General features: G+C 38.8%; 3 protein-coding genes across 4 annotated transcripts; all 3 read left to right on the top strand.

Annotated features, from left to right (window-relative positions):
• Positions 1 to 18389: 18389 nt before the first annotated feature.
• LOC111565060 (ephrin type-A receptor 6-like) lies at positions 18390 to 79346 on the top strand. The gene is made up of 20 exons (XM_023265022.3): positions 18390 to 19222; positions 27666 to 27730; positions 40890 to 41018; positions 42142 to 42291; positions 42381 to 42542; positions 42636 to 42864; positions 54190 to 54345; positions 55928 to 56278; positions 68097 to 68221; positions 68589 to 68751; positions 70028 to 70133; positions 72197 to 72267; positions 75416 to 75541; positions 76611 to 76796; positions 76892 to 76953; positions 77042 to 77251; positions 77342 to 77491; positions 77579 to 77772; positions 78190 to 78339; positions 78793 to 79346. Exons 1-20 carry the CDS (start codon positions 19144 to 19146, stop codon positions 78905 to 78907), a joined length of 2979 nt encoding a protein of 992 aa, XP_023120790.2. The 5' UTR covers positions 18390 to 19143; the 3' UTR covers positions 78908 to 79346.
• A 1542-nt stretch (positions 79347 to 80888) lies between these two features.
• On the top strand, positions 80889 to 88225 carry arl6 (ADP-ribosylation factor-like 6). Of its 2 annotated transcripts, XM_035945836.2 has the most exons (9): positions 80889 to 81058; positions 82033 to 82181; positions 82612 to 82673; positions 82852 to 82920; positions 83008 to 83102; positions 83344 to 83473; positions 84560 to 84615; positions 85407 to 85419; positions 85573 to 88225. In XM_035945836.2, the coding sequence occupies exons 2-9, from the start codon at positions 82062 to 82064 to the stop codon at positions 85604 to 85606; spliced, it is 579 nt and encodes a 192-aa protein (XP_035801729.1). In that variant the 5' UTR covers positions 80889 to 81058; positions 82033 to 82061; the 3' UTR covers positions 85607 to 88225. The 2 variants fall into 2 exon arrangements, with proteins under 2 accessions (XP_035801729.1, XP_023120794.1); XM_023265026.3 differs by lacking the exon at positions 85407 to 85419 and having other exon boundaries at positions 80892 to 81058.
• Positions 88226 to 89790: 1565 nt separating this feature from the next.
• Positions 89791 to 96865, top strand: slc5a7a (solute carrier family 5 member 7a). Its single transcript, XM_023265029.3, has 9 exons — positions 89791 to 90239; positions 91058 to 91283; positions 91598 to 91711; positions 92240 to 92395; positions 92512 to 92660; positions 93049 to 93192; positions 93569 to 93722; positions 94469 to 94686; positions 94781 to 96865. The coding sequence occupies exons 2-9, from the start codon at positions 91100 to 91102 to the stop codon at positions 95450 to 95452; spliced, it is 1791 nt and encodes a 596-aa protein (XP_023120797.2). The 5' UTR covers positions 89791 to 90239; positions 91058 to 91099; the 3' UTR covers positions 95453 to 96865.
• The last annotated feature ends 10996 nt before the right edge of the window (positions 96866 to 107861 follow it).

Genomic DNA, 107861 nt, shown 5'->3' with positions numbered 1-107861 from the left:
ATAAGCTGAAATAAATGTGGTGACAGCAATAACGCTCCATATCAATGTCCATATCAATGACAAACCACAGCCTGCTGTTTGTTTCCATGGATAATAGCACATACTGACCAGTTCTAATCTGATGCAAGTCATAATTTTGCTGCATAATCGACAGATAAATAAGATCCACATCTTTGAAATTAAAAATTTTGAGGGATGTATGAAGATTGACTTAGTAATTAACTGTCACATAAGCAGTTTTAAACCTGTCTAAATATTTCATTCTAAACTTTGCATCATCAAGGCATCATTTCATCATTCTGTCTGCTAGATTTTGAATCATTGCCCAAGAAAAATGGGAAGAACCAAAGTCCTCTGTGGCAATACACAGGTAAATTAAGATAAATATCCATTCTGGTGGGTGACAAGATAGCTCTACTAGTGTCACAAAAGAAAAGAGTAGAAGGGATTTTGAGAGCTTGAGATTTACTGAAACAGCTCGAAAAGATACTCAGCCAGATTGACATGTTTACCTTTGTTGTTGCTGTATTCAACAAGAAAGCAAAACCTGTACAAAACAATAACACATTTCAATATGGTGCTGCATACATGTATGTATATACTCCCCTGTAGCAGCTTTAAGTCCGATAACATAGTATAACACTCTCGAACTCGTCATCAACTGGGTGTTTTTGTCAAACACAATCAAACAACAATCAAAACCTATTTTCTTTTCTATTCCATTCATCCTTTTCTTTGACACTGACTTCACTTACAACACTGCTCATCTGCCATCAGTTCATTGGAAACTCATTTGTGTTGTTCAGGTAGTGGCAAATGCAGCCTTGAACCTCAAGCAGAGATGAGGAGCAGCTGCAGAGTTCTGGTATGCTCTTACTAACTGCATAGTTTTTAAAATACTTTCAAACCTGTTGTCTTCACATCCAAGAAACACTGAATCCATCGATCCAAGGACTGTATATAAACTGCACAGTAAAAGATGAATGCAGCTGTCTTGATGTCGCTCATCGGTTTGTGAACAACCATACTGAAGCCTCGAGTTTAGACAATTACCATTATAGTCTTTTAAAAGAAGATGTGATGAGTGAGGTAGTGACTTGTTAATCACAAGGTAGCTACACCCTGTTTTATCCTGTATTTTACTAAAAGGAACCATAATTTACAAAATGAACGCCGTACTGTGTTGAAAATGACTGAACACTAGTGATCGAGACAATAAATGTATTGGGCAAATGTTCAGTCAAGTCATTAATCAGTTGAGAATGAGAGTCATTTTCTCATGGAATTCAGTACAATCTAACCTATTTTTGCAAATACAACAGTCTCCTGCACGTTTAAGTTCTAAGTCTCATTTGAGGTAGTTCATTAGGTTCTGCTCAGCCCTCCTTGGAGACATGTATACGATTATGCCAGGTTTGTGTAAAGCATATATACTGTACATCTTAATATTGTATAATGCAATAGTTGGTTATGTGCATGTTCCTCTTGTTTCTGTATTTTATTTTTCTTCATATTGTTGTATATCTTGGAATGTCTTGGTTTGGAGCATGGAGTGTGTGTTGGACTATATGTTAGAAAATTGTGATAAAACTTGTACTCAGTGGGGTTGAACAACTTTAGGAAGGAACTGAAAAGAAGTTTGGACGAAAATTTATAGAACCAACATAGACAGAGCAACAAAAAATGTGAGATCTTAAAGCAGCTTTTGTTCTAAGTACTTGCTCCTTATTTACATTTAGAATGTCCTATAGCCTATTGTGAAGTCTTCAAACTGCATGTTTGAGAAGCAACAAATGTTTTACAGTTCTGCCAGAAAAATCACTGACATTATTAATTATCACAGCAACTGCTAGTAGACCAGACAAATAACTGATTCTGTCAGCTCCACTTTACTCTGTTATGAGTTAAAATTCTTTACACAGAAGAAATGAAACAAGTATTTTCTTGGGTAGTTATAGCCAGAAACAGAAGACAATAAAACTCTGTAGCTAAACTCCAAAGTAAGTAAACCATATTGTCAAGTCTTATCCTAAACCAACCACTAAACTTAAATTTAACTGTCTCAAGACATTTCAGTATATTCATTCATTGCTGGTGTTGTACTTACCTCGCCATCTCCTTAAGGTTGGCAAAGTCATAATTACCTGCCAATCTTTAAACAAATCATTAATTTTTAAAAGCGATTAGCAGCATGGCAGTGAACATTTTTGGAGATTTTTAAAAAAATATATGTCCAAATGTGGCAAATTTAAAGGAGATAAGCTCATTTCACTCTGTGACTCTGTCCGATGTCACTCTGTCCTTGCCTTTTCCCCTCCACTTCTCTCTCTCCTCTGTCTCTTCATTTCACACTTTCCTGGAGTGATGGCTCAATTACCATTCCTCACACTCAGGCTTCAAAAGTGAACAAAATGGAGCAGGATTTCTGCACCATGAAAAAAAACCCTGAAAAAAAAGACTTAATTTTCCTTTGGTCCCCTACTCCAGCTGTCAGAGTTCACTCAGCTCAGTAGTGAATTGTGACACCAGTAATTCAAGAGGTTTCTGAGCTGGAGCTGAGCTTTGGATTGATTCCGTGAACTTGGGACTTAATGACGGAAGACTTCTGAATGAATGCATGGGGGAATCAATTAGTCATAAACCCTGCTTCCTATAAAAACTGATATGAACCATGTAATATCATCCAATCTGGGTTGTATATTACAGTATTGTGTCAAAACATCATCCAGTTACAGCAATATGAAATGGTGTAAAGTCATTTATCCCAAGCTTTTCATTCATCTCCTTCTGCACGTCCTTCTGCTTCCCTTCATACCTCCGTCTCCCTGTTTCTGAAGTCGCTCTTTCTCTCCCTGCTTAATCCTCTCTTTCCCTAAGTGCTCGCTCCCAGCCTCGAGCCTCAGGGATCCACACGACTAGATTGTGTTTTGATGTTCCTGTGAAACCTACAAGTGCACTCAGCACTCAAGACCTACAACATACATTTTCAAGACCATTCGCCCAAAGGAAAAGAGATGGAGGAGAAAGGAGGACTATTTACTATTACTGTTGTCAGCGCAACGTAAACACTTGCAGTAGCACAAATATACAGAAATCTCTATACATTGGAGAGAGCAAAAACATTCTGTATATTGACTTTGACTCCTTGGTAAAGCCTCTGAATCCTTCCTTCCTCTTGTCCTGTTTTACAGCAGAAGTACCCGTGTACGTTGCCTTTTTGAAATCTTACAAGACTCCTTTTCAAACTGTAATTTTGTTTCCTATGTATGCACTTTTTATTTCATTATTCAAGTATATCTTTCAGTTTTACTTTTTGTTTCTCTGTAGGCCACCACATAAGTCACATCAAACTTACCAGATGAAAATGTTTCTGCATTGCATGATTATACTTGATTGTACCAATTGTATTACTGAGTTAGTCTACACTCACAGCCTGTCCACATTTTAAGTAACATGCTCTGTATTATTATACAACTACGACTCAACTATCTGTTGGGTTTTGTTACAGACCCGTTGTGCCTCCTACAAGTCTGTGTTCGTATACGACCAAACTGCAACAGCAGTTTCTCATACCGACCTAATTTCTTCACTTTATTCAATGGCATGATCATTGTCTAACTTTAAGTTCGAGTTATGCAGGGAATCTTGTATGAATACAAATTTCCCCAACTAACGGATGCAAAAGGCATGATGATGGCATGGTTAAAATACCTGAATGGGTGGGCTTGTGGTTTGTTGAGCCTTTAAACTTGTATCAGCCATCTGTAGCTGCCAAAAGCAGCTGTTCTAACCACCTAATTGCAAATAGAACTGCTAATCATAATCATCAATACTACTTTAAATTGTAAACCCAACTACTGAAAAAAATCTGACAGGTTTCATGTATTAATAAGAAGTCATTTGTCTAAAAGAAACAATACCAAAATGACAAAATGATTTAAAATGCTGAGCCAATTGCTGAAAAACAAGGTGACAGTAAGTATTTATTGCAATGCTATTTTTGCCCTTTTTCACAGCAGACATTTTGACTGGTCATCATAGACACAGCCCCCACAAAGCTGTAGCAGCGTGACCGGGAGTCAACATGTACCGCACCAGAGCCTTGAAGGTAAATTAAATTAAGCTGTAATTAATTTTATCATTCATAACCTTGCACTAGTGGCATGTCAAAATATCCTCAGTGACAAAGGTCTTTGCTGGCTACTTAGCAACCATAAGAGGCATTACTAACAGTAAACAAATGTTCATCCCAGTATAAGTTTTGACAAAAATGAGCATCAGAAATATGAATGCATAAATCCTTTGAATCTAAAGTAATTTAAAACATAGGTTTACATTTTTCAAGTCTACCTACTCACGCTCCTGTATGAGGAGTAGGTTGAAAGGGTATTTAGTCACATCAGATCAGTCATCAACCTATTAGTCACAAAGAAATCCAGCAGTTCAAGACATGTGTGAAAACTTGATCTCCTTGTGTTTAGCAACTGTGAGCCTCCATAGATATCCGATTTATCAGGTACTGATGGATGGCGTTTGTTTTTTATTCTCGATGATAGGAAAGAAACTGCAGCTAACAGTGGCACCACTATAATGAAGTATGACATGACAGTGACTAATTTAAAACCAAGCTGGTAGTCTAATCCTAAATTAAGTATCAACACCAAATACTTCAAATAAATTGTGATCAAAATATGAATTGTTTAAACAAAAGTGGATCAATTTTTATGAATCTGACAAGATTCCTTGGCTTTCATTTCATATCACTGCGCTTTATATGTGTTTTAACTAAGTTTTGTAACAGAAGTTGGACTCTCTTCCTCAAACATATTCACATCAATCCAGTGTTTCTTCTCTCTGTCCCATATAAACACATCTTTGTTTCTGAAAGTGCATTGAGGCCATAGTGTAAATGCTGATAAGACAGAGTGGTGGTGTTTGTGTCTTCACATTTCTCTTTCCTTCGGGTGGATCAAATCGATGTGACAGGTGGCTGCTGGCCAGAATATCAAAGCTGGACTGAATGATGCCTTTTTTTTTTGATATCCTCATCCTGAAATCAATAAGTACTATATTTCAGGGAGAAGACTTTGGGAATTCAGTATACAGAAGTTAGATTTAATACATCTTGTCATAGAGCTGCTTTAAATGTTTCTTCAGGAATTCAATAAAGCAATTAACATTGTAAATTTTGACATGTAAATCAAGCCAATCAAGGAGGGCAGAATGGTTGATTTGTTCATGTTCTGCATCTGGACTGTTTTCTTGTTAACAAGCACCAGGAGACTCAAACCGGTTGGGCCAATAAGGACACTTGCAGCTGAACATTAACTGAACTACAGACCGTGGACCAGAAATTAATGTTTAATTCTCTCATGTCTCAGAGGGTCTTTTTCTTTGAACTGTTGTAATTTCATGCTATACACACACAGACACACACACAAAGAGAACATTGTGGGTACAGCAGCTCTGTAGGAGCAGGACTAGGCTACTAATGTGGACATGTTTCCAATGAAAACATGTACATATGGCCAGGCACACAAACAATTATCAATTATTTGCCATCTTTTGGTATTTTTTTTTTTAATTAATGCACAGAAATGTCAAATTACTTCTTAATTGTCAGCAGAAATGTATCAACAAGCAACCAGAAGCATGAATGTCAAACATGAGTGAATCAGCGATGGCCCAAAGTGTGAAAACATAAACAGATACAGTCTTTTGTGTTGTTGCTGCTTTGCCACATTCATTATGCACAGCTAGTTTAAATGAATAATGCAGGTGACTAAATGGCTCTACAGAAGTAGTTCAATTATCATCATGAATAATAAATTTATTATTAAAAGGTGCTTGGAGATTTTAGTCACACAGTGAGCAGCGTATAATCACTTTCCCAGACTTGTGTGCCAAATTAGCTCCTCTTCAACATGACCGACCCGTGACAAAAACACCGAAATATCCATGCTCAGGCACAGAGAAACACTTGTATCTCATGAGTAAGATATCAAGTTTTTCCACTCGTGCAGAAAATAAAATTGTACTTGTTCAAGGCTCGTTCAAATGAGCTGAGAAACAAAGCCATCCCTATTCTAATTAAATGGTCACATAAAACTTTAATCTTCTTCTACAACTTCGACTCCCCTCGCCCTCTTATTCCCGTCCATGTTTTGTCCACTTACCTGCCCATCAATCATCAGCTGTAACGAGAAAATTAGAGGCATTTAAATTATGAATGAGCTTTCCAGCTGAAGTTTTAATAGATACGCTTCTGCATTCTGCATCGTCCGTACATAAATCTTGCATTGCATACTTGCTTAGTTGAATCCACTGTCAGAGATGCAATGGTGCTTTTCCCAGCATGACTTTGGTAAAAAGACAAGAACATGCCTGCCGGACCGTGGCCACATCAATTTCCAAACACATTTTTTTTGTTTTTTCTAAATCCACATGCTGTCACCAGCACTACTACTACCTCAATTTCTTTGAGAAAATACCAGAGTGCACCTGCTCAGACTAAGAGGTGAGAGGAAGGGTATAAAGAAATTACTGTGAGCAAGATTTTCTAGTTTTCAAGATCCACTCCCCTTTCCTTCTGGCCATGGCTGTAGACTACTGGTGTGCAGAAAGGGCCTGTTTTAGCAAGAGTTTCATTCCTCCACCCATGCAGGCGACAAAATAAAATCCAGTCCATAGTGTGTAGTGTCAATCAATGTCCTGTCTCTGTTGTGTGACCCCTGAAATTGAATGCCCCAGTAAAACCTAATTTTTCTCCAACTAAGTTTTTAAGTATTACTCTTTCTATCTATCTGTCTATCTGTCTGTCTGTCTGAAACAGCATTCCTTGTTTTATCTTGTCTTTGCTATGCACAGTATAGTTAGTAAAATCCAAATGTAATTAATGTAACAACATAATAGCAATTTCACATTTGACCTAACTGATAGAAAAACTGAACCAATTTACAATAAATGCAACATGAAAAGGTCAAAGTCTTTCTTTTTTCAATCAATCAAATTTTATTTATTTAGCACAAATCATACAAATACAATGCAACACAAAGTGCTTTACAGGTAATAGAAAAAAAAATATAATAAATCAGTACAAACAAGCCCCCACCCTCAAAGTCATGTTATAAAGTTTCTAAAACAAGTACTGAGGAAGTGAGGAAATACTATCCAATACAACATGTGCAATGAGGGAACAGCAGGTGCGATAAAATGAAATAAAATGTATGTTATTAAAATAGAGATAGATAGAACTAGAACTCAGATTATAATAACACAATAAGAAATAATAAAAATGAAACTGTACATTAAATAGACTAAAATATGTAAATAAGTGAATAAAAAGAGAAATCAATGAATAAAATTAGTTGTAAGAAGAGTAACAAATAAATGAAATCTATTAAATCTAACTAAAGAAGTAGTTCTTGAGTTTGCCTTTAAAATTTCTTTGTGAAATTTCAATAAATATGGTTCACGAAAAGCATCCAGAAGGAAACATACCAAATACACATTTATAAAAAATGCCCAGCTGAAGCAAGTTAAATAAGTCTTTACAATAATGATATTCTGAATTCTTATTCAGGCATGACATTATGTCTGACACTTGTTGAAGACAAATTGATGACAAGTAAGGTTAATCATGTTAACGGAAAAGTAATGAGGTGGAAGATCTGGTGGAGATGAAATAGATGGCAGGAAGTAAAAAGAGACAGCAGGTCAAATGAGCCACTAACCTTTAATGGGATCAGTGAGCCCAAAGATGAGTGTATGGAAGGCAAAACATATTAAGTTAGACTACAAATTAGCAGAGATGGATCAGAGTATGATGGAAGTGAGGACAGATTATTTTTAATTAGGAGCAAATTTGTTGGGTTCAACCTCTGAGTACCATGAGTGCTTATCCACACAGTAGATGTTAGGCTATTTCTATGGATGTTTGAGTTGTTGTATTTGCTTTACAAGAAAAGTGATGAGATTCTACAATTCTATAATTTCATTTAGCAGACGCTTTTATCCGAAACGACATACATCTGACAATAGATACAACACAAGCAAGGATCAGGCGCACTCAGTCTTATTGGCCGAGCGTAGTCAGCGGGAGGAAGTGTAGACCTGAATGACAGAGTTCAGGTAGGAGGGAGCTGTTTTCATTGTAGTTTTGAATCCAAATGTCAGAGTTTTGAATTTTATGCGGGCAGCAACTGGAAGCCAGTGAAGCGATCTGAACAGCAGGGTGACTTACTGTTTTTGGCTGGTTGAAAACCAGACGTGCTGCTGCATTTTGGATCATCTGCAGAGGTTTGACTCCGCATGCAGGGAGGCCTGCCAGTAAGGAGTTATAGGAGTCGATCCGTGATATTACAAGAGCCCGGACCAGGAATTGACCTGCATGTTCAGACGGGAAGGGTCTGATCTTCCTGATGTTGAACAGGGTGAATTGACACAACCGAGCAACAGAGGCCACATGAGCCTTGAAGGTTAGTTGGTCATCAGTCATGACACCCAAGTTTCTGGCAGACTTTGTGGGTTTGAGTTGGGTTGATTCAAGCTGGATATTGACTTCTTGTTGAATAGAGTGACTGGCTGGGATCACAAGGAGCTCAGTCTTGGAGAGGTGAATTTGAAGGTGGCGTTTTTTCATCCATGCCGAGATATCCGCAAGACATGATGAGATCTGGGCAGACACAATGTAGTCGTCTGGGGAGAGTGACAGAAAGAGCTGGGTAGCATCAGCATAGCAATGGTATGAGAAACCATGGGAGTGGATTATCGCACCAAGTGAGGTTGTATATATTGAGAAGAGGAGGGGACCGAGCACTGACCCTTGAGGAGCCCCTGTGGATAGACTGTGCAGCTCTGACATTTTGCCAATCAAGATACTCTGAAGTATCTCCCTGAGAGGTAGGATATGAACCAGCGGAGGGCTGATCCTCAGATGCCAAGCTCAGTGAATGTGGAGAGGAGGATTTGGTGGTTAATCGTGTCAAAAGCAGATCTAATAGCATTAGAGTTGAAGACTGTCCAGTAGTTGTCAGAGATCACCAAACTAATTAGGATTCATCCTCTGGGGACTATGAATCCAAGCTTCAATAATAATCTCTTCAGTACTTGTTAGAGATATTTCAAACTGTTACTCACATGATATGTTAAGAATAATCAAAAATAAAAATACCACATCTCAGAAATGGACAAATACTTTTGCTTCCACCTTGGAGCGTTAGAGTGCTGTGATGTTATGGTAAAATCAGCTATTTTGTATGTAGTCAAAGAGATTAACAGTCAGTTCCTCATTTTTTATGCACTGAATTGTATCTTAGGGTGATTTTTAAAAAATCTAATATCCTTTACTTTTGCTAATTGAATCATCTGCCAGGTCGCAGTGCCATGTATGTCTTTTTATCCTTAAATATTTGATTTAAATGAAACAGTGATGCAAAATAGTGCAAAAGAAAGAAGCCCACAAGTGAGTACGAAGGTAAGGAAGAAGACAAGGACTAAGGAGAGTAATTACATATAAGATGGAAACAAGGAAGAGGTGGACAGAGAAGTTACAAAGCAAACTGCTGAGGAAAAAACAAAACTTAATGACACTCTGGAGTTCAGTTTTATTCAAACATGTAACAAAAGTGTCTGCAAAGATACCTTCATATAGCCACGGGCAATAACAGAAAGTTTTGTTTGTTATGATGCATTATTAGCATTGCATCTCCAGATCTGGGGAGTGTATTCTGGGATGAATTAAATAGCAAAGCCCTTTTGCTTGACTACATGGTAGAAGGATGTGGCTGGGGGTGATTTGCTGTGTGTGCTGTCTTTGTGGTCAGTGAGAGGGCAGTAGCCTGATGCCACCTCTTTAAAACCTCCCCTGGAGGAGTGATACACAGGGTCTCACTGACTCATCTTATCAAACTGGGCCTGAGACTTATCCTCATCAGGACACGTTGCTTTAGGGAACGAGTGAGAAAGACAGAAACAGCAGGCATGAGAGCTTTTCATTAGGTGTCAAGTTGTTATTGATTTATCTAATACTGCTATTTGGGCTTGAAAAGACACAGATTGTTAGAATTGTGCAGGCTGTCTCTAGTTATCTGCCTTTAATCCAAGAAACAGACAACTTCTTGTATCTGTTTAGACTACACACTGTATAGTGCCATAATACAGTTCTTTCGAACAATGTTTTGTACCGTCATGTAGCTATCAAATACTTTTGAAGGGCATGAAGCCTTTTACATCCCTAAATCACTGAGAGGATTCTGCATCCCACTGGGCCTCTTAGACACAGCTTCAATCCAATTCTTAAACCACAAATCTGGGCTTCCCCTCCCGCCACCGAGATCGATCCCGTAACAACAGATGTTCACAGGTGTTCAAATGTGGTCACGCATCGACTGAAAGCCTTTTCTGAGCTTTGGAACAAAGGAAATCAGCTCAGGAGGCAGCGGGAGAGGAGGAATCGCAGTTTATGTGATGTCCTCTAGATATTTGATATGTCACCTTCTGTTTGAACCCAGAGGTGTCGGGCTGAATGCTCAACAAATCCTCTGATGTGAGTGAAGTTTGAGATTTTACAGTAAAGACTCTAATTTGACTAAGCCAGATATCATAGTTGCATCAATTGTCTAGCATTCTTAGATGTTGCCACATCGATTTTTAAAAAATATCTATATTTCCATGGGCAAAAATGACCGAAATTAAATGGCTTCTATTTATGCCAACTATTGAGATTTGATTAGCATTTGATTATATAAGGTCAGGTGATACTGCTTCATTCGAACTTCGTGATATTTCTTCGTGATGATAGTGATGAACGTCCTCATGATAAGCGCCCTGTTTTGCATATCTCTGAAAGGCTGTAGTGTATGTTATCTGTACTGTTTAGTATGTATCTATTTATTTCCATGGTTATAACTATCCTTCCGGCGAATCACAGAAACATTAATAAAATGTTAATTGTGACCTTTTTGCTTTTGACCAAAATGAAACTAGTCCTTGAGGGGAAATAAAGTTTATCAATCAAACACTACAAGCTTGCAAAAGGGCAGAACGCGCCCGGGATGGATATTAAACTTAACATGACTTCATTTTCATACGGCCCATTTTCTTTCAGCTCCGAGCATGTTCGGTGCTCACTGTTCCATTTAATGGCAAAGGTGGTTTGCTAAAGTTGACAGCTAATAGTCATAGTAGAAGTGAGCTTAGTCCACTCAGCTGTAGTGTTTAAGTTAAAGACTCTTCCTGCTGACTTCACAGCTTTGAAGTTGTTGTGCCTTTAGGTGTAGATAACGCTCTCAGTTTTTTACCATACAGCCCACTTGACACTTCAAATGCAGATTTCTTGAAGCATATCAATTAGAAGTCTCAAAGGACTTAACGCTAAGGGAAAATCACAACTCTCAACTGCGACTCAAAATGAGGCCCATTTTGTCCCAATAAAATGAAGCCGTAAAATGTACTGACGTAGACTGAAAACAGAGAGGATAAAGGTGATATCACTTTAAAACAATTAAATTATTGTTTTAACATTTCTGTACATGTACGGATTAGAGAAATACAAAATTAGTGTGTATTAGAGATTTTGTTGGATTTATTTTGTCTGCTCTGGGATTAGTTATTCCCTGCAGTGCATCTCTCTATACTAAGCTGTAAGCTAATTGCCTCCAGCTCTAATTTTTGCAAATGAAAAGTAGCAGAATGAGGTCCAGCAGTAAATAACACCAGTTAAGAGTCCAGCAGCATGTTAGATGGTTTGTGAGGCTAAATGCTAATGTCATCTTTCTAACTTGGCTTAGATTTAGCAAGTATAATGTTACTCTGTTTGCCATCTTGGGTTGACTTGCTAGAATGTGGTAATAAATATGACACAGAAAGAACAGCTAAGGCTAAAGAACGAGTTGTGTGAATTTTGTTGCGGTTTCAAAGTATTTGGCAAATTAAAATTTTAAATCTGTTGATGGCACTGGATGGCAAGTCAGTTGATTACCGAAATACCCCAGGAGGGATCCATCCTCTGGAGATCATGAATTTCCATGCAAAACCACATTTCATTAAAATCCATCTAGTAGCTGGTGAAATATTCCAGACTTGTAAAAGGCTGTGAGCAACACATTGCCATTCATAAACATTTTTCTTTCAGAAGCAGGAGCTGAAAGTTGGTCTGTAGAGAACCCACATAGATAATTGTCTTCATTTGGACTTAAAGTCACTATTCGTGTTTTGCAAACTAACTTCAAACAAGCTCATGCATAGTAATTTTCAGAGTCACTTAGATGAAAATTAAATTAGCCTCTCTAAATGCATTTTAATTCCTGTACACAAGAAATGATTATTGAGTGACAAACAGAGCCAGTCAGCAACAAGCCTCTTTCCTGCTATTTACACACACATTCGCACCTTCTAAAAGCGTTCCTATCACTTTCCATCCCACTTTACCCGTTAATCATAGCCAATAAAACGCAGTTAAGTGTCTTGTGTTTCTCACACTTTGCCGTCCTTCTCTTTTTTCCGAGTGCTCCTCCTCCTCCTTCTTCTGGCTTCACTTCTTCTTCTTCTTTCTCCCCTGTCCTCACTCTTCTGCATGACCAGTTCTATGTCAGCCCTTAATTGTGTTTTGATGTTCTTCCAGACCTGCAATTGAGCTCCATTCTCGCCAGCCAAAACAGAACAGACATTTGTCAATGCACGAGCGCCGTGAGATTTCACACTCGCTCGTACGTTTTCTGCTGTCACCATCGAATTTTTTTCATACATTTCTATCTATCTATCTATCTATCTATCTATCTATCTATCTATCTATCTATCTATCTATCTATCTATCTATCTATCTATCTATCTATCTATCTATCTATCTATCTATCTATCTATCTATCTATCTATCTATCTATCTATCTATGTGAGAAGACTTCAGAGATGTGCAACGAAGCAGTAACATCAATGCAGGATGAAACCAAAGACCTCCTTTCCCCCCTGGGGCTCATGTCACATGTAATCACTGTTACTTATAAGTTAAACACACACACACACACAGACAGACAGACACACACACATACACTGTTAGTCTGTCCTAACACTCGACTAAGCTCAGCTCTCAGAGAGTAAATATTTGTGCTGTGCAAGCTCTAGACATAGGAAGGTTCTTCACCTCAGCACTGTGCCACCAAATCATGAAATATTCAGAGAGAGGAAGATGGGAGGAGGGTAGAGAATGAGAGAGTGAGAGAGAGAGAGTGAGAGGGAGGAGGAAAAAAAGAGTGAGAGAGAGGTCACACATAACAGAATAAGATGGACGGAGGGGGAAAAAAATGCGTGGGTAGGTGGCTTGGTGCAACAGCAGAAGATCTGAAGGGAAGGAATGGGTTGTTTGTGGAGAGGAAGAGAGAGAGAGAGAGAGAGAAAAGCAGAGGAGATGTTGTGGGAGGCAGCGGGAATGAACAACAAGGCTGAAGGCTGAGGAGAGAGAGAGAGAAGATGAAACACTGAGAGGAGAGGTTGAAGAGTGTGACAGGACAGAAAGGAGGCAAAAGGGGCAGGGAGGAAGAGGAAAGATGGGTACTCTAAATGTGGGAGACAAACTAAGATGTAGACTGACAGGCAGACAACATTAGGAATAATCAGACAGCACAATGTGTGGTGTCCTACAGCAGAGGAGATGTGTAAGGGTAAATGGATTGCAGGAAATGATGCTCTAAAGCTCTTAATGGTCCCAGTCAGTCTACAGCTGAAGAGTGATAATCCCTATACAGGACTTAATGAGGGTTTATTCTTTCACAGGTCATTCTGTCCTGGGATCTTGAAAGACTTCTCGCTGGAAAAGCTGCTCTATTCACATCCACTCTGCTCACTTTGTGACTGTAAGAGATCACTACAGTATTACATTGCAGCCCTTTTCTGCTTCTTGTTACTGTAACTGAGTGAAGTCTACTCTGAGTTAATCACTGTGGAACATTTAAAAGCTTTCTGCTTTATCTGACCAGTTTTATCAACAATGTAATGCTCAGTTTTTAGCCGCGCTGCCATTTCTATAGACGTTTTCCTGGTCCACCATTTTGGTGCAGAGTGAATTATCTCTACGACTTTGGGATGCAGCACATCATCTGCCTCTGAACACTTTTTTTTCTGATTTAGGGGGCGGTGGCTGTGTAATTTCTGGAACTTTGTGAAACAGATAATCTGACATGCACATCTTGCACATTTTGATTAGCTGGGTTTGTGGAGGTGGGAAAGTTCACAGCAACTCTGCTTCTGTCTGACACTTGTACATGTCAGGTTTAGCCGAATATATGAAAGAACCATTAATTGAAATAACTGGTGTTTTGTCCACTAATGATGCGGGTTCTAGTTAAGCTGCTCTCTTATTGGTCCCTCAGCAATATAGATACATTCTTAAAGATATGATTTATATTACTAATGATGCATTACTCAGGACTAACTCTACAGTTTTGAAATTACTTGCAGTATAGCCATTAGCTGCTTGCTTATAAAAATGTATATTGAGTTATTAATTTGATAGCATGGCATGACTTATAGCAAAAGTTGTAATCTGCTGTTCCTTTTTTTCAAAGTTGAACAGTAGTGAATCAGAACACAAAAAACAAGCATGTGAAAGGTGGTGAGAGCTAAATAATGCAGCTAATATAAAAGGAAATGAGTCAAAGTGTCAACAACACAGCAGCCTAAGTCCCGATTAGCATCCCAAAGAATTTGTGATGTTAATTGGCTCAGATAATTAACACAGTTAACATAAAATGTTTGCCTTAAGAGTAATGATATATCAAATATACATCAAAGTTGCAATTCATTTTAACTTATTGAATATCTGACAGTTACATTTTTAGATATTATGAGTGACAAGCTGACATGTTTTTTTGTAAGTGATGCAGTGGCCCTTAGCGGTCAAATGGTTTATCCTCTGGAGAGCACAAATACACTTGCTGTTTTTTGCAGCAATTTGTTCATGGGATAATGATATTTTTTGAAAGAATACTTTGCTGCTGTAGTTTTGTACTCCTGTAACACTGAGTCACACTTTTTAAGAGTGACTTTTGCTATTATACACATTACATTTTTTAGTTGTTGTAATTTTGCACTCTAATTTTTGCTGCTTATTAAGTTGTGCATTCATATTCTAGAATTTTGCACAGTATAGCAAAGTATTGACAAATTAATTATCAGTTAGGGCGCTGTATTGCTTTAGATTTATAAGTATCACATCTAAGCAGCCTAGTTCCAGTCTTCATATCTGACAATAATTTCCGTGCCTATCTGCCATTCTTCATTGTTTATGGAGGGACAGACATCAGTGTAACACTCCACGAATACCAAGTGTTGCAGAGATTAAGGTGAAGTGTGTACTATCCTGCCCTGCTGGTGTTGATTAAAGAAGATTATTGAAAGAGAAGCTGCAGCTCACTTGTCATCTGCAGCCCAGACAGTCTGGACAAATCAAGGATGCCAAAGAATCCGACCAGATGCAGCAGAACCAGAGATACTGGCTGAGGTCAAATAGCCTTTTTGTGTTTACGAAGGCTTCTGAGTGAAATGGTCTAAAGCTGTCTCAGATGCTACCATGATAAGTGCTGGTTAAATTCTCAAAACGCCAAGAAAATATGTTTCAGTGCCTTCTTTCTTATGTTCTTTCATGTAAGATATGCTAATCCATTCTTACATTACACCATCCCACAAATTATTGCAGCAAGACATCGACATCTGCCGTCACAATTATGTAGCCGAATATAAGTTCACTCCTTTTCCTATGTCCTTATAAACTATCCTTCACATTGTTGACCTTGTGATGTTGCTCATTAAGATCAGCAAAGTGTGTTTCGGAAAAGATATTGACATCTTTTTCATTGCACACCTTCTTCTTGGGCGGCACATTGACTCAGTGGTTAGCAAGATCCCCGGCCTGGGATCTTTCTGTGTGGAGTTTGCATGTTTTCTCTGTGCATGTGTGGGTTTTCGTGGGTACTCTGGCTTCCTCCCACAGTCCAAAAACATGCTCAGGTTAATTGGTGATTCTAAATTGTCGGTGAGTGTGAGTGTGCTTGTTTGTCTCTATATGTAGCCCTGGTGACCTGTCCAGGGTGTCCCCTGCCTTCACCCTAAGTCAGCTGGGATAGGGACCTTCTTCTTCTTTGTCAAAACTTGGTGCCTACATTACCCAGAATGCACTGCAACTGCAGTTTGACAATTGGGTATCAGGCATGTTTAGCATTTAACTGCTAATGTGGCTTCCAGCAGGGATGAAGAGCGTGCTACAGTGGTCTGAAAATGCCTTTTTAACTCAACAATCCCGCATTTTTGAACTTTTAAACTTCATTCACAAATGACTCTGACTGAAGTGACATCACTTAAAGAAATCTGTCTGATTTCAGGTCAACCATAAAATGCTTTAAATTTGTCTTAACATATGCAATGATGCTTCCTAAGACCTGAAACAAAGCTTGATGTGTAAAATCTACCAAGTTCCTCTTTTAGTTTCAGTGGAAAGTTTGACCAGATAGCAACGCTAAAGTCAGATGGTCACTTAAAAAATTAGGAACAAGTTTTTCTCTTCACTATTTTCAGTAAAATCATGAATATCCATGCCAAATTTCATGGAACTGGCCAACTTCACTGAGATATTATGCTTTGAGCAAAAGTGTTTCTTGGACAAATGGACTAATTTCCATTGCTCCTCAGGGAAAAATAAAATCATGAAAATATGGAAAGCAACTATCCTTTTTTTCCCTTTGCAGAAATCAAATTACTTAAAATTGACAATTGCAATCAATACCCGCATAGATGAGTCTTTAAAACAGCAGTTAAAAGGGAGGATGCAACAGGGAGAAGACATAACTGAAACATAAAATAAACAAATGAAATAAAGGGGCTTGTGGTTAGGTGAGGTCATGGTGAGTGCAGTTAGTGATTCCAATAATTTCCCAACAAAATACATACCGTTTCAGGATTCACATAGTACTTTACTGTATATATTAAATATTATAATTCTGTAAGGCTACAATACTAAAACTATTCCTGATATTAATCTGTATTATATCTGATTAATTGTGGCATGGAGTTAAAGGTAAACTGAAAATGTACCGATAGAAACTTGAACCAGCAATACCAGAATACTTTAATTTAGTTCACAAAATGGAATATTTGCAAGAAGAGAAAAATAAAATGTTGCAGTAATCACTGACTGATACTATGAAGATGGCACATGCATAATTTAAGCACATTTTATGAACACACCATATTTTTAACCAGGCAAAGCAAAAACTATTTCCTGAGGCAAACTGTTCTGCTGGCTGATGTCACTATCCGTGGTGCTGAAATGCTGTACTCCCTTCAGTGCCCACTGAGTTGCAGGAGAGAAGAGAGGAGCCTTGATATCATAATTGGAAGGGGCCAGACTGCTCCAACAAGCAAGACAATACCTTCTTCTATATCTGTATGTGTCTAAAATAAAGTTAGGCTGATATCTGGCATGCAGTAAAGCCCTGTTTAGAAAGACTGAGACGTTTTTCTGAAAATTAACCATTTGCTGTCTACTCAAAATGAGAGAATTACTCTGGGTTGGTACACAACCAAGAGGGCAATGTAAGATGAAGCTTTGCACATGGAAGCCACGCAGCTGTCTATTTTCTATACGCCACATGGATATGATATGATATATGATACGATACGATACAATACGATGCTATATGATATGGCTTGGCAACCTGGAACAGAGGTTAGTTTGGCTTTTAGCAAATGTATTAGTCAAACTATTTAACTGTTGCAATCCCATAAGGCAACTTCATCATATTTCTCCAAAGTGGGGCTCAGTAGTCATCTTGGTGGCTCACTGTAACTTCACAAGGTAACCATCTAGCACTTGTTTGGTTTCTGTAACGTGTTTCTGCACGTGTCATGAATCACATGCTGTTGAACTTTATTCCCTGCCTTTGCAATATCATTGCCAATTCAGCCAGCAATAGCTTAAGCTGTCAGTCAAGCAGGCAACCAGTGACTGGTGTGACTCTTCAGTCTAAGAATCACCTTTATTCTCCAACAGCTGAGGTGCCACTCTGGAGTCCAAAAGGTCATTACATCTTCTCCCAGTGGACTTCTATTAACAGTCTTCTCCACAATCGCATTAGCTGCAAGATTGAGGCTCTCAGGCCATTAGTGTGAAAAGGTAGCGGTGTTTGAAACAAAACTTAAATTCTTTGTGTCAGGATGTTCTTCAACTAAAACTCAGTTACAACGTGAAAGGGTTGAGTGGGTTCATTTCTCTATCAACTTAGACCCTGTCTGTCTGCGTGTCTCCTTGCCTTCCTCTCCTGCCACCAGAAATAGAAAGTGCTCCAGACACATTACTATTCCTACAACATAATCCAATGCAGGTATAACCTACATCACAGTACAGTCTAACAGGGGCTCCATATTCTCCCCTCTAAATCAATAACACAGCAGAATCCGTCTGGTGGAAGCATTTTAAAGTGAGAAATTGGGTGAAATATCATAAAGAACAAGTTAGGTTTTTACGCACGGACTTCGGCGCCTGAATCTATGGCTGTGATATAAGAATCGGCTTCTCAGCCTGCGCCAGAGCTTCCCTCCTATCCAGAGAGGAGGAGGAGAGAGATACACGCAATACACGCAGTGATACTCAGACACAGCGAGGGATGCACTGGCTGAAAGTGACGCGGGAAGTCCGCGATTTGGCTTTTTTTTTTTTTTGTCGCTCTCGGATATAAACACTGAATCACAAGCTGACTGACTTTACCACAAACACTCATCTGGGAACTTCGCTTCTAGACACTTTTGTCTCTGTACATGTTTTCAGGGTTTACAGACAATTACTCCTCTGTTTATTTTTTGCTTTTTAACTTACAGCAGCTCAAGTCATCGGGTGTTTTTTTTCTCTTATGCGCAATGGCTGGTGTTTTTTATCGCCTGGAACTGCGCGTCCATATGGAGGTGTCCGGGATGCTGCTTGGCTGAAAAAACTAACAAACAAAAAAAAGGGACATAACTCCTGTGGATGCGACGTGACCTCCTGAGTCTGGATATTTCAGTAGCCTCTTTCATGAAACCTCCTTACCTTTCCATTGTGGGGATCTGTTTAGGAGTCTGTGCTGCGTTTTAGTTCAGAGCGCACTTGTGTCTGACTCAACGATGTGCTCCGGTGGGAAATACTGCGTGTTTTTGTTCTTGCTTAAAAGTATCCTGTCGGACCCGGGAACCACAAACCAAGGTGAGTGAGGGCGTCACTGTAACCGCACACACACAACCAGGCTGGATGCACCAAACCAAACTGGATCGTTTTTAAAGTCTCTTGCACGCACATCTGCAATACAAAAATGTTTTGAAATGATGTCTGATTTCCTCCTTTGCAGCCATGAACATTTTAAACCCATTTACAGTTTCAATACTTGCAAAATAAGCATATTTAAAGAATACAATGCCCCCACTTATCCTACATGGTTCCCATGTTGCAGTGAAATCTCCACACAGGTATGCTTTCCCTCAGGTGTTTTGCTATTTCCCTTGAATGCCAGTTTGTTTGTGTAACAGTGGATCTATGTTTAGCAAAAAATAACAACAGAAAACACGTTTAAACATGCACACACTTTACATTTTGAGGATGCATTTGCAGCTCCAGAATGCAGGAAAAATGTTAATTTGTGGGTTTAGTAAATTAATGTTTTGTCCAATTCAATTCCCATTTTCACAACTACCATCACACATCTTTGAAATAACATGTTTTAGCAACTTTTTAAATCAGTTTCATGAAGAAATATTTCCTTCTTCTGAATTTTACAAAAAAAACCTCACATCACTTTAAAATAGATGAAGAAATGTCAGTTTGTTGTTTGCAGTTGAAATGTCTATAGATTTCATGCTTGAAACTGTAGAACTCGCATCACAGTTTTTTAAATGCTGAAATACACGTTAATTGTATCAAAGTTTTAAAAAAAATCGTGCTGTGTGCTCCTTGGTATGCAGACAGAAGCTGCATCAGCCAAATTATGGGCGAGGGTTTGACAATCTACTTCAACCTCCAAAAATTTGAGTGCACAGAAACATCAGTACAGCTATAGGGACCACTGAGTCTTACAGTAAACGTCAAGCCTCTGGCAAAGTCTGTCAGCTATACTGATGCTTTTGAGTTGCCTATTTCTGCCTGTCTTCTATGATGGGTTCATATATTCCCATGTCAAAATATAACAGAATTTTGGTCCATACAGTCCCAAGAAGATTCCTCACAGACACTTGCTGTGAGAAATGTGGATATTGTTATGCTGGACCAGTAGTTGACACTAAATTCATCAGAATAATTTCTCATTTCTCAGAATTCATTGTCAGTCACATGGGCAGTTGCATATGTATGAGAAACACGGGACATGATAATGTCATCTCCCCTCAGTTGTACTAAGTCACATGGGTAAATGGTTGCCTTAATGCAATATATTCATGACACCTTCCACTTTGCACATTTGCACAGGTCAGTTTAATATTCCTTCCTGAATGTTTAATGTTTGGGATACACGTTTTTCAAAGACGACAGGAGCCCTTTCACTAGCCAAATGTCAAAGTCTCCTTCACTTCATTTCTTTGTTCGTGTGTGTGTGTGTGTGTGTGTGTGTGTATGTGCGCACTCAGTTTTCCCCACAGGAAGCCTGTCTGCCTGTGGTGGTGACAGGCTTGAAGAGGAGGGAACGCACACAGGGGAAACTTGGAAAAAAAAAAAAAAAAAGGACAACGTGAGGTGTTTAAAATATAGTGAGAACAAGATAATATATGTTAACCAGGTGCCAAGTGTCTGAGTGAGTTTTCTATTGAATGTGAATCACTTATGAATCACATGTTTTCTCAGCCTGAGAGTAAATGAGGAAGATGAAATGTTGTTTGTGGCGTATTTGTTGGCCATTTAGTCTTTTGGGGTCAGAGTAACATGAGGTAATTTAGTATAAAAGTAAAGCAGATTAGGTTTAAATAATGGTGAATCTTTTTCAAATGTTACCCTGCCTATGTGATAATAAATAATATTCTTTAAGCTCAGGTTGGGCTAATTGTTCACTTTCAAGAGATTCTCAGAAATTGGCTTTTGTACGTCCTTTCACATGTACTGTACATGATATTGTGCCAAAAAAAAATTAGCTTAAAGCTGCTTGTCCCAGATAAAACTCAGCATTCTCACCAGAGTACATCGAGATAAAGAAGCAGCATTGTTCATGTCTTGGTGCCACTCTTCTCAGTGTGAAGTAAATAGCATCTAGGACAGACTTCCACACAGTGGGGAATGGATGTACTAGTCATCCATCCATCCATTAGCTACACTCGCTTTATCCTGCAGAGGGTCACAGGGGGCTGGAACTATCCCAGCTGGGCAAGAGGCGGGGTGCACCCTGGACAGGTCGTCAGTTCATCACAGGACTGACACAAAGAGACATAGAACCACGCATGCTCACTCTCACACCAGAATTAGAATCACCAGTTAACCTACCATGCATATCTTAAGATGGTGGGAAGAAGCCAAAGCATCCAGAGAAAACCTACACAGGGACAACATGCAAACTCTATGCAGAAAGATTGCAGTAGACTAGCAGGTTTGAATGCAGAACTGTCATGCTGTGAGGCAACAGAGTAAACCACTTTACCATCTTCCCACCCATAGAAGACAATTTCACAAACCCATTATTATTGTTTTGACACTTTTTGTCAGCTTTTTTGGTGTTAAAAATGGACTTACATCTCACATTTTTGATACAGTACTTACATGCCTATTTGTGGATTTAAAGCATTCAGATTAATGAAAAATGGTCGACTCTCGTTCAGCATAATATAACTCACATTTTGATTTCAATTTTTCACTGTCTGGTGTTGATACTTAATAATTTAGGCTTTCCAGACTATCAGCTTGGTTTTAAATTAGAGTCACTGACATGTCCTATTTGATTCTAGTGGTGCCACTGTTCTCTGCAGTTTCCTTTCCATGTTTGCCAGTAAAAATAATAGACAAATTCCAACCATTTATCAATCAGTTATACCTGCTTTATCCTGAGAAGGGCTGCAATGGGATGGAAGCTATCCCAGCAGACACTGGGTGAGCGGTGGGCTACACCTTGGACAGGAAACCAGTCTGTTGGAAGGCTGACACAAACAGACAGTGTTCACACTCACATCTAGAGTCAACTTAGAATCATTAATTAACCTACCACACACGTTTGGAGTGTGGGAGGAAGCAGGAAGAAGAAAACCCTGCTGGCTCAGGTAGAAGATGTAAACTCCACATGGAAATTCATAGAAAAACACTGCACCACCACGTTTGATTTAACAAGATTGTAACATAATCTGTAACCCCACAAACTAATGTCATTAAATAATGATGTAGTCTGTTGCTTGGGAGTAACCTTAGTTACCTATAGGTAGTAAGTTCATTGGCCACACATGCTTGCAGCTCACAACACAGAAGATTAAGACAGTATTTAACATATTACATATACCTTTTCTCTTGTCAGTTTGGAAAAAAAGTCAGAAAAACAGACACCATCCTGCAGGTTCCTGCTCAGCTTATCAACTTTACGTTGTGACGATGCTAGAAAAATTAAGCTTACTTTAGACTCCTGGGAGGTTTAACAAATATGTAACCTCCATGGATTAAATATTCATGATGGAAAGATTAAAATTTGACCTTGTTTGCAGTTGGAGGCGTCCTGTCAACAGTTTTGTAGTTGTCTCTTTTGTAATTGTGGTTTATAGAAAATGCTTTTTTGGGCCACAGGCCTAGGCTGTATATAAAAAATGGATGTAGCGGCCATGATGTCACGCATCGGTTTGTGGATGCCTTGAGTTTGGAGTTTGCCCTTGCCTTCTTGGTGCTACATATGTAATTACCATATGTAATGAGTGACCCCACCCCAAAACATAGCCTTGTTTTATCCACTATTTTCCTCTAAATGGGACCATAAATTACAAAATGTCCTTAATGATGCATTTAAAAATACATAAAACTATCAGTTGAGACCATTAACTCATTAGGGAAATGTTTACCGAGGTATCAGACCAAACAGGTAGTAGGCTAATTTCTCATAGATGTCTATACAATCAGACTTCTTGCAATCACAGATATCACCCCCTGCTGACCAATAGAAAGAATGCAGTTGTGAAACATTTCTCCATTGGCTTCACTTTTGAGACTTGGAGGCTATGTCTGACTTACAGTCTATGGGTTCAGAGGATTTTTTCATTGTTGCATTGCTATGAGTGACCACTGGGGAAAATGGTCATCAAGTGTGAGCGGCAGCGCTGCATCCAGCATGTAATAATGAAATAATCCAAAGAATAGCAGGCAAACTTTTTGTGCTTACTTATAATTGGAGAGTAGAGACTAAAGTTTAACTTTCAGTTTGGTATTTTGTCAGATCAGTCAAAAAACAAAACAAACAAACAAAAACAAAATGCAAGATACTCAGTTAACAAATGGGTAAATTCCTATATTTGAGAAAACATTTTGCTTTGTTCCTAAGAAATGCCTCAACACAAATCAGGTATTGAATTTATTATTGATCATTTTTTTCTCTCGATCATCAATCACCTAACTTATTAAATGCATTTGGCATTTCTTTATGTACTGACCTGAAACGAATGGATCTGACATCTCTGAAACCAGTTTGTTCCAATACAGCAGGAGCATTTAGACTTATATTGATGGTGTTTTTCTTTAGTAAGAGGAAGCAGCATCATCTGTGTTCAGGATCAGATGAATTACATGCTGCTGCCTGCTTTTATTATCAGCTCGTGTAGAAAATAATAATTGTTTCTCTCCCAGTGGTTTTCTAGAACCACTTCCTCGTGTCTTTGGAAATGTTGGTCTCTGTGGAGGTTCTCTGGAGGTTGTCTACCTAAATATCTGCAGCCAAATATATATATTTGGCTCCCTGCAGAAGGCTCATTTACACCCAAAACCTAGACATCAAGTGAGAATCCTCAGTTAATGTTATGCATAACTTTTGCCATTTCCCTGAAGCCCAGGTTTTAGTCAGGTGTCACCAACAGAAAAGTACAACAATATTCTGCCATCTGCTGCTGAAAACATGATATTTATCTCCAATTGAGGAAATACATGTGGTTGCGCAACTGATTTTATATGCTTTTGGTATAATAAACTGTCCATGCATTTGGTAGGCACTAGACAACAGCATTATTTTTATTTACTACAAATAGTGGGAATGAAAGATCAAAGAAAACTATAACATTGTGAAAGGAAACACAATAGTGGGAACTCTGTAGCACGCAGAACAATATCATGATATTTACTTACATTTAGATGATAAATAGTCTCCAAAGGTGTAACACATAAGGAAAAATTCTTTTAGTTGGCTTAGTTTAGCAATATAACAGGAAGCAGGGAAACGTCTGGTCTGGTGCGACCATTGTAGGGGTCTAACAAGTCCATTCCCTTCCTCATTAAACGTTGGCAGAGCCTTTTTAAAAAAAATCCACCAATGTTTACATCCATGTTTACCAGCTTGAAGTGTTTTCTTCCCTTCACACATTACAGTGTTTCTTGGCACCTGTAGATCAGTGGAATAGTCACCTGCCACCTGTACAAAACAAGGACCCGCTCTTAGAAAACCAGCCCCACAGCACTACTAAATTGTCAGGAAAGTCTTTCAGATCAAAACGCACACTCACCCAACAAGTCTGAAGTAAAGGAAGAGCAGAGCTATGCCTTCATTATGCAGGATGTTGTTTTACAATCATAGGCAGAAGGCAGTGATAAAGATCTTACAGTTATACTCCCTATTATGCAATTTATTATTGGTAATCCCTTCACAGACCTGACATGAGCAACTGCATTCTTTGTGAGACGCTATGGGAGTTTAGTGTGTTGCTTGCATGAACTTTTTTGCACATTTTGTTACAAAACTAGGCCTTTAAAAGCCCAGTTAATAAGATTACTAGCACAGCAATCATCTCCCTACGGCAGTCATCATATCATGATTGTTTTTTGTGTTTGAGTGAGCTCGTAACCAGGTAAACTGCTGCATCACGGCTGAGCTGATGGGAGCCTCGATGCTAACAGCTGCAGACTCGGTCAGCGACAGTAACAATTCAATATGCTCTGTTGGGCTTGAGGATTCAATGTTAAAGATGCGTTCATTTGTTGCCCCATATTGGTGCAAGTGTACGAGTGGCAATTTACTGCTATATAGATTAATTGTGCCTACCTTAATGCACCGATGGTCAGGAACGCTTGGAAAGGACAGTTGCAGATTATTATGCTTCCAGACACAATACCCAGACAAGAGTAATATGATTTGGCCTCCTGATAAATACTGGTTGTGTGTCTGTGTGTTTGTGTGTGCACGCGCTTCGAGTGAGAAAATCTGTGTATCAAATTCACCGATGTGGTCTTGGGCCATTATTTCCTGCCTCCAAAGATAGTTGCAGGATTTAATTATTTTATGACTACATTACTGTGTATGTATGTTTGTGTGCGTGCAGGAGACATTCAGACAGACAATGAAGGGAGTTGGTGGAAAAGTTTGCCGCTGTCAAACATGCTCTGGAACATTGCTCGTGATTATGAAAGATTGTTCTAATTTTGTCAGAAATCAATATCTTTCTGTCTGTCTCAGTCTGTCTCACAGTCTCCCTCCCTACGCTTCTCTACGTCCTCCTTTTCAACACAGGCAAGGCCACCTTATTATAATTCAGCCCTTAATTACCAGCTGGGAATCAAGGCTAAATGAAGTCTCTGTAAATACTCAAGTGGTTCATTTAGTCTCTCCCAAAGTGTATCTTCTCTGGTTATCGGACTCGTTCTCAAAACAGTCACAACCCCATTAAATTAGTCCGGATTTGGTAAAGTCTGCCGTAGACTGGAGTGACAGGTCGTCTGAAGATGTGACTCTTTGGTCTATAATGTCGACCACTGAAGTGGGACATACTTTATTGATAGAGATTGTAATTAACTGGCTGTGTGGAGACAAAGGAAATTGCACATTCATCATATCAAATTGGCTCAGGGGGTTTAGCAAGGGCCAGATAATGGCTCTCTTCATGCCTGAGCCGTGACCAGAGTGCAGACGGCAGGAGGCTGTTCCATTTGTATGTACACAATGGCTTTGTGAATTCATACAAATAAACACTTGTTAACATGCTGATGCAAAAACACAGCCAAACAATAATACTGAGATCAGACTACACTATGTTTTTGTCTTTTAAAACAATCATTCGGTTACATTAGCTATTAGAGTAAATTCTTGCCACGACCACATTGATGATCTGTGAGGTGCCTTAACAATTCCATCAGTTGAAGTTTTTGTGCGTGATCACAGTTTAATGCAAAAAAAAAAAAGGAACCATGCATTGTCGCTCGGGGGGGAAGGTGGACTTTTTCTTTTCCAGTCAGTGGAGAGAGATTAAGCCAGTGGGCACGGGGCATGAATATGCGCTGAAAGAGTGATGTGACACCCATAGGTGTGATTTAACTAATTAATGCTCCTGACTGGAGGATAAAACTGTTGTTAGTGGGCGCAGGCTTGTGGAAAAGAATATCATCCATTTTTTGCTGTGCGATGTTTAAAGGTAACAAAGAGCACTTAGTGGTAGCAAGGGTCAACATTAATGAATAGACATTGTCAAATACTGAATTAAAAAACCCCAAAAATATTTTTTGTTGAGGCATCACGGGTGTTTTCTGATGCTGTGTTGGTTATTAACAAATGCAAGTATTAACACACATGAAACTGTCCAGCATTTTTGTATGTGCTTATTATTGAAGAATAATGTCCACACTGTATTGTTTTGGTACTTTCTAAATAAGATTAAGGTCACGGCACGCATCATATGTTGTACATAACACTATTGTTTGTGTTTCTGGTTATTTAAAATTCACAAATTTTAAATACCTGCGTATGTCAGCTATCTGTAAAAGGATGCAAACTCCTGTGCCAAACACCACTACATCCGCCATCCCAACTTCTACACCATTAGTTATTCCACACTACTTCCCACTTTAATTAAAACTAGACGTAAATTGTGAAGTACAGAATAGTCCAATAGTTGTGTGATTCCCATGGGGCACTGCACTCTGCAATCAAGTTTGAAGTTATACCAGTTGACAATGAGATGTTTTATTCAATAGCTGTCATCTTTCATAACAGTTGGCACACTGGCTTTATTTCTCTTACACTGTGTTTTTCATTTTTAATAGTTAATTAGGTCATATTTTGTTTAGTTAAGTATTCAACGTTTCCACGGTACCTCCATCACATCATGCCCCTTTTATTCATCTTTGGCTTATCTTTGATGTCCTGCAGCAGAAAACTCCTGACCTCTGAGAAGGAGAGTACTAATTTCCCAGACTTCAGCTAGATGGAGGGCAGATCTACGTTAGCGCTGGTGTTGTCCTGGACTTTCCTAAGAGCTGTTATTTCATAGGTGGTTGAATCTGATAAGGGCTTTACAGCTCTGTCGGCTCCTCATTGACAGCTTGATAACTATTGTCTACTCTCTTCCTATTTTGTCACCTCCATTTCTCTTCTCTCCAAATTCACTGTCCAACCTCTCTCCCCCTCTCTGCTCTCTCCTGTCATTCTTTGTGCTTACACTGTCGTTCTTTCGCTCTTGCAACTTTTCTCCTCCATTTTACATGACTTTCTCTTTCACCATCCTGCTCTCTCTAGTGGTTCTGTTGGACACTACGACAGCGCTGGGAGAACTGGACTGGAAGACTTATCCTGTCAATGGGGTGAGTGACATTAACATTTCTTCAAAGAATGTTCATTATTAAGCTTTTAAATTAACTTAAACGTATCAAATAAACAATTATATATTCCTGTTTAGTGAAGCATTGCTCAAACATGCCATATGTCTTGAACCTGACCTACAACCCTTCCTTTTCCAAAACTAAATCCTTCAATCAGAGTAGATCAGATTTTCTTTCACTTCAGTCAGATACAGACAGGAGACAAGACCTTGTGTCTTATTAAAAAATCATGCGGGCAGCAGGTGACGTATTTTATATGCCAACCATCCTGACAGTAGTTAGACCATTCTGTCACCCAGTGAACACTGATTTGGTGACATGCTGGTTAAAAAACATCCATGTCCTGGCCAAATGTATCTAAAATGAGGATAGGATATTTAATTTCGATTTCAATGGTAAACTTCAACATGCTTTGCACCAGCCAGGACGTGTGGAATGCATAATTATGTGACCGTACTATAGGATATATAAGGATGTGATGTTTGACGTCTCTGACCTCATCAATGGGAGAAGGCACTGAGCATATGACAGCACAGCAGGGGAAAGGAAAGATACTAGCCTCCCCCGCAGGGAAGGGTAGACTCAGAGCCTACAAGTGGATTCTGGGGTGGAGGTGGAGCTTTTGAAATGCTATAAGAACAGTGGCGGCAGGGGGGGGTGCAGTAAGTGACAGCAAAGCTGTCAGGTGAGCAGCGTGGCAGACGCCATACTGCAAAAGAGCGTGCAAGCCATTGACAGCTTAAGTACACCACCAAGACAAGGCCTTAGTATGAAGCAGTGACAGGAGTATAGGACTTAGGGCCACACTATTAATGGAATATTAACTTTCAGTCACAGTATCCTATGGAATTAATGTCAACGACTGTGAAACTGTATGCCCTGCTCAGGGAAAACTCCATTGGATCTTAAATGAAGTGTGTCCAAAACTAACAGTCAGCCACCACAGAGCTATTGAGAAGTTTTGGCTTTGCTTTTGCAGATCTGTATGTGCACCTCTGCTGCATACATGTGTGCAAAAAGTTTGCTGTTGTAGTCCGAAGTGAAGGATATTAGAGCAGATGGGCAAAATGAAAATCAAATATGGGGTGAAAAAATGAAGAACTAGTTCCTCAAAATAGATCATTTTTTGTTTGGAAGTACTTTGGGCTTTGGGCAAGTGATGTCAACAAATCATTTACAAAGATATCATGAGACTTGAGTCTGTGCTGCACATGTAATTCGTCAATCCATATGAAAAGAAAAACCCTCCACAAACTGCACTACAGTGAATAAATGACGGCCAAGAGCAATAACGCCACGAATGTTCAGTAAACCCCCGTCCTTATCCAGAATCCATAACGGTGACACTCCACAGTGCATCACCACATCACACAACATGAAAATAATGACAGCAGTGCTTCATTCATTTTATTTTTGGGGGAAAAAGTTCTGGCACCATTTTATTCATAATTTGTGTCTGGAAGATGCACTGTGAAAAAGGACCAGTCTGATTTTAATGCAAATAAATTTGTATATTAGCAGGAATGTAACACAAAGTTTGAGTACAGATAGTGAAACATTTTTTCCTTGAAGCTCAATGAATAAACGTTATGAGTAATATTGTTCAAAATTATCATCATTTTGGTCGTTAGCACTCAGCTGTGATGTGAGTGTACAGTTGCCAATTCAAGTTGAGTCATTTGACTAATTTGTTGGCTTCACTTTGTCAGTTTATTCATGTTTTTTTTTTTTGTTTTTTTTTTACCTCGTAAACATATCAATTTTATGCTGATATATGCCAGAGGATGTGTCATGAGGAAGCTTGAAACTACAGCTGACAATTTAAAAAAGCACAAATTCAGACTTCTTGACAAAACTGATCCTTTCATCTTACTGGGTGGAGCTTTCCATTCCATTATTGCTTTTCAGAATTATTCCACTTGATGTTGTGTACTATAAAGTAGTTGTACATGCAAAGTCATAGGTGAGCTGGTGAGCTTGAGATTCAGTGAGCAGCAGGTGGGTGTGTAGAGAAACTGAACTAAGTTCTGAAGGAGGTAAGGCTGTCACATCAACGGCATTTTAAGGTATGAAGGAAGTATTTTCTTGGACAGAACTTCTAAATATGAAAGTTTGATGCACAGAAATGAGCTTTTAGGAGTTGAATGACCAAGGAGGGGCTTCTTTTTAATTCCAACTTCTAGAATAGAATAGAATAGGTCTTTATTGTCGCTGTTACAGAAAACAATGAAAATCAGCTGAGCACTCTCCATATAGCAGCCTAAATTGTGGAGAGCACCGGGCTGCTGCATCCGCACGTGCCGCCGTCTTGAATCTAAAAGCAACGACAACAAAAAATCACTTTATACCCAGTTTTAGCTTGGATGTTATGCTTTTTGAAAGGAAAATCACTCAAATTACCGTATTTTCGCGACCATAAGGCGCACTTAAAAGTCTTAAATTTTCTCCAAAATGGACGGAGCGCCTTATAAAGCGGTGCGTCTTATGTGTGCACCGACTTCCAAAATGTGTAAATGTTATTGTGTGACTTTAATCAGCTCCGCTTGACTGACAGAGCATTTCCTGCTGACACGCTGCTTATATAGAGAAAAGGCGGACGTGACAGAGGACAGTATGAGAACGTTAAAGGGGGAAGTGTGGGCGTGAAAGAAGACGCTAAAGACACGCCCCCAGTTGGTAAATAGTGCCGGTATTTGCATTATGCAAAACAACATGGGTTTGGCGTCACCGTCCCTGTTGATCTGTGACTCCATGCGCGTCCATCTCACAGCCGCTGTGAAAAACCAAGTGCAGCAAATGAACTCGGAGCTTGCTATCATTCCGGGAGGCTTGACGAAGGAACTCCAACCGCTGGACATCGGTGTAAACAGGGCGTTCAAAGTGAAGTTGCGAACGGCGTGGGAGCGATGGATGACAGATGGTGAACACAGTTTTACTAAGACTGGGAGGCAGCGCCGGGCGAGTTACGCCACAATTTGTGAATGGATTGCGGATGCTTGGGCTAACGTGTCTGCTTGCACTGTTGTTCGAGCTCTCGCAAAAGCCGGCATCATTTATGAGGAGCCGCACGGCAACGAGACTGACTCTGACAATGACGAGCGGGAACCTGGCGTGTTCCATGGAGAACTAGCCCAGCTGTTCATTTGGGATACAGAAGATGAGGACTTTGATGGATTTGTGAATGAGGATTGATCAAAAAACAACGTGAAAACATTGCTAAATACTTCAATAAAGTACAACTGAACTCAGTTTTGCTTCCGCTACCTTTTTTAAAACACACGCTAGCATGCATGTTTTAAGCTAGTACAGGTATGTTTTACCATGCACGCGCTCTATAATCCGGTGCGCCTTATGTATGTGTTAAATACAGAAATAGCACCCGGAACTGAGACTGCGCCTTTTAATACGGTGCGCCTTATGGCCGCGAAAATTCGGTATGTCCACTGGGTCACTTGCAGGGGTCTGCAGTATCTCAAATTGCTGCTAATATGACTGAAAATATTTGGAGTTTAATTCACCTTTGCTATAATTTAAATCCACCCAATTTAACAGAGATCTTGTCTCCATCTAGTCACTGATGCCAGTTGAGCTGCCTTTTCTGAATGCAGTGTTTCAGAATCCAACTAGAAGTGCTTTATAGTTGCATGTTTGAACTGTGAACGCTGATGCCTGCTTATGTTGGTTTTCGGAAAGCAAAATCATTCTAATTTTTAGATACTGTGGTGTACAAAGACCCTGTCTATCTTCAGGATTTTTGATTGCTGTATGAGTGTGAATGCCTCTGACTTTAGTGAGGCAGTAATAATATTAAATAACATTCACCTGGCAGAAGCTTTTATGCAGAGCTACTCACAATGCGTGTATTTAAACCATTTAGAAGCAAGAGCATTATCATTCAGAATGTATCCATGTTAAAAAACCCTTTTAAAAATAACATTGATTCTGGGATTGTTGAGAAGCCGACAATGGCAGACAGTAATCAGAACCTTGGATAATGTTATCATGTGGGCAGAGTGTTACAGCACAATACTGGTAAAATGATTTGCTTTAGATCTAGGGGACCTAATTACCACTAAACCTTTTGTCCATACCAGCTACTACAACACAATCACACAACCTGAGTGCCTTTGTGGCCACTCAAACAGAAAGAGATACTGGACAAACCTGGCACCCAGGTGAGCTTCCTGCTGCCATGGTTGTTCCACTCTGCTCTGATCTTCTTCTCATTGTTAGGTTCTGTTCATAACAAATAAAGGCAGTGGGAATGTAAAAAACAATAAAAGAGGGTAATCGTTCATTTCATTACACAAGACCCATCCCTGAAAGACTGGCAGTCAATCAGAAATAACAAATGATAACCTGTGATAAGGGATATGAATAACTGAAGTACACCATGTCCTACAAAAATGATAAATTCTGAATGTGATTCATCTTAAAACAGAACTTGTTTTCCACTTCCTGTTTTGTGTATGTTCTGCAGACTTCCATGGACTTGATGAAATGATATAAACTACATGGATCATTCATACAAATGACATCAGTAAATAACAAAAAATACCCATGTAATGTTATTGTAGGACATTTAGGAAACTAAAACTTCGTGATCACGTTTCACCTCAAATATAATGTGAATAAAAATTTACAAAAAGCACTTACTGAAATATAAAAGCTGCAATAAACTACTTTTTTCCAGGTTGTGTGGTTTTTATAGAGCACATTTAAATGTATCTACGTGCGGTAAATAGAGACATGAACAAGCCTTTCAAGTATCTAGTAATTAAACTAATTTAATTGTTGTATATAATTCTTGCAGGGTTAAACCTGAAGGGGAGGTACATTTCATTCTTACAAATATTTCATCAGGGACCGAGCAACCATCAGCAATAAACAGCAGTAATTTTTTCATGACATTGTGTCTAATTCGAGATGCAAGGTGGGGACTGTTTGTGCTTTCAGGCTATTATTAAAAGTGTAATAAATCCTTTGGAGCAAAACCAATAAATAGCTACAAAATGCTGAGATATTTTCAGGGACAAATACCAACACTGAAAAAAGCTTCTCCTCCCTTGCACACAGGCAAAACAGTCTTTTTTGCTATGGGGACCAACAATGGCATTAATTAGTTGAAGGGGGAAAAAAAGCACAGCACAACGGCACCACCTAGATTCACATCAAATCAATAATTCATCAAAACTACAGAGATTTAATGATATTTTCATAACACCTCACTCCCTCTTCCCTTTAGTCTGACAATGACAAATTGCCTTGTTTTAATCAAAACCTCACACCTCTTAGCCAGGTTGAGTGCCTCCACCATTGTTGTTAATACAACACCATATGTCTGCGCGAGGCTGCTGAAAGTGAACGTATGACTTTTCTGAACAGCCTGCCTCAATACATACTGACATGAAGTATTTACACTCTGATGAGAACTTCACCTGAAAGGGAAATTCCGCGTTCATTTTTTGTCCTGTACTTACTAATCACATTAATGCTTGTTGCTGTGTTCTGTAACCACAGATTTTTTGGGGGAAAACAACACACATATTTTGTGTGGATTGGAGATTAAAGGTCACTTAAGTCACATTTTGTTGAGATGAAACTGTTCACCTACCTCCCAAATTGCCACCCTAAGGAAAGAGGAACACAACTTAGCACACTCTTTGCTGCAGAAAATATGATTTCAGGGTACTTGTGCCCAAATACACTGCCTGTCCAAAAAAAAAAAAAAAAAAAAAAAAATTGCCACTTGGATTTAACTAAGCAAATAGGTTAGACCCTTCCATTGAATACTTACTGCAGTGAATACGTTTCAGCAGGTAACAACTTATCCCTAGCTGATGCAGTGAGTAACTTCTCATTTGTTAAACAAATGTATCAGAAGACAGATCCTGTGGTCATGGAAGGGATGTTAAATTATTGCCCTGCATCAAGCAAAGAAAACTGATAAGATTCCTGAAACCACTAAAATCAGGTTTGAGGTCCAATGCATTATTAAAACCTGAAGAATAGAAGAATGGTGAACCATCATCTTTGAGGAACAAATGTGATTGGTACAAATTCTTAGATGATCAAAGGAAATCAACAGTAGAACTCACAGCTATGTTTAATAGTGAAAGTAAGAGCATTTCCACACGCACAAGCTCAAAGAAAACCAAGCGAGGTCAGCGAGGCTAGCCACAACAAAAGGCTTCAATTTTCTATGGAGCATAAAGGTTGAACTCTGGAGGAAGAAGGTCATGTCATCTGATGATTCCAGATTTCCCCTGTTCCAAAGTGATTGACACATCAGGGTAAGAAGAGAGGTGGATTAAGTGATGCACTCATCATACCTAGTGCCTCCAAGCCTGTAGGGGTTAGGGTTATGATGGGATTGGTCAGGTTCAGCAACGTTATGTTCTCAAAGAATCAGCTGACTATCTGAATACACTGAATGACCAGGTCTTTCCATCAGTGGAGTTTTTTTTTTCCTGATGGCTTGGGCATGTTCCAAGATGATGATACCAGAATTCATGGGGCTCACATTGTGAATGAGTCAATCAGGGAGCATGAGACATCATTTTTACACATGGCTTGTCCTCCACAGAGTCCAGACCTCAGCCCCACTGAAAATCTTTGGGATGTGCTGGAGAAGACTTTGCGCAACGGTCCGAATTTCCCATCATCAATATAAGATCTTGGTATAAAATAATGCAACTCTGGACAGAAATAAATGCTGTGACATTGCAGAAGCTTATTGATATGGCAAATGTCTCTTGTTCTCAGAGCTAAAGTTGGTCCAATGACATATTAGAGTGTGCGACTTTTATTTGGACAGGCAGTGTATTTTTCAAGTCATTTGATGACACCTCCTGTGTTGGACCTCTGTGGAGCCTACACAAACACTTGAGCCCAGTCCCACTCGCCACTTGTCACACTTGTGACAAGTGGCTTGTGTGACTTGTGTGACTCTTTTGACAGTGAGGCAGAAAGCATTGTCAGGACTGAAGATTCCCATCTTTACATAAATTTTCTGCCGCTTTTGATGACTCCAAATCACGGCTTCCTACAATGATGAAAAATTCTCAGATGTATTTTGGATAATATTAAGTGGTATCTCACATATTGTGTGAAACTAGAGACACAGAGTGAGTAATTGTCCGGTGTTAATGTGTGTGTAGGAATTATTTTAATAATCACATAATGTACTTTCTAGGTTGTGCCCAAATGCAAAAATACTGGAGGGCCCATGTGTTGTTCAGCATTAAAGCACTAAATTAGCATTAAATTATCTTTATAAACAGCACCTTTTTTGCTCCCTTTCTCTCGCTTTCTCTTCTCACAATTCTTCCGTCACTGCTATAATAACATATCAACATAATATATACATAAGCCATGTGTAGGCGAGGACAGGCGACTAGCTGGAAAGAGTAGTTGTAGTGTGAGGCAGAAGTAGTAAGTCCTATAGCCAACTTGTGCTGAATTCAGACATGAATCTAAAGTTTTGGTCATACTTTGTTCTTGGGTTCTACTTCCAGCAGAGAACATTAAAATTTTTCAAGAAATAAATCTGCAGGAAACATTTAATTATGCAACTTAATTAAGCACTTAACCACTTAATAGGAAGTTGGCTCTAAAAGCTGCGACATACATTAAATATGACTATTATCACTAATAAGGGTGATATGCTACAGTGAAGAGAAGGGTTTTTTATGTTAGTAAGCCTCATCTCTATGGAGCCATCAGATGATTTCTGTATCTGCAAGGCAAAAGTTCCATCTGAGCCTCTTTTCAGAGAAAAACTTTAATAGCAACTTTTCACAGAATAAATTCAGCGGCTGTCAAAGATTCCTGTCAGGAGCTGAGTGTAGGCCTTAAGCTACTGGAAGCAATCGTTAAAAAAAATAAAATAAATAAATAAAATAACCCTAAAACAAACAAGAAAAATGTCTCCGCACAATGATATAGCTTTGCCATTGCTTCTCAAGCAGCGATGAAGAGGACTAAAGTGTGACATACTGATGCTACTGTGAAGTTCTTCCAAGCCAGAATCATTGACTTGTCAATACATTCAAAGCAGGATTCAGAACACTTCTTAACCTGAGTCCTTTCTGAAGCCTGGTCCAGACGGGATGTGGAATAAACATATCAGGATTTATATGCACAGAGCATAGCTGCTTTGTCCAGCTGCTGTCCCGTTGCTGAGTACTGGGACAAAAACAGAGAGTTTGAGGAGAAAAAACTGGTGAAAACAAGTTTTGTTGTGTTCCAGTAACAGCAGAAACAACACTAAAGTCAAATGCTGCGCACTGCATCGTTTGTGTTTGTATATTTGTGTCAAGCAGAGGGATATTAAAAGGATTTTCATTTATATTTTTGTAAAATTTGCATGTAGAATAGGTTTCCTAGGTTCACCAACCAGCTGAATGTCAAACAGCTCAACAACTTATGTGCAGCCTTGTGCATTAAACAAGGTGATTGCTTCATACCTGGTTTGTCACAGCGAATGCTCACAGTAAAAAATAGTCAGTACTGTCTGTTTGGATACACACAGCCCAGATAAGCATTTGTCATTCTTAACTATGGTATACATAATAACTTATACTACATGGAAATCAGCAACGGGTACTGAAACACTCAGCACCACTCCAGTACATTATAATGGCTACCATAAGGAAATGTTGAGGAACGAAGCAGGTGCAATGTGTCAGTGTACTTAAAATCTGAACAGGGATTGATGCTCTTGAAGTAAACAGTCATCTATAAGCAATATGTTGAAGTGTTCCATGGTTTTACTGTCCTATCCTTCGAATAGCAATCTTCCTACAGACATTGAAGTCATTAATTGCAACCGTTGCTAAAATCCATTTGGACGTGGTTCACCTGAACAAGCAGAAGTCAATTGGCTGCTTCATGGGAGCAGGTTTAATCGTGGTGAGCGTTATTGTGATGATATGTGATGATACGATAAGTGTGTTAATTAGTTTTTAGATTAGGTGAGGATATTTTTAACACAGTAAAGTGCTGTGACTACGTACGACAAACTGCACATCAGCGGTTCATCGCAGGTTCGGCCTCGAAACTAAGCGAGCATTTTTCCGGGCCACTTTTTGAAAACCTGCTGTTGCTCTCTCATATTGCAATATTAGTGTGCGTTCAGTGCATTAATTAGTTCTACACCTTGTACTCAAAACCTGGTTTCTGTCTGCTACAGTCTGCTAGGCTTGGGACTAATAGGCAGAGCGATTAGTAGGTGCATATCTGATTGCCTCAGAGAGCGTGGGCTGCAGCTCATCTTTCAAACTCGGGGTTTGCATTTGTTTTCTCGCCTCTGAACCATGCCACATCCCAAGGGTGCATTTTAGAACACTGAGGCACACAGAGTGACGAATCACCATTTTCTCTTGTTTGTATGCATAATGGAACTCCAATTACTTAATGCTGATCTTATGCAAACCAGAAAGTCTGCTTTTTTAAAGATACTCAGTTTCTGTTTCAAGCTTTGTAAGGAGGGCACTGAAGCAAGAATATATATATGTTGAAGAAACTACTCTTACATCAAATGTGTGAGTCCCACTTTCAGATACATTTCCTTTCTCTGGCTTCTACAGCATTTCTGCCTTTTTTAAACCAGCAGAAAATCTCAGAAATGACAGTCTAAATGGCATGTGGCAAAGCACTGCAGAGGCCTTGCAGTTATATGCAACAATAGTGGGTTACTGTGAATATATCCAATTTTAGCCAATGCTAGGAGCATTGCTCTGGGGATGGCTGGTCTGCACCCATGCTGTCCGTTCATCACTTTGGTCAAAGCTGAAGTATCTTAACTGTCTTTGTTATATAACTATACTGATTTGTTTTCAATATTCGAGGCTCTTCAAGGAAAAATCTTAATGACTTTAGTACTTTTCTGACCTATAGCACCATCATTAGGTCAGATTTAAACTTTTTCAGTGAAGTATTTTAACATCTACTTGTTGGATTTGCATCAAAATTTGTACAAATATCAATTTACAAAAATTTGATCCCATGACCTTTAATGTGGAGCCATCAGCCATCATCAGATACCTGCAAAACTAATGACATCCCCACCATTCTCTGCAATGCTTTGTGTTTATTGCTAATTAGCCATTACACCTACTTAACATCAAAATACTAGCATCTAATTAACTAATATGGTTAAAGGATACGTTCTCATTTTAAAAAATCTGTCTTAAACCAATGACCAGTAGCTTGCATGAGCACCAAAACAGTTTTACTTGCTGTAATCTTTCCTCCTACTCATACTACCCTTTCAGAGATCATTTCCTGACATTCTACAAAAGTGAAGCAGGACAAAATCCACAGTCGTCATTCAGAGTAAAAATGTAATTCAATCTCTTTTCACAACTGACAACAAAAAATGTTTCTGCGCTTCACTGCAGGGGAGGAAAAGTGACACAAAGTGGAACATTTGTACTGAATAGATGCCTACTTGATTTGTATAGTGCATATAATGAAATCCAGAATGTGTTTTTCCACAAAATAAAAATTGTTAATGTTGTCCCTAATCTCTCACACTGAACATGCATCAAGAAGTGATCTCTTAATAGCCTCTATGAACAGGAGGAATAATAACAGCAAACTAAATTTCGGTGAAAATATGGACACATTGCAAGTGTTTAAGACATCAAAAAAAGAGAAAAAAATTAGATCCTATTCTTAAACCTTTTATGTGCATGCAGATGCATAGGCGTGTTTAGAGTAAAACAAAGAGCAGAGTTAAATACAAACAATATAATTAACAATGTTGTAATCATATACAACTCCATGCTATATTTACATACACTAAAGTATGTTATGTATGTAGCTAATTATGCATATACTATATATAAATAAACATTGAGTTGCTTTTATTTCAAAGCTATAACAGGCCAAAGAGACATTCGTGATTACTCACTTGGAGTCCACTTAACGTCATGAAGACAAAAGCAGGATATTATTGGGAGGCCAGACTTCCAAGTGAAAGAGGGAGTGATTATGATTGATTAATCATTTGGCCCATGGGTGTCACATAGTGCTTATTTAGATAGCTTAATTAATATAAGATTAATTGCTTTTGCACACTCCAGTCAAGGTTAAAGTGTTATTTAATAATTTACATTTGAGAACACTCTACCTCAGTTGTTTCAATTTCCTCTATGACTCCTGTGTCTGTATGTGCATTTTAAAATTCAACACAGCAGCACGGTCCAATTTTCACCTATTTAACAGCCCATTTTTGCAGATATCACAGGTACAGATTTACATAATGCATAAGACAGCATGGTGGTAATTGATATCACAAACCAGTCCTACAGCGTTTCCTGTGTAGCCGCTTGTGCTTTCTTATGACCCCCTTGATCCGGTCTGTGACCTGGAAATGATATCGTGCAATCATGGAGGAAGCTTCAGTCTTCCGCATCTTGAGGAAGACTGAAAGAGATAGGAAAGGTGACTGGATAGTAAAAATCTATTTAGTAGCTCTGACCAAAGTTAGGGATGGATTCTGGAAAGACAGCATTTCTACACCAAAAAACTGTAGTAGGGAGACATGGTCTGTCCCATTTTGAAGGGTTCTTCAAATGTGGCGCACATATAGCCGTCGTTTGCTCACGTTAGCAAGACGTCACAAAGGTATCTTTTGCAGCCCCATGTATCCCATTATCCGTTGTATGCCATCCTACAAGTCTGGTGACTTCGTTAGATTTAGGGAAATGTTGTGGTTTCAGGAAAAAAGTAGAAAATGAACAGAAATCTTCAGAGCTAAAGTCCAGTATTTTGCTTCTGAGGGTAAATTTTCAATGGGAGAACGCACCCCATCATATGTTTAATGAAGTGTTTAGATGGTCCTTGTCAAGTGGTATTTCAAGAAATGTCATAAAACTTCACAGTGTTTATCTGGTATTTGGTCTCCAGTTGTTTTCTTCTTCATTGGTCCAGTAGTGTGATAAGTACTTACATGAAATTGACTTACCCTGAAGAAAAAAGTTTTTGCTGTTACACTGCTGAGTGCAACTTTTCTTTGCAGCTCTGTAATATATTTGGCCACTGGAAATGTTTGATTTGATGAGGAAGCCATTAGGTTTTGCCTATACTGTCTTCACTGTTTGGAGAAGACCAAGCACCCATTATCGTGGACAGCATCCTTTGGAGGATTCAGCCTTTGGACAGGGAGAGCTGTGTTTTACTGTTTCTCGAACTAGGATTTAAACCAACCATTCTTGACAGAACTGTTGTTTATATTCATTCATTCATTAAAGACAAAATAATATTTTTTAACCCAAATTATTTGCAGAATAATTTACTATCAGTTATAAATCACCACTGCGTTTACAGACTGTAATCAAGCAGAAGTGCTACCTTGCCTTCCATGTATCCCAAGCTCTAGTGTTATAATTGCACACCCAGCTGTGTATCTGACATGATCTCAGCTGCCCATGTAATGCCACAGGAGTTGTGAGAAAGAAGTTCTGTCAATAAATGTTCGGGCTTTTGAAGCTCTGATCATTACACCGTTAAAGCGGAGCAGACAAATGAGAGAGTCTGGCTGATGCAACAGCTTGAAAACATTGGTGAATCTAACTTGGTGTCTCTCAAAACGTCATGTTTCTATAGAAATTAAGTTTCACCGCATGCAGACAGAGGTGCAGAGGTTGAGCATTTTATGGAGCAGCTCCGAAAAGGATCATGGGTGCAGTTATTGTCATCACCAAACACAATCTGCATATGAGTGAATTTGCTATGCAGTCTAGTAATAACATAATACATCCCCACAACTGAGTGTGTGTATATATCAGTCAATACCTGCTACTGATAAATTCACACATTACTTGCTGTCTTAAAGGGCCCATTCACCCAAATAATACAAATCTTAATGGAGTCCTATTATTGCCCTCCAGAAACCTACTTATTAAAATTGCTTGCACAATTAATGTTAGGTGTAAACTAGCTACAAAACATTACATTTAATTTGATTTTCTTTTAATAACCTGCTTGTTTTTCATCCCACGTTCTAAGTGATGAAGCCAAATACACATTTTTTTTCACATTGCAGGTGATAATTTTACAGACTAAACACTGCTTGCTATAGAGCAATTGTTATTCACAAATGTACCATCATTTGCTTCCTGTATTTCTACAGTGGGATGCTATCACAGAGATGGATGAGCAGAACAGACCTATTCACACCTTCCAGGTTTGCCATGTAATGGAGCCAAACCAGAACAACTGGCTACGCTCTGGATGGATCCAACGACAAGCTGCACAGAGGGTCTGCAAACACATCACAACACCTCCTCAGATACAAAGTCGCTGAGAAATCTTTGTCTGAAAGTTGGATCAGATGAAGCCGTCTTGAAGACAGGGCTTGTGGTTGTGACATTGTCTCAAGGTTGAGAAAGCATCGGCCTCCCTGAAGGGAATTCAATCTTCTGCACAACCTATCAGGGGAGAAAAATGGCAGGCAGATGTACCTTATAGTAACAAAAAACATGACTTCATTTTGGAAAGAGGCTGATTTCCATTAAAGTCAATACAGAGAAGCTCATAATAAATCAAAGATGGGGAAGGATTTCATCTTTACACATTGACTTGGGATTCGTCTCATTATGTGTGAAACATTGCTGTATTGCAAAATACCAAAAAAGCCTTTGAGTCTGGCTGGGGCATCAGACTTTAAAATTACCTTTCAGTGTAGTTTGAAAAAGCAGAAACCTACACTGATTAAACATTTTTTATGGGTTATCCTTTATAATTTTTAAGTTTCGTCTTTGCACTCTTTAATGCTATCTTTGTTTTACATACACTACCATTCAAAAGTTTGTGGTCACTTAGAAATGTCCTTATTTTTGAAAGAAAAGCATTTTTTTTCAATGAAGTTAACATTAAATTAATCAGAAATACAGTCTATACATTGTTAATGTGGTAAATGACTATTCTAGCTGGAAACGGCTGATTTTTAATGGAATATCTACATAGGGGCACAGAGGCCCATTTTCAACAACCGTCGCTCCTGCGTTCTAATACTATGTTGTGTTAGCTAATCGTTTTGAAAGGCTAATTGTTGATTAGAAAACCCTTCTGCAATTATGTTAGCACATGAATAAAAGTGTGAGTTTTCATGGAAAACATGGAATTCCGTGGGTGACCCCAAACTTCTGAACATTAACTATACCGTTATTTTTTCTATGACTTCATTTACAGCTATGATGCTCACATGTACTTGCTTTGCATGTAATTTCTACCGTTTATACCTGCATTTGGACATATTAGGTCAATAGGTTTAATCTAAAGACAGAATCCAGTTGATTTCTGGTCCGATGAGCCAATTGGATACTGCTTAATATTTGGAATGAGCTGGGATAACTTTCTTTTCCATCTCTTTTTGTTCTTAGGTATATGTGGAGCTGCGTTTCACACTAAGAGACTGCAATTCCATTCCTTGGGTTTCTGGCACTTGTAAGGAAACCTTCAACCTCTTTTACCTGCAAACAGATGAACCACTCTCTGCAGCAACACGATTTCGGCCGACTGACTATGCCAAGGTGAGACCCGTAAAGTTATCAAGAGTTCCCTGTTGCACTAATGGCATCGTTCAGTAGAAGTGAATAGAGTATTTGTCTTTGGATTTAAGGTGGACACTATAGCAGCGGATGAAAGTTTCACACAGACTGATCTCGGAGATCGTGTTCTTCGCCTCAACACGGAGGTCAGGGAAGTGGGGCCAGTGACACAGAAGGGCTTCTACTTGGCCTTCCAAGATGTGGGAGCTTGTATAGCTCTTGTGTCAGTCAAGGTCTGTGAACAGTTTGGGCCAAAAACGTGTTGATTTGATTTCTTTCACGAGATGTGCAATGCTTCAACGTGCTGATCGTTTCTTTCACTGAAGGTGTTCTACAAACGCTGCCCGTCGACTTTAAGGAACCTGGCAGCATTTCCGGACACGGTGCCACATATGGACTCGTCCTCTCTGGTGGAAGTTCGAGGCGCTTGTGTGGAGAACGCAGAAGAAAGAGACACTCCCAAACTGTACTGTGGTGCTGATGGAGACTGGCTGGTTCCTCTGGGTCGCTGTGTCTGCAGCATCGGCCACGAGGAGACGGATGGCTACTGCCGAGGTAAGAAGTCGCTTTAAATGTATTTGCATGTGGTAATTTTAGAGCAGCAAGTTTCACCAACAGTGTAGTAAAACTGCAGATGCAAACAAATAGCTGGAGAGAAGAGAAGAGAAGAGAAGAGAAGAGAAGAGAAGAGAAGAGAAGAGAAGAGAAGAGAAGAGAAGAGAAGAGAAGAGAAGAGAAGAGAAGAGAAGAGAAGAGAAGAGAAGAGAAGAGAAGAGAAGAGAAGAGAAGAGAAGAGAAGAGAAGAGAAGAGAAGAGAAGAGAAGAGAAGAGAAGACGTTGCATCACACTAACAGATCTCCAGGGCCTCCCCACTCATCTGCAGGAGTTGGAGTTTACAGAGCTGATATTCCCTCCTCTCACTCTGAAAGCCCGCATCCTTGTTTGATCCTTTCCATCCACATTTCATTTCATCCCTTTTCAGCTCCACCTCCCCACGTCATCTTCTCTTTTTTCTTTTCCACTTTGTTTACTCTCCATTTACCCCCTGTTCATTTTTTCTCCTTTCACTTCTCCTTTTGTTGTTAATTCACACTCTCTGTAAGGTCATAAACAATTCAAATGAAGAGATTATTTGCGTCGCCCAGAGTTTTTTGATATTTCAAAATCATTTCTTTGGCTTTCATGATGACCTCTCTGCACTCTGAAGGCAATTTCTTGTAATATCAAGCTGTTTTTGGATTTGCGGTGTTTGTGTCTGATATTCTCGTGATAAATATCCTTCCGTGTAGATGACTGCTTAACATTTACGTAAAGACCCTCAAATCTAAAAAAAGAAAACCATTTATAAATGCCACAGTGCTTCTATAAATGGCTATATGGATACGTTTTCTCTAATTAGTCATATCAGCATCAGCTAAATTTGGCCCATTGTCGACCGAACAGATTAAGAAAAAGTTAAAGAAACTGTTGACTTGTTCTAGATACTCTTTGGCCTGGTTTCTCAGTTAGAGTACGCTAGCAGACTGGGGGCTAGCTGCCTAATTGCCTTCATTTGTTAGTTTCACAGCTAATTTAGCTCGCACCTAGTCTTTTTCTTAAACTCCTCCAACCTTCTCTTTGATTTGCAACACTCCGACTTACTCCTGTAATTAAAGACAGGAACTAAATTGAGCCACACCACATGATTACAATTGAAGCGCGCTCCATGCTACTTACTACATTTCGCAGACTTACAGCAGTGTCAGCCGGTCGGGGTGAAATTCATGTAGTACCCCCGTGGTGATGTGGTTACTCAGGGAGAGAACTCCAGCAGTCATTAGTGCAGCTGATATGTAGGACAGGCTGTAATATCTCCTTTATTTGCTCCTCGGGTGTAATTTTTATTCTTTTTATCTCCTTCTCTTTTATCTGCTTTTTTATTTATCTTTTCTCACTCTCTCCCTCTCTCACTCTCAATCATCTCAAGTTAAACAACACAGAAGCCTGTCAGGAGAGATTACTGATGAGATGGCAGCTGAGGAGCATCACTCTCATGGCGTCCCTCTTATATGTCCTACATCTATACTCTCCCCTGTTCCCTTTGCCTGACAGTAGTTTGCCTCTCTTGGTTGTGCTGTAGCTGCATCAGTGTCAAGGGGATCTTGACAGCCGCTACAATGAATGGGTCAGTAACTCCTGTAGCAGTAACCCACTTGGCACTTGGTAAACGATGTGTGTGTTTGTCTATTTTTTCGGTCTTACATGCTGTACATTCGTCAAACCAACCAGTTGGCAGACACCTCAATCCCACATCAAAACTGTAAAGCAATTTTTAGACAATAAGATGTATTGTATTACAGTATATTTATCGGAATATCAGATACCAGTAATGAATATAATAACAACTAATCCAGATATATTAATGCAAAATGTTGCACAAATCTAATATTGCCATAAACCAGTCCTGCTGGCCAGATATGAAAAGAACAGCCACTGTATGTACCTCAGTGTAAACATTATGAATGGACTCCGATGATTTCAGCAACAACATCTAGCATGCACAGCTAAATGTGCCTAATATTTATGCAACCAACATATTGACATTAAGGGTAATTAATGAAAAAGCTGCTGACGAGTGTCATGATGCAGAGTTCTGAGTGGTGTAGCCGGTTACCCTATAGAATGCAGTCAGTGAAGGCTCTCACAGTAATAATTTGCTGCAGAAAACTCATCTGTGGTACATTGCACATCCAAAAAACAACATGAAAATGAAAAAAGGCTGCAAGTAAAGACTATTTTCACCATCAGTTAGTCAGAAAATTATTTTATTAACGCTTGTTTTGTATATGTGTTAAAAAAAAAAAGCAAAAGGGATCGTCAAATTGCATGTTTTGTTCAACCAACAGTTGTAGTTCAGTGCAGAACATTTGCAAGGCTAAAGAGAATGTTTGGCACTTATGCTTATGGTTATCAAAAAGATTGCTGATTGACTTTCTATTTCAGTCAATTAATGAACAATGAACAAACAATTGTTGCAGCACCAAAACAAAATATAAAAAAATAGGCAGACGGCATATGCTCACTTTTGAAAGACTTTGACTAATAGTGCTCCCACAGTGTTGAGTCTGCCAAACATTTCTCTGTTTTATATCTGCTGTTGACGAATAGACGTGAAACTAATGTTGTTCTTGTCATCGGACCGTGAGCCTGAAAGGAAACATGAATTTTCCAATATGTCTGTTCCCGCTAGATTCCCCCTTCTCTGAATAATCCCACAGAAAGGAAACCAGAGTCCTGCTATGTTGTGTTGTTTCTTCTGTGCAGTCGTGTTGTGTTCAGGAAAATCCGGTTATTTCTATCAGGAACGCTGGGAAAATTCTCAAACAACATTATTGAACTCATTACTATCAGGTTAAAAAGAGGTGGTCAATAGTAACAACACATTATGGCCTTATAATTAATGATTTATCGCTTTAATGATTTATGGCCAATTATTTTTTTCTTCATCAATAATTTCCATAGGTCTGACAGAGCTTATGCTGTAATGAAGATGTGCACTTTGCAAGTAGTTGCAGGAAGTTTAGGCATGAACTTGCGATGACTTCTGCTTGCTCCTCGTTTTCATTTTGGAACACTGCTTCAAAGGGTGCTGTGATCAAAGCTGTCTGAGAGGCAGCATGGGGAAAGAGCAAAAGAGGGAGAGAGGGGGGAGAGAGAGGGAGAGAGAAAGAGAAAGAGAGGGAGACAGAGAATGGGGAAAACCCCAGCGCTCCTGAATATGAGCAGAGCTCTGCACTAACACGTCCATCTTTCCCTCCCAGCTGCCTAAACAAAGGCATCAGCGCTTATCAAACCCTGCTTTCCACCCCAATAGCATTCTGCCAGACTGTTCTGACATCTCAATCGAGTGCTTTATTATTCTATTCCTTTCATTCAGTGTCAGCCACAAGAGGATTACTCAGAGATAGAGCTGGTTATATCATGACCTAGATAAGGCAACATCATAGTGCTAATGCTATTTGTTCCACATCCTTTCGTCACAGCATCATATTCAAAAGGAGGCAGTGAATTGCGGGGGAAGCTAATAGAGATGTCTTTTCAAATTTCATTTGAATCAGAGCAGATATGCAGACAAGACCGAGAACCCACCAGTACGATAAGTGATTACTCGCAGTGGATGAGAGAATCAAATATTTTGATTTTAACAAGATATTCCAAACGTCAGTCTTGGCTGCTATTACATCCTTTATTTTTCATGAAATTGATACCTGTGCTTCTCTTAATGCAGCTTAAAGTGGATGGCGAGGAAGCATAGTGGCACAAGACAGTCAGTCTGTCTTTTGCTATCTTTTGCCACTGACCTAGACGTGTCAGAATGCTCCAGAAACTGACAATACTTTGCTTACTCACTGACGACTTCTAGCCCAAAGTACGAGTTCGTGACCTCAAATTCAGGTGAAATGGAATAGGAAATGAGGAAATCAATACATCTCTTAGTTGTATCTGAGTCACTGTGCCCCTCTTCTGTCCATTAAGGACTGTGTTTACTCTGGTCTCTAATGCAGCGCAGCCAGACTAGAGCATCACTCATTCTCTGTGAACTTCCCATCTGCATATCAAAGCTGAGAGACCAGGGTAAACATAGTCTCTGGCTCCATCTGTTTCTGACAACGTAAAGCCAAGAGAAAACTTCCAACCTCTACGCACCCAAACAACTCCAGATCTCCTTGCTGGTACGTCACAACATTCCTCCAAAATGTGCTGGAGCGATGTACTTTGCTTGACCAAGTCCCTGCAGGTTCAACACTGAAACTCAAATCTCACTATCCCAACTGAGAACTTCAAGCTAAGGCCAAAGATTAATCAGGTGTTTTGAAACACCTTGCATTGATTTATTAATTATTTTTGATCAGTATTTGTATGTGCAATTTAAAAGGAATGTCTAACAATACATCCATAGAGAACCAAATCTGCAGTTTTGCGTGTTTTGCTCATAGAGATAGTGATGAGTTGTTGAACATATTTGGCATTTAGCAGCTAACGAACTGAAAACTTTCCATAGGAGTTGATATAGACTGATGCAGAACTAGAAAGTGAACCTGGAAGTGAACATTTTGGACACAACTGTAGATCCCAGTGAATGCCAGTGTGGCTCCATATATGCTCTAAGTTAATGGATGACTGTTTCTCCAACACATTTGCCATATGTGGTTTACAGGATGATTATATAACAATGCACTTACAACTTGTTGTGCTGCCAAGTTGAATGTAGATTTCAGTTATAAAAGTTACATTTTAGTCACTCTTGCTGTCAGGAACTAGATTGTGACTTTTTATATAAGGATCACTGTCAAGCTACAGCTCTATTATCTGTTTCCAGCCTCTCAAATCTGGGGATTTGCTGATTTCCTTTGTCATAAATGCCAACAAACAAAGTATCTTTGGATTTTTGTTCTGTTGGATGTGTAAAACCAGACATTTAAATAGATATCGTTGGCTGTAGAAAACATGTAACCGACATTTTCACTATTTTCTGGCATTTCTGACCAAATAATGAAATGATTGATCAACAAATGGTCCAGCCAGTTAAATTGCTACTTTCAGCCCAGAAGTTTCTACCTGGTGAAATATACTGTGTCTGCATTATTGTTAAAGGTTATTCATGTGTATTGCAGTATTTGCTTCGAGAGGTTTTGAGCCCTTCATGAAAAAGACATAACACAAAGCAAAAGAAAAAAATGACATGACGAAAACCCAAACAACTGATAGTCAGCAAATTGGATACCATTATGTTTGTGTGTGTGTGTGTGTGTGTGTGTGTGTGTGCATGTGTGTGTGTGTTGAATGTTTTCAAACTTTTTAATAGAAATAGTGGTATGAGTATTATAATTGCTTTTTGGTGGTGATCTTCCCAGCTTATACTAGAGAGCAGGGAGCAGCTGGAATTTCAAATGAATCCGTGTTGCCTTTGGCAGGACCTCGGCACACAAGGAAAATAATATCCATGTGAATGAAGTGCCTCAAAAATTGTAAGCTGGGTGACAAATTACTCTTCTCATTAGGAACTAAGCGGCAGCGTGATTTTGGCAAGGATTTCTGCCTTTGTGTCAATCTTTCGTCTCATCCCTTTTACATATCTTTGTGCTCAGTTCTATCCACCTGTTTGTGCAGATTGTTTATTCCTTTTATCGCCTCCTTTCTTGCATATTTCATTTTTGCTTTACTTTGCCTGTCATCTGTCATTCAAAGTTCTCATTCTGTCTGTCAACCAAAAAACAGTGAGCGCTGCACTTGAAGGAACTATATTAACCCTTGACCACTGTGTTTGAAGGAAAAATGAATGGAGCAGATATAGAAAGGGAACTATCCTGGGTTGGTAATTAGTCAGTTAATCAATTATTCATTCAACAGAAACCTCACTGGAAATGGTTTTGATAGTCTGAAATTTTTGTGTGGAGTTTATAAGTTCTTCATGTGTGGGTTATCTCCCGCTTCCTTCCACAGTCCAAAGACATGCATGGTAGGTCAAATAGTGATTCTAAATATGCTGCAGGTGTAAATGTGAGTGTCAGTTCCCAAAGGCTATAGCTATATATAGCTGGAATGGTAGCAATCACTGTACAGTTTAACTCCAGCAAGAATGTAAAACATTTGGTTTTCAGCTGTGTGTTCATGCATTCAGTGATATAAATATTTGCTGCTTTTATTAAATGAACTTCAATATTACATCATTCAAGATGCTATCTCAGGCTTTCACAGCTTGACATTTCAGACAAAGCAGTCAACACATTCATCTGCAATATAAAACAAGAACATGGCAATAAAATCTCTCTGTTTAGACATCAGTCCAAAGTGATTAACATATATATGACAAATTCAAATTAAAAACCCTGAGCTTTAACCCCCACAGTGAGGATATATGGTGGCTTTGTTATGCTGTAAGTGGCTATTTCGCTAACATGGTTTGGGTCCATTTGTCCCCATAGAAGGAAGGACCTTCAGGTTAGAAGTTTAGAATTTTAAACGTGTTCTCCTCTATAAAATCAACATCAAAACATAAAATGAGTGAATATGTTTTGGAAGATTGGTGGTCATCCCTTCAGTCAATTCACAGAGACTTAGACAAACAGTGCTAAGGTGCATTAAAGCTGTAACACCTTATTAAGACACTTATGTAGATTTTTCCTTTAATTGGTCACTTATCAAGGTTCCACTTAGCACCTCTGATTGGCCTCTTCTCTACCAACAACTGTGCCCAACCTTGGGATATTTAGAGACATCTGCCAAAATGACAGAAAACATGATTTCTTGAACACAGTGCTGAAATAATTAAAATTGGTGGCCATAATATAACTCTATGGAGTCATGACACTAACCAGGAGAACCCACTGTTTCTGTGTTGAGTAACATTGGAGATATTGTTTAAGAAAAAAATGGGCAACTGAATGTGCGTCGTAGTGTTTTCCCTGTGTGTACCAACTTTGCCTCTATAGACTTTCTATTAGAACAATACCATGCAAATAAAACTCACTTTGTATTGACTTTGGGTATGTTTTTTAAAAAAAATACAACCTCTGCAGGTTAAAAATTTAGAATACAAAGTGTCATAATTGACTTGTCTTCAGTCTTCAGTCTCCTGTCAACAGATGTCTCCTCTACTCTTTGGGGAAAATGCTGTTTAAGTTGCAAGAGACATTTTTTTTTCTTTGGTGCAATATGCATGAGTAGCCAGTGGGACCAAATAGCAGCCTGACTGAGTGGCAGCTCTGTATCCGTTAGACAAATACGTACAAAATGGGAAAAATCACTACTGGAACCAGCGGCGCCTCCCACTCCGCAACTCTATTCCCATTAGAGGCTGGTTAATTAGCAACTTATGTGACTGATTTTGAAGCTATGCGAGCTCACTGAAATGCACCTGTAGGGAGTTGTACTTAACTCTTTCTTACCCTGGAGGTCCACATGTGGTGTCTGTTATTAAAACGCAACACGCTGCCATTTTTCAAAGTGTTTACTGACTCAGAAGGCCTTTTATTCACTTTCTAATTTACAGTTTTGATTAGGTTTTTTTCAACTCTCACTCTGGCCTGGAGATAAGATTAAGAAGACTTATTGTATTTCCAAATCAACCCAAGTGTCTCTTATTTATAGAGCCCAGGGTTGTTCTTTTTTAGCTTTGTAATTGTGGGGGTGCTACTACTGACTGAATTTAGGGTGTGCGTTTAACTTCTCTCTTTTCAAGTACGCAATATTGTATCTTTGACTGTTTTTCAAAGAGCAAAATGTTTTTCAACACATTTTTTAAAATCTTTTGTCATTTTAAATAGGATGATTTTAAGTCCATCTAAGCTGTAGTATTGTCCAACTGCCATTTACAGAACATTGTCTATGGAGAAACTGAAAAGGATGATTGTTGCTACATGTTGTAGGTGTCGAGATATACAGTTTATGGAGACCTAAAAGTCAATTTAAATGATTATTTTCCATGAACATGGCAACTCTTAGGGAGATCATGATACAATTTCAGATTAATGGGAAGCTAGATTAGTTTCTGAGAGAGGGGAACAGTCCACTTTTATAATAATTTCTACATTGATGTGAAATTTAGCACTTCTACAGGTCTGTACATGAAACAGTATTATCAACTGACTGATCGGGCGAATGTTCCTAGCTTTAGGTCTGTAACAACAATTTAGCCTGAGGTAGAAAGTCTAATCCCTAATAAACCAGTACCCTTGATGGGTTTTCCCAGACTGACACATACAGATCGATTTAGTGTATCCGCATCAACTGAACTTATTGAAGCAGAATCTGTTCCTGCATGAGAGCAATTTAATTCAGTTTATTTCACCAGTATAATCCACTCAGTAGCAATAATCCTATACCAGCAGTCCTGTGCACATCACCTCATACTGTGTCACAGCTGGACATCATTCATGTACACAGTATGAAACTTATCACCATAAGGAAAATACCAACACCAAGAGAAGCATTATACTTGTAATGTTTCTCAGTGGAGGTAATAATGCATCAGACAATAAAAGAAGATGAGGAAAAGAAATAAATGTGGCTAACTACAATGTCTTCTCACTTTTAGTAACTATGGGGAAATATTAATATGCTGAAATTATAAAATCTTTCTAGCTGCATGCCATTAAGTCTTGACAAAGCGTGTTGCCTTTCTGATCTGTCATCGCATTGTCTTTCTTATGCCTGGCATATTTATTTGCTAATTTTGAAATTATTATCCCACCCACTCACATATATTTTCAGACAAATCAGCCCTGCAATAAAATTACCCCCAAATTCCCAGAATATTAAACAACTGCACTATTAATGCTTTATTCTTCGCTGCCGAGATAAGTCTGGGCAGAGTGAGGCAATCTGCAGTGGTCTTTCCATCTTCTGATAAGCCTTAAGGGAAATAGTGAAGCAGCAGAACAGATGGGAAAAAGAAAATATATTGGAATAAAGATGAAAAACAAGAAAAGGTAAAAACTGTGGCACAGCAAAACAGTTGGGGAAAAATTGAAAAGATAAGGAGAAGAGAGTTGGCTGAGTTGATGGAAAGAAATAAACGGGAAGGTAAAACTGGAGGCAGTAGAAAGTGAGCTGATGTAAGGATGGAAAACTGATAATACCCAGGTCAGCAGAATGGACAATGTAAGTGGATGGAGGTTTTAGAGTGAAAGCAGGATATAATTACATTTTCATAATGCATTATTTGTATGTTAATAGCTCCTCCTTTACTTGCCCAACAAACAGTACAAACTTTACTTTTTTCAGTTATAGGAATTGGAAAGTAGAGGCTTTATTAAAGCTGCAAATTAAAACAAATCAGTTCCATATACTTTTTTGTTGCATTGATCTCCTGATTTTAGTTTTAACATCCCAACATATGTACACTACCATGTACATCAAGTTTGGGGTCACCCAGACAATTTCATGTTTCCCATGAAAACTCACACTTTTATCCATGTGCTAACATAACTGCACAAGGGTTTTCTAATTATCAATTAGCCTTTCAACACCATTAGCTAACACAATGTAGCATTAGAACACAGGAGTGATGGTTGCTGGAAATGTTCCTCTGTACCTCTATGTAGATATTCCATTAAAAATCTGCCGTTTCCAGCTAGAATAGTCATTTACCACATGAACACTGTCTAGACTGGATTTATGATTAATGTTATCTTCATTGGAAAAAAATGCTTTTCTTTCAAAAATAAGGACATTTCTAAGTCACCCCAAACTTTTGAATGGTCGTGTATATTTTTGCATTTGAAGACAATGTCATACACATTCTGTGAATTATTTTTTGTTTTGCATGTTTATGTATTGCATACTGTTAGAATATTTTCCTACTGTTTTGTACTAATGCATTGCCAGTTCAGACTATGGCTGTTTGGAAAAGACTGTTTGCATCAAGAGTGAGTGATTGAAGTCATTTGTTGCAGGAGAATTAACGGGTGTCAGTAAATACTTGGTGGATATTGGCTGCCAACATATATTCTGGGACTGCAGTTCCAATCTATAATAATGTCTAAATTGTTATCATTATTAGCATAGATGAACATTTCATGTTGCAAAAAAACACCTCAGGTAAACCAAGAGAGCAGGGCTAATGCTAATGCCAGGCGTTGCTAAATAATTAAACAGAAACTCAACTTTTATTAGTTGTTTGCTTTGACATAACCACTGTGGTGATAAAATAGATAGCATAGCAGCTGGAAGTAAAGATAAACAACATCACATCAGGTGCACATTTTGAATAAGCTGCAGTCAGTGGGCTAGCCTGCTGACGCCATCATCCTTGAAAATATACTACTGCTGAAGTGTAACATAAAACTACTTTTAGCCAAAACATGAGGTCTGCTCATGCAAACAGCTTCACATTTACACTGTGCTTCCTTGGATCCCCAGCAGTATACCTACCAAGTTTACAGCAGATTGGATAAAGTGTTGTCAAGATAAGTGAAGAACAGACACACATTCATGCAGGAAGATTCCTTCTTTTGTAGTTACATTTGGTCTTTCTCTTTCATAGCACTGTCCACCATCAGTCCGCATTTTGTTTCATATAAAAACATCTTACTATTTTGACAAATATTGGATCGATAAGCATCATTTTGTACCAGAGGATGATGCATTTGCCCCCCTACTTCCATCATTATTGCTGACAGAAACATTCATTTTTTTACACTGTTATTTGACTTACCTTAAATATGAGCTACTTAAGGATGAATTATTTGCTAATACTAGCTAACAAGCTTCATAGCAATATTATAGAAGTTGAGGAACATCATTAAAGTTATGGTTACTTTTGTTGTTGTTAGGAAGTATTGTTGCTGCTTGCCAGCTGTTGTGGAAATTTGGATGGTCAGACCTCCGAACACGATCCTAGTGTATGAGTTCTGCCCTTTCAGCTGAAATATTTATTCTCCATTTCTCTTCTTTATTATACTTTAATAGAATACTAAGGACAAATACTGTTGCACTGTGATTGCTTTTATTACGGCTCATCCAGATTTCCACAACACCAGATTTACATTTTGTAGAAACACAAATTTAGTTTTGCCAGAGTCTGAAGGGCCTTCATGTTTATTTAAAAACATATTTGTGGGATATGTGAGTTTGTGTTATTTATTCAGAAAAAGGGCCTTGAAGGTGTGTGCCATTTCCTTGTCTCTCCAATACACAAGACTATAAGCATGCGGCTTAGTAAGCTAATAAGAAGGTGACAGTGATCCATTGTACCTCAGGAAACAAGGTCAGACCAGGTGAGGAGAGAAGCAGCTGGAGTTTTGAATTAAATGTATGTGTGCTGATGGAAATGCGATTGCATGAAGAACACCAACCTTTTGTAACCAACTACTTCCACCTCTCTCTTTTTTTCCCCAGCTTGTAAGCCTGGCTTCTTCAAAGCATATGCCGGGAACACTAAATGCTCCAAGTGTCCTCTACGTAGCTCCAGCCACGATCAGGCGGCCACCATCTGTCACTGCGATAAAGGCTTCTATAGAGCTATCAAAGACCCCTCCACCATGGCTTGTACAAGTTAGTACATTTCAGTTTCTGTCTGCAAGGCGAGAATCTGCTGTATCATCTGCCCTTGTCTTTGTTCAATTTTTTCTAATTCCCTAGCTAATTAGTTTTTGAGTTTTAACAATGTGATTGAGTTATATGCCTAAATATCAAAACAATAAAATGAAAAAAAAAAAATCATTCATGGATATGTGGAAATTTCTGACAGTTGTATCCATGAAGCTGACAAGTAGCCTGCTGGAATGAAACACTTAGAGCACTCTGAATGTTCACCACCCACACGCCTACATGCCGATATTCAAAGACAGACTCACAACAGTTCGGATTTTCTTTGCCAAAACAGATAATGCACAGCTGTGAAAACTGGAGAGAGAAAAGTATGAAATGCCACAGTTTTATCTATGAAACTGAGACAAGTTGTTGGAACAAAATAAAGCAGGATATGCTGAGATCCAACCACCCACACACCTATTCTATCTCCACTCTAAACACACAAGATTCAAATTCTGCTCAGTGGCTGCTAACTTGTCTTTTCTTGTCAAATTGTTGGTGATCGCTGTGGCTTCATGTTCAAGGTGACATTTGTAACTACTTCAATCTGATGTATAGAAAGCCATGCATCATACAGATGTCTTTTAACATTTATTTGCTCTTCGGTCCACAACACCGTGAAAACTATGAAAATAAACGACGTGCAAACATTTCAGAAATGCACAAAGTTTCACAAAAACATCTCTAATTAGACAGATTCCAAAAAGTCTTTTAAGCTAGTTACCTGTCGTTAGACGGGTCCCACATGTTAGCTGTATTAAATCGTCCATACAACGCGGTTCAGCAAATAATGGCAGCTAATATGAAACAAAATAAAACTCATAAATCACAGTTACCGTGCGCACCTCTCAGACTGTGCAGAATAGTTAGGTTTTTTAGGCTGTGTCTTTTCCTCTCTGGCAATGTTGGCGTTTTCCTCTGCAGGTGTATCGCATCTGACCCACAATCCCACACATGTGACCCTGAACTAAACTGCGGTCATGTGACTTGTTTCTTATGACATTAGATGAACATTGTAAAACAGCGCTAGATTTTTAGCCAAGCAGAAGTTTTTAAAGGTGAACATTTACCTTTCTTATTTATTGCATTTTTAATTAACTTTAATTAAACTTATGAACTCAAACGTTTACAAAATGATGACAAAAATAACAACCAACTTGAAACCAGAAATTCCAAAATTACTGTCTTTTGGGCAGTTACAACATTAGCGGTGAAGATGCACATTCTCAAGCCCCAAACCCCATGTGCAATAGTCTGACGTGCAATTTTGTAATTTAAATATATTCTAATTTATTACCCTGGTTTTACTCTTACTTTTACACAGTATTTCTTATTCTTATACTTGCAGCATTTCTTATTTAGCATTCACAGATTTAGATTTGTTTATTTATTCTTCTACTGTCTGTTGTTGTTGCTAGGCATTGCTCTCTAAACACCGTCAAATTCCTTGTGTGAACTCACTTGGCAATAAAGGCTTTTTTATTTCTGATTTCTAATTTTAAAAAAAGTGAAATGCCAGTGAGTTTCTGTCTTGTCTCGTCAGGGCCTCCATCACCTCCAAGGAATCTGGTCTCGCTGATCAATGACACGGCCCTCTTCCTGCAGTGGATGCCTCCCAGCGACACAGGAGGCAGGAAGGACATCACCTACAACATCCTGTGTCAGCGCTGCGACGGAGGCGACGGTGACGGTGTTGTGACTCAGTGTGAGCCGTGTGATCCAGACCTGCGCTTCATCCCACGACCTCTCGGTATTACCGGCACCTCTGTGGCAATACTAGATTTTGCAATGCAGGCCAACTACACCTTCCATGTGGAGGCCGTGAACGGAGTGTCAGGGCTCGGTGTGGCTGCACGCTCACTGGCAAATGTCACCGTTAATACACACCAAGCTGGTGAGTTCTTCTTCACATAACTGCAAGTTCTCTCTTATTCTGTTTGTTTTATAACTTGTGGCAATGATGACAAACAGATAAATGTTTGTCACATATAGCTTTGACTTATACTGATAGGTTTTATATCTTAATTGAGAGATACAGTTAATTACTACATTAATGAGGGCTTAAACAGTGAGTGCAGAGCTGATGGTGGATTATTTACCAAAGTCATTTATCTGGTTCCAGCTTCTCAGTTGTGATGATTTTCTAATTTTATCTGCTTATGTCACTGCGATGGGAGATTTTGTAGGTTTGAGGCTCATAGTTGGACAAACAAAAAGCAGTTCAGAGACTTCCAGACATCACAGTGATCACCATACTTCCTTGCAAGGTTCATAATGAAAGCAGATGTTAGTTTCAGCCATGATTTTCATAATTGCATAAATAAATTCGAACACTTTTGCAGTCCTGAATAGCTCACGATAAGCGACAACATATTGCAACACATTCATCATTTTAATCCTGCTGCCATGGGCAAAATGGCTATCTGGTAATTTTCCCAGCAGACTGTGGGATGGCGGAGGGCCAAGTCACACATAAATGAAGTCTTTTCAAACTTGCAAACTAGCCAACTAGGTTAACAAAAAAAAATATCAGGAGTTTTAGTTGTTCATAAGTTCATGTCGCAGCTGCTAAAAATACCAGCTGCAGCTGAGACACTGTACATGAACACTGACAAGGTGTTCACTAGAAGCTAAATTTCCTAACTTCAGTGCTTTTTCAGATTATAATACCCTTTTTGTAGGATTAATACTCAACTGGCTATATTTAGTTCTAAAATATTAAGAATGATTACATTTCTATCCTTATGTGTAGCTTATGCATGTACAGCAGTTACATAATGCCTGATTCATACCTCATGAATACTGTGTTTGTACTGCAGCTGGGAGCAGATGAAGGCATTTATTCTACAGTTATGGGGGAGGAAGGGAAGAGGCAAATCTCCAAGCTAGATTTCTCCTTCCTGACCACTCTATGTCTTCAGTTTCTGACTTACCATCCAGCTTATTGTGTCAGTAGGTGAAACATACTTCTGGCCCTTGAAGATCTGATCGAGTCACTGTGACCTGAACTGATTCCTAATTAGTATAACCCAGCTACCTCAAGGTCAACTACAGCTACCAGGTTGCAACAAAGCTTTGAATCTGGAAAAATAAAAGACACTTGAGGCTAAGCCATGAACCTTATACTTTACGGGCAAGAATATTGATGGAATAATTGATGAAGGAGGTTGAGATGAAGGATGGGAAGAGAGTGGATTAATAAATTATACTGGAATGTATGTGCACATTTTCTCTCCTTTCAGCATGCACAGCAGGCTCCTATGGAGATGAAATTGCAATGAGAACATGAGTGACAGTTATCAGTTATCAATGACTCATATGAAAATATGGAATTGTGCGTATATCCTTGCTAAATTATTTTTTGTGTTGTGCAGTAATAGGCTGAATTAGTGCTGGTTTCCATTTATTTTTCATCTCAAAAGAAAGAGAAAGGAATTATGTTCATTGTGAGGCTGCACAGTGGCTTGGTGGTTAGCACTTTCGCCTTGTAGCTAGAAGATCCCCGGTTTGTTTCCCGGCCTTCCCAGGATCTTTCTGCATGGAGTTTGCATGTTCTCCCTGTGCATGTGGGGGTTTTCTCCAGGCAATCCGGCTTCCTCCCAAAGTCCAAAAACATGCTGAGGTTAATTGGTAACTCTAAATTGTCCATAGGCATGAATGTGAGAGTGATTATTTGTCTCTGTATGTGGCCTTGGAATAGGCTCCAGCCCTCCCCCCGGGACCCTAATGAGGATTAAGCAGTGCATAGATAATGGAAGGATGGATGGATCTTTCATTGTGGAACCAAGGAGATATTAAAAAATTAAGAAAATGAAAATAGCATACAAGAGAAGTTACATTTTTTGTGCTGATCTCAATCCAATTCCTTCAATATTAATATTCCAATCTGATATTTATGTTTATATTCACCTACATGTTGATTAAACATGTGTCAGATTCACAGCTGCAGCCTAAGTTTGACACATTCATAGGCTACTTGATCAAAATACTGAAGTCTTTGGTTTGAAACCATTAAACTGAAAAGCTCAGATTAGTGATATGATAGGAGAAAGAGCTTCAGGGAATGTGACTCCTAAAACTGAACTTATGCAATCAGCTAGTGACAAAACAGACAGAAACACTCTCAGTTGTATAGTAGTGTTGTAAAGTGATACATCTTTTATCTTATAAACTATCTCTGCACTCAGACTGCAGTTAACACACAAGGCCAATGATATCCAGGTTTTATTTGGCCAGTCATCAGGTTACTCAATGATCCTTTAATTAGCAATGGCTGCTCTGACCTGTCGCCACCTTTGAGTGAGTTTAAACAGTGAAAGTGACAATCAGCAAATGAGGAGTCACTTTGTAAATGTTCTGCACTCTGGTCTTTTTAGTATAAAAGAGACAAAACAGAGTCAGTAGTTGGTGTCTGATTCATGATAAAAGATTTGCCCACACCAGTGATGCAGCACTGTCATTTTTATTCAGACACAGTGAAATGCTTGCAGTGTAGAGCTTGGCTGTAATAAAGCAGTGCAAGTCATGTTTACATATGAGAACATGGAGCCATGTAGTATTTATGCATGAAAACATGACTTCAACGAATTTATCTAATGTAGCTATTAACTGACTTTTAATGAACTAATCATGTTATCTATTGACTGTTTCATTCTAAGATACAATATTGACCATGTTCACATGCAAACAAGCATTTAATGCTACACTTTTATGGTACAGTACAGGGAATAATGGGAATGAATTCATTTTTAGAAGTAAAGAGGAGAATTTGGCAAATGTGATTCATCTTTTGGGGAGCCTGAATGTCTGTACCAAATTTCAAGGTGACCCACTGAGCACTTGTTGAGATATTTCAGCCAATTGAGACAATCAACTAACCCATAGTCTTGTAAAAGTGACGCAAAATCCTTCAGATGATTCGTCAAACTGTGCTCATGTGTACAGTATGAGGAAAGTTGAATCCAGCAGGTTTCTGTTTCAAAAACAGTGAGAGGTTGTAAGAATAAAGCCTCAATAATGGTCTCATTGATGAGCAGCAGTACGAAGCCTAGACTGAATGGAAGAAAAGAAAAACACATTTGCTGTCAAGTATTCAGCCCTTTCAAATGTTCCTGCTGTGTCTGTAAAAGCAGACCTTGAAGTGTAATTCATAAATATTAACATTAATTCATTATGGTTTTCTACTTATTTTTACGCATTCATTGGCTTTTTGTGTGGACTCTGCTTCACTCAATTTACCAGCAATAAGTTGTTGAAGTCAGTAGAAAATGGTCCCAGTTATTACATCACTGTCAGATTTATCCTCCTGCTCATTAAAAAAAAAATGAATAACCTAAGCAGTCATTTCTCACGGCTAATTTTCCTCTGGTATAGAGTGCAAAATATGCATTGAGTTATTATTTTTAGAAAGAAGATATATGCTGATAGGTTGTCATGATACTACGGAGACCAGATGTCAGATATATATACGTGTCACTTCATACACATCTCTCCTGCAAAGGCAGCTCGACTGATGGGAGGAAGTTGGGAATGCAAAATAATCTCCACAGAGGAGCAGAAGCAGCCTGTGGGGATGTTCCCATTCGGATGTTTAGAGTGGATTAACTTGTCAAACCGCCGTTCCTCGGTAGACATACTGTATGCAACCTGCAGCCAGGCACACATGCAAACGAGCAGGCAAACAAATCCAGACACGTATGACATTTGGACACACATTTGCAACACATGTACCACCTACAGACTTGCAAATGATTTGTTAGTCATTTCCTCCTCTCCCCACATGTGTGCTCTCCTGCATTTTTGCCTCCTACAAACACACATTTTCCTCTCATATGGCTTTCTTTCAAATCAGAGTTGTACAATAGATGCCGCTATAGCCATTAAAATGAAGGCAATATCACTTGGTTTCATTTTTGGTGGAGTGATCCTGATCCCTTAATTGCAGTTACATAACTTTCCTGCACATTTCAAGTGTGAAAAAGGCAGAATTAAAAGCGTGTTATTTAAATGTGCACACGGTCCTCTATTCATTCTGTTTGAATGCACTTCTGTGGCTCATAATCTGCATTTCGTTGCAACGAAATATTTGTTTGTTCACGGTTAATTCACAGGATCACACGCGAGCTTAATTTATTCAGCAAATGTAAATAAAGCAATTTGAATGTGACATATAATGTGTAAACTAGCCGGACGTAGAGAAAAATCTCCCAGGAAGCTCTTTCATGAATCTATTTATACCCTTCAAAGCGATACAATGCAAAACATTCTTCAAACACTTAAAAACTTCATGTAAATTCAAATGAAGTGGAAAATTTGTTGTGTTGAGAGATATGCTGGTTGTAAATCTGTTTTTTGTCTAAATTTTACGTTTTTCTGGACAGCGTCATTGCCAGTTATTACAGATGCTGCAAGACAATTCCTGTGATTGATTGTGTGTGTGTGTGTGTGTATGTGGGAGTGTGTGTGTGTGTGTGATGGCAATGATGTAATAATAGCCAATCAAAAATAGAATTAGCAATTAACTGTTTTTATTAGTGAGAAGGAGGGGGACGGTTTATTTGCTGTTGGCATGCTATCTGTTTGTAAATTGTATATTAAGACCTCATTATGCTTTTAATTATGCTAAACCTATTAATCAGAATTACTTATAATTTCTCTTCCCAATTGCCTGTGTGCTTGTCTAACCTTGATAAGTTCTAATGCTCCGGTAGGCAAGATGCATGATCACTTTGTCTTTCTGCTGCTCTTTGCTGTGATGTGATCCACTGGAATTATCATTCAGCTTTGCAGCCGTAAGAGCTAAGCAGCATCTCTTCAGTCATGGATTCGCAGAAAATGCAGTTAATCATCTTCAGTTGCTTTTGTGTGTGTGTGTGTGTGTGTATGTGTGTGTGTACTTTTCTCCACAATTAATTTCTCTGTAAAACAAGGTGCTTTTTCTTTTCCGCTGATGAAGGTCAGGTGTTGTCGTCTCGAAGCAGCAATGCAGAGCAGAGTGAGCAGGATGATCGCTGTGTTTTTGAAGAGTGAAGCGCACTCTGCCCAGAATACGCTGTGGTTATTGCTCAGCGGAGCGTTTCTGACTGAAGATTCCTCCCACAAAGTTCACTGCAGTATTTTGTGAGAAATCAGTGCAAATTTGTGTGAGGTGTTTGCTGCACAGAGCAGAAATGTGCTCCTACAACAGAAGCAGAGGGGCAGCCACAAATATGCCTCCTTCTATGTTAAAGTAATCCTTACATAAGATTTAAAAGAGAGAGAGAGGAAAGACTGTCTCAGCAGAGGCTGAACATGTCGTCTGTTGAGCCTTTGAAAATTTAGACAAAAAAAAAACTGAGCCAAGAAGAGTCGCTTCAATTGAATTACATATTTAATTGAATGAACCCATTCACAAAATATGATATTTAATAAGGCATTGAACCTTTTGTCAAATAACTGGAATTGAATAGCTGCTACTTTAATTGATTAAATCACTACAGGTTTGTGGACACCGTCTTCCAGACTGCTCTGATACTTGCACTTGTGATCACTGTGCTAGTTTTTGAATTCTTATTAAACAGTTAGTAAGAAGTTAAAGTTATATTTAAATCTGTTTCCCTCTGACTGAGTTTTTGATATTATGTGTTTATAACCACTTAATTGTCCAAATAGTGCAGTAAGTCTGTTCTTTTTTAGCTCATTACATTCATGAATATGTAAATCCAACCTGTGATAATTTACAGCTTGATTATAGCTTTCATCACCATGACATTGGGATTGTAAAAATGTAGAGCACTCCAATTGGAATTGTTTAAAAGCCAAAGGTGCATGTCTCAGTCACCACTTTCACTCACCTTTACTGTCATATTCAATTCAATTTTCACTCCAATTCACAACAAATGCCATCTCATAGCACTTAACATAGTGAACAAATTACCGTATTTTCGCGACCATAAGGCGCACTTAAAAGTCTTAAATTTTCTCCAAAATGGACGGAGCGCCTTATAAAGCGGTGCGTCTTATGTTGGCACCGAGTTCCAAAATGTCTAAATGTTATTGTGTGACTTTCATCAGCGCTCTGCTTGACTGACTGAGAGCATTTCCTGCTGACACGCTGCTTATATAGAGAAAAGGAGGACGTGACAGAGGACAGTATGAGAACGTTAAAGGGGGAAGTGTGGGCGTGAAAGAAGACGCTAAAGACACGCCCCCAGTTGGTATATAGTGCCGGTATGTGCATTATGCAAAACAACATGGGTTTGGCGTCACCGTCCCTGTTGATCTGTGACTCCATGCGCGTCCATCTCACAGCCGCTGTGAAAAACCAAGTGCAGCAAATGAACTCGGAGCTTGCTATCATTCCGGGAGGCTTGACGAAGGAACTCCAACCGCTGGACATCGGTGTAAACAGGGCGTTCAAAGTGAAGTTGCGAACGGCGTGGGAGCGATGGATGACAGATGGCGAACACAGTTTTACTAAGACTGGGAGGCAGCGCCGGGCGAGTTACGCCACAATTTGTGAATGGATTGCGGATGCTTGGGCTAACGTGTCTGCTTACACTGTTGTTCGAGCTCTCGCAAAAGCCGGCATCATTTATGAGGAGCCGCACGGCAACGAGACTGACTCTGACAATGACGAGCGGGAACCTGGCGTGTTCCATGGAGAACTAGCCCAGCTGTTCATTTCGGATACAGAAGATGAGGACTTTGATGGATTTGTGAATGAGGATTGATCAAAAAACAACGTGAAAACATTGCTAAATACTTCAATAAAGTACAACTGAACTCAGTTTTGCTTCCGCTGCCTTTTTTAAAACACACGCTAGCATGCATGTTTTAAGCTAGTACAGGTATGTTTTACCATGCACGCGCTCTATAATCCGGTGCGCCTTATGTATGTGTTAAATACAGAAATAGCACCCGGAACTGAGACTGCGCCTTTTAATACGGTGCGCCTTATGGTCGCGAAAATACGGTAATACATTTGAACAGAGAACCCAGCAATCCAAAGTTCCCTTTGGATTCCCTTTGAGCAAGCCGTCGGCAACAGTGAGAAAGAACCAAAAATGTATAAATAAATAAAACCCAAGCCTCCATATCTATTATTCACTGTATAAATGTACCATCCAATAGTTAAAGTGTGCTATGGCATGTCTTCCTATGGGCTGCTTTTTGACCAATTTCAATATTTTGGAGGTTTATATCAATAAAGTTTCATAGAAAGCTTGATACTAGAAATCACAAAAAGAAACAAAAAAAGGGATTTGGCACCGCCATCCTTAGATATCTTCCTTTAGAACAGGAATAACAACAGGTCACATAAAGTTCTCACATGCTAAATCCACGTGTGATCGTTTCATACTGTTCTGTGGTGTCCTGGTTCGGGAGATTTTTCCTCTCCCCTCCTCTTTGCTCTCTTCCTCTTTCCTCCAGTGGATTCTCTTCTGTTTTCATTCCCCCCTTTCTCTGGGAATAAGGCTGACTTCTATTTATATGCTCAGATGCTGGGGAGATGCAACCTCGTGGGAATTTCTTTACTGCTCTCCTCGTTCACTCATTCTTTCTCTTTTCTTCCCTCTCCGTCCCTTCTTTATCTGTTTGAACATCTGTAGTTGAGGGTTAGCCTATTTTTACGTGTTGCCAGTAAACCAGCTAAAGCCTATGGATTCTCAATTATCTTTTGCTGGGTGAACTGTGATTAAACTGTAATGAGCATAATTGTTCTCTTTGAAGCACTCTTCCATACCAGAAGGTATCTAACCAGCAGATTGATTTGTCCGAACCCGAAAATAGCTTCTTGCAGAAGACTTTCCTCACTTTGCAAAAATGTCGATGCACGGGAAAATCTGAAAGTCAAGCCGGTTCTCTCACATGGAGATACATACATAAAATTATACTGTACAGTGTGCTGCAGACAGAAATCCCCTCTAGTAATGTGATTCTCACAAACATTCTTATCCCCTAAGTCGGTTATGCAAATCTGCCTGGTTACACTGATGCCAGCTGAGAAACATCTTCATTGCTTTATTGAACATGGCACATACAACAACACATTCACTTTAAGTTTTTATTTTATTTATTGAGAAATCCTGCAAGGAATCTATCCAATTTGTTAAATACATGTAAAACTAATAATATAGCTTCACAGACATGCTCCTTGTCTCCTTGGTCCTTGTACATTGTGTTTTGACATGTGCTTATATATAGATGAGTGAGAAATTAATGGAAAAACGTGAATAAATGAAATGAGATACACAAGATGTGCAAATTCTTCCAATCAGGTGCAGTACACAGTACAATTTAGCGATTATCATCTAATCATCCTCAAGTTTTGTGCACAGTGTCTTCCTGACTGCTCTGCTACTCACGCTTGTGATCTTGTGCGAGTTTTGTACATTCTTCTAATTAGGTAGTTACTAACAATTTTGAATATAATTATCATCTAATCATCCTCAGTGTTATGTATGAAAATACTTAGATGACCCTTTTAGTGCTGATCAGTGTAAGAGGAAATGATCTGTGACTTTGAACAAGGGTTCATTGTTGGGCACAGATGGTAGGAGCTTCAGTCATAAAGACTGCTCAGTTGGCTAATATTTACAAACAGTGACTAAAGTGATATCTTAGATCTATTGGGAAGACATCAATAAAAAGGGTCATACACAGAGATGGATGTTATAGAAGGGTTGCTGTGTGTAAAACCTTCATTACAAAGACACATTTCAAAGTTCAGTGGTGCAGAAACCAAAGCCACTGAACTATGGAGATGTGGAAAAAAGGTGACATGATGAGATGACTCATTCTTATCTTCATATATATTTTTTAAAAAATAGGCAAATGCATGTGTGCTGTACACTCAGAGAACAATATAGGCCTGAATAGTTGCCTCTTATTGTGAATGTATGAGGTGTTTACCTCCGTAGACTTCCATTTTTGAAGTGAATAACTACAAATGTAGTCAGTACTGTGTGCTACAGCTAAATCAATAAGCTGTTTAGAGGTAGAAAATTTTAAAAGTCAGTTAACCATTTGAGTTTTTTTTTTTTTTTTTTTTAAAGCACAATTACACAAGTTCCAGATGCTCCTATTTTCTTTGTTTTGTGGTCTAGTAAGTTTATTTTTTGGGCATTTTTGACAGTTGGTCAGAAAATACTAGTACCGTATTTTCGCGACCATAAGGCGCACCGTATTAAAAGGCGCAGTCTCAGTTCCGGGTGCTATTTCTGTATTTAACACATACATAAGGCGCACCGGATTATAGAGCGCGTGCATGGTAAAACATACCTGTACTAGCTTAAAACATGCATGCTAGCGTGTGTTTTAAAAAAGGCAGCGGAAGCAAAACTGAGTTCAGTTGTACTTTATTGAAGTATTTATCAATGTTTTCACGTTGTTTTTTGATCAATCCTCATTCACAAATCCATCAAAGTCCTCATCTTCTGTATCCGAAATGAACAGCTGGGCTAGTTCTCCATGGAACACGCCAGGTTCCCGCTCGTCATTGTCAGAGTCAGTCTCGTTGCCGTGCGGCTCCTCATAAATGATGCCGGCTTTTGCGAGAGCTCGAACAACAGTGCAAGCAGACACGTTAGCCCAAGCATCCGCAATCCATTCACAAATTGTGGCGTAACTCGCCCGGCGCTGCCTCCCAGTCTTAGTAAAACTGTGTTCACCATCTGTCATCCATCGCTCCCACGCCGTTCGCAACTTCACTTTGAACGCCCTGTTTACACCGATGTCCAGCGGTTGGAGTTCCTTCGTCAAGCCTCCCGGAATGATAGCAAGCTCCGAGTTCATTTGCTGCACTTGGTTTTTCACAGCGGCTGTGAGATGGACGCGCATGGAGTCACAGATCAACAGGGACGGTGACGCCAAACCCATGTTGTTTTGCATAATGCACATACCGGCACTATATACCAACTGGGGGCGTGTCTTTAGCGTCTTCTTTCACGCCCACACTTCCCCCTTTAACGTTCTCATACTGTCCTCTGTCACGTCCGCCTTTTCTCTATATAAGAAGCGTGTCAGCAGGAAATGCTCTCAGTCAGTCAAGCGGAGCTGATGAAAGTCACACAATAACATTTAGACATTTTGGAACTCGGTGCCAACATAAGACGCACCGCTTTATAAGGCGCTCCGTCCATTTTGGAGAAAATTTAAGACTTTTAAGTGCGCCTTATGGTCGCGAAAATACGGTAATTTGAAGATGTCATGTTATTGGCATTTTCTTTCACCAATTTCTGTCATTTTCAAAATGAAAAATTTATCAATGCCTTCTAATTTCCATAAGAGCTGTCACAAGATCTGTTTTTTTTTTTTTTATTCAAACATGATGGCAAGGTTTTGTGCCTCTGTGCCACATAATAATCTGCAGTTTGAGACTTATAGAGAAATACATATTTAAAGTCGAGTCTGAATGTGTGCAGTCTAATATTGAAGTTGGATACCTTAAATATACATATTTGTCACTTTGAATGTGCATTTTTGCAAGACTCAGCCTCAAACTTCTTGCTTTCTGTGTGCACCATTTTTCTTTTCTTTTTTTTATTATACAAATGGTTGAGCTGCTGGACTGTGAAGCATTGTGTGTCTGGGCCGGGGTGTTGCTAAAAAACCTTGGCTTGTTGACAAGATATGAGACTCAGATCTGCACCCCGATGCATCCGACTTAATATAGTAACATGACACCTTTTCTGAAGTGCGCCGTCCAGTCTGTGGCGTTCAGTATGGACTGGGTTATCTGCTTCTCTGAGCATGAGGACAGTTTAAGACATCAGTCTGCACCTCAGAATTTGTATTCCAACAATGATCTCCCAAACAGCACGCTCAACAACAGAGGAACTGGATCTATTAGTTTGCCAAATCATATTCTGTTCAAGCGGAGGCTTTATGAATAATTGATGGTAAATATTTGAATCTCTGCTAGGTGATTTTGTGATGTCCTCAGCAGCCTTGTGTAAAATATTCCCCCAAATTCAGCAATAACGACAAACATGATAAACAGTTGCTGTAGGTCTAATGGTTTGGTTAACACAAATGTTTTTTTCTCACAGGCTGCACATTATACTGGAGCAGGACAGTAAAGTGGTTGTTTCTTGGCCTTTCTTTACCCCTTGATTATTCATGTGATACTGAAACTATTTCTCTTCCAAACTGCCACCAGGTCATTACATTTCTCAGGGGCTGTTTTACTCAAGTTTGTCGACTGTAAGCTGCAGGGTGGAGATTTATAAGGCATCGTGAACTTTCCACAACTTCTATTTTTGCTTTTTCTTTCCAGTTTGGAGCCCTAAAACTTTTTTGTTCAGTGCTTACATCTTTCTTCTGATGACTGGAGACACTTTTGAAAAGTGTTTTGCAATACTGTGTCTAAGCTCAGTGGATTCACTCCACTGCAGTGGCTCGAGCAAGAATTGGCCGGGATCACTTATTTCCTCAGTCCACTGGGCTTCCTGGGCAGATGACTCTGGATTTCTCAGACCGGCTACAAACTTGACATTTTTCTTGCTTATGTTTCTCCCAGTGTTAATACTCACATCACTCTTTGAGAAAAACACGCTAAAGTGAGCCAACCCGTCACAAGTCAGACAGTAAATCAAATAAGTTTGTCGTCTTTTTTTTGTGGATCTTATAACAAAATGTCCATCAGGTGAACGGACGTCTGAAATTCGTTGTTGCTGTTAATGATAAACACTGATGACTCAAATCCCTGCACTCTTTGACTGCATCCTCAGGTCCTGCTCTGGTTGGTGTAGTCAGGAAAGACTGGTCCTCCCAAAACAGCATCGCCCTCTCCTGGTCAGAAGTGGAACAGCCGCCTTCAGACTTTGTGGACTATGAAGTCAAATACTATGAGAAGGTAAAGCTGTTGATCAAACTAAATGAGGGTTTTCATGCTCACGCACCCCATGTGAAACTGCTTAAGGGTAGCACTGGTTTGTAATGCAGCTACTTAAGCAATGAAATGCACCACAAGTGATTACATACCCAATGAACAACCACTGCTCTCAGACTAATGTGCAGTGTTCAGACACCAAAGCACAGAGCCTTCGTAATGTGCTGCTACCTCCGCTTTGTTCACCATCTGCTCTGATTGTTAATAGGATAAAAAAAAAAACTGCGTGTTTTGTTCAGACATTGCTGTGATAATGGGTTTATGCAAAACGTCCTGTCAAAAAAATGAGCTTTTGTTTATCATTGCTGCCAATCTGTTTCCACTTTTCTAGGAGCAAGAACAGCTGAGCTACTCATCAACACGAACCAAAACCCCCAGCGTGGTGGTAACCGGCCTCAGACCCTCCACTGTTTACGTCTTCCATGTTCGTGCTCGCACTGCTGCAGGCTACACAGCCTACAGCCCCAACTTTGAGTTTGCAACTGCAGCTGAGGGTACGGAGCCCTGAGCAGCGGCCATGTGGGAATTGTGGTTTTGTTTGTGTTCATGTTGACTGTGTTTTAAGGAGGAATTGCACTGATATTCAGTCCGTGAGAGAATTCCACGGGATGTGAAGCAATGCACAGGAGAGAAAGGAAGTGTTAACGCCAGAGATGTGCAGTCATCAGTGTTGATCAACAACCCTATAAAATCCCCAAAGACTTTTTATGGTCATTCTTTGCTGTGGATCAGTAAAAACTCGTCAGCGTTTCTTCAGGCATGGGCCATTTATTTAAATGTGTATGAGCTCTGCAACTTTGTGGTTGTGCTTATTACAGTTTTCATGCACACATACACACGTTAGATGATGAATATGCAGCTCAGCACCTTAATATAGTCATATTTCCATAAATATGACATAAGTCCATTTACATACTCTCAGAATGCACATCCTCACATAGTATGTTGACAGACACAATGCAGTGAATTAGAGCTTTTCATGTTTTCTTGACTGTTTTCCTCTCTATCTTTTTTTTACATAAATTGTTGGAGAAATCCAAAACCAGGTCGGAAATGACAAAACCTCACACTAAAATTAAAGTTTGACCTCTTATCAAACTAAATTGCACTTTAAATGAGTGGATATCTGTAATACATTCAACAAATGTTGTACAAATTAAACATTTGCACATCAATCAAGGAAATTTTGCAGCCATGTGAAAAGATTCACACACAAGGATATTTTTCCTAATCTTCTAAACTTTACCAATGCCAGATCAAGGGAAGTTTTTTATTGCAACAAATATGGTTTGATTTGTACATCTCATTGTTTTCTCACAGACAAAAGTGAAGGATAAAATACTTTTGGTTTGGTGTATAAGAGATCCACTGAGAAATATCAATTATGTTCCAATTTGCTGGTGGGCAAGAAAATGACATTTTTATATTAAAGCAAATCTATGCAGGCACATTTTTCATCAAATATGATGAAATACCCAAGTCTGACAGCTCCAGCTGCTGTGTTTCAATCTGTCTTATCGTGATTATCAATCAGTTTTATCTGGATTGTGACAGGACAGCTTGTATCAAGCCCTGGAATCAAAACAGAAGCAGATCATTTACAAGACTCACTAAATTTGCCTCTTTAAATGATGAAAAATTTTGTGTTGTTCACATGCTGGATATGTTAAAGAGGAGAAAACTGAGCATGTCGTAGTCATACAAAAACTGACTATTGGTTTTAACATGTTCATTGTATTTGAAACATTACTTTGTGGTCACTTCCCTCAGATCCAGATATCGCTGATCAGGGTCAGGTTCTGGTGGTTGTCACAGCATCTGTAGGAGGTTTCTCCCTTCTAGTCATCCTCACACTCTTCCTCCTCATCACTGGCCGGTAAGACATCTCCTGTTTTTCTGTAGCACTGCCTTATCGCTAACACTGGTCCACACACACGCACGCACAAACACTTTCTCTTCTCATAATCTCCAGAGCGACGCTACAACTAGAAGTCTGTTAATGGACTCTCTTTCGCCACCAAGCAGACACTCTTATTTTCCAAATGGCTGCACCAATTTTCTGCCTAATTACTCACCATGTAATGCATGTACCAGCAGTTTGCTCCGTTCCATTAACCTCCACAGGTTGGCTCAGACTGTTGTCTTCGGTACGCCTCCGGTTCACAGAGTTTTACCATTAGTGGCACTTATTAATAAACAATGAAAAATGGCCAGAAAGTGCAGATACTTTGTCTAGATTTAACTTAATTGTGATACAAGCTGAAGTAATGATCTTTGACCTCGCAATTTGCAAACATCATATGCTGAAAATGCAACGCGTTTGACTTTATAGGGGTTAACAAGATGACAAAAATGTAGACACGGGCCTCATGCAGGAGACTTATGCTCAGTCTCTTATTTGTTTTTAAAGCCTGCTCATACTAGTGTCCAAGTCAGAGTCTCAGAGCTGCACAAATTTACTGTAAATAACTTGTTTTTATCTGATCAACTCTTAAAATTCAAACTCCAAATGGGTCAATATATAATTGAGGGACTTTGGAAGTCCATGGGATATATCTTGAATACATTTTCATTAAATGTAAAACAAAATAAATAATGTTTTTTATGTTGATTTTAGGCCTGAAAACAGCAAAAATGTCAACTATGATACCTGTCAACTGTGTTACAACAAAAAGTCCCACAATCATATATTGACCCAAATTCTTTCAGATTGAGGCATTATAATGTTTAATGCTAAATGTATTCCCTTGTGTGGATACAAATATATTATCTATATGCAACCTGCAGTTCCAACATAATACAAAAGCTCTGTTGTTCTTGCATTAGGTCCGTGAAATATAAATTTCCAGTGACACGCCCTAAAGACACGTTTCATTCATATATCCAACCAATGTAGGTCAAAAAACATCTGTGAATGTGTTTACAGGATGCAGTTTATTTCTTGGGGGGAAAGAACCCTACAACATCCACTGCTATTTCTGTATTCTGGACCTTTTCGCTGACTCTAGCATCATACTTAACTGTTACCAATCCCACATCCTAAGTTTTCCTGAAATATGCCACACTTGTAATGTACAGCAGTAGAAGCCATATTGCAGCAGGTGAGCCACAGATATCTGTCAGAAACCTGCTGTTATTGTTATCCCTCTATTGTGCTGTGTACTGGAGAGACGTGCAAGATTTTCATATTTTATTCCAGCCTCCTCATGTGTCAAGAATAGGCTACAGATGATAATACAGTGAAGCCAGAGAATTTGCAGTACGTGAGTGAAACTTTACAATTCATTATCTCTGTCTCTTTGTACCAGGTTCAACTGAGACTAAATAGCAATATAAACTCATCATATAAACACTCGTATTTGCACATTTTAATCCTATAGTAAATAATTTTTAAAAAAAGCAGCCTTCTTCTTGTATAGTTTTTGCACGGAGGATGCAAATTGTTCTCTTTGCTGCATACTAGTGTTTGATTGTTACTTTTGTTCCGACTCTCTCCTCTCTATGGAGATGGAGCCTTGAAAGCCTTGAATATGAGGGACTGTGAATATTAAAAAAAAAAGAGGGAAAATGGAAGAAAATAAAAAGAACTACATAAAGGCACGGACAGAAATTGCTCTTAAAGAATGGGTTATACAAAAGAGGAAAATGGCTGTTTTTTTTGGAGCAGTGACATCTTTGCAAACCAAAAAACTGATGATGTGGCATTACACGCAGAAGCTAAATGGTACTGTGTGGTGGGAAAAAAACAACTTTATTTAAAACAGTTTCAGGCAGAATAAAAGTTTGCTTTTTCACCTTTTGTCTCAAGTCCCTTAAATCTGCTAGATGCTATATTTGTTTTCTGCTAATAATGCGCAGTTCAGCAGAAAATACTAAGAAATGGGAAATTTTATGTGATGCTGATTCTTACGCTTGTTGTAATCTGGTTTATTTCCACAGGTGTCAGGGGTACATTAAAGCCAGGATGAAGTCAGAGGAGAAGAGGAGGACTCGCTTCCACAGTGGACACGGTACTGTTAAAATAGATTTTTAATGTGTGTGCAATTTAAAATTTGTTTCCCAATTTGCGTGGGTTCTCACACGGTTAGAATGCATGCTGCAACAGATGCTCCAAGTCTCAGAGCTTTTGTTTTGACATATGCAAAGAGTTGCCTTAAAGCTACATTAATGCATTATGCATTTGCTATATTATCATGAGTCGAATTATGTACGTTCTTAATGTTAAATGAGATCTGTCCTGTTATGGCTCAAAACAAAATAAGCCCAAAAGGATGCATTTTAACTTGTTGTCTTGTTGCAGTACTTCCACTTACTTGTGGATGAAGCTGACTGAACTGAAAACTAAATATGCTTGAGGTTGAAAAGATTCCATATGGTTTGTGTATCATCTATGTAAAAAGCAACATGTTTTTAAAAAGGTCATGCTCGAGCTACACCAATACATCAGCTGAGACAATATAAGGGCCAGTATTAATTTTGTCACTGTATTCATATATGTAGTGTTAAAAACTACAATACCAAAATGTCAAACTAGCTTTAATGTTAATTAAAAACAGTGCATCCATTACTCAATTTCTCCACAAGGCAACAGTGACAAGTTGCTGTTTCAACTGTAAAATCCAAAATCAGTGAGGCTGCAATCAGTGCGAATTTGTCTTCTACATGTCCTAAGTTGGTCTCTCTAAGCTCTTTATGCAGCCCTACCTCTGTCTGTCTCACCGCTGTGTATTACTGATTAGATTTACATCTTTAAAATCCATTTGATGCGTCCTTTTACTATGACTGGGCTTTTGTCACACAGATTTGCACTGTTTCTGAGTTGATTCTTTTTTTTTTCAGCCTTTCAAATCTCACAGTTTGCCACTCACCTATTATTGGATTTAGACAGAATTTGCTGTTTTGATTCAGAATTACAGTAGTGGTGCTACAATTGCGAATAAAAACATTGTTGTTGTTGAGTTATTGATCGGCCCAAAGGGGAGGCGGATGATTCTTGGGGAACAAAATGGAGCCCTGTGTTTTACTGAGACATTTCACAGAGAGCTCTTGTAAGACTTCGATCTGAGGCCTGCAGAGGCTAAAGTGTTGCTTCTGAGACAAATATAACTTTTTCTTTCTGCCACATGAGGGCTAGATTTGGGGATTTGTGATTGATCCACGCAGAACATATACGACTGTGAAACAAAATGTTATAACATGCTGACAGACAAATACCTCCACACAACACACACGCACGCACACACACACACACACACACACACACACACACGCGCACACACACACACAAGAAATGTACAAGAAAATGGACACAAGGCGTGCTTTTCTACTGTTGGCGTACGAGTCGTGTGTTTCTTCATGCTGTCTTATGTGTATTGTCCTTCGGGGTACAGACTGTTGGATGCTCCAGACATAGCGAGGAATAATTCTAGATTTACTTACAGCACATGATGAAGAATAACAGCCTTGCCAGTACAAATACGCAATAATGAGCCTTTTGTTCCATTCAATTGACTTGAAAACTATTTGAATGGTTGTAACTATAGCCTCCACCAGTCTTTTCTTGTTGTTTGTTCTTTATTGTTGTGTGCTGGGGAGGCATCACCCAGGCGAGGGATGCCAGCAGGCTCAACAAACTGGTAGAAAAGGCTTGTTCTATTACAGAGCTGAGCTTAGACACCCTGGAGACAGAAGTGGAATGTAGACTCCAAACTGGAATCTATCTCAGACAAAGCCTTCAACCTTCCACAATATGAGCTGACACAGCTATAAAGTACATTTAATCCCTAGCTCATCTGCTCACGGTGTACCACGGGCTGCTTCAAGTTATCATTTGTGCCAGTCATCATGCACAGTGCTCACTGCAGCAGCATCCCCAGCCTCAGCCAGAGAGGAGGATGCTGAATTCTGACTGCCTGCAATGTCTTTTTACGCTGCTCTGGGGCATTTTCTCAGCTCTTTCTTTCTCTTTTTTTCCCCCCCAATCCCTTGACAAAATAACAGTGAAACCTTACAATATAATAGAAGCAAATACTCCGCCAATTATGCACCTACACAGTTGAAAAAAGAATCACCTTCTCTGGCACAGTCTTGAGGAAAAAATAGATATGCCTCAGTATAACAGATTTTTTTTTTCTACAGGCTTATAAAGTAGTTGGATCTTTTATGCAGGCAGATGTTTGGTTTTGAATTAATACATTACTGTGTGTGTGTGTGTGTGTGTGTGTGTGTGTGTGCATGTATACTGTGCTTGACAAAACACACAAAAACTAGATGGGATTTAAAACAATCTAGTGGAGAAAAATGTACTATAGGAGCTGTTCTGCACAAGCCAAGGGTCATATGTCAGTAAAACATTTCATTTGCCATGATAGTGTAGCTGGTATTGTATACACTTGTGAATCTGTCTGTTTTTGTGTGTCACTGTGCTGTGGTTATGGAGACACCTACTGTCGCAGGAACTACCATAAAGGTGGTTTTCAGCCCTTTGGCAGGTGTTTAGATGTCTGTCTACAAACAGATTTTGTCAACAAGATAGTGTCACAATTGTGCAAGATACAGTCACGAAACTTTGTAGGTGTGTAGCTGATAGGGGTGACCCAGAAAAATGAGAAAAATATCTGATTGCAGTTTTTCTGGCCGATATTATGATTTGGTTTGTGATAAAAAAAAAAAAAAAAACATTAATTAAGCTTCAGTTAAGCTTTAATTAAACTTGTGATGGACTATTACTACAAGAAATACTATCAAAAGTGTGGTGAATTAGTAAAACCAATGACACGATAGAACATGGATCAGCATAATGTATATCTTAAACTGCAGTCTTTGTGATTTGCTAATTGCATTGTTTCACATTTTAAGTTCAACCCTTTTAGCTGAGATCAAAACAAATGCCGAGTTTGAAAATGGGATATTTTAAGTATTCTCTGAAGAGCCCACTAATTGGTTTGAGTGGTCCCATTCGAGATGTTTCCAACTTTTAGACCAAAATAGCTAAAAAAAAAAAAAAAAACACAGATAGCTAATAATAACGTATAAATAGCCATGTCCCCACAAATTTCATAGACCTGTTTGAGTTGTAGTTTTATGTCCTATTCCAAACCAAAATACAAACTATCATACTGTATTCTGATATGTTACTGTGTGTCTCTTGTCTTTCAGTCCCGTTCTCTGGAATAAAGACCTATGTGGATCCAGATACGTATGAAGACCCCACTCAGGCTGTGGAGGAATTCGCCAAAGAGATAGACCCCTCATACATATGCATTGAGAGGGTGATTGGTGCTGGTAAAATCACTGCTAATCACTAATTTATGTAATGCATGATGTGTATTCAGATAGATATTATCCATAAAGTCCCGAATTGATATTGCACAGGCATTTGCAGGGAGGTCCCAGTGATGGCTGTGGAGCACCTGAGAGAGAAATTATCTCATTTTATGTTGAGTGAAATATTAAAAAGAAATCTTGAACCCCATAAAGTTCCTATTTTGGATTTTTATGGCCACTCTAAGCAGCTGATTTTTAAAGTAATTTATTGTATTGTACCTTAGAGAAGCAAACCCAGTGCTACTGAGTGTGAATAATAGTGTATGATGGTTCATTAAACCGAACAGATTGTGTCTGCTTTAAAACCCCGGAGTACTTATGAAGGAGCCGCCCATTTGTTGGGTTTCTGTAGCACTGGCGTCATCTGGTGGAGGCAGAGAGCAGTTACCTGTTTTAAAAATAGCAGGACCTGATGAGTACACTGGAATGTAACCCACATTTCTGTTTTGATTCTGTTTGTTTTAACTCTGAATTTTGAGCTGTGGAAATTGTGACTTTTTTTTTGCTTATACATATATATGCATTTCTTTTTCTGCTGATATTTAAATAGAATTTTTAAAAACATTTCCTACAAAAAAATAACATGAAACTTTGTTAATCTCAAAGGGAATTCATTTCAAAAAACATTTTAGAAATGTAAGGAGAAACACAGTCTACAGTGTAGTTACTGTGATACAATCCACATTTCTCTTTTGATTCTTTGTGTTTCAACTATGAATTTTAGATGAATTTTAAAGTGTAGCTTTGTATTTATTTATTTCACTTTTCTTTTTTTTTAACCCCATAATTTCTTTGGAAGTTCATGCTTAGTCATTATTATTATTATTATTATTTTAATAGTTTACTAAGAAAAATTTGAAAAGATAAGCTAAAAAAGTTAAGATAAGACACAATAAGATAAGCTAACAGAACATAACATAACCTAACATAGCTTATGATAACATAAGATAACACAAGATAAAACTTTATTATTTATATATAATTTCATTTTAACAAAGTTTTATGATAAATATGTATGTTTTTGCAGGTGAATTTGGAGAAGTCTGTAGTGGACGCTTGCGTATACCTGGAAGGATGGCTATTGCTGTGGCAATAAAGACACTTAAAGGAGGATACATGGAACAACAAAGACGAGACTTTCTGCGTGAGGCTTCAATCATGGGACAGTTCAACAACCCCAACATCATCAGGCTGGAGGGAGTCGTCACTAAGAGTAAGCTCTTTATATGTCTGTCAGTGTGTGTGTTTATGCATATAGATCTGTTTCTTTGTTTGTCATCTAAATGATATCTTTTACCTTAACTCCAGGCAGACCAGTAATGATAGTGGTGGAGTACATGGAAAATGGAGCGCTTGATTCTTTCCTGCGGGTGAGAAGAATAGATGTTTAACACTTTTTTCTCCCGAGTAAATATTGTCTTGCTCACCTCGTATGTGTCTTCCCTCTGTCCACTCCAGACACGTGATGGTCAGTTCACGGTCCTCCAGCTGGTTGGGATGATGCGTGGCATCGCAGTGGGCATGACCTACCTTTCAGAGATGGGTTACGTTCACAGAGACCTGGCTGCTCGCAACATCTTGGTGGATGAAAACTTGGTGTGTAAGGTGTCTGATTTTGGCATGTCCAGAGTCCTTGAAGATGACACTGAGGCGGCGTACACAGCTACAGTGAGTGTGAATTAATTTTACAATCAGTTATGGTAACAAACTTTAAAAGACAACTTCACAAGCTTATTCTGTGCTGCTGCTTTGTGTCAGGGAGGAAAAATACCAATACGCTGGACGGCACCAGAAGCTATTGCTTATGGAAAGTTTTCCTCATCCAGTGATGTCTGGAGCTACGGCATTGTCATGTGGGAAGTGATGTCATATGGAGAGAGGCCCTACTGGGAGATGTCCAATCAGGATGTAAGCAGCAGAAAATAACTCCTAAAAATTGGGACAACAGCTGTTCTGTAAGAGATTCAACATTATGTTTTCTGCTGTTTATCTCAGGTCATTTTATCCATTGAAGAAGGCTACCGTCTGCCAGCTCCAATGGGCTGCCCTGTGACGCTGCACCAGCTGATGCTGCACTGCTGGCAGAAGGAGTCCAACCAGCGTCCACGCTTCAATGACGTGCTCTCTTTCCTTGACAAACTCATAATTAATCCCAGTAGTCTGCTGGCTCTGGTCAATGATGTTCAGAGGTAAGTGTCAGTTTAATCTATCTCTAAATCTATTTATGTCATGATATTAAACCCAGAGGACAAACATCAAGAAATGTGGACATCTAGAAAAAGATTGTGTAAATGTGGAGCTTCTCTACTTTAAATGATTTAAATGGAAATGTTCACCCGGCTCTGCTCAGCATCACATAGCCAGACAATAATGATGTTGTTTTGGAAGAAATATCAGTGAAGCTGTAATATTGCCTGATTGATAACTTTTCATCCCAAACCTCATAAAGCAAACCAACTTCTTAAAATTCAGACGTGCTTTAGAAAATGATGGGTAACACTTGAGGTCCTGTCATTCAAAGCCATCATTCAAAGATTGTCTGCTACTCAGCTTAACAGCATGCTAACATGTTTTTCTGTATCAGTTACCATTTTCTGTCATCTCAGTTTTCCAGACTCCCCAGAGGATATGCCGGACTACCCGCTTTTCATCTCTATCGGCGACTGGCTTGACTCCATCAAAATGAGCCAGTATAAGAACAACTTCCTTGCAGCAGGATACACAACACTGGATTCCATTTCAACCATGAGTATAGAGTGAGTTGAGCTATATTACTCAGGTTGCAGCTACAATATCTAAAAGCATACTAAAGGGAAACAAGCAGCATCAAAGGAACAGATAGACAATGACACTGGAATAAAATTGATTCCACTATTGATTATTGTATGTGAGTATTATGTAGCCTCATTTTTCATTTTTTTTTAAATTTAGTGATGCTACCTATGCCCTCTGATTTTATCACTGTATCATCATGAGTCTGAAGAAATGTCACTTTAATTTGCTAAATTTTCTGTATATAATCTAACAGTCTAACATGAACTATATCACTGATGCTATTAATGTTAGAGTATTTTGTTCTTACTTATTCACAAGCAGCTTGTTGCAGGTTAAGTCGACTTCATTGCATGCTTCTCTTGATGTGCAAGTACGCCCGCTGCTCTTGTCAAACTGTCCACTTAAAACTGCATAAATCTCCTTCTCCTCCGCAGCGACATCAGGCGCATCGGGGTCTGTTTGATCGGCCACCAGAGGAGAATCATAAGCAGCATACAGTCGCTTCGCCTGCAGCTTCACCACATTCAGCAGAGCGGCTTTCAAGTGTGAGACCATCGCACAAAGTCAGACTGTGTGTAACGCACTGAACTGGAAACCGACCAGACTTCCTCGGCATCGTCATTCAACTAATTGCACAAACACCAGACTGTTAGGTGTAGCAGGTACCACATGCTGCTCGCGTGAGCGCTGCCAGACCACATGGGGTCTGGTTTACACACACTCATCTTCTTTTGGATCATTTTCAATACAGCCTCCACAACAACCAAACCTCTGTCAGCGTTGGCCAAATGCGGTCTCTTAATTATCTCAGCAAATGCTAGCATTCACTTGAATTTAGGACTTCTTTTTCTCTAGTGTCTATTCAAGTGTTCACCGATACCTCTTCTCTTTCCAAGTGACAATCCAATGGTCTCTATTGACTTTGAATGGTCTCAAGTCTGTTACCTCATGACCAGAGAAGATGCGTATATATATATATATATATATATATATATATATATATATATAATATGGCGATGGATGGTACAGTATGTGATTTTAATAACAACGAAACAGCTGACCAGATATAAAGTTTGACATAATGGTAAATACAATCATGTTTTTTGAGCTGAAGACCGCTGAATGTCAAAAGATTTTATAGAAATGTGTGTTCGCTCCTCATGATAATGCAGTATGTCTTGTACAAAATGTCTTGTGAAAGTTGTATGTTTTATTCAGTATGTTTGTTCCTGAATAAACAACCCTATTTTAATACTTAGTTTTCTCTCAGACTTTAACCACCGCAGGCCTTAACATAGAATTATCTACAAAGCAGGCTTTAAACACACACATATGCAGCAGTGGAGTATGTATGGATGACCCCCCTGTTGCTCTCAAACACACACAATAAGAACGTCCTCTTTATTGTCACTCAAGAGACTGACACGTTTTCTGGACATGAAGAACTGTCAGGTGAGTTTGTCAAACGGGTGCTTATGGAGGGTTCTAGATGATAGCCATTGAGCCTTAATGAGTCAGAAATTATGTTCAGTATCTACATAGTTGTAGATTTTATGTGATATACTGTTTTTTGTTTTTTTTTGTTTTTTTTTACAAATGCAAGTTTATTAGCTCCTTGTCATTATTTTATTTATAATTTTATGTAGGAGTATGCATGCACTAAATGTATGCAAATGAAAAAAAACAGCTGCAGCAATGGAAGAAAAACTGAGAAAATATGTAATTAAAATATTTTTTTGACAGAGAAGTTGAGATGAAATGAAAAAAAATAAGAATATCTTCACAATATGGTAAGGCTGCACTTTACTAAACAGAAACATTACTGAAGTCTTAAAAGTGCAATAAGTTAGTAATGAGAAATTTTCAAGTATTCCAAGTAGCACTAACAGCAATAGGATTGTGTCTGTATGTTAATTGTAGAACTGTAAGAATAAGATTTTTTCTTTCTTTGTTGGCAGTTTCAGTATGTTTGCTACTTTGTTTATTATTATTACATTTAATTTAGGATTGTCTGTAGAATCTAAATGAAATAAATTTCTGCATGTGAAAAAAAGACAGCTGTCAGGATAGAAGAAAAACAGAAAATATGTGATTAAAATATTCTTGATTGAGAAATGCAGAGGTGAATACGTAAAATAAAGTAGAATGGGATCACAATAGAGTAAGACTGCACTGTATTGAACCTAAACAGTACTTAAGCCTAAGAAATTTTTCAAAAAGTCGATTTCTTTTTTCCTTTCTTTGTTTTGTTATCTGCATTATGTTTTATTTTCTGTGGCTCTTTCCTGTTTCACATATTCCCTTTTTTGCTAAACTATTCTCATATGGCAGATGTATGTTGTGAGCTTATATATTGTACACTATGCATGTCACTGCTTGCTGTTTCTGTCACTGCCATGTCATTGTATGTGCTATATAGAGCTAGTTTCTAAAACATTGCAATCGCATTGCTTTTGCACAGACTATTTTGCAGCAGGAGGCTTCCCTGTTTGTCCTGTAGGTGGCAGACCTGAGTCAGCCCAGTGGTCTCCCAGCAACACAGTGTAAATAACTCTGTGTATTTATTGTCCGTGTTGCTGCAGAGCATCAGGGAGCAGCGGAGAAATGAATGAAACATCGATTTGACGCTGGTTATTGAATGAACTAACTCAAGGCAGCGTTAAGAGCATCTGAAATCAAGATCCCGCGGACACATTACAGGTGAATTACAGCTCTGCCGGACAGCCTCGGCAAGGATAATGCAAGCTAACGTTAGCGATATCATCACTAGGTGACGTGCTAGCATTAACTGTAGCGATAACAACAATTAGGTTTCCAAAGTAATTTAGGCTTTCTTCTAAAACTGACGATGTCAAATCGAAGAAGAGTTGTCTAACGTCAGATACTACCTGCGTAACATTAGCAAGCTGAAGTAATTGACTAGAGGCTAAAGGTTAGCTAAGGCTAGTTAGCTAGCAACAGTAGCAACAAGAGATTAACTAAATAGCTGTTAGCGAATGTTCATTACGTTGGAACCTGGTAAGAACCCTCTAAGCATGCTAGCTTAAGCTAACGATTAGCCAAAAAAGTCGATAAAACAGTGTTGTTGACTGACTGTAGCGGGTCAGTGTTTAGTAGGTTAGCTAATGCTACACACGAACGTCTTCTCTTACGGTAAACGCTGCGCCAACTTTCGGTTAAATGTCTTTTTTTGGGAGAGTCGGACGCGAATTTGCCCGTTTAAATGCGAACGTGTCGAATCTTGTCGAGGCTTTTCTGGCTCTTTCTGGTGTCATGGAAAACGATGAGGCAATTTAACGTCGGCTTTTCCCACCCAAGATACGTTTATTGTCACAGCGTTAGAACTTTAATTTTAGTTTCACGGCACAGCGTCTCATTTTCTTGGACGTGACTAAATGCTATCGAGCGAAATTAGCAGTTAGCTTGATGTGCACCCTGATGTGACTGACATGAACACCCTCTAGTTTACCTCTATCGTATAGAGAGAGTTTTTGTCACACTAAATGGATAGATTTTTGTCACTAAATGACTTTAAAAAAGCTGCCATTTGTGTTCTATAAATCTGACTAATTTAGGGCTAGGTCTAATTTGAAATCCATTTTAGTGTAGATGCAAAGCTTTGTATGTATATTATAGATGTAACACTGTTTATGGTCTTGTTTTCTTGAACACAGACGGGCAGCTGATGGTTGCTGGCTAGCCAATGGGGCTGTTTGACAAGTTGGTAGGATGGCTGGGGTTAAAGAAGGAGGTGAATGTTTTGTGTCTTGGTCTGGACAACAGTGGAAAAACCACCATCATCAACAAGCTCAAGCCTTCCAATGTAAGTCTGCCTGTTTCTGACATTGGCCAACTCATGTGGGAAGTGATACTGACACACACACCATTCGTTCATACTCTGTATCACAACGAAAAGCAGTTTAGCATCTCTTGGAATTAGCAACATCAATTATAGAAAACGGGGCCATTATACTAAATGTGCTAAAAAGGAGATTGCACTGTAATAAAAGAACGTGGTTCGTGTCATTAACACAATTGAGGTAGTGTGTACGTAGTGCAAAGGATCACAAAAGTGTCGCACATCATCAGCTAGTTTCCTCTGTCTTGTCCTGGAGATTGAGAAAAGGTGTGTACATGTAACAGCCTATGGGAAGATGCTGTTTTTGTATTTATTTCAAATTGAAATATATGTTTAAAATGTGTGCTCCTATTTTAAAAACACACTTTAAAAACACAATGCATTTGCCTTTTAGGCCCAGGCACAAGACATCGTCCCAACAATTGGCTTCAGCATAGAGAAGTTCAAGACATCCAGGTACTGCTCACCATACATATCAACTGGTTGCACTTAAAAATTTTACTTTCACAGTCATTATGTATTTCCACCTTCTAAATTTTCCTTTCCTGACTGATAATATCTGCTTCATATTAATATATTTTGTCAAAAATGTAATATACTTATGTTTTTCAGCTTTGTTTCTGTTTTCTTTTAGCCTTTCCTTCACTGTGTTTGACATGTCCGGTCAAGGCAGATACAGAAACCTCTGGGAACATTACTACAAGTGAGTGCACTGGCTGTACAAAAACAATAGTCTTCTTTGCCATTCCTATTGTTTATATGCATATTAAAATAGTTAATCTATTCTCAGGGAAGGACAGGCTATCATATTTGTCATTGATAGTGCAGATAAACTGAGGATGGTAGTGGCCAAAGAAGAACTGGACACATTACTAAATCATCCTGGTGAGTTCATGTTTCTTGATCTTGTGCTGCTTTGTGTGTCTCTTGAGTTTCTTAGTCTCTCGTATGTCTAGACTGCACAGCACATAAAGCTTGGTTTTAACCTTTTTGATAATTAGTGTACATTTTGTTTTGTTAAATGGGAGGGGAAAAAGTTTGGATTAGTTTCAGAATAATTTTCCTGATTATTTAAGGTGAATTTCTTCTTTATGAAACTGAAACTTCACTCTCCGTCCGACTGCAGATATTAAACACCGGAGGATTCCCATCCTGTTCTTTGCTAACAAGATGGATGTCAGGGATGCTTTGTCTTCTGTCAAGGTCTCACAGCTGCTCTGTTTGGAGAACATCAAAGACAAACCCTGGCACATCTGGTATGAACTTACACACATACTATTTGCTTGCTATGTCTGTATGCCAATGCCATTGAAATAGCAGCAGTGTAGTTATTGTAGGTAAAATGAAATCTGCTGTGATATAATGCTGTCTGTTGTGAGCATATGGGCAGAATGTAATGTTCTGACTTTCTGCCATAGTGTTAACCCACACCTCCTCTGTTGGAGCTGTTTGCTGTCTACAGCCAGACCATGTCAACAGCATGTTCACATGCATGTCGTGAACAGTGACTGTACATATTGTGGTAAATTATTTGTCATGTTTAGATTTGCTGTTCATTTGGATTGTGGATTTCGTAGTTTCACAAAATCAAACAGCACAGTGTTTAACTGCTCATCTGTGTTGTCTGACAACAGATACAGAGGTCAAGCATTAAAAAAACCTTTAAAAAATAAGGTCGCTAATTGTCCTATCTTCGCTGTTACTTTACTACTTTACATGGAGGTGATAAAATGATGGGTTTGATATAAAGATTGTTCTTCTGCTCTTTTGGTGCTCACTTTTTGTCAGGGTTTTCCTTGCTCAGAATGAGCTTTTGAGGGCGTGTTATTGAATGATGGTACATGTACAGTGAAAACAATAAGTCTGTGTTACCTTATTTGAGTGAAGTCTATGCATTTTCCTATTATTTCTGATTGTTTGATAAATAAAAATCTCGATCAAGCTTAAGTTAGTGAAACCTAAATTGACCCAACATGTCAAAAATATAGATTCTTTATTATCAGTTTTGATCATTTTGTTGCTAAAAACCTGTCAGTTGGGCACAAAAAATTCCTCTGTGCAGGACAAAAACACATATATTATCTATACCACTATGTCAGTTGGTGTAAACATGTTGCAGTAACCACATAATAGGCTCATGATGTCTTCATTTTTGGCATGTCTTTACATACTGTTGCTGACTCTGTGTATATTTAGTACAATAACACAAGAATCATACAACCTGTGTATCATGTCGATGAACTAATAATCACAGGTGATACTTTTTAATCTGTCAAGATGCAACAAGCAATCCATTGAAGATTCTTTGCTTTATTTCACTGTATTGTGTTGCTGTTTTTCAGTGCCACCGATGCTCTGAAAGGAGACGGTTTACAGGAGGGAGTCGACTGGTTACAAGGTATGATTAGAGTTTGTATAAATGAAAGAGGAAGACAGTTTGTTTACTATAAAGTGTAGAAGGCATCATCACATTTTACCCACATTTTAATGTCAGTTAAAATAATGTACATTTCAATAAAATACATGTTGCCTTTGGATATGAGTTGAAAGTCAGGAAAGAAGCACGTGACACTTTTTGTCTGACTTTAGGATTAGCTGTGTTTGCGCCTAAATTAAACTGTGGATATAATGATGACTGCACTCAGTATTTATTTATGGGTCATGTGCTTCCATTAGTTGTTTATAAATGAATATTTAACATAAGGTAACTAGTTCAGACATGAGCCCAATAAATTAGCAGGAGGAACCTTTAAAGTTTGTTTCATAACCTTCAGTTCAATTTAATGTACTTTTCCACTATTATGATTTTACACTTTTTACATGTTACACTTAACATGATGTTTTGATCGTTTGATCCATGATTTTGTTGTTGGATGGCATAGTTTGCATCCATATAGTTCCCAGGGATAAATGTAGTTGATAAAGCTTCATTTCTGCTTTATTTTTGCCCTCATTTAAATAAAAAAAAACCTGTTCATAGCTCTATCTCGGCTCCACAGATGTGTAGAATTTAGAAATATATCTGTTTATCACCACATTGAAATGGATTGTGTGTTTGTTTCATTGCATCTCTGTCTATGACTGCATGTAACTTTTTTTTATCAACGTGCAAAGTGTAGCCTCTGCCACACAGTCAATATTTTCTTTCTTTTTATTGTGTTTGATGCTCTCATTCAAATCCTTCCATAGATCAAATTATGCAGTAAGTACTAGTTGTTTTTCAGTGTTGTCTGATTTATTGTTTCTGTGTAGCTGTAGAAGAACTCTCCCAGTTTTACCTCACCATGTTTACTGTGTAATATAACATAACCTGTTCTTTATCTTTCTGATTAACTGTATTTCCACATTTTCCCAGATCAAATCAAAACAATGAGAACGTGAGAGCATGAAGAGGGACCGACCAGAAGGAGCAGCATTTGCCGAAGTCTTTCATTAAAAAAACCAAAACAAAACAGTTGACCCTGTTTTCAGAGGTACCACTAAACACAGATGGTTATAATGGGGCATTTAAATGGTTCTTGGATATGTTCGGTTCATAGAGAAGTAATCAGGTTCTTTGGTACCAGTGGGAACAGCAAAGAGGCATCTACCAACAGAAATATTGACAACTTCGATACATTCATTTAGGGCAAATGCTCACTTTTCAGTAAAAGGGTTCAGAGTTTAAACTGTTCAAAAAAATAATAACATGTAGAACATTATGTTCATTAGGAAAAAAGTCTATTTCAGCTTATATTATCACTTAGATTTTCACGGTCTTTGAATAACAGAGGTCACAGTAAATTATAGCTGCTCTGAAATAAACTATTGCGGTTGGTGCTGTCTTTTTCATGAGCATGGGTACCTAGGATATCTTGGTAGAAAGATATTACTGGGTGCTGTTTTTTGTTTTTTACATACTTCAGCCCTTAAACTGTCCCCTGTGTCTAACAGATGGTACGTACCAGCTTCAGACAGGTACAACATTATACAAATGATGTAAACTCAAGGTCTTGTGTCCTTTTCCAGCTGACTCTCAATTCATTTCCACTCCAATATTAGAGCAGAGTATAAAAGCTCTGATCTGCAGATTTATGGACAGTGAAAGCAGGTGACTGTCTCTACCTGTTTCAAGCCTCCATGCACCTGATATCATTCTAAAAAAAAAAATTCTGGCATGAAACAGACTGAGACAATTGGCCCTTTAGAACTTGTTTCCACCTCTGACAAATGCCAAATGCTCCTTTATTTTCTTTTTTTCGAATATGTCTCAGGGCCTCTCTGTGAATATATTATCATTTAGTTTGAACCATCATATCAGTTCAGTTAACTGTCATTCATGTCTTCAAAAGAGGCAAATTTTCTCATATTTATTTCATTCATCAAAACATTTGGATGTATTTTAGTGCTTCGCCTTTTCCAGACTTAACAAAGGCCATCTTGCTGTCACATTGAAGACAACAGCTACTATATCTTTACTGCAGCTAACATTACATGCAGCTCTTATCACGTTTGATTAATGTTGCCCTAGCCATAGCCATATCAAAGATTAGTATTGTAAAAAAAAAAAAAAAAAAAAAAGAGAGAATGTTTTCTAGCATCAAGTAGGCTCTATTGTACATATTCTTACTTGTGGTTAAGGATGTATAACTAATAGCAAACTTAGCTGTAAAACTCAGTTAAATGATTGTCATGAATGAATATCAAGTTAGCCTGTAAAGTCTGTTTTAAAAAAAATCAGAGCATCTTACCACAAAGCTCATTTTCAACTAGTGTTTTATTTTATTTTTTTTGCCTTAGTCCATTGCTCAAAGGACAAACTGTAATCAGACTGCTTCTCACAATTTACTCATGCTATTTCAGTGATTCAAAGGCAGACAGCTAAAAAATAAAAAAAAAAATCTACTCAGTCTGCAGAGTTTCTAATGCAAGCCTTTGATCCTCTTCTTTCGTCTCTGACTGAAAGCTTGCATTAAAACAGCAGATCTGACTGTATGGTTGCTTATTTTCTTTCAGATTGTTTTCATCAAGCTCCAGACCTCAACCAAGCTTTATAGCAAATATGAGCTATTTTGAGTAGTTTCAAGGCAAAAAGGAATTAACTGACTAAAAATATAAAATTGTGTTTTGTTTTATATACTCAGTAGTATCTTGTTAAAGAATGTATTTTCTGTAAAGCCTATTTTAGTGCTACAATATTTTATATTGCATAAAATGCTCAAAATGTCCCCCAATAATACTTGACATCAAACTGAATATAAACAAGAATATCAAGCATAATACAGTGCAGTGCTGTACCACAGATCTAGGATGTTTGATTCATATTAAGACTGTTTTAATTTATGAAGGATTTTGTTCATGGTTTATCCTTTGTAGATTTAGCTCTATAAGTTGTGAATAGAGATATAAGGTCAAATCAGACATTAGCAGATCATATTAACTAATTTTCCAGTCAGAGGACAAGTAATTTAATGTAAGTTACAAAATAATCTTCAGATTTTAAAAGACAAAAACAAGAAACTGAAGGTGTTTTTGTTGGTATCAGATGGTTTACAATTTTTACATCCGAAACGTTGAAGCCAGGAGACAGTTCCAGAGAAACATGAGATTATTTTCAGCCCACTCACTGAAAGTCTCCATGAACACTGAGTTACTCTACTACCAAATGGAGACAGCCAAGTCCAAAGCATTTAAATCTGGCTCACAGTGGCTTTATTCATTTATTTTTAAATTTTTTTTGTAACGCATCATACATTTCTCACTCCAAGACATTTCAGAGTTTGGCCAGTTTTCATTCTCCAGACATCTTACTTCATATTTTCAAATCAAGCAAAGGGTCCTTATACAATCATGTTTCTCATCCTCCAGAAATCTTTTCAAAACGAGGACCCTTTGAGCACACTTTCACTTTAGCATCAGACAAGTTTTAGATTCTTTATTTAAACTATATCCTCAAATGAGCTGTATGTATTTTGTTTATTACATTCTGTGTGTTAATTTTCAAAGAATAAATGCAGTGGAAAACATAATGTTTCATGTTTTGGAAAATAGATAGCATGAGGGTAGCTTCATATGTGTCTTATGTTATCTATGGAAAATCTTCTTCCTCTTTCTGTGCGGTTCTCACTCTGTTTATCTCTCAGACATGTTGAGCGCTGCCAGCAACAGCTGCTCATTAAACCTCCAGTCCTTGGGCCCGGAGCAATTTATTTGGTTGAACATAAAAAATAATTTACACAAATTATGAAGGGTTTTTTTTTTTTGTTACTATGCTGCACCACAAACTAGTTTTGTTTCAAATGTCTCTTTTTTTTTGTATCAGTTCGTTCATATATGATTAACAAATACATGTATCTTGGCTTGGATCATCTAACTACAAATTCAAACTTAGCTGCACTGTTTGGCTACAGAAAGTGTGAAAGTCGTGTGTCTGCCATCTGTCAAACATGTAGTTAGAAAGCTGTCCAGCTGTCTTCCGGAAGGTTTTGGTTTTGGCACCAGTACTGCACAGAATCACTTATCGGATGTCAAACAATCCAGATTTCAACCAGCATTGATCCAGTTACTCAATTTTTTAAACTGTGTAGAATTTTTGTTTTGTAATTTAAAGTTAGGTTAACTAATAAAAATTTTAAATATACCTCAGAGGGCCAAAACAATAATCAGTTGTGTGTTTCCAACTGAATTGAGTAATATGTTTATCATTTCTCCTTAATTAATTTTAATTAATTAACATTTAGAACAAAAGTGGAACAAGTACATTTAGGCAGAACATGGAGAAAAGTTATGTTAAAAATATTTAGCTGAGCATACTCATAAAAATGCAATAAAATGAATAGGCCTGTATCACAATGAAATGGCAAACATTTTGTCTTAAATGAATAATATAACAAGGCATACAGTAACCATAAAAGAACAATTAGACGTGCAAAGTGCATAAACTTTCTACATGACAAACCTGAGGCTGATTTGTTGCCTCTGTCCATGGTGCTGAAACGCTTCTCTTGTCTTGCCGAAAGAGGGCGCTGAACACGTTTATTGTTTAAAATAAACTTGTCACCGTTTCTCTTGATGCGTAAACACCTCAGCCCTCTTTAGCAAATAACTTCTCCTTTTGACTGTACGTGTCTGTCGTTAGACTTTATGTGAGTGTGTGTGCGCCCACTTTGGTTTTTTTAAAAGTCAGACTGCATCATTAAATCTCGGCGCTGCTCTTCAGGATCCATCCTAATTGGATGCCTGTCAGTTTTGACAAGAGAACTCCGGATTAAAGGACTTCAGGCGGAGGAGGCCATTAAGTAGACACAGCTCGTTGATATATATCCTGAAGTCCAAGTGGCAGACACACTTAAATGACTCGTAATTGCTTGAAGGTAGGGAGCATTATAATTGCGAATTTTTAGGCCCAGAAAAAGATGACGAGTGGCTTGTTTCTCCTCCTTTTCTAATAAATCTGTGGCACAATAGTCCTCTCCTATGAGGGCATCATATTGGTTTTCGTCCTTCACACTTGCGCAAAAACTGTTTGCAAAGTTAATTGTGAGGTAAAACACCAGATGTGGTGACGGAGAATGGAGTGTGGCTGCGTAATCAGTCGGCTTTTACGCGCTGAGTTTCCAGGATGACAAGCTACAACTTGCTCATTACTTCATGCTTTAAAAAAGGTTTATATTAGGATTCATGTCAGGCCATTCAGTGGTTTAAAATAAAGATACAAAAAAAGAAGGTGCCCATCCATTCACGTTAGTGAGTCGAGGAATCTTTACCACTCTCCTCCAGTCAGATCAGCCAGCACACTGTGACGTGTTTCCATGCAAAGGTGCTCATTAAGAGGGACGTTTGGTTCCTCTGACGCGTGTCCCGGTCCTCTGACGGCACCTGCCCCCTTATAAACCTCAGTAAGTCACCCGGGAGACCCCACTAACGTTCCATCGGACTGTTCCTCACGGTGCAAGAAGGGACAAGGATCTCCACAAACCATCCAACTGTTATGCGCATTGTTTTTCTCAGGTGCCCCAGCACATAACTTTAGAAATACTAAAGGTAAGTTTTGCATATTTTTCTCTGAAATTGTTCAGAAATTGAAATTGTAGAGGATTATGTTGTTTTTCTGGGCATAGCTAAAATGGGTATCTGAAAAACATAATTTGGACTAGGCTGCCATTTTTCTATCTTAAATTCTGTGCGTAATTTGAGTTTTACGCGCACGAATCCTTGGAGAAGGAGACGAGCAGAGAGAAAACAGAGGACAGGACGAATCAAAAGGCACGGCCACAGGATTCTACTCCTGTGGCCGTGCCTTTTGACCCGATTTAGTTGTTTGAATATAATTTTGACAGATTAATTTGGTTTAATTTTATTCGTTTAGGAAATCAACTCGAATGTAGAAAACAATTTGTAGCACTTAATGATGGACTTTATCTGGATGAATTGAGAAAGAAAAACTGAACTGACCTTCTGGTTTTCTTTTCAGTACAGCTTCATCTTACTAGTAAAAATGAAGTGTAAATTCTGCCACAAATGAACGGTAAAATCACATTTTAAGAGAAGTCATAGCTTTCCAGAATATACTCTTTACCTCGAGGCTCTGTTTAAAACCTCTAAAAGCGCATGAAATCTTTTGGATCACCGATAAGAAAACGTTTCTGTGTTATTCTGATTTGTAATTTTCTGTTTAAATAAGTTTAAGTGGGATGGCCAGCAGTTCAAATGAGCAAGATTTTTTTTATACTGTATTTATTTCAAACCAACCTAACAGATCAACATGTTGCCACCTAACACTTTCTTGACCGTTTGTCCAAATGTAAAAAATGTCCCTTTCACTGCACATCCGAACCTGTTTCTTCCGTGCGCCTTCGCAGGTCTTCATGCCTCCCCGTTCCTAGCGGAGGACCGCTGCGACAATGACCATCCATGTAGAGGGGCTTGTGGCTATCGCGGTCTTCTATCTGCTGATTCTGTTCGTGGGCATTTGGGCGGCATGGAAGAACAAACACTCCGGGGAGGCGGAGGGCACCGACCGCAGCGAAACCATCATGGTCGGAGGGAGAGACATTGGATTATTTGTCGGTGGATTCACCATGACAGGTAAAGTTTCTATTCGATAGTTCAAAAATACTCTGAATTAAGCTACTTTACTTGGTTTACAACAGCAATTTGGAGTTTTGTTTTGTTTTTTTGGTTAAAACTGTTTTACCTTTTTACTTTCAGTGAATAAAAAGTCGGCCAATTGAGATATCTTATAAATCCATCAGTGAAGAAAAAAAATATTAGTTTACTTTATTGCGTTCTATAAATGATATTTATTAATCCAAAGTCACTTTTAATATTTTTTCTTAAGTTCAAATAAATATTAAATTGATGTTGAGCTTTAATTCGACTTGCTTGTGTGTGATTTCCAGCCACCTGGGTTGGAGGAGGCTACATCAATGGCACAGCTGAGTATGTGTATCTTCCAGATCAGGGCTTGGTTTGGGCTCAAGCTCCCTTTGGATATGCACTCAGTCTTGTTCTGGGTGAGTTGAGTTTAATGTTTCTCCTGTTTAAAACAATTAATTTATATATATATATATATATATATATATATATATATATATATATATATATATATATATATATATATATATATATATATATATATATATATATATATATATATATATATATATATATATATATACATATATATATATATATATATTATTTTCCAGTAGAGCATAGGAAAGAATTTGTGGCGAGTGCACACTGAGTGCACACTGAACAAAATGTGTTTCTACCCTTTTTACACTCACAGAAATCCCACATGTAAATACCCTGGCTCATCTTTGACTGTGTACCTGACTGAAATGATCATTTTGGGTGTTAGTTAAACCTTCACAAGTGATCATCATACAGAGATTTACACTTTAACCCTCTTTAAGTGTCAGGATTGTTTCATTGATTTTGTCAATTTAGATTACCTTTAGGGCCCCCGTTTAGACCAGGGCCTCTGAATGGCAGTTGCCTCATTTTTCTCCCTGTCATGTGTCCGCTCTTTGTCCCAGGTGGTCTATTTTTTGCCAAGCCCATGCGCTCACGGGGTTACGTCACCATGTTGGATCCTTTTCAGCAGTTGTATGGGAAACGTATGGGTGGCCTCCTCTTCATACCCGCACTCATGGGAGAGATTTTCTGGTCTGCTGCCATCTTATCGGCCCTTGGTGAGCTTATTTTTCTACTTACTACAAAATAAAAGATTTTTCTCAAAAGCAAGATTAAAGTGTGTTTTATTTTGTGATGCCGCATTTCCTATTATATCTTCTGTTCTTGACCTCAGGTGCTACTCTGAGCGTCATCGTGGACATCAACATTAAGATGTCAGTGGTCATTTCTGCGCTTATTGCAATCTTTTACACGCTGGTTGGAGGACTTTACTCTGTGGCCTACACTGATGTCGTGCAGCTGTTTTGTATCTTTGTTGGCCTGGTGGGTTCATGTTGTGCTTTGGTGAAAATAACATCATGGCAGTTTCAGAATTTAGTCATGCTTTTAGTGTATTTCATTTTGTTTTAGTCATACTAGGTGTGCTTTTATTTTGGCTTAAATTTTCTAAAAAAAAAATTCTGGACAAAATTGTACAGAACTGCAGTGACATGAAATGAGTGTACACAAATGTCTTACAAAAAATGAAATAAATAAATAAATAGTTTTGTATTTATACCACTTTAAAATAGGTTTATTGTGTTATATTAATTATATATTGTTGTGCTCCTGTAAGCTCAATTTTACTGTGAGTTCCAGACAATACAGTTCCCATTCGGCCTACATGTTTTGGTTTATGCTTCATGCTGTACTTGCTTCTGTGTGTCTGCAGTGGATCAGCGTCCCCTTTGCTTTGACCAACCCTGCGGTGTCAGACATCACTGTTACTGCGGTGAAGCAGGTGTACCAGTCGCCCTGGAGAGGCAGCGTCAACAAGAACGACACCTGGGTCTGGATCGATAACTTCTGCCTCTTGGTACAGAAACCATTATAGCTGATCACACTGATGAACTAAATGCTATCATGAAGAGACGATTTGTTGATTAATCTATGGGTTAATCAGTTGAAATAATTGTTTATTGCAGCAATAGAAAGCTATTGTGTTATCCATCTGCGCATTGGCAGCTGCTGTTAAGATGTACAGTTGTGCTCTTTACCAATGTACCTTATGATAAGGAGTTTATGATAAGCAGGCTTTTGCAAGGTTTTCTCAGACCAGATCAAATGTCCAAGGCTAGAGGGCATCATGCGCCCTACAGTTTTGTGATTTTAGGGCTACAAAGATAAGACTGAGTTGACATGACTATGTTGTTTCAGAATGTTATACACAGCTCTTATCCACTGTGCTACAGATGCTGGGAGGAATACCCTGGCAAGTGTATTTCCAGAGAGTCCTGTCAGCCTCCTCCGCTACCTACGCCCAGGTCCTCTCCTTCTTGGCCGCCTTCGGGTGCCTCGTCATGGCTGTGCCCTCCGTTCTTATCGGTGCCATCGGGGCCTCCACAGGTTAGAGACACATGAGCTTGCATGTGCACAGTCTGTTTGTTTGTGTGGGAGGTTGTGTTTGTTGCATTTGTGTGCGGCTCCGGATGGGTCCATGTTGCCCTTAGATCTGAGAGAGGCTGGTAAATAGCAGCTGGTTCACCTCATCCATAATGAAAGCAGCAATCCATTTAATAACCACGCTGGTTGTGTAAATATTACATTAGAGGGAGGCAAGGGACCAAATTAGCGGTTTGATCTCCAGATTTTTATGCGTCAGATTCCTCAATGAACAAGTGCACATGCAACTCCGTTTTGTCTTGTACTGAAATGTGAGCTAACATTTCAAAATTCAAATTATTGAAGGGAGTTTTACTCGCAACTTATCGCTGCAAGCTGTGATAATTTATCAGTTAGCCTTGAAGTTGGACTGTCTTTATTCCCATTGTAAGTAAGATATTACACGCATGAGCCTGAAGCTGTTGCATAACAGGTATAATGAGCCAAAAATTTATAAAACTAATAAACTATGTGGACAAATACAATGTTTCAATGCAAATATATTTCATTTTGAAGTCAGCTGATGCTTGTTGCAGTCAGAGTATATTGACTGAGCAATGGCTTACATTGTTATTCTATTTTATTAATCTCAAAATTTTCAATTGTAAATGAGGTTAACAGTTTATTTCAGTTGCAGTACATGTCTGTTGGGTTTGTTGGATGTCATTTTAAATGTTTATTTATTTATTTATTTATTTTTACTTGTTCAGACTGGAACCAGACAAGCTATGGTGGTGTTTCTCCAAAAGAGAAGGAACAAGCAGACATGATTCTACCCATCGTACTCCAACACCTTTGTCCTCCATTCGTCTCTTTCTTCGGCCTGGGTGCAGTTTCTGCAGCTGTCATGTCATCTGCAGACTCATCCATCCTTTCAGCGAGCTCCATGTTTGCGAGGAACATTTACCAGCTCGCCTTTAGACAGTCGGTAAGTACACGTGTGTGTTTAGGTTGACATAGAATCAATTCTTTTTGCTTGTCAGATATTACAGTCTTTTCTCCACCCCTCTCTATCTCTTCAGGCATCTGACCGTGAAATCGTGTGGGTGATGCGCATCACTATCTTTGTGTTCGGTGGTCTTGCCACCTTGATGGCCCTGGTATCTGGCACAGTTTACGGCCTCTGGTACCTGAGCTCAGATCTGGTTTACGTCATCATCTTCCCCCAGCTGCTCAGTGTGCTCTTCATCAAAGGCACCAACACGTATGGCTCAGTGGCTGCTTACCTGTTCGGTATGGTGCTGCGTATAGGTGGAGGTGAACCCTACCTGCAGCTGCCTCCTTTCATTTATTACCCCGGTTGGACGACTGAGGAGCGGATCCACCCCATGACCGGAGAAATGGAGGAAGTTGTCATCCAGAAGTTTCCCTTCAAGACCGTCTCCATGCTGGCGTCCTTTCTGGGCAACGTGGCTTTCTCGTACCTGGCGAAGTACCTGTTTGAGAGCGGCAAGATTTCACACAAGTACGACTTTCTCGACGCAGTGGTGTCCAAGCACAGTGGAGAGATTATGGATAAGACGACACTTGTAACTCGTGGCAACAACATCGGGCTGTCAGAGATGGCGCCCGTCAAACCGCGGCTGAGCGTGACCTTGGCGGCCGCCTTCACACGCCGTGACACGCTGCCCACCGAAACGGTGGAGGAAGAGGAGGAGTCCAGCCCCGACTCCTCCCACCATGATGAGGAATGACCAAGTCAGGATGTGATTGAAAAAAAATAATGTCAAATAAACTGACTGAACTGCCATAGGACTGCCAGAGAACCAGGAGACTGCAAGCAAACATCCTCCCTTGGGACTACAAAGTTCAACATCCCGCTTGACTGGACAACGGCCACATGTCAGGATATATAGTGTAGCAGCTTGCTGATTGTCCAGACATGAAGCTGTCTTTCTGTGAAGTAAAGCAAACACACACACACACACACACACAAATACATGCATTCATAGTACTCACAGATAGTTGGTTGTACTGTATATTCAGCATTTTTTAACTGGTTCGGGGAAATACTTTTAAAAAAAGTGAGTTGACAGACTCTTTGTGTGATTAATTTAATTTTCCATCACTAATTAAATTTTTCATCTCTATTAAAATGCAAACTAGATCAGCTGAGATTAAAATGCTGCTGTGATACTGAGAGGAAGTGGTGCAATATTCAGTGAGAAATATGACAAAGAATGAAGCAGGAGTTTATAAGAGGTGACTGACAGCACAACCGAGGTTTAGAAAGAGGACAGACTGGACGTACCAATTAAATAAAAGCAATAACACACACACACACTTCACCACCTCTTATTATTAGGACATTTTATGTGGGAGTGGAAATAAAATAGATAAACAAAGGGAAATAATGGAAAACAATATATTTTATAGCTTTAATTTCTCACATCAAACCAGTTTGTTTATGTTTTGTGCAACCTAATTCACAGTGGCACTGAAGTAGCTGGAATTTACAGATAATTTTTCATTTCTCTCATGTTTATCATTGATTATTACTGATATACATATAATGACTGTGAATCAAGAAAGATACAATTCATGCATCATGCTGAGTAGAAAATGTACAAGCAGTAGCGATGGTAGCCGACTTGAAGCATTAACTAATATTCTCTTTAATGTCAGGTGTAGACGCAGTTTTAAGCATAAGAATCAGTGTGAGTTAGTGTTTAAAATTATCTTGTATTCAACTGCCTTAATGAAGCTCATGAAAAGAGATCCTTTTATTTCCAGTTTTGACCAGGTTCTGGTGAGACTGCAGTGAACAAAGACTTGAATATGAATGTAACCTCGACAAAAAGATCTGATTATATCTAATAGTGTACTTCTACTGCTAAGTTTTTGTTTATGATTTGCAAAACTAACTGTTGCAGAACAACGCGGAGGCAGGTTCTGATTTATAAAATCTGTTGTTTATCCGCAGCAGTGTACAGATTATTTTCTCTGTGACGTGTACGTTTGTATACATACGAGGGTGAAAAAAAGAGATGTAGATAACAAACACTGCTGGTTGAAATTATTCATATGAGGTGGAAAGGATGCTGTCTAAATGTTTATTTATTTTTGATGTCATAAAAAATGAAACAATAAAAAAGAAAATCAGGAAATATATATAAATCCTACTTTTGTAAGAAGAGAAAATTGGTATTTCACTTCATTTCCGAGTCTTGTTAAAATTGTCTTTGATATTTCAAATGCAGTTTTGGAAAATGGTAGGTCTTCTTTTGTTTGGTTGTGACGCCGATGCATGAAGAGCAGTGTGATCTTTCAAGGACGAGGTTTTTGCTGTGTGGATTTTATGGCTCCTGACCTTTGTGGCATGTGATCTCTTAAGACACACAGCTTGGGATTCCTTTTCATGTTGCAGAGTTTTAACCAAGAATTGATTCTTTGCTGTCGGATTGTTGTATGTTTAGAATTTTAGGCCTGCAGCAGTGAAATACATTCACAATTTGCAAAAAGAAAGAACAAAGACAGCTAAATATTTTGTGACTTCCTAGATTCTTACAACCCTCCAAAAGGATCTGTTTTTTTTTTTTGTTTAAGAATTTTGAAGCTCATTTAAATATTTTACGTTTTCTTTTATATATTTTGTAAAAATTTGAGGAGATATCTCAAACTCACTTCTCAAGACCTTAAGCTGTCTGTTATTTTATAATATGTACTTTTTTCCCCTTTTGAAACAGCCTCACAATGGATTTGCTGGTCTTTCTTGTCTCGTCAGGCCCTTCAGATAAAATGGACGGTAGACCGAGAAGAGAACATGTCCGAAAACGTGACTGAAATTACAATCGCTTGGCTTGCATCTTTGTCCCCCTCCTTGTCCACAGTGAAAGACAGCATCTTAAAATAGCTCTCCTCTCTGGTTATTTACATTACTTTAAGTGCTGTACTCTCTCTGGTCTGGGACTTGGGGAGGAGCCACGCTGGGGGGTGGGTGGAGTTGCTGCTGGTCAGGCCAGGAAAAGGCAGACTTTGGGCGGAGGGGGAGGAGGTTAGCGGAGCTCACCGGCGCCCGTTGCCATCAAACCCACCCGCCCCTCTGATGCGCAGGAATGACGCAAGTGCCCCACCCATCCTCTGCACCTCCCTCCTTCCATCAGCCACGTCCTTTTTGATGCCCTTGAGAACTACGACCAATCCCGTAAAAAGAACAGAGGGTGGAGGAAGAGAGAGAGTGCCATCTCCATTCATAGAAAGTACCTCAGAGAGCACTCATGATAATTAACAATTATGAAAGAAAACTGACGCTTGTCCAAAAGTCAATCCATTTATTTAAGGCTTTATGGGAGGAGAGGAGATCGTTGGGGGGATGGGTTTTTTTTTCCATCAGAGGACTCTTTTCTAGAGAGTATTTGGATGCAAACCAAAACAGATTCAGTCATTCATAATCACTGGATATACTTAGAACGTCCTATTGCGTCTTTGCAGGCGTCATTGATACCTTGGACAGATTTTTTTTTCCATCTTGAATTAGTGATTATTAACAACCATATAATTCTTTCACCTTCAATTTGGTAGAAGATACTCTTTTCTTGTCTTGGCTGGATGGAAAAGAAGTATGCGTATGACTTTAACCTACACTTACCAGATTATTTTGAAGGTTTCTGCTCAGTATTACTGTGACTAAAACTGTGACATTGTATTTATTGGGCTTTGTTTCTGCGGATTCAGATTTGGTTGAGTTGGGATAGAATTTTTTTTTCTAGAACAGGTTCAGTTAGGTCAGTACTCACTTTGATTAGAAATGAGTAATCACAGTTTTCACTGTTTTTTTTTTAATCTAGCTCTAACCTGGTGATGGAGATGCAGACACACATTGTCAAAGCTCTCCCAGTCGTGTCTTTTATCTTTAAAACTCAAATTTATTCAGTTTGGTGTCACAATTTCGAATTTCAAAAACACAAAAATGCAAGGTTAAGTTCTGGTCTGTGGACAGAGAGGTTGTTTAAACATGTGAAACTAAACCTTTTTTTTTTCTTCCTTCGCTGCATTTTATCTTCTTCACCTCTCTTTTCTAATTTCTTCCTGGACTTATTTTCCCAGACCGATCTTAAGAGATAAAAGGGAATTCTGGGAAACAAGGTCCCACTTTCCCTCAATGTGGACGCAAGGTGATGAGATTACCGAGCAGACGGAGCATTCAGATAGAATCTAATGTGCTGCAGTCGGGCATAACTTTGGAGAGAAGACTCAAGGCAAGGTGACTGTCCAGGTATCAAATTGTGGCTGAAAAATGTGATTTGTGCTAAACTTTTTTTGTTTTCTTCATTTGTAAAAGCTTCTAAAGATGCCCCCAGGACAAATTAACATCTTTAAACATTGCAAACATGTTACATTTAGTTTCTATTTAAGGCCTATATGGCATGACAAGGCAGATTTTCATGGTTAAGCAAATGAGCAGATAAAGAATCTTAATGTTTGGTTTAAAGGAGCACTCCAGCAAATGATAGACTTGAAGATCAGTTCATCCATCATGAGATGTGCTCTCAGGCCTTATCATTCAATATATAACAAAATAATCCAGATTTGTCGAATATTTGGGCTCACGGTGTGATTTTTTTAACACAAAGTCTTCAATAGAAATTGTCAGGAGCAGCTTAATGAAAGACACTAGTGAATTGTACTGAGAGAATTTTATGACCCTGCTTTTTTGAAGATTGATTTTAAAAAAGAGGATTATTAACCCTCATCCATTTTGATTTTAATTTAGAGTATCTTTTACAAGTTTTCCAACTTCATAAAAGTGTAAGTGCCCCTTTAGCAAGAGTTGTTTAAGTGATAAAAATTACCAAGGACAACTCAAAATTCCCTGCGTAGGTCTCATTTTGATAACAATGTTCCGACTTTCAGAACTTTCATCTGTCTGAAGCTCCAAACTCTCACTGCTCCCAAACATCCATCATCACTGTTTCAGACTGAAAAACTGTGAGATACAGACTAGAGAGTAGCACTGATATTTCCTCTTGTTTGCCAGTAAAATGAGACATGAGTGTTATATTAGAAAATACAGTTTCGAAATAATTTTTCCACATAAAGGGTGTCTTTGAGCACAACAGTGTCAATGCTAAGTACATTTTTGAGTGCAGGGATGCTTTAATCTTTCTTACTGTGAATCCAGAATAAGGAAAATGTGTGGCTTCAACATTAGGTAGAGTACTGGACATGGTTTCTTCTAGATAATGTGACACAGGACAGGTCATATCTCATCTGAGGCTGAGGCACCACATCACGTCGGTGAGCTACTATTTATGTCCCTCTTAAGTAATGCCCCCTGTAATTTAATTGCAAGGTAGCTAATTGAAACACGGGAAGATGGTGAGGGATGGGAAGGGGAAGAAGAAGTGATGTAGGTTTGAGGAGATATGTAATAGCATATGTGCAGTATATTAACATAAAAGAAAATCAAAAAATATCTTCCTTTTACTTATTGGCACAAACGTCAAGTATTTATTTTTATGCATGAGTAAGAATGAGCACAAACAGACACACACGACATATGATAATATGTCTAATTGTTTCTCATATATCGCTCCATCTCCTCCATTAGTCCCTTAAAGCAGCTGAGGAGCATCTATAGCAAAATGAATGCAGTCGCTGGTCTAATCGAATCAGCCCGGAGAACCTAATTATAGAAACCAGCTTTGTTCCACTCATGCACGCTGCAGGTAGACCGTCTGGAGCTCACCGCTGGAATGACACAACTGTTCTGCGATGAGCAAAGCCACTAATTCTTAATGAGTCAGAGGCATGAATCAGCTCCGCACATCTGGAATTAAAGCTGTGACTCCAAGAGTTGCTCAGATTCCTGTGAGACCAGATTTAACAATTGGTGGTGGAGGGTCTTCGGCTCCAGTCGATCAATGACAATCAAATTATTCCAATGCTTGACCGTCAGTGTGTTGAGGCAGAGAATGAGAAACTAAGAAAAAAGCTCTTGCATGTGAAATTCAAGTGCACATGCCGCAGTCATACAGTGCAACACAATACATATTACTTTTGATTTGTAGTGTCTTGCAGCGATACACAATTACTGTAATTTTGTTCACAGTATTTTTGGCTTTAATTGGGGCTTACATACACCGTGTAAAACACTCCAGATCACTAAATCAATGACTTTTTAACAGGTTCTCCTTGTTATAACAGCATTACTCTGGTGAGTAGCACTTAGACATAATTGCTAATAATTCCACCTCATTACATATCTGTAATGTGAATGTAAGTTGTATTCACTATTACTATACTGTAGTGTACAGTAACAGGAAAACTAAACTGTGTTAGTTAGAGTCAGACTACAGACAGATATGACCTAAATTTACAGTAATTCCATGAATAAATCTCACTGCTGAAGGTAGGAAAAGAAAAGTTTTGATAGGCTTACTGTCAAATGCATCATTCAGTTTTACATAGATATTTTCATTTTGAGATTTTCAGGCCACATTTAGCAATGTGACATTTTGTGTTGTGAAAATTGAGCGAAGACGTGTAAATGCTTCTCTATATGCATTATATATATATGCATATTTATTTACTCCTGTATAGTCTTCTGTGTGTGTAAGGGTTGCTCTGCTTTACTGTATGTTCTCTTCCAACCATCTTTCTTTCTAAAAACAGGAAGGAACGGACACACTGGATGAACTGTCTTTTTTTTCATTCCATAGAAAGTGAGTGGCGAGAATAATGCAGTAGCCACACATACACACACACACACACACGCACACACACACACACACACACACACACACACACACACACACACACACAGACACAGACACACATACACACATGCACAAAAGCTCACATTAGCCCCGGGGGACCTGTTCACGCTCTGAATGAAGACGCCAAAGAAAGGAGGGTGGATAGGACCCTTGTGAACCATTCAGATACACACAAGTACACACCAGAGCCCTGGTGGGGCTGGTGGTGTGGGGTGAGTGACACAAAGACACAGAAGGAAATGAGGGACATTTCATATCTCAAATGCTGTTTGTATGTCATTTATAGCCTTCAGATTTTAAAGTAAATTTTTCATTCTAAAGACAACGTTTATTTCTGCATATGACTGTTAATTACTACAGTGTTGCATTAAACTGACTGCAGGAGGTGCAGCATGATGAAGCAACAAGAGAAGAAACAAAGGACAAAGACAGGAAGAAAATGTAAGGAGGGCCGTCATACCTCTTAGCTCATCACGACGGATATCAGCCTCCAGCCCCGCCCTGTGTTCTCTGTGTGTGTGTGTGTGTGTGTGTGTGTGTGTGTGTGTGCGCGTATGTGTGTGTATTCGAATGTCTTTTAGTATCACAATCAGTTCTCTGGCTGAGTCTGAGCCAGAGGATCCATTAGAGCTGATTGAGGAGCACAAGGGTGCAGAAGTAACCCTGAGAGAAGGTGATGAGAACACACACACACACACACACACACACACACACACACACACACACACACAGAGTCCAGTTCGGTCACATAAAGCACGAGTACAACTGGAGCCACATGCAGCCATGTAAAGAAGAAACAGAAGCACTGAGGTGTCCACTGGAAAATAAGTGTCTATGTGAGGACATAATGCATCCTGTGGCTCCTTCCTTTAACCTTAATCATCACAATTAAATCCCTAAACTCAGCCCTTATCCTAAATTAATTTAACCTTAATCCTAAAACCAAGTCTTCATTTTTAACTAGTCCTTTAAGGGCAAAATGTCCTCGTTTTTGTGGTCTGAAATGCAAACTGGTTGTTATAAAGATAGCAGTACAAGCACACATGCTGCACGATTCTCATTTGTTGACATGCTCAATAAGATAACAAATCATATACTTAATAATGTGTGACTAATACATGACTCATGATGTTTTAACGCCAGATGTGCCAGATGTTCACCATTAATAAATGACCAAGTCAGTCTGACTTTGTGTGATTAGCTTACACTTGATAGGCATCAGTTAAGAAATGCTATGTAACAGTTTCATCTGTGTAGCACAGTGCAGACAGCTTCACTAAAAGCCAAAATAATCTAGCAGTTGACAAATCAAAGGCATGTTGAAGCTCTGCAGAAATACCACAGACCTACCTAATAAACTCAGCTCAGCATAAGTGTGCTATATGGCTTCATCATTAATATATGAGGTAAAAACTGTATTTTACAGAAACAACGAATCAGTGATGTTCCTGAACTTATAAAAAACTGAAATTCTATCAAGTTTGATGCAAAAGAACTGAAGCACAGCACGACATTTTAATCAAATTAACAATTAGTGAATGCGCCAAACTGGTAAACTTCTAAAAACCAAAATAAAATAAAAAAAAAACTATGCCACCTGTTTATTTATAATAACTAGCCTGACCACAGCACATGAACTTCCAAGTTAGACAGGGTTAAATGTATAGCCAGGACCACTGTTCCTGCATATATTTCAAACTTAAAAAGAGAAAAAATATTAAAATTAACAAGCAGCTTCTGTGCCAGAAATGTTTACATTTTATTTCATCATCTGGAGTTCGATAGAGGGGTCAAATGCAGGACACAGACTTGTTGCAGGCAAGTTGAGAAAAACAAAAACCTAGATTTAATGCTAAGTGGAGACCAGACTGCAATAAAAGGGAAGGCAATAAAGACACAGAGAAAGTAGGCTGAGGAAACAATCCAAGCACAGAAACGACACACCATGCACAAGTCAGAAAAACAATGGAATGAGAAACAATTACTATTTACAAGTACATAGCATGTTAAGAAGAGAAGTTGAATGAATAAACCCAGAGCGCAAAATCATATATCAGCTGCAACACAAGTACTCAGCCTACTTTAAAGTCAGTGACTGACAATTTGTTGACATTAGGGACAAATTATATCCAGGCCTACTGAAGGATCAGAGAATCATTAAGGAAGACCAAATTGTAAAAACCAACCACATCTCATCCATTTTAATCACAACTGCCTCCTTCTGACTTGTTGAGGCATTTTAGGACAGACAGTGGCCACATTTGAAAGCCCAGAAACAGAGGAAACATCATACAGGGGCTGGACATGTCTGTCAAATAACGATAATTTCACAGTAAAACATATATTCTGACTGTGATATGTTTAAATAGACCACAATTTACTGTTTTACCTCCATGCCTGGGACAGATGTGGTTAGAGAAATTATGTTTTCTCAGTAAAACTTTAAGAAATGTCTTCAGATTTGGTACAGATGTTTACTTTGACTTTAGGATGAACTGATTTTGTGGTCAGAAGTCACTGTGACCCACAAAACACGTTTTGGGTCCATAACTGAAGACATCATGCACTAAAATGATGAAAAAGTTCTTCACAAATATCTAATGGGACAAAATGAGGAAGTGATGGCATTTCAAATCAAAAAGATCAAAGGTCACTTGGTCCTCACAAAATTTGTTCTTGGCCATAATTTGACTCTTAAATCTGATATCTTAGAAAGCGCCTTGAGGGGAATTTCTCCAATTTCACCAAAATGTTCATTCAAAGATGGACTGATTGATTTTAGCAGTCTAACAATCACTGTGACCTCACAGAACACGTTTTTGGCCATAAGTCAAAAATATATGTGTTAACTCTGACAAAAATCCACATTAATGTCTAATGGGAAAAAAGTTATGAAACAAATGACATTTTCTATCCAATAGGTCAAAGACTTTACTGTAAACTGTGACTTGATTGTTTAGTAGAGGCATATCAGCGCAAAATATTAATTCTTGTTTTATGTAATGTCCCTGAAATTACAGGTCTAACCTTACACTTAATGTACAATTCATGAGGGCTGCCTAGGCACTGTAAGGGTAGTAACTAGTGGTTTGTTTTTTTTTTCCACACTATTATTTTTTCCCCCTTAATCACAATCAAACATAATAAAAATCATATACAAAAAATAAAAAACAGAAAAAAGATGTGCAAGGACTACCAAAAAAATTCAATTTTATTTTGTGGTTCCTTTAAACAAACCGAAATATTTTTTTTTTTTTTGCGTAAAAAAATCTGCACAATAATAATGACATTAACAATAATAATAATCATGTGCTATTTGCCTGAACAAAAAGCGTTCCAAAAGCATACCTTCATGTAAAATGTTTCCACCTGTAACACTATAAGCTATTGATTATTGCCAAAGAGAAAGGATAGAAGTAAAACTTAACGGGAGTTCTACATGACTCCAAAACGCCAAGTCTGGACTCAGTGACTAATTTCTCTTGATCAACCAAGAATTAGATTCAAGAGTTTTTTATTTGTCACATTCTGACACAGTATGTGCAGTACCATGCAAAGTGAGTGTTCCTCAAGGTTGTGCATTTAACAAAGAACAGAAAAATACAAAAATTCAGGTCAGATAACAGCACGGTAGTGATTGAGATGCTAAGGTGCAGTGTACATTGTGCAAGAGGACAGTTATGTAAGTGTGTTGTTCTGGATGAGTGAATGGGTGAATGTGTGTGCGTGTGCGTGTGCGTGTGTGTGTGTGTGTGTGTGTGTGTGTGTGTGTGTGTGTGTGCATACACTTCAATGTTATTTACATGATCCAGTGTGCTGTAGCTAAAAGATGAGGTGCTATGATTCAGATTTTGACTTGAGGTCAGACTTCACAGTCCTGACAGCATGAGGAAAGAAGGGTTTCCTGATTTTCTCTGTGCTGAACAAGTGCTGGCCAGAACGTAGTCTGGGGTGGTGGGGGGTCCTTTGTAATCCTGTTTGCTGTGATTCTGCTCCTCCTGGTGGCGATGTCCTCGAGGGAGCGCTGTGCCCACTGTACGCTTTGACCTCAGCACCCTCTGCAGGGCTCTCCGGTCACTGGCACTGCTGTTCCTGTACCACTGGGTGATGTTACCAGTCAGTGTACTCTAGACCCTGAATTTCCTCAGCTGTCTGAGTCACCTTCTTTATTCTTAAGAGGGTGTGCAGTCTTCTTTTGTATACCCGCTCTGCAAAATTTTGAAACGGTGTTAGAGCTGTTTGTAGACGCACAGTTATGCATGTACAGAAATATGAGCAGAGGGCCCAGGACATACCCCTGAGCAGGTATATGAACAGATTGATTTGTCATTGTTCGACAGTGGTAAGTCATTTTTTTTTCTGCCCTAGATGTGAAGAAAACCAAGTCATCCAGAGATTTTTGAGGATTAATCAATGACTAGAAGGGACTTTAATAGAAACCTTTCTCTAATCTTCCTGTATACACATAAACATAATCAAACGTCAACACGTTAATATCCCAATGCTGTTTATAGACAACGTAAAATGACTTCTCTCATTTACAGAACACAAAGTGTGATGAGCTTGAAAGCACCAAAGACAGCAGCCATGGTTGAGGAACACGATCAAATACCTTCTTCCATTAGTGGACATGTTGCCCAGCTTTGTTCTGGAGTCATAGTGTAAGTCTTCTAAATCTGAATGTAATGCATACATGTGTTTTTTATTTAAAAAAACATTTTCACCTGTTTTTGTGTGTTTTGTTGTGTGCAGGAGCAGGTGTTTTATTCCATAAATTGTCAAAACCATACCAGACACAAGATGAAGGTCTCCCTCTGTGAGTTATCTTTCACAAACAAATACATTTAGTACACCAGCTTCTGAGTTTTGTCGGGTGTCTTGTCTTCTGGATTACATTTTCCTAACCTGTACATCTTACAATTTGTTTCTCTCCATCTGTCAGGACTTCTGCACCCGATTCCGACTCTGAGTAACATCTTTTCCTCTTCTTCTTTGGACTGCCCTGCTTCACCCATATGACCCGTAAGAGCAGCTTGATTTTCTACTTTTTAAGACCCTCTTCTGGTGAAAATCAAGGTTTTTTTTGCCTTGTTAATGTGTCCCTGTGCTGTTTTCTACTTTCTGGAAGACACATCATGAACAAACAAAAACTTACAAATAAATATGAACAAGCAAACAAACAAAAACAAAAAAAACCAAAACTCTTTAGTGATTAAAAAATGCTTTATGGCCAGGCACCATAGTCATTTTATAGTCATAAACTCCCTTCCTCTTCCAATCACACACTCTGTGTCTATGACATGTCCTCATAAGAACACTGGAAACTTACTCGGTTAAGCTTTAGCTGAGCTCCGTATCCTCGTAGCTACACTGTTGCCTCCTACCAGAGATTTATCTCCCTCCACTTTTCCATCCTCCTCCTCCTCCTAGTTGTTTAAGAAATGTGCTTCTTCTAACATTTATTCATGGTCATTAAATGTTGTGTATCTCAGGCTCTTTCAGGCACCATGTCAAGCTCATTCAGATGTGTTTGAGAGCCTCACATAAGCAGAATCACGCCACCAAACCAACTGGCAATTTCTGCTTATAACATTGATGCAAACTGATGAAAACAAACCAAAAAAGCCATACAGAGGCAACTATGTGACATTCTACAGATGTAATCTCATATGAGGAATGAAACCTAATCTTAAAGAGGGAAACAAGTAAAGAAAGAAAAATCAGACTAGCAGGCTGTGACATGGTGAAGTCTTTATGGATTAGGTTCAGACAAAACAAGCACAGGATGTCTTAGTGTGTTTTGGAGAAAAGGGTAGAAAAGAGTAAGGACCAATGTTTCCCTGTTGACAGAGTGAAAGAAAAGGCTTCCACCGCTCTTCTCTGTCTGTTTGTCCGACAAGAGCAGGGAGAGGATCGCTGAAGAGGAGCTGGGAGAGGGCTAGAGAGGAGAGACAACACATGGATGATGGGCCGGGTCCACACACACACACACACACACACACACACACACACACACACACACACACACACACACACACACACACACGCAGACAGATGTAAGAGCACATGGAAATACACAAATGGAGCACTGGTACTCACAAAGTCACAGCATACAGCAGCACTTCAAAACACAGCAAATATTATTCAGCCATCCTTGACTTGTGTTTCCAGGGCTGCTCATTTTAGACGTTGTTTTCTGCTGCTAGGTGTGATTAGACAAGCAACAACTTACAAGTACGTGTGGGAATTCAGGTGAACTAAACCGTGACATTGTCAGCAGCATCAAACAAATACAAATCTTTTTATTTATTTTTTTTTTAAAAAGCAAATTTAGCCAGAGTCTCAGTATTACAAACATAGAAACACAAACTAGCAGAGTGTAAAA

Source organism: Amphiprion ocellaris, chromosome 1, assembly GCF_022539595.1.
Source record: "Amphiprion ocellaris isolate individual 3 ecotype Okinawa chromosome 1, ASM2253959v1, whole genome shotgun sequence".
Lineage (NCBI taxonomy): Eukaryota > Metazoa > Chordata > Actinopteri > Pomacentridae > Amphiprion > Amphiprion ocellaris.
The sequence above is the reverse complement of the archived record's forward strand: the minus strand, read 5'-3'. Positions and strand labels throughout refer to the sequence as shown.

Bases quoted from the DNA above. Each gene is read 5' to 3' on its own strand.
- arl6 (XM_035945836.2), top strand. From the start codon at position 82,062: ATGGGGCTGTTTGACAAGTTGGTAGGATGGCTGGGGTTAAAGAAGGAG. The intron at 82,182-82,611 runs GTAAGTCTGCCT...TTTGCCTTTTAG, and splicing joins ACAAGCTCAAGCCTTCCAAT to GCCCAGGCACAAGACATCGT. The intron at 82,921-83,007 runs GTGAGTGCACTG...ATCTATTCTCAG, and splicing joins CTCTGGGAACATTACTACAA to GGAAGGACAGGCTATCATAT.
- slc5a7a (XM_023265029.3), top strand. From the start codon at position 91,100: ATGACCATCCATGTAGAGGGGCTTGTGGCTATCGCGGTCTTCTATCTG. The intron at 91,712-92,239 runs GTGAGTTGAGTT...TCTTTGTCCCAG, and splicing joins TGCACTCAGTCTTGTTCTGG to GTGGTCTATTTTTTGCCAAG. The intron at 94,687-94,780 runs GTAAGTACACGT...CTATCTCTTCAG, and splicing joins AGCTCGCCTTTAGACAGTCG to GCATCTGACCGTGAAATCGT.
- LOC111565060 (XM_023265022.3), top strand. From the start codon at position 19,144: ATGTGCTCCGGTGGGAAATACTGCGTGTTTTTGTTCTTGCTTAAAAGT. The intron at 42,543-42,635 runs GTCTGTGAACAG...CTTTCACTGAAG, and splicing joins TAGCTCTTGTGTCAGTCAAG to GTGTTCTACAAACGCTGCCC. The intron at 77,773-78,189 runs GTAAGTGTCAGT...CTGTCATCTCAG, and splicing joins CTGGTCAATGATGTTCAGAG to TTTTCCAGACTCCCCAGAGG.